This window comes from Ranitomeya imitator, chromosome 2, assembly GCF_032444005.1.
Source record: "Ranitomeya imitator isolate aRanImi1 chromosome 2, aRanImi1.pri, whole genome shotgun sequence".
Classification (NCBI taxonomy): domain Eukaryota; kingdom Metazoa; phylum Chordata; class Amphibia; order Anura; family Dendrobatidae; genus Ranitomeya; species Ranitomeya imitator.
The window spans coordinates 242,680,619-242,824,797 of record NC_091283.1 but is presented as its reverse complement, the minus strand read 5'-3'; the positions used below and the strand labels follow the sequence as shown (position 1 = coordinate 242,824,797).

Below are 144,179 nucleotides of genomic sequence, written 5' to 3'. Positions count from 1 at the left end.
TTGCGGCCTAAATCCCTGAAATCATCTTTAAAGGGACACTGTCACCTGAATTTGGAGGGAACAATCTTCAGCCATGGAGGCGGGGTTTTGGGGTGTTTGATTCACCCTTTCCTTACCCGCTGGCTGCATGCTGGCTGCAATATTGGATTGAAGTTCATTCTCTGTCCTCCGTAGTACATGCCTGTACAAAGCAATCTTGCCTTGTGCAGGCGTGTACTATGGAGGACAGAGAATGAACTTCAATCCAATATTGGAGCCAGCATGCAGCCAGCGGGTAAGGAAAGGGTGAATCAAAAACCCCAAAACCCCGCCTCCATGGCTGAAGATTGTTCCCTCCAAATTCAGGTGACAGTGTCCCTTTAAGAACCTTCCACCTACCTCTAACTTTGTCATTTGTGCCAATGTGCACCATGACCGCTGGGTCCTCACGAGCCCCTCCCAATAATCTGTCCACCCGATCAGCGATGTGTCGGACTCGATCGCCAGGTAGGCAGCACACCATTCGACGATCCCTGTCTTTGTGACAGATTGCCCTATCTGTTCCCCTAATAATTGAGTCTCCCACTACCAGCACCTGTCTGGCCTGCCCTGCTCTCCTATTTCCCTCCTTACTGGAGCAGTCACTCCTCCGGCTTTCAGAGGACATGCCTGGCTGCAGCAGTGCTACCCCTGTACTGTCACCCCCCTCATCTGCCAACTTAGCAAACTTATTGGGGTGTTCCAGATCAGGACTAGCCTCCCTAGCACTCTTCCCTCTACCCCGCTTCCTAACTGTCACCCAGCTTGCTACTTCACCATCCTGCAGCTCCATCCCACCATCCCCCCCCCCATCTGTCCCATTGAGCGTCTGCTCTGTGAGCAGAAGACTGCTCTCCATATTGTCTATGGATCTCAGTGTTGCCAGCTGCACATTTAGATTCAGAATCTGGGTTTCCAAATGCACAACGTTCTCACATCTCGCACAGCAGTATGCACCCTCGATCGGCTGCTCAAGGACTGCATACATGTGGCAAGATGTGCACTGGATGGCATTAACAATAGTGGAGCACATTTCCTAGTGGGGATTGCACCAGACAGAAAAGTTAAATAAAAAAAAATAAAAAATAAATATAAATTATTAATAAGAAACAGACATGTAATTCTTGACACCAATCTTTCGATTGCACTGCAGAGCCGTTGTCCTCCGCCGGATTGGACGGGACCAAGGGCCCGGGTGCCTGTATCACGCTGTTATTAATAGTAAACAGCTTGGCAAGCGTGACATATTTGGTTAGGTGGACTTCTTCCTCCCCACAGTTAAGAACACGTACTGGCACCCTCCCTTTGCGGACATCAACCACCCCTCTGGCTGTCAGGAGGGTAGGCCTATTATCTGAATACACAGGTTCTACTAGGGCCTGATAGTCCTTGCCCCGAGACCTATGACTGCCCGACACCATATTAACATTTCACTCCTGGGGCGTATTGCAATGGGGTTCGAATCACTCACTGTGACCCGGCCAATTTCACCACCAGTCAGCTCCACCTGCTGTCTCCGAATTAGGGCTCCGATTTCTTTCTGCAGGGCACATTGTTCACTGTAACCATCTGTCTCTGCTACCTGCTGAAACAAGACAATAACTTCGGCAAGACAATTTTTTATGAAATTAGTATCGATGGTCATCATGGGGTTACATTCACGTCGGTCAATATCAACAATGACAATTCCCTGGGCCTTCAATTCTACCCGCCCCACCTTAATGGTGACCTCTTTATACCCCACTTGCGGCAGTGGCTGACCATTACTAGCTATTATGGTAAAATCATCATCGGGGCCACGGGTGATGTCGGTGTCCTCCCAATAACGTCTATAAAGAATGTAGGGCATAGTTGTCACCTGGGAACCAGTATCCAGCAAAGCGTTCATGGGTATCCCGTCGATCACGATGGGGAGAACTGGTCGCCCTCCGATGTATTTGGCTCTCCAATTCTGCGGGCCTGACCATTCTACTCCTGGGGGTTGGCCCTCTGCCCCAGGGGTTGCTCATTTAAATTACAGTACCTTGCAAGATGGCCCACCTGGTGGCAGCGGCGGCAGATGGGTCGTCCATCCCGATAAAAGCAATCGTCATCTCTGCCTCTGGTCGACGGGACTCTCCTTGGTCGCTGCCAGGGGACATCTTCCAGTCTGGAAGCCAACTGGATCTTCTCCTTGGGGGCCTCCTGTAGAGATTGGACGGTCCGGGCTAGGGCAGCAACACTTCTGGTCAGCTCCTGTATCTGGAGGCGCAGTCCTGCAGGGAAGTCGTCTCGGCATCGGCCTCGGCGGAAACGGGTGCGTCCGGCGCCACCTCCTGGTGTTAAGTGAGGACTTGACGCCTGGGAAGTGTGGCACGGCTGGGCTGTCGCTCTGGTAGCGCCTGGATGGCTTTATCTTTAAATTGCGCAAAAGTCAGGTCTGGATTCTGCATGGCCAGGAAGTGTAGCTGGGCCCTTTGGTTACTGCACAGGAGCCCCTCGATGAACCGCTCCTTCAGGAGATTATCTTCATCTTGCATGCTGTTTGGGTCACTTTGCTTGATGGCCCGCAGCGCCTCCTGAAGATTAAGGGCATAGTCCTGTAAGCTATCTTGCGGCCTCTGCTTGCACCCATAGAACGTCAATTTAATTTCCGTAGCGGTGCGGGTGTCAAAGGTGGTTTTAAGCTTTGCAAATACCTGTTTCGCAGTTCTCTTATCTGCAACGGGCCAGGTGTTATGTCTGCTAATGAAAGGTGTAATGAAGGCAATCCAGAGACACAGTGTGCCTAGCAATCAGAGCGCACACAGTGATCTGACAAATACCCAAAAACAAAGAACGAGCTCTGAGACGTGGAAACTCTGTAGACTGCACACCTACCTATCCTAAACACAACTAAAAGCGGCTGTGGATTGCGCCTAGCAACTACCTATGCAACTCGGCACAGCCTAAGAAACTAGCTAGCCTGAAGATAGAAAAATAGGCCTGACTTGCCCCCAGAGAAATACCCCAAAGGAAAAGGCAGCCCCCCACATATAATGACTGTGAGTAAGATGAAAAGACAAAACGTAGGGATGAAATAGATTCAGCAAAGTGGGGCCCGATAATCTTAGACAGAGCGAGGATAGTAAAGCGAACTTTGCAGTCTACAAAAAACCCTAAAGCAAAAACCACGCAAAGGGGGCAAAAAAGACCCACCGTGCCGAACTAACGGCACGGCGGTACACCCTTTGCTTCTCAGAGCTACCAGCAAAACAAAAGACAAGCTGGACAGAAAAAAAGCAACAAAATAGCAAAAAAGCACTTAGCTATACAGAGCAGCAGGTCACAGGAACAAGCAGTAGAAGCTCAGATCCAACACTGGAACATTGACAAGGAGCAGGGATAGCAGCATCAGGCGGAGTTAAGTAACGAAGCAGTTAACGAGCTCACCAGAACACCTGAGGGAAGAAGCTCAGAAGCTGCAGTACCACTTGTGACCACAGGAGTGAATTCAGCCACAGAATTCACAACAGTACCCCCCCCTTGAGGAGGGGTCACCGAACCCTCACCAGAGCCCCCAGGCCGACCAGGATGAGCCGCATGAAAGGCACGAACAAGATCGGGAGCATGAACATCAGAGGCAAAAACCCAGGAATTATCTTCCTGAGCATAACCCTTCCATTTAACCAGATACTGGAGTTTCCGTCTAGAAACACGAGAATCCAAAATCTTCTCCACAATATACTCCAATTCCCCCTCCACCAAAACCGGGGCAGGAGGCTCAACAGATGGAACCATAGGTGCCACGTATCTCCGCAACAACGACCTATGGAATACATTATGTATGGAAAAGGAGTCTGGGAGGGTCAAACGAAAAGACACAGGATTGAGAACCTCAGAAATCCTATACGGACCAATAAAACGAGGTTTAAATTTAGGAGAGGAAACCTTCATAGGAATATGACGAGAAGATAACCAAACCAGATCCCCAACACGAAGTCGGGGACCCACACGGCGTCTGCGATTAGCGAAAAGTTGAGCCTTCTCCTGGGACAAGGTCAAATTGTCCACTACCTGAGTCCAGATCTGCTGCAACCTGTCCACCACAGAATCCACACCAGGACAGTCCGAAGACTCAACCTGTCCTGAAGAGAAACGAGGATGGAACCCAGAATTGCAAAAAAATGGAGAAACCAAGGTAGCCGAGCTGGCCCGATTATTAAGGGCGAACTCAGCCAACGGCAAAAAGGACACCCAATCATCCTGGTCAGCAGAAACAAAACATCTCAGATATGTTTCCAAGGTCTGATTGGTTCGTTCGGTCTGGCCATTAGTTTGAGGATGGAAAGCCGAGGAAAAGGATAGGTCAATGCCCATCCTACCACAAAAGGCTCGCCAAAACCTTGAAACAAACTGGGAACCTCTGTCAGAAACAATATTCTCAGGAATGCCATGCAACCGAACCACATGCTGAAAGAACAAAGGTACCAAATCAGAGGAGGAAGGCAATTTAGCCAAGGGCACCAGATGGACCATTTTAGAAAAGCGATCACAGACCACCCAAATGACTGACATCTTTTGAGAAACGGGAAGGTCAGAAATGAAATCCATCGAAATATGTGTCCAAGGCCTCCTTGGGACCGGCAAGGGCAAAAGCAACCCACTGGCACGAGAACAGCAGGGCTTAGCCCTAGCACAAATCCCACAGGACTGCACAAAAGTACGTACATCCCGTGACAGAGATGGCCACCAGAAGGATCTAGCCACTAACTCTCTGGTACCAAAGATTCCAGGATGACCAGCCAACACCGAACAATGAAGTTCAGAGATAAGTTTATTAGTCCACCTATCAGGGACGAACAGTTTCTCCGCTGGACAACGATCAGGTTTATTCGCCTGAAATTTTTGCAGCACCCACCGCAAATCAGGGGAGATGGCAGACACAATGACTCCTTCCTTGAGGATACCCGCTGGCTCAGATAAACCCGGAGAGTCGGGCACAAAACTCCTAGACAGAGCATCCGCCTTCACATTTTTAGAGCCCGGAAGGTACGAAATCACAAAGTCGAAGCGGGCAAAAAATAACGACCAACGGGCCTGTCTAGGATTCAAGCGCTTGGCAGACTCGAGATAAGTCAAGTTCTTATGATCAGTCAATACCACCACGAGATGCTTAGCTCCTTCAAGCCAATGGCGCCATTCCTCGAATGCCCACTTCATGGCCAGCAACTCTCGGTTGCCCACATCATAATTACGCTCAGCGGGCGAAAACTTCCTGGAAAAGAAAGCACATGGTTTCATCACTGAGCAATCAGAACCTCTCTGTGACAAAACCGCCCCTGCTCCAATCTCAGAAGCATCAACCTCGACCTGGAACGGAAGAGAAACATCTGGCTGACACAACACAGGGGCAGAACAAAAATGACGCTTCAATTCCTGAAAAGCTTCCACAGCAGCAGAAGACCAATTAACCAAATCAGCACCCTTCTTGGTCAAATCGGTCAATGGTTTGGCAATGCTAGAAAAATTACAGATGAAGCGACGATAAAAATTAGCAAAGCCCAGGAATTTTTGCAGACTTTTCAGAGATGTCGGCTGAATCCAATCCTGGATGGCTTGGACCTTAACTGGATCCATCTCGATAGTAGAAGGGGTAAAGATGAACCCCAAAAATGAAACTTTCTGCACACCGAAGAGACACTTAGATCCCTTCACAAACAAAGAATTAGCACGCAGGACCTGAAAAACCATTCTGACCTGCTTCACATGAGACTCCCAATCATCTGAGAAGATCAAAATGTCATCCAAGTAAACAATCAGGAATTTATCCAGATACTCACGGAAGATATCATGCATAAAAGACTGAAACACAGATGGAGCATTGGCAAGTCCGAAGGCATCACTAGATACTCAAAATGACCCTCGGGCGTATTGAATGCAGTTTTCCATTCATCTCCTTGCCTGATTCTCACCAGATTATACGCACCACGAAGATCTATCTTAGTGAACCAACTAGCCCCCTTAATCCGAGCAAACAAGTCAGATAACAATGGCAAGGGATACTGAAATTTAACAGTGATCTTATTAAGAAGGCGGTAATCAATACACGGTCTCAGCGAACCATCCTTCTTGGCTACAAAGAAGAACCCTGCTCCCAGTGGTGATGATGATGGGCGAATATGTCCCTTCTCCAGGGATTCCTTCACATAACTGCGCATAGCGGCGTGTTCGGGCACGGATAAATTAAATAATCGACCTTTAGGGAATTTACTACCAGGAATCAAATTGATAGCACAATCACAATCCCTATGCGGAGGTAGGGCATCGGACTTGGGCTCTTCAAATACATCCTGATAATCAGACAAGAACTCTGGGACCTCAGAAGGGGTGGATGACGAAATCGACAAAAATGGAACATCACCATGTACCCCCTGACAACCCCAGCTGGATACCGACATGGAATTCCAATCCAATACTGGATTATGGGTTTGTAGCCATGGCAACCCCAACACGACCACATCATGCAGATTATGTAGCACCAGAAAGCGAATAACTTCCTGATGTGCAGGAGCCATGCACATGGTCAGCTGGGCCCAGTACTGAGGTTTATTCTTGGCCAAAGGTGTAGCATCAATTCCTCTCAATGGAATAGGACACCGCAAAGGCTCCAAGAAAAACCCACAACGTTTAGCATAATCCAAATCCATCAGATTCAGGGCAGCGCCTGAATCCACAAACGCCATGACAGAAAACGACGACAAAGAGCATATCAAGGTAATGGACAGAAGGAATTTGGACTGTACAGTACCAATGACGGCAGACCTAGCGGACCGCTTAGTGCGCTTAGGACAATCAGAAATAGCATGAGTGGAATCACCACAGTAGAAACACAGCCCATTCAGACGTCTGTATTCCTGCCGTTCAACTCTGGTCATAGTCCTATCGCACTGCATAGGCTCAGGTTTAACCTCAGGCAATACCGCCAAATGGTGCACAGATTTACGCTCGCGCAAGCGTCGACCGATTTGAATGGCCAAAGACAAAGACTCATTCAAACCAGCAGGCATAGGAAAACCCACCATGACATCCTTAAGAGCCTCAGAGAGACCCTTTCTGAACAAAGCTGCCAGCGCAGATTCATTCCACTGAGTGAGTACTGACCATTTCCTAAATTTCTGACAATATACTTCTATATCATCCTGACCCTGGCACAAAGCCAGCAAATTTCTCTCAGCCTGATCCACTGAATTAGGCTCATCGTACAGCAATCCGAGCGCCAGGAAAAACGCATCGACACTACTCAATGCAGGGTCTCCTGGCGCAAGAGAAAATGCCCAGTCTTGAGGGTCGCCGCGCAAAAAATAAATAATAATCAAAACCTGTTGAATAGGATTACCAGAAGAATGAGGTTTCAAGGCCAGAAATAGCTTACAATTATTTTTGAAACTTAGAAACTTTGTTCTATCTCCAAAAAACAAATCAGGAATAGGAATTCTTGGTTCTAACATAGATTTCCGATCAATAGCATCTTGAATCTTCTGTACATTTAAAACGAGATTATCCATTGAAGAGCACAGACCCTGAATATCCATGTCCACACCTGTGTCCAGAATCACCCAAATGTCTAGGGGAAAAAAAAAAATGAACACAGAGCAGAGAAAAAAAAAAAAAAAATGATGTCAGAACTTTTTCTTTCCCTCTATTGAGAATCATTAGTTGGCTCCTTGTACTGTTATGTCTGCTAATGAAAGGTGTAATGAAGGCAATCCAGAGACACAGTGTGCCTAGCAATCAGAGCGCACACAGTGATCTGACAAATACCCAAAAACAAAGAACGAGCTCTGAGACGTGGAAACTCTGTAGACTGCACACCGACCTATCCTAAACACAACTAAAAGCGGCTGTGGATTGCGCCTAGCAACTACCTATGCAACTCGGCACAGCCTAAGAAACTAGCTAGCCTGAAGATAGAAAAATAGGCCTGACTTGCCCCCAGAGAAATACCCCAAAGGAAAAGGCAGCCCCCCACATATAATGACTGTGAGTAAGATGAAAAGACAAAATGTAGGGATGAAATAGATTCAGCAAAGTGGGGCCCGATAATCTTAGACAGAGCGAGGATAGTAAAGCGAACTTTGCAGTCTACAAAAAACCCTAAAGCAAAAACCACGCAAAGGGGGCAAAAAAGACCCACCGTGCCGAACTAACGGCACGGCGGTACACCCTTTGCTTCTCAGAGCTACCAGCAAAACAAAAGACAAGCTGGACAGAAAAAAAGCAACAAAATAGCAAAAAAGCACTTAGCTATACAGAGCAGCAGGTCACAGGAACAAGCAGTAGAAGCTCAGATCCAACATTGGAACATTGACAAGGAGCAGGGATAGCAGCATCAGGCGGAGTTAAGTAACGAAGCAGTTAACGAGCTCACCAGAACACCTGAGGGAAGAAGCTCAGAAGCTGCAGTACCACTTGTGACCACAGGAGTGAATTCAGCCACAGAATTCACAACAGCCAGGACTTCACTTCCCTCAAAGCTGCTCCAAAGAGTTGGCCGGTTTTCATATTAACTTTCTGGGGCTCTGTCAAGGGATAAAACTCGAGCAGGCTACAAATCCGCTCTTTAAAGTCAGTGAATGTATGGGATTCTCCAGAATATCGCGGGAGCCAGGCGGCTCCTGGTAGGTACGGCATAGAAAAGGGCATTATGGCTGTCGTAGCTGCGGCAGTGTCCGGTGGGCTGATGGGAGCGGTAAGCCCCGAGGCATCTAGCGGTGATACCGGGTTTGTGGCTGCGTCCGCCACAGAATCTGGAAGTGCCCCTGAGTCCGCAGCAGTGGCCGCCACCTCCGCTTCCCCGGGATCCGACATGGCCGTTCCTCCCCCTTGCTAACCTGCCGGGGTCGGGGTTCTTCTTCCGGGATCGGGGTCGGGGTTCTTCTTCCGGGATCGGCGCCGGGGTCGGGGTTCTTCTCCCAGGATCGGCGCCGGGGTCGGGGTTCTCCCTCCGGGATCGGCACCAGGGTTGGGGTTCTTCCGGGATCGGCACCTCACCCAGTCTCCCCACTCCGCGCTCTTTTCCAGCCGGCTCCACCCACGAAGTTATGGCTCCTCCCCTCGTGCTCCACACGGCGCGGCAATGGCGGATTTTTGGCGGCAAATAGCGATACACAGTCTTTGCAATAAGTCACAGTTCAATCACAGTTCCAAGATACACATGACCTGATTCTTCAGGCTTAAGTAGATCCTGTTCGTGACGCCAAGTTGGAGCGCCCCCAGACGCAGGGCCGCGGGGTACTTGATACCGGGCCTTCTCTGTCTCGGTCCTGGGGTTGTCATGGTGGCTATACCCGGTCCGTGACCCTGCTAAGGGGCGTCCAATGAGAGGTGATGGTGCGTGGTGCAAGACGCGAGGAATAGCGAGGACGCAGGGTTGCAGTCTCTTTACCTTTTTACTGAAGGTTTCGGGATCCGCAATCCAGAGCACTGCTAACAGGGCTGGCTGAGACCGGCCGGTCCCAAGGCACATCCAGAGTTCCCTTTGCAGGTGGAAATCAGTGCCTACCAACTAGCGCCTGTGTGTTGTAGTCCTTCTCTGCTGAGCACCACGGGATAGTTCTCACAACTTTCGTATCAGTTCTTTCTCTCTCCGTCCCCCAGATGATGTGGCTGGGATGCACCCGTATGACAGGTAGGCCTGGAGTTATTCTGGGACCCTAGAGTCGCCCCTCTCCCACGATTGCCTCCTATGTCCTCTTAGGTGATTTATGTCGGACAGCCGACCTATAATTAACTGTCCTGCCGCTGTCTGAAGTGATGCTTGAAGTCTGTTACTTCCTCGTGCTCCAGCCACCGGCTTGTGCCTCAGTAGGATGTTGCCGATCTCGGCGCACGACTCCTACTGGCTCTATCTCCTTTGTGCTACGATCTCGCTTCTCACCTCTCCACAATATACTTCGCTTCGTGTCCTTTCTTGGGATGCCGCCGCAAGGTAGTGCAGGCGCGGCTCCGTACGATCTGTCCTTTCTGCTAGGCCTCTGCCAGGAACCCACCTCTGACAGGTCCTCCCTGGAGCTCTCCCAGGCTACTTTCTGTCTAACTTCCTGTCCAACCCCCAGTTTTACCAGAGTGTGAGGAGTGGCCTAATACAAAGTGCCTTTTGATCCCCCTGGTGGCCGGAGTGTGAAGTGTAATGTGTGACTGTGATACCTGGTCAGGTGAACTCCTTTAGTGCAATCAGACGCAACATCACTCCCCTAGCGGCAGAGTAACGTTACTGCAACGACCAGGACTCTGGGGCGCTGCAGATGCGTATAAAAAGGGGGTATTTAGTAAATTAACATACAATTTAGCTATTCTTTCATTGGCTGACTGAGTACATAATATATTTAACTGAGTACATGGCATATTCTGACTAAAGTCTACCTGGCAACAAGCTGATTTAGCACGCTTAGAAGCAGCTGTCACCCTTATCCTGCCATTTCAGCAAGATTTAGCGGGATTCTAGACATTAGTTCAGGACATCTGACCTAAGTTCCTGTTTTATGGTGTTTGTAAAGTACCAAGTAACCATCTGGCCTAGCTCAGGTGGTCAAGCTGAGCAATAGATTATAAACTAGCTGAGTATATAGATATATATGCTTTTATGTGAGTATATATGATTAAAGGAGTATACATGCAAGTGAGATCTATATGATACATATTTCTATCACAGAAGCAAAGGCTGAATGGTGGATCAGGAGCTTTCCACTCCCTGATTCACTAATCTATTCAGCGGTATCACCGTCATGGGAATGTGGATATCACTGACATTGTGATGATGGGAAGGAGAGGGTGACCAATACCACACCCCACCAAGCCCTGTCAATTCATAGGCATCATAGCAACTGAGTGGGCTACCTTTATGGATGACACACTCCTGCCTATCCAACTATCGGATGGTAAATATCTCATAGATCCTGGGTTCATTAGTATCTGCACCAAGAATGAGGCTGAGTATTTATTAACCCCTTTACCCCCAAGGGTGGTTTGCACGTTATGGACCGGGCCAATTTTTACAATTCTGACCACTGTCCCTTTATGAGGTTATAACTCTGGAACGCTTCAACAGATCCCGGTGATTCTGACATTGTTTTCTTGTGACATATTGTACTTCATGATAGTGGTAACATTTCTTTGATATTACTTGCGATTATTTGTGAAAAAAACGGAAATATGGTGAAAATTTTGAAAATTTCGCAATTTTCCAACTTTGAATTTTTATGCAATTAAATCACAGAGATATGTCACACAAAATACTTAATAAGTAACATTTCCCACATGTCTACTTTACATCAGCAAAATTTTGGAACCAACATTTTTTTTTGTTAGGGAGTTATAAGGGTTAAAAGTTGACCAGCAATTTCTCATTTTTACAACACCATTTTATTTTAGGGACCACATCTCATGTGAAGTCATTTTGAGGGGTCTATATGATAGAAAATACCCAAGTGTGACACCATTCTAAAAACTGCACCCCTCATGGTGCTCAAAACCATATTCAAGAAGTTTATTAACCCTTCAGGTGTTTCACAAGAATTTTTGAAATGTTTAAATAAAAATTAACATTTAACTTTTTTTCACAAAAAATTTACTTCAGCTCCAATTTGTTTTATTTTGCCAAGAGTTACAGGAGAAAATGGACCCCAAACCTTGTTGTCCAATTTGTCCTTCTTATTATTTCTTATTTTTAGTGACTCTATAGCGACAGGGTCTGTTCCGCAGGACTGGCGCATAGCAAATGTGGTGCCAATATTCAAAAAGGGCTCTAAAAGTGAACCTGGAAATTATAGGCCAGTAAGTCTAACCTCTATTGTTGGTAAAATATTTGAAGGGTTTCTGAGGGATGTTATTCTGGATTATCTCAATGAGAATAACTGTGTAACTCCATATCAGCATGGGTTTATGAGAAATCGCTCCTGTCAAACCAATCTAATCAGTTTTTATGAAGAGGTAAGCTATAGGCTGGACCACGGTGAGTCATTGGACGTGGTATATCTCGATTTTTCCAAAGCGTTTGATACCGTGCCGCACAAGAGGTTGGTACACAAAATGAGAATGCTTGGTCTGGGGGAAAATGTGTGTAAATGGGTTAGTAACTGGCTTAGTGATAGAAAGCAGAGGGTGGTTATAAATGGTATAGTCTCTAACTGGGTCGCTGTGACCAGTGGGGTACTGCAGGGGTCAGTATTGGGACCTGTTCTCTTAAACATATTCATTAATGATCTGGTAGAAGGTTTACACAGTAAAATATCGATATTTGCAGATGATACAAAACTATGTAAAGCAGTTAATACAAGAGAAGATAGTATTCTGCTACAGATGGATCTGGATAAGTTGGAAACTTGGGCTGAAAGGTGGCAGATGAGGTTTAACAATGATAAATGTAAGGTTATACACATGGGAAAAAGGAATCAATATCACCATTACACACTGAATGGGAAACCACTGGGTAAATCTGACAGGGAGAAGGACTTGGGGATCCTAGTTAATGATAAACTTACCTGGAGCAGCCAGTGCCAGGCAGCAGCTGCCAAGGCAAACAGGATCATGGGGTGCATTAAAAGAGGTCTGGATACACATGATGAGAGCATTATACTGCCTCTGTACAAATCCCTAGTTAGACCGCACATGGAGTACTGTGTCCAGTTTTGGGCACCGGTGCTCAGGAAGGATATAATGGAACTAGAGAGAGTACAAAGGAGGGCAACAAAATTAATAAAGGGGATGGGAGAACTACAATACCCAGATAGATTAGCGAAATTAGGATTATTTAGTCTAGAAAAAAGACAACTGAGGGGCGATCTAATAACCATGTATAAGTATATAAGGGGACAATACAAATATCTCGCTGAGGATCTGTTTATACCAAGGAAGGTGACGGGCACAAGGGGGCATTCTTTGCGTCTGGAGGAGAGAAGGTTTTTCCACCAACATAGAAGAGGATTCTCTACTGTTAGGGCAGTGAGAATCTGGAATTGCTTGCCTGAGGAGGTGGTGATGGCGAACTCAGTCGAGGGGTTCAAGAGAGGCCTGGATGTCTTCCTGGAGCAGAACAATATTGTATCATACAATTATTAGGTTCTGTAGAAGGACGTAGATCTGGGTATTTATTATGATGGAATATAGGCTGAACTGGATGGACAAATGTCTTTTTTCGGCCTTACTAACTATGTTATGTTACTATGTTACTATGTCCTGAGTACGCCGATACCACATAAGTGGAGGTAAACCACTGTTTGGGCGCATGACAGAGCTTGGAAGCGAAGGAGCGCCATTTGACTTTTTAATGCAAAATTGACTGTAATTGAGATGGGAGGCCATGTTGCGTTTGGAGAGCCACTGATGTGCCTACACATTGAAACCCCCCACAAGTGACACCATTTTGGAAAGTAGACCCCCTAAGGAACTTATCTAGAGGTGTGGTGAGCACTTTGACCCACCAAGTGCTTCACAGAAGTTTATAATGCAGAACCGTAAAAATAAAAAATATTTTTTGTGAAAAAAAAATGATCTTTTCGCCCCCAATTTTTTATTTTCCCAATGGTAAGAGAAGAATTTGGAACAAAAAAGTTGTTGCACAATTTGTCCTGAGTACTCTGATACCCCATATGTGGGGGTAAACCACTGTTTAGGCGCATGGGAGACCTCGGAAGGGAAGGAGCGCCGTTTGACCTTTCAATGCAAAATTGACAGGAATTGAGATGGGACGCCATGTTGCGTTTGAAGAGCCACTGATGTGCCTAAACATTGAAACCCCCCACATGTGATACCATTTTGGAAAGTAGACCCCCTAAGGAACTTATATAGAGGTGTGGTGAGCATTTTGACCCACCAAGTGCTTCACAGAAGTTTATAATGCAGAACCGTAAAAATAAAAAATAATTTTTGTGAAAAAAAATGATTTTTCGCCCCCAATTTTTTATTTTCCCAATGGTAAGAGAAGAAATTGGAACCAAAAAGTTGTTGTACAATTTGTCCTGAGTACGCTGATACCCCATATGTGGGGGTAAACCACTGTTTGGGCACATGGGGGAGCTCGGAAGGGAAGGAGCGCCGTTTGACTTTTCAATGCAAAATTCACAGGAATTGAGATGAAAGGCCATGTTACGTTTGGAGAGCCACTGATGTGCCTAAATATTGAAACCCCCCACATGTGACACCATTTTGGAAAGTAGACCCCCTAAGGAACTTATCTAGATGTGTGGTGAGCACTTTGACCCACCAAGAGCTTCACAGAAGTTTATAATGCAGAGCCGTAAAAATAAAACAAATTTTTTTTCCCACAAATATTATTTTTTAGCCCCCAGTTTTGTATTTTCCCGAGGGGAATAGGAGAAACTGGACCCCAAAATTTGTTGTGCAATTTGTCCTGAGTGCGCTGATACCCCATATGTGGGGTGGAACCACCGTTTGGGCGCATGGGAAGGCTCGGAAGGGAAGGAGCGCCATTTGAAATACAGACTTAGATGGAATGGTCTGCAGGCGTCACATTGCGTTTGCAGAGCCCCTAATGTACCTAAACAGTAGAAACCCCCCACAAGTGACCCCATATTGGAAACTAGACCCCCCAAGGAACTTATCTAGATGTGTTGTGAGAACTTTGAGCGCCCAAGTGTTTCACTACAGTTTCTAACGCAGAGCCGTGAAAATAAAAATAAAAATTCCCCCCAAAATAATTTTTTAGCCCCCAGTTTTGTATTTTCTCGAGGGTAACAGGAGAAATTGGACCCCAAAATTTGTTGTCCAATTTGTCCTGTGTGCGCTGATGCCCCATATGTGGAGGGGAACCACCGTTTGGGCGCATGGGAGGGCTCGGAAGGGAAGGAGCGCCATTTGGAATGCAGACTTAGATGGAATGGTCTGCAGGCGTCACATTGCGTTTGCAGAGCCCCTAATGTACCTAAACAGTAGAAACCCCCCACAAGTGACCCCATATTGGAAACTAGACCCCCAAGGAACTTATCTAGATGTGTTGTGAGAACTTTGAGCCCCCAAGTGTTTCACTACAGTTTATAACGCAGAGCCGTGAAAATTAAAAAAATCTTTTTTTTCCCACAAAACTTATATTTTAGCCCCCAGTTTTGTATTTTCTCAAGGGTAACAGGAGAAATTGGACCCCAAAAGTTGTTGTCCTATTTGTCCTGAGTACGCTGATACCCCATATGTTGGGGTAAACTCCTGTTTGGGCACACGGGAGAGCTCGGAAGGGAAGGAGCACTGTTTTACTTTTTCAACGCAGAATTGGCTGGAATTGAGATCGGACGCCATGTTGCGTTTGGAGAGCCCCTGATGTGCCTAAACAGTGGAAACCCCCCAATTATAACTGAAACCCTAATCCAAACACACCCCTAACTCTAATTCCAACGGTAACCCTAACCACACCTCTAACCCAGACACACCCCTAACCCTAATCCCAACTGTAAATGTAATCCAAACCCTAACCCTAACTTTAGCCCCAACCCTAACTTTAGCCCCAACCCTAACTGTAGCCTTAACCCTAATTGTAGCCTTAACCCTAACTGTAGCCCTAACCCTAGCCCTAACCATAACCCTAGCCCTAACCCTAGCCCTAGTCCTAACCCTAGCCCTAACCATAACCCTAACCCTAGCCCTAACCCTAACCCTAGCCCTAACCCTAACCCTAGCCCTAATGGGAAAATGGAAATAAATACATTTTTTAATTTTTTTTTATTTTTCCCTAACTAAGGGGGTAATGAAGGGGGGTTTGATTTACTTTTATAGCAGGTTTTTTAGCGGATTTTTATGATTGGCAGCCGTCACACACTGAAAGATGCTTTCTATTGCAAAAAATATTTTTTGCGTTACCACATTTTGAGAGCTGTAATTTTTCCATATTTGAGTCCACAGAGTCATGTGAGGTCTTGTTTTTTGCGGGACGAGTTGACGTTTTTATTGGTAACACATTCGGGCACGTGACATTTTTTGATCGCTTTTTATTCCGATTTTTGTGAGTCAGAATTACCAAAAACCAGCTATTCATGAATTTCTTTTGGGGGAGGCGTTTATACCGTTCCGCGTTTGGTAAAATTGATAAAACAGTTTTATTCTTCGGGTCAGTACAATTACAGCGACATCTCATTTATATCATTTTTTTTATGTTTTGGCGCTTTTATACGATAAAAACTATTTTATAGAAAAAATAATTATTTTTGCATCGCTTTATTCTGAGGACTATAACTTTTTTATTTTTTTGCTGATGTTGCTGTGTGGCAGCTCATTTTTTGAGGGACAAGATGATGCTTTCAGCGGTACCATGGTTATTTATATCTGTCTTTTTGATCGCGTGTTATTCCACTTTTTGTTCGGCGGTATGATAAAGCGTTGTATTTTGCTTCGTTTTTTTTTTTTTTTCTTACTGTGTTTACTGAAGGGGTTAACTAGTGGGCCAGTTTTATAGGTTGGGTCGTTACGGACGCGGCAATACTAAATTTGTGTACTTTTATTGTTTTTTTTTATTATTTAGATAGAGAAATGTATTTATGGGAATAATTTTTTTTTTTTTCATTATTTAGGATTTTTTTTTTTTTTTTTTTTTACACACTTGTAAAAAAATTTTTTTTTACTTTTTTACTTTGTCCCAGGGGGGGACAATACAGATCGGTGATCTGCCAGTTTGCACAGCACTCTGACAGATCACCGTTCTGTCAAACAGCGCTGCAGCGTTACCAAGTGCCTGCTCTGAGCAGGCACTTGGTAAGCCACCTCCCTCCCTGCAGGACCCGGATCCGCGGCCATCTTGGATCCGGGACTTGATGCAGGGAGGGAGGTAAGAGATCCCCGGAGCAACGCGATCACATCGCGTTGCTGCGGGGGTCTCAGGGAAGCCCGCAGGGAGCCCCCTCCCTGCGCGGTGCTTCCCTGCACCGCCGGCACACCGCGATCATGTTTGATCGCGGTGTGCCTGGGGTTAATGTGCCGGGGGCGGTCTGTGACCGCTCCTGGCACATAGTGCCGGATGTCAGCTGCGATAAGCAGCTGACACCCGGCCGCGATCGGCCGCGCTCCCCCCGTGAGTGCGGCCGATCGGCTATGACGTACTATTCCGTCCTTGGGAAGTAAAGCCCACCCCACATGGACGGAATAGTACGTCTAATGGCAGAAAGGGGTTAATTGTGGGTGGTCGGAGGTAGTCAGTGAGGTGGATGGTACCATATTGTGAATGTAGGGGGCAGTACTGTGGGAACATTAAAAAGTGGGGGGGATGGCAGTACTGTGGGGACATTATACTGTGTGTGAGGGGGATGCCAGTCCTGTGGAAACATTATCCTGTGTCTGTGGGAAGCCACTATTGTGGGACCAAAATACTGTGTGTGGTGGGATGATGGTACTGTGGGAACTTTATACTGTGTGTGGGGGTATAGCGGTACTGTGAGAATTTTATACTGTGTGTGGGGGGATATAGCGGTACTATGAGAAGATTATACTGTGTGGGGGTATGGCAGTACTATGAGAACCTAATACTGTGTGGTGGCATGGCAGTAGGAACATTATACTGTGTGTGGGGTATGGCGGTACTATGAGAACATTATACTGTGTGTGGGGGTATGACGGTACTATGAGAACATTATACTGTGTGTGGTGGTATGGCGGTACTATGAGAAGATTATACTGTGTGTGGGGGTATGGCGGTACTGTAGGAACATTATACTGTGTGTGGGGGTATGTCTGTACTATGAAAACATTATACTGTGTGTGGGGGTATGGCGATACTATGAGAACATTATACTGTGTGTGGGGGTATGGCGGTACTGTAGGAACATTATACTGTGTGTGAGGGTATGGCGATACTGTAGGAACATTATACTGTGTGTGGGGGTATGGCGGTACTATGAGAACATTATACTGTGTGTGAGGGTATGGCGGTACTATGAAAACATTATACTGTGTGTGGGGGTATGGCAATACTATGAGAACATTATACTGTGTGTGGGGGTATGGCGGTACTGTAGGAACATTATACTGTGTGTGGTGGGATGGCGGTACTGTAGGAACATTATACTGTGTGTGGGGGTATGGAGGTACTGTAGGAATATTATACTGTGTGTGAAGGTATGGCGATACTGTAGGAACATTATACTGTGTGTGGTGGGATGGCGGTACTGTAGGAACATTATACTGTGTGTGAGGGTATGGCGGTACTGTAGGAACATTATACTGTGTGTGGTGGGATGGCGGTACTGTAGGAACATTATACTGTGTGTGAGGGTATGGCGATACTGTAGGAACATTATACTGTGTGTGGGGGTATGGCGGTACTGTAGGAACATTATACTGTGTGTGGGAGTATGGCAGTACTATGAGAACATTATACTGTGTGTGGGGGTATGGCGGTACTATAGGAACATTATACTGTGTGGGGGTATGGCGGTACTATGAGAACATTATACTGTGTGTGGGGGTATGGCGGTACTATGAGAACATTATACTGTGTGTGAGGGTATGGCGGTAGTATGAGAACATTATACTGTGTGTGGGGGTATGGTGGTACTATGAGAACATTATACTGTGTGGGGGTATGGCAGTAGTGTGAAAATCCCTTTTTTAGCAGAGATGCCAGTACTGTGGAAACATTATACTGTGTGAGCGGCATCATATATATTGCATAAGGGGTGTAAAAAGGAGAGTCATAAAAAAGACTCCTCAGGGCTGTGCTGCATTTGTACAGACTGCTATCTGCCGTCCAGACGGGACCATGTAACATCAATGGGAAGAGGGAGGGTTTCCGGAGGGAAGAGTCTAGAGGGTGCACCTGGTCAGGAGACCTTGATGACGCAGTTACTGATATTATAAAGGCCGGAGCCCCAAAGGCAGAACAGATTTGGCGCCAACAAAGGAAAGGGGTGCGGGGAAGAATCTGAGGTACCAGCTCATGGTAAAGTGCCCGAGGCAGCTGGGTATGGGGCAGAACCTGCTTACAGGGCATAATGGAGGCATTACACTGTGTGGGGCCAAGAAAGGGGCCCTGTACTAGGAGAACAATCCGCTCCCTCACTTCCTGTCCTCCATAGTTGGCTCGTATGTATCTATTACAGGAAACAGAACAACAACGTTATGATTCTTATAAAGAGTCTCCGAGCAGAAGGGGTTAATGTCCCTGCGCTCAGTAATGGGGAATCTCCACATACCTCCACCTGCAGAGCCGCACTCCACATATATGGCTGCTCTGTGCGCACAGGACCTGTGATGAGGTCACAGGAGGGAGGAGTCAGGGGTCACGTGATCCGCAGTGAAGACGCTACATGGAGACTTCTCCTCAGTCAGTGACATTTCCGCCATTATTCGCCCTCACTACTGGCACAATTACCTCGCGCCGCCTTTTCTACACAATGTTATGTGTGGAATGTAACGTGTGATTTCTCTGGAGACAAATAGACCCCACACATGAGGGAATTATTACCTGTTACCGGACGTCTAGTATATGGCGGCATATGATTGTGCTATCGCCTCCACACCAGGAGCTAAAATGCCGAAATCTCGCTTATTTACCCCCTTCCAGTGTCCGGCTAAGGGTCATATACGGCCATGCCCCTCTCCAGTCGTTGTTGGGGTTTGGTAATAGGATGGAGGGCGGCGTCCATGCTTGGACTTCAGAGAGAGTAATAAAATCACAGCTCACCTTCCCTGTCCTTTACCCCTTACACCTGACCTGTTTAGCCAATTACCTGGAGATAAATGGTTTTACAGAGTTAACGTGAGAGGGGCATATAACCTTATACGTATCGCCATGGTGACGGATGGAAGACCACATAGTATATAGCACAACCCACGTAACACAGCCACATAGTATATAGCAGCCATGTAGTATATAGCACAGCCTACGTAATATATATAGCACAGCCCGCATAATATATAGCACAGCCCACGCAATATATAGCACAGCCCACACAGTATATAACACAGCCCACGCAGTATATAACACTGCCCACGCAGTATATAACAGCCCACGTAGTATATAGCAGCCATGTATTATATAAAACAGCCCCCATAATATGTCACAGCCCACACAGTATATAACACAGCCACGTAGTATATAGCACAGCCCACGCAGTAGATAACACAGGCCATGCAGTATATATCACAGGCCACGCAGTATGTAACACAGCCCACGCAGCATATAACACAGCCCACGCAGTATACAGCAGTGTGGGCACCATATCCCTGTTAAAAAAATTGAAATAAAAAATAGTTATATACTCACCCTCCGGCGTCCAGTGAAGCTGTGCCGTTACGCGCAATGCTGCCGCCAGCCTCCATTTCCAGTGATGCATTGCGAAATTGCCCAGATGATTTAGTGGTCTTGCGAGACCGCTAAGCCATCTGGGTAATTTCGCAATGCATCTCTGGGAACAGAAGCTGACGGCTGCATCGCGAGAAGCTGGAAAGCTGTGGAGGCGATGGAAGGTGAGTATATAATGATTTTTTATTATTTTTAACATTATATCTTTTTACTATTGATGCTGCATAGCCAGCATCAATAGTAAAAAGTTGGTCCGGGATGGGGCGAGACACTGGTGCTGACTGGAGGAGAGTAGGGAGGGGCCAATTCGCGGCCAGACTAAACCTGTCACTGATTGGTCGCGGCCCAGCGATGCGGGATTTCTGTTATGGAAGTTGCAGACTGACAGACAGAAGTACCCCTTAGACAATTAGGTGGTATGGGGATACAAACTGTTGGCATATGCAACAGATTGGGACTTATTATAAGTGAAAGGAGGACTTTATACTAACCAGACAGCAGATGGCGATAGTGTGTAAAGTCATATACTTGCTGTAATGTGAGGAGGGAAGCTCTCAGTGGTTGGTTGCTTTCTTACTTTCGGTTTTGCTTTTCTTCATGAATATGTTGTCTTCAGTGCAGGGACTGTGTGACACTGAATTGTATCTCATGTTTATCCAGTATGAAGTAAATACTGTTTACTCAAGATATCTTGCTGATTGAAGCTTTCCTAAGTACAGCGGTGACTGCAAGAAGACGCACTCTGCAACAGGTTATGGGCCCAGGCACCCCAGATAACCCCAGACAGCCCAGGCACCCCAGATAACCCCAGGCACTCCAGACACTACAGGTCAGCACTACAAGCTCAGGCAGAAGGATCCTGGTTTATAGCCCAGATAACAGAGCACACAGATAAGCTCTGTAAACAGAAGAAACTAAATCCAGATACAGAGTGACAGAGGAATTCAGCATCCCAGGAGCTGGATATAATTGCAGAGAATTCACAGGACATACAGGAGAATATTTTCAGTACAACTCTCTAAACAAGTAAGACTATATAATAATAATAATAATAATTTTTATTTATATAGCGCCAACATATTCCGCAGCGCTTTACAAATTATAGAGGGGACTTGTACATACAATAGACATTACAGCATAACAGAAATACAGTTCAAAACAGATACCAAGAGGAGTGAGGGCCCTGCTCGCAAGCTTACAAACTATGAGGAAAAGGGGAGACACAAGAGGTGGATGGTAACAATTGCTATAGAACTGAAATTTACAGTAGCTAAACTGAGTAGTGAAAATTATCAGTTATGGAAATTCAAAGTAGAGATGTTGTTATCTAAGGATGATCTATGGGAAGTAATTGTTACAGCAAGACCAGATCAAGATAATCAGACATGGGATAAGAAGGATATACAAGCGAGAGCCACCATTAGCTTATTAGTGGATGATGCTCAATTAATACATATAAGAAATGAAGAAACAGCTAAGGGAATGTGGGAAGCATTAAGAAAACTGTATGAAAGACCTAGCTTGAATCACAAGTTGTTTTTATTAAGAAAGCTGTACAGTATGAGATTGAGTGCAAATGACGATATGCAGAAGCACATATTCTCAATGATGGAAGTGATATCACAGCTAAGATCTATTGGTGAAGATGTTAAAGAAAGTCATGTAGCAGCTATATTGTTGTGCAGTTTACCAGATTCATATACAGCCTTGATAAATGCCCTTGAGACGAGACCAGAAACTGACATTACATTAGATTTTGTGAAAACAAGACTAATAGATGAATATCAGAGAAGAAAAGAACAAAGAAATGATTCTTCTTCTGAAAAGGACAGTGAAAACGCTCTTAAAGCTACAGAATTCCAAAAACCCTATAATAAAGAGACAAGAGAATGCTTCAGATGTAAGAGAAAAGGTCATTTAAAGAAAGACTGTACCATATGGAAAGCAGAACAACAAAAATTACAACATAAAAAGCATACAGAGAAAGTAAAAAACACAATTTCCGATTCATGTGAGAATAATTGGAATGGCACATTTAAAGTAACAGACAAGAAATCATCACTTGGTTGGTTTATTGATTCAGGAGCAACGAGTCATATGACAAGTGACAAGAATTTCTTTACTGATCTTGATTTAGATAAGAAAGAAGCCATTTATCTCGCAGATGGAAGCAAAATAACCGCAGAAGGTATCGGACAAGGTATGCTAAATTGTTCAAACAAGTTCGGGCAAGATTCAAAGATACTTGTACAAGATGTGTTGTATGTTCCAAAATTGGAAGGCGGATTATTATCTGTGAAACGTTTAACAGCAAAAGGACTTACAGTGAAATTCAAAGACAATGAGTGTGCAATTATTGCAGGAAACAAGGTGATAACCAAAGTCAAGGCAGATGAACAATTATATCATTTTGACACACCAAAGGAACAGATGAAGGTATGTACACATGATCACAAAAACTGTATTCACATGTGGCATAGACGTCTAGGACATAGACACCCTGACAGTATAAGCGAACTACAGAGAAAAGAATTGACAAAAGATTTAAAGATATCAGATTGCTCAATTACCAAAAGATGTGATTGTTGTATAAAATCCAAAGCCACAAGGATATCTATTCCAAAAGAAAGTGAGATGAAAAGCGAAAGACCACTTGATTTGGTGCATACTGACGTATGTGGACCCATGAAAGTGACTACATCAGGAGGCAATAGATTCATGTTGACTTTTATAGACGATTACTCAAGATACACAGTCACATACTTAATTAAGAACAAAAGTGAAGTTTTTGATAAACTTGTAGACTATGTATCAAGATCAAGTAACAAATTTCAAAGGAAGCCAATTGTCATCAGAAGTGATAATGGAGGTGAATTTACAAGTCACAGAATAGAAGACTACTTAAGACAAAATGGGATAGAACTCCAGAAAACTGTTCCATACACACCTGAACAAAATGGAGTAGCAGAAAGGAAAAACAGAACTCTAACAGAGATGATAAGATGTATGCTGACTGATTCCAAACTACCAGAGAAATATTGGGGTGAGGCAGCAATGACAGCTACTTATCTACAGAAGAGACTTTTTTCTAGAAAACTGACGAAAACTCCATATGAACTGTGGCAAGGTATGAAACCAAGTGTCAATGATTTAAAAGTTTTTGGATGTAAAGTTTTCATATTCATTCCAACAGAAAAACGTTCCAAACTTCAAAACAGATTCATGGAAGGAATATTTGTTGGATATAGTGAAAATTGCAAAGGATACAGAATCCTAGATCCCAAAACAGACAGAGTTACGGTGAGTAACAGTGTGACATTCATTGAAGATTTGAATGAAGATATTATGATTTCAGTTGAAACAAAAAATGAGAAAACCAATAATGACACAACTGAAGAAATATCTCATGAGAAAGAAGTAGAAGTTAATGAAGAACAAAATACTGAAAGTGAAGAATCACAACTACAAACAGACACAGAACCAAGACGTTCAATGAGAGAGAACAAAGGAAAACCACCAAAACGTCTCTCATACAACACAAGCACAAGAAAAATCTATGAGCCTACTTCTTGGGAAGAAATATCTAAACTTCCAGTGGAAGAAGCTAATAAATGGATAGAAGCAACAGAAACAGTCAATTGTGACACTATCTTCAACAGAAGCAGAATATGTTGCCGCAGCACATGCGAGTCAAGAAGTACTGTGGTTAAGACAATTGTTGACAGAATTAGGACAACAAATATAATGATGGCGTGCACTCAGTCAGAATTTGCGAGGTGCTGGTGTAATGGATCAGAAGATCCTGAATACTAATAAATATGTATACACCGCACACTCTAATGACAACGTGTGATTAACGCTTAAATATTTATTAGTCACAAAATAAATTTGGATAGGGGAGCGAAACAGAAATATAATGCTGGAAGCGATATATATAAAGCAAACGTTTCGGCTCAACCAGAGCCTTATTCATTGAATCGCTGAAAGAACAAAAAAATCATAAATCACCAAATGGCAAAATAACAAACTAAAAAATAATACACAAAGTAATATAGTGATGGTGTACTTTTTTGAAAAAATCCCGTGATCCTAGGAGTAAAAGACAACATATAAACCAATAAACGAATAATATATACATTATATACAGTAATAGGCTCATAGGTAGACTAGTTCTGGCAAATGAAAACAGGAAACATATGGTTACCTTATCCACAAGAAGAAGTGGAGTGAAGCGGAAAGGGTAGATATCCCTCAGTGCCAAGATTACGGCTGCAAAGAATGGCATCATAGTTAGAAAAGAGGTCTAGCCCACTATGATATAGAGATCAGAGAGAATGGGGTACCTATAGCTGAAGTAAAAGTTATGAGTCCTCAAGGGTGCTGGCCTGAAATATATGTTGTAGCCTATGGGGGGAAGGGGAAAAGGCCAAATAAATCAATGTGTATAGGGACAGGTGAAAGGCCGTCTAAGCGCTACTGTGTCCTAGATAGTGTGGAGGCGCACATTACCTGCAGAGTAGTGGATATGAGCGGCGCTCCCGCGCCTTGCTATGGACAGCAGCGTGCCTGCAGCCCCCATGACGCTGTGTTATATGCGGCGAGGAGCGCCGAAACCGGAAGTCCCGGACCGGAAGTGACGTGGCGCTGACTGGCCGGGACACACTGCGCAGGTGTGGGAGCCTTTGTGTATCCTGTCGTCAGGGTAACCCAGAGGAGAGCGGTAGCGCTGTGAGAGCGCTGTGTAGTGGCCCCAGGACGCTGCAGTGTGTGAGATTTAACAGTATGAAATAGGAAGGAGGGCTATGTAGAGGGCTGAGTGAAAGCACAACATGGGAAGCTAAGTAAAATGATGTAAGGACAAATCATAAGGGGAAAGAGCTAAGGTACTGGAGTCTCTAATGCATATATATCTATTATCAATAATGTCCAGAGGATAAGGACATAGTGTGGAGAAGACTAGACCCGGGGTATATGGCTAAGAGGGAACAGGGAAATCCAGAGACAGAAACCAGAGGGTGGAGGGGGAAGAAAACAAAGGGAGGCGGGGGGGAAAGGGAGGAGGGGGGAAAGGAAAGGGGGGGGGGCTGGGGGTTGGTTGGGGAGGGAAAGAAGGGGAGGGGGGGGAAAGAGTGGGAGGGGGGGGAAGGGGGAAAAAGAAGAGCTATATATGAAACTCACCTACACAGATAGTAGTCTAGCGGGTCTGTAAAAGCAATGGGATAAGAGATTAATCATAGGAGCCAATCTATGTCTCTATTAAGCCCTTTAGGGGCTAGAGTGTCTAATTTATGGATCCAATATGTCTCTCTTAACTTGAGTAGTTTTACATGATTGCCACCCCTACGGGGGCGGGGGACATGTTCTATAACCTGGAAACGGAGTTGAGCCACAGAGTGTCCCGATTTAGAGAAATGTTCTGGTAAGGGGAGCCAATTTTTATTACAACGGATGGTCGATTTATGGCTCGCAATGCGATCCCTCACATGTTGGGTAGTCTCCCCCACATAGAGGAGACCACACGGACATTTCACCAGATACACTACAAAATTAGAATTACATGTGTGAAAACCTTTGATGGGGAAAGATTTGCCCGTCCTAGGATGGGTTATACTGTCAGATTTGATGACGTTAGAGCAAGCTGCACAATTGAGACAGGGGAATGTCCCCTGTTGGCGAGTCGTCAGTGTCCTCTGTATTGAAGTAGGCCTAGAGCTCCCCACATCAGCTCTAACTAATTTGTCACGGATATTAGAGGGTCGTTTGGTACAGATCAGGGTGGGTGCCTTAAATGAGTCTATTTCAGGATATGCTTTAGACAGCAGTGGCCAGTGTTTCCTAATGATAGAGTATACCCTGGGCATTGTCGGATGAAATGTATGTACAAAGGGAATCTGATCCCTGGGGTACATAGGAGGTTGAGGGGAAGGCGGACTTAGAGCCCTGGTCTTTTCAGAATCCAGTAATTTGAGTGGGTAGTGTCTCTGTTCGAATTTATGGGCCGTGGTATCCAGTCTTTCTTTGCGAATTTCAGGGTTGGAAACGATACGTGACACTCTATCGAATTGTGAGCGTGGCAGGCTATTTTTCGTAGTCCTAGGGTGGCAACTTGAGTAGTGCAGGAGGCTATTACTGTCGGTGGGCTTGCAGTAAAGGTCTGTGGAAAGATTACCTTCAATGTCCTTCACAACCAGTGTGTCCAAGAATGGGACTGATTCCATACTATGGTGTAGTGTAAACTGTAACTCCGGATGGATAGAATTCAATTGTGAAAAAAATTCAAGCATAGAATTAGATGTACCTGTCCAGATGAAAAAGATATCATCGATATATCGATGATATCCCAAGGCAAATCGTGAAAAGAGATCATTAGGAAAGACATGATTGATTTCAAAGAAATTCATATAGGCATTAGCGTAAGCCGGCGCTACGTTCGCGCCCATTGCAGTGCCGCATCTCTGGACATAGAATGTGTCCTCGAATAGAAAATAATTTTCCCGTAGTACTATGTCGAGTAGGTCTAGACAAAATTGTATAGAATCAGCAGACATATCTGATGATTCAAGAAGAAATTTAGTAGCTTCAACCCCTTTGTCGTGTGTAATCGAGGTATATAGACTGTTGACGTCTAAGGTCACTAAGATACTCTCTGTAGGTACAGTACTCAAATTTCGTATGATCCTTAAAAATTGTCCTGTGTCCAGGAGGTATGATTTGGTTTTTTTCACCAGAGGTGTCAGTATTTTTTCAAGGAAAACCGAGAGTGGAGACAAAACTGAGTCAGTTGAGGCGACTATCGGTCGTCCTGGTGGATTTTGGAGGGACTTGTGGATTTTGGGTAAGATATAAAAAACTGGTGTGATAGGGTGGGGATTAATGAGAAAGGAAGCAGTTTTTTGGTCAATCGTATGGCGATCAAGATAATCATTTAGGACGCTCTTGATTCTAGTGGTGATGTTGGTCACTGGGTCCCTTTGGATAATGCCATAGGTATTGGAGTCGGACAGTTGTCTAATGACTTCCTTCTTATAATCCATGTGGTTCATCACCACTATGGCGCCCCCTTTATCAGCTGGCTTAATTGTGATGTTTTTATTGTTTTGAAGAGATGAGAGAGCCTGTTTCTCCACCAAGGAAAGATTGGAGTGGACAGGATAGAAGCCCAGATGTTGTTCATGAGAGAATTGTTTGACCTCACGGTCCACCAGTGAAATAAAAGTTTCTGTTGCATGGTAAACGCGTGGAGGATTATACTTACTAGGGGTACGGAGGCCCAAAGACGTGATAGAGAGTTTAGGAGTCACAATATTAACAGGATCATGTGCCACCTCCCCCCTAGTATTATCTGATAGCCCAAAATGTGTTTTCAGTCTTATAGTCCGAAAAAAACGTTCGAGGTCTTTCTCCAGTTGGAAGGAGTCCCATGCCGGGGTGGGGCAGAATGATAAGCCCTTTTGTAGGACAGTCAATTCAGCCGGGGAGAGGAGATAGTCCGAGATGTTAATAACTAGATCCGGTGTCTCACCTGTGAGCGGGTGGCCATTCTTTCCCCTTGATCTCCTGGTGGGTCTGCGGTTGGTTGTCCTCCCTTGCGGCCCTTTGATAAAAAATGCTGTCTGCCGGAGGTCGTGGAGGAATCGCTCCCTGAGCTGAATGATCCATATCTCCGTTGATTTCGGGGTCGGCGCCATGTTCCTGTATTGACGGAAGTATCGTTCATTCCATTTGTAGACTTTGTTCAACGAATAGTCCTCCGTGTCACGTTGGAATTTTTGTCTCTTGCGTTCCTGTAGAGACTTCTGATGTTCCGTGAGTGATTTCTCTGTCTTGCTCTTGAGAGAGGTCCACTCCGTAGAAGATAGAGCGGTTGATAGTTGTGCTTCGATAGCCTGTATATTCTGTTTGGTCTCCACAATAGTTTTTTGTAGATACTCTATGGTGAGTAATATTATATCCAGAGAGCACTTATTCAGTATTCTTTTGTATTTCTCACAGTAATCAGGGTTGTCAGAAAAGAGGGTTGGGCGAAGGTTAGGCTAGGTTCACATTGCGTTAGTGCAATCCGTTTAGCGCTAGCGGATTGCGCTAACGCAATGTTTTCTATGAGGCTGCGGTCGGGGTCGCGGTAACGTCCCCGCTCTTGCAGATCCCCGATCTGCGAGAGCGGGGAACGGACCGCGGGCGCGACTCGGACGCTGCAAGCAGCGTCCACGGCGCGCCAGGAATCACCGGCGCGTCGCCAGCGCGTGCCGAACATGGCACGCGCTAGTGAAGCGCGTTCCCATTAGCGTGAATGGGCGCGTTAACGGCCGCGTTGCACGGCGTTAATTTCGCCGTGCAACACTGTCCTTTTAACGCGGTCCCATAACGCAATGGGAACCCAGCCTTACTCCTAAGCCCTCTGGGAATTTTACTCTGCCTGTGATATTCGGCCAGAGTTGTGCAATGCAGATCGTAGGAGATCAGCTTGCGTCTTTCTTTTTCATAATCCCTGGTTCGTAATTCCTGAGCGGGGGTTCTCAAAAATTCGTTACAACCAGTCACCTGGGATAAAATATTCGAGGTGGTTGCCAAATCGTAGGCAAACGTGTCAGTAGACATGTATACTGCAGGGGAGACTAGGGGAGTAACGGAAAAACCGGTGCAAAAGCGTCAAAATGGTACGTCACAAATATAATGATGGCGTGCACTCAGTCAGAATTTGCGAGGTGCTGGTGTAATGGATCAGAAGATCCTGAATACTAATAAATATGTATACACCGCACACTCTAATGACAACGTGTGATTAACGCTTAAATATTTATTAGTCACAAAATAAATTTGGATAGGGGAGCGAAACAGAAATATAATGCTGGAAGCGATATATATAAAGCAAACGTTTCGGCTCAACCAGAGCCTTATTCATTGAATCGCTGAAAGAACAAAAAAATCATAAATCACCAAATGACAAAATAACAAACTAAAAAATAATACACAAAGTAATATAGTGATGGTGTACTTTTTTGAAAAAATCCCGTGATCCTAGGAGTAAAAGACAACATATAAACCAATAAACGAATAATATATACATTATATACAGTAATAGGCTCATGGGTAGACTAGTTCTGGCAAATGAAAACAGGAAACATATGGTTACCTTATCCACAAGAAGAAGTGGAGTGAAGCGGAAAGGGTAGATATCCCTCAGTGCCAAGATTACGGCTGCAAAGAATGGCATCATAGTTAGAAAAGAGGTCTAGCCCACTATGTTATAGAGATATAGAGATCAGAGAGAATGGGGTACCTATAGCTGAAGTAAAAGTTATGAGTCCTCAAGGGTGCTGGCCTGAAATATATGTTGTAGCCTATGGGGGGAAGGGGAAAAGGCCAAATAAATCAATGTGTATAGGGACAAGTGAAAGGCCGTCTAAGCGCTACTGTGTCCTAGATAGTGTGGAGACTCACATTACCTGCAGAGTAGTGGATATGAGCGGCGCTCCCGCGCCTTGCTATGGACAGCAGCGTGCCACAGTAGCGCTTAGACGGCCTTTCACTTGTCCCTATACACATTGATTTATTTGGCCTTTTCCCCTTCCCCCCATAGGCTACAACATATATTTCAGGCCAGCACCCTTGAGGACTCATAACTTTTACCTCAGCTATAGGTACCCCATTCTCTCTGATCTCTATATCTCTATAACATAGTGGGCTAGACCTCTTTTCTAACTATGATGCCATTCTTTGCAGCCGTAATCTTGGCACTGAGGGATATCTACCCTTTCCGCTTCACTCCACTTCTTCTTGTGGATAAGGTAACCATATGTTTCCTGTTTTCATTTGCCAGAACTAGTCTACCTATGAGCCTATTACTGTATATAATGTATATATTATTCGTTTATTGGTTTATATGTTGTCTTTTACTCCTAGGATCACGGGATTTTTTCAAAAAAGTACACCATCACTATATTACTTTGTGTATTATTTTTTAGTTTGTTATTTTGTCATTTGGTGATTTATGATTTTTTTGTTCTTTCAGCGATTCAATGAATAAGGCTCTGGTTGAGCCGAAACGTTTGCTTTATATATATCGCTTCCAGCATTATATTTCTGTTTCGCTCCCCTATCCAAATTTATTTTGTGACTAATAAATATTTAAGCGTTAATCACACATTGTCATTAGAGTGTGCGGTGTATACATATTTATTAGTATTCAGGATCTTCTGATCCATTACACCAGCACCTCGCAAATTCTGACTGAGTGCACGCCATCATTATATTTGTGACGTACCATTTTGGCGCTTTTGCACCGGTTTTTCCGTTACTCCCCTAGTCTCCCCTGCAGTATACATGTCTACTGACACGTTTGCCTACGATTTGGCAACCACCTCGAATATTTTATCCCAGGTGACTGGTTCTAACGAATTTTTGAGAACCCCCGCTCAGGAATTACGAACCAGGGATTATGAAAAAGAAAGACGCAAGCTGATCTCCTACGATCTGCATTGCACAACTCTGGCCGAATATCACAGGCAGAGTAAAATTCCCAGAGGGCTTAGGAGTAACCTTCGCCCAACCCTCTTTTCTGACAACCCTGATTACTGTGAGAAATACAAAAGAATACTGAATAAGTGCTCTCTGGATATAATATTACTCACCATAGAGTATCTACAAAAAACTATTGTGGAGACCAAACAGAATATACAGGCTATCGAAGCACAACTATCAACCGCTCTATCTTCTACGGAGTGGACCTCTCTCAAGAGCAAGACAGAGAAATCACTCACGGAACATCAGAAGTCTCTACAGGAACGCAAGAGACAAAAATTCCAACGTGACACGGAGGACTATTCGTTGAACAAAGTCTACAAATGGAATGAACGATACTTCCGTCAATACAGGAACATGGCGCCGACCCCGAAATCAACGGAGATATGGATCATTCAGCTCAGAGAGCGATTCCTCCACGACCTCCGGCAGACAGCATTTTTTATCAAAGGGCCGCAAGGGAGGACAACCAACCGCAGACCCACCAGGAGATCAAGGGGAAAGAATGGCCACCCGCTCACAGGTGAGACACCGGATCTAGTTATTAACATCTCGGACTATCTCCTCTCCCCGGCTGAATTGACTGTCCTACAAAAGGGCTTATCATTCTGCCCCACCCCGGCATGGGACTCCTTCCAACTGGAGAAAGACCTCGAACGTTTTTTTCGGACTATAAGACTGAAAACACATTTTGGGCTATCAGATAATACTAGGGGGGAGGTGGCACATGATCCTGTTAATATTGTGACTCCTAAACTCTCTATCACGTCTTTGGGCCTCCGTACCCCTAGTAAGTATAATCCTCCATGCGTTTACCATGCAACAGAAACTTTTATTTCACTGGTGGACCGTGAGGTCAAACAATTCTCTCATGAACAACATCTGGGCTTCTATCCTGTCCACTCCAATCTTTCCTTGGTGGAGAAACAGGCTCTCTCATCTCTTCAAAACAATAAAAACATCACAATTAAGCCAGCTGATAAAGGGGGCGCCATAGTGGTGATGAACCACATGGATTATAAGAAGGAAGTCATTAGACAACTGTCCGACTCCAATACCTATGGCATTATCCAAAGGGACCCAGTGACCAACATCACCACTAGAATCAAGAGGGTCCTAAATGATTATCTTGATCGCCACACGATTGACCAAAAAACTGCTTCCTTTCTCATTAATCCCCACCCTATCACACCAGTTTTTTATATCTTACCCAAAATCCACAAGTCCCTCCAAAATCCACCAGGACGACCGATAGTCGCCTCAACTGACTCAGTTTTGTCTCCACTCTCGGTTTTCCTTGAAAAAATACTGACACCTCTGGTGAAAAAAACCAAATCATACCTCCTGGACACAGCACATTTTTTAAGGATCATACGAAATTTGAGTACTGTACCTACAGAGAGTATCTTAGTGACCTTAGACGTCAACAGTCTATATACCTCGATTACACACGACAAAGGGGTTGAAGCTACTAAATTTCTTCTTGAATCATCAGATATGTCTGCTGATTCTATACAATTTTGTCTAGACCTACTCGACATAGTACTACGGGAAAATTATTTTCTATTCGAGGACACATTCTATGTCCAGAGATGCGGCACTGCGATGGGCGCGAACGTAGCGCCGGCTTACGCTAATGCCTATATGAATTTCTTTGAAATCAATCATGTCTTTCCTAATGATCTCTTTTCACGATTTGCCTTGGGATATCATCGATATATCAATGATATCTTTTTCATCTGGACAGGTACATCTAATTCTATGCTTGAATTTTTTTCACAATTGAATTCTATCCATCCGGAGTTACAGTTTACACTACACCATAGTATGGAATCAGTCCCATTCTTGGACACACTGGTTGTGAAGGACATTGAAGGTAATCTTTCCACAGACCTTTACTGCAAGCCCACCGACAGTAATAGCCTCCTGCACTACTCAAGTTGCCACCCTAGGACTACGAAAAATAGCCTGCCACGCTCACAATTCGATAGAGTGTCACGTATCGTTTCCAACCCTGAAATTCGCAAAGAAAGACTGGATACCACGGCCCATAAATTCGAACAGAGACACTACCCACTCAAATTACTGGATTCTGAAAAGACCAGGGCTCTAAGTCCGCCTTCCCCTCAACCTCCTATGTACCCCAGGGATCGGATTCCCTTTGTACATACATTTCATCCGACAATGCCCAGGGTATACTCTATCATTAGGAAACACTGGCCACTGCTGTCTAAAGCATATCCTGAAATAGACTCATTTAAGGCACCCACCCTGATCTGTACCAAACGACCCTCTAATATCCGTGACAAATTAGTTAGAGCTGATGTGGGGAGCTCTAGGCCTACTTCAATACAGAGGACACTGACGACTCGCCGACAGGGGACATTCCCCTGTCTCAATTGTGCAGCTTGCTCTAACGTCATCAAATCTGACAGTATAACCCATCCTAGGACGGGCAAATCTTTCCCCATCAAAGGTTTTCACACATGTAATTCTAATTTTCTAGTGTATCTGGTGATATGTCCGTGTGGTCTCCTCTATGTGGGGGAGACTACCCAACATGTGAGGGATCGCATTGCGAGCCATAAATTGACCATCCGTTGTAATAAAAATTGGCTCCCCTTACCAGAACATTTCTCTAAATCGGGACACTCTGTGGCTCAACTCCGTTTCCAGGTTATAGAACATGTCCCCCGCCCCCGTAGGGGTGGCAATCATGTAAAACTACTCAAGTTAAGAGAGACATATTGGATCCATAAATTAGACACTCTAGCCCCTAAAGGGCTTAATAGAGACATAGATTGGCTCCTATGATTAATCTCTTATCCCATTGCTTTTACAGACCCGCTAGACTACTATCTGTGTAGGTGAGTTTCATATATAGCTCTTCTTTTTTCCCCTTCCCCCCCCTCCCACTCTTTCCCCCCCCTCCTGTTCTTTCCCTCCCCAACCAACCCCCAGCCCCCCCCCCTTTCCTTTCCCCCCGCCTCCCTTTGTTTTCTTCCCCCTCCACCCTCTGCTTTCTGTCTCTGGATTTCCCTGTTCCCTCTTAGCCATATACCCCGGGTCTAGTCTTCTCCACACTATGTCCTTATCCTCTGGACATTATTGATAATAGATATATATGCATTAGGGACTCCAGTACCTTAGCTCTTTCCCCTTATGATTTGTCCTTACATCATTTTACTTAGCTTCCCATGTTGTGCTTTCACTCAGCCCTCTACATAGCCCTCCTTCCTATTTCATACTGTTAAATCTCACACACTGCAGCGTCCTGGGGCCACTACACAGCGCTCTCACAGCGCTACCGCTCTCCTCTGGGTTACCCTGACGACAGGATACACAAAGGCTCCCACACCTGCGCAGTGTGTCCCGGCCAGTCAGCGCCACGTCACTTCCGGTCCGGGACGTCCGGTTTCGGCGCTCCTCGCCGCATATAACACAGCGTCATGGGGGCTGCAGGCACGCTGCTGTCCATAGCAAGGCGCGGGAGCGCCGCTCATATCCACTACTCTGCAGGTAATGTGCGCCTCCACACTATCTAGGACACAGTAGCGCTTAGACGGCCTTTCACTTGTCCCTATACACATTGATTTATTTGGCCTTTTCCCCTTCCCCCCATAGGCTACAACATATATTTCAGGCCAGCACCCTTGAGGACTCATAACTTTTACTTCAGCTATAGGTACCCCATTCTCTCTGATCTCTATATCTCTATAACATAGTGGGCTAGACCTCTTTTCTAACTATGATGCCATTCTTTGCAGCCGTAATCTTGGCACTGAGGGATATCTACCCTTTCCGCTTCACTCCACTTCTTCTTGTGGATAAGGTAACCATATGTTTCCTGTTTTCATTTGCCAGAACTAGTCTACCCATGAGCCTATTACTGTATATAATGTATATATTATTCGTTTATTGGTTTATATGTTGTCTTTTACTCCTAGGATCACGGGATTTTTTCAAAAAAGTACACCATCACTATATTACTTTGTGTATTATTTTTTAGTTTGTTATTTTGTCATTTGGTGATTTATGATTTTTTTGTTCTTTCAGCGATTCAATGAATAAGGCTCTGGTTGAGCCGAAACGTTTGCTTTATATATATCGCTTCCAGCATTATATTTCTGTTTCGCTCCCCTATCCAAATTTATTTTGTGACTAATAAATATTTAAGCGTTAATCACACGTTGTCATTAGAGTGTGCGGTGTATACATATTTATTAGAATTAGGACAACCACAGTTGGCACCAACAAAACTAAAAGAGGACAATCAAGGATGTCTTGTTTTTGCTCAGATGGAAAGAGTCAATCCAAGAACCAAGCATATTGATGTGAAATATCATTTCTTGAGAGATCATCAGGAACAAGGAGTCTTGAAGTTAGAGTACTGTCCTACTGAAGAAATGACAGCAGACATTTTCAGGAAGGCGTTGAATGCTGATAAACATCAGAGACTAATAAAAAAGTTGGGTTTGATTGAATAAGTCCTTACTGTTGAGAAAGGGTGTTGGCATATGCAACAGATTGGGACTTATTATAAGTGAAAGGAGGACTTTATACTAACCAGACAGCAGATGGCGATAGTGTGTAAAGTCATATACTTGCTGTAATGTGAGGAGGGAAGCTCTCAGTGGTTGGTTGCTTTCTTACTTTCGGTTTTGCTTTTCTTCATGAATATGTTGTCTTCAGTGCAGGGACTGTGTGACACTGAATTGTATCTCATGTTTATCCAGTATGAAGTAAATACTGTTTACTCAAGATATCTTGCTGATTGAAGCTTTCCTAAGTACAGCGGTGACTGCAAGAAGACGCACTCTGCAACACAAACTTCCTTACTGACACCCAGTGCGGCATCGGTGGTGGCACAGCCTTCCTCCTCTTCCTCCTCATCCTCTTTTTTGTAGCGGGGTGCGAGGACAGGGTATCATCTCAGGGCCCAATTCAATTAATAAAGGGACAAATTGTAAACCTGTCCTCACACACGCTCACTAGTGATGAATTGTATGTCTTGTCAAGAGGCCTCAATTTTGTACCTCAACCTGTTTTGTAGGAAACTCAAATGGAAAAAATTCTTTAGGCACGTTAGCAGTGAGGAGTGTTATCAACAGTGCCTCAGTGATGAGGATATGGAAGGCTATATGGCATTCAGGGATCTCCTTCGGGAGAATGATAGAGCCCCTGAGGATGGTAAAGGCCCGTTTACCGTCCTGAAAAACAGAAGTGTCAAGATGCCACCACAAGGAGATACTGGCAATATTGATATATTCTCACTGCTGGTTGAGAGAGATCTCAAAAAATTGAAAAGTTCAGAATGGGATAGGGAAGGAAATCTGTCGGAGGGTGAATGGGGAGCCCTGGAGACCTTAATGAAAAATGACCAGGTGATAATAAAATCTTCCGCTAAAGGTGGTAACCTGGTGATTATGGATCACTATCATACATCATAATACGACGTATGAAGTACTGACTGGTAGTCCACTAGCTACCTTCAAGGAAGAGCTCAAGGGACTATTGGAGGGGGCACTTTCCAATAGATTGATCTTTAAAGCTCAATTTGATTCTTTGCTGCCCAAATTTCCACTGGTGGCGACATTTTATGCTCTCCCTAAAGTCCACAAGGGTCTGGATCAACTTAAGGGACGACCCATTGTCTCAGGGGTACACTCTTTAACACAAAACAGTGGCATTCATATAGATCAAATTTTACGCCCCTTTGTTGTTTCCATTCCATCATATTTGAGAGACACGGCAGACCTGTTACTTAGACTTGAGGGTATTCACCTTGAAGAGGACTCCTGGCTGGCATCTATTGATATAGAGGCTCTATATAGTAGCATACCACACCGAGTGGGGATTGGGGGTGTTGAATATTTTTTACCACAAAGATCAGTAGCATATGATGAACATAATAGCTTCGTGTTGTCTCTTCTTGAATTCACACTTACCCATAATGCCTTCACCTTCGATGGCAAACACTCCCACCAGCTCCGGGGCACTGCGATGGGGAGTCCTTGTGCCCCATCGTATGCAAATCTGTTCCTGGGCTGGTGGGAGGAGACGATCGTGTTTGGGGGTGATACTAAATGGTGGCAAGATCATATATCTATAGATTTATAGATGATGTGTTTATAATATGGACAGGAACGAAAGATCAATTTGAAGAATTTCTAAGGGAGCTTAATCAAAATGCTATAGGCCTCGGCTTTACTTCAGAGATTTAAAGGGAGGAAATAGCTTTTTTGGATGTTAAAATAAGAAGGGAGACCTGGGGAAATGTTTCCACCAGTATCTATCGGAAACCGACTAGCACTAATAGCCTTCTACATTGGCAAAGTAGTCATCCAGTCCCCCTAAAAAGGGCAATTCCTAAGGGCCAATTTCTAAGGTTGAGGAGGAATTGCAAGAAATGATCTTTTTTACAATCAAGCAGGGGACATGTATAATAGATTCAGGGAAAAGGGATATCCCAGACATGTCCTGGATACAGCGTATGAGCACGCAGAAAAAGCGAGTAGGCAACAACTTTGACAGAAACGCATCGATAGCGACCCCACAGAAACTATTAGAATTATTGGCACATTTGATCTCCGACACCAGGAAGTTAGGCAAGTCCTTACAAGACACTGGGACATTTTAAAAATGGATCTGGATATTAAAGATCTGGTGGGGGAACATCCCAATACTACCTTTAGAAAAGGGAGATCGATAAAAGACATGCTGGTACATAGCCAATATAGAAGGCCAGTAACAAGGGGAACATGGCTAGATAGGAAACCATGTGGCTTATTTCAATGTGGTAACTGCAGTATGTGCAAATGGATGCAACCTGGGAAGTCATTTAGTAGCTCTGCAACAGGAAAGATTTTTTATCAAAGTAATTTTTCCAATTGTAAGACTACAGGGGTGGTATGCATGGCTACTTGCTCCTGTCCCAGAGATTATCTGGGCAAGACAAAAAGGGAATTCAGAAGGAGAGGGGGGGAGCATATGGGGGAGATTAGAAATAACAGGGACACCCCATTGGCGAAACATATGCAGACTTCCCATAATGGAAATTGTTGTGAATTCTGTTGTTAAGCTCCCTCCTGTGGTCATGAATGGTACTTCGGCTGGTTCTGTCCATGGGCTTCCTCTGGTGGTTGTGAGTGGGGCCGCTGCTTCTGGGGTTCCTTCCACAGGTGACGAGGTTGATTCGTTGGCTGGCTGCTCTATTTAACTCCACCTAGATCATTGCTCCATGCCACCTGTCAATGTTCCAGTATTGGTCTTGTTCGCTCCTGGATCGTTCTTGTGACCTGTCTTCCCAGCAGAAGCTAAGTTCCTGCTTGTTTTTCTCTGTTTGCTATTTTTTCTGTCCAGTTTGCTATTTTGATTCTTGTCTTGCTTGCTGGAAGCTCTGGGACGCAGAGGGAGCGCCTCCGCACCGTGAGTCGGTGCGGAGGGTCTTTTTGCACCCTCTGCGTGGTCTTTTTGTAGTTTTTTGTGCTGACCACAAAGTTACCTTTCCTATCCTCTGTCTGTTCAGTAAGTCGGGCCTCACTTTGCTAAATCTATTTCATCTCTGTGTTTGTAATTTTCATCTTTACCCACAGTCATTATATGTGGGGGGCTGCCTGTTCCTTTGGGGAATTTCTCTGAGGCAAGGTAGGCTTTATTTTTCTATCTTTAGGGCTAGCTAGTTCCTTAGGCTGTGACGAGGCGCCTAGGGAGCGTCAGGAGCGCTCCACGGCTATTTCTAGTGTGTGTGATAGGATTAGGGATTGCGGTCAGCAGAGTTCCCACGTCTCAGAGCTTGTCCTGTATTATTAGTAACTATCAGGTCATTCCGTGTGCTCTTAACCACCAGGTCCATTATTGTCCTCACCACCAGGTCATAACAGTACAGGTGGCCCAAAGTATTAATGCATCTCAATAGAGGGATAAGAGAAGTTCTGAGACCATTTTTTTTCTTTGCAGTGTGTTTTGTCTCTCTTTTCCCCTTTACCTCTGGGTGGTTCAGGATACAGGTGTAGATATGGACATTCAGGGTCTGTCCTCTTGTGTGAATAATCTCACTGCAAGGGTACAAACATTCAAGATTTTGTGGTTCAGAATCCGATGTTAGAGCCTAGGATTCCAATTCCTGATTTGTTTTTTGGGGATAGATCTAAGTTTCTGAATTTCAAAAATAATTGTAAATTGTTTCTTGCTTTGAAACCTCGCTCCTCAGGTGACCCTGTTCAACAAGTGAAAATCATTATTTCTTTGTTACGTGTCGACCCTCAAGACTGGGCATTTTCCCTTGCGCCAGGAGATCCGGCATTGCGTGATGTTGATGCGTTTTTTCTGGCGCTTGGATTGCTTTATGATGAACCAAAGTCAGTGGATTAGGCAGAGAAAATCTTGCTGGCTCTGTGTCAGGGTCAGGATGAGGTAGAGATATATTGTCAGAAGTTTAGGAAGTGGTCTGTACTCACTCAGTGGAATGAATGTGCGCTGGCAGCAATTTTCAGAAAGGGTCTCTCTGAAGCCCTTAAGGATGTCATGGTGGGATTTCCCATGCCTGCTGGTCTGAATGAGTCTATGTCTTTGGCCATTCAGATCGATCGACGCTTGCGTGAGCGTAAAGTTGTGCACCATTTGGCGGTATTATCTGAGCATAGACCTGAGCCTATGCAATGTGATAGGACTTTGACCAGAGCTGAACGGCAAGAACACAGACGTCGGAATGGGCTGTGTTTTTACTTGTGGTGATTCCACTCATGCTATCTCCGATTGTCCTAAGCACACTAAGCGTTTCGCTAGGTCTGCCACGATTGGTACGGTGCAGTCGAAATTTCTTTTGTCCGTTACTCTGATTTGCTCTTTGTCGTCCTATTCTGTTATGGCATTTGTGGATTCAGGCGCTGCCCTGAATTTGATGGACTTGGAGTTTGCTAGGCACTGTGGTTTTTTCTTTGAGCCCTTGCAGTATCCTATTCCATTGAGAGGAATTGATGCTACGCCTTTGGCCAAGAATAAGCCCCAGTACTGGACCCAATTGACCATGTGCATGGCTCCTGCACATCAGGAGGATATTCGCTTTTTGGTGTTGCATAATCTGCACGATGTGGTCGTTTTGGGGTTGCCATGGCTACAGGTCCATAATCCAGTATTGGATTGGAAATCTATGTCTGTGTCCAGCTGGGGTTGTCAGGGAGTACATGGTGATGTTCCATTTTTGTCTATTTCGTCATTCACCCCTTCTGAAGTCCCAGAGTTTTTGTCGGATTACCGGGATGTATTTGATGAGCCCAAGTCCAGTGCCCTACCTCCTCATAGGGATTGCGATTGTGCTATCAATTTGATTCCTGGTAGTAAGTTTCCTAAGGGCCGACTGTTCAATTTATCTGTGCCAGAACACGCCGCTATGCGGAGTTATATAAAGGAATCCTTGGAGAAGGGTCATATTTGCCCGTCGTCGACACCATTGGGAGCAGGGTTCTTTTTTGTGGCCAAGAAGGATGGTTCTTTGAGACCTTGTATTGATTACCGCCTTCTTAATAAGATCACAGTCAAATTTCAGTACCCTTTGCCGCTGCTGTCTGATTTATTTGCTCGGATTAAGGGGGCTAGTTGGTTCACCAAGATAGATCTTCGTGGTGCGTATAATCTTGTGCGTATTAAACAGGGCGATGAATGGAAAACAGCATTTAATACGCCCGAGGGCCATTTTGAGTACCTGGTTATGCCATTCGGGCTTTCCAATGCTCCATCAGTATTTCAGTCCTTTATGCATGACATCTTCCGAGAGTACCTGGATAAATTCCTGATTGTATATTTGAATGATATTTTGGTCTTCTCGGATGATTGGGAGTCTCACGTGAAGCAGGTCAGAATGGTGTTCTAATTCTTTGTTTGTGAAGGGGTCTAAGTGTCTCTTTGGAGTTCAGAAGGTTTCATTTTTGGGTTTCATTTTTCCCCCTTCTACTATCGAGATGCACCCTGTTAAAGTCCAGGCCATTTATGATTGGACTCAGCCGACATCTGTGAAGAGTCTGCAAAAGTTCCTGGGCTTTGCTAATTTTTATCGTCGCTTCATCAGTAATTTTTCTAGTGTTGCTAAACCGTTGACTGATTTGACCAAGAAAGGTGCTGATGTGGTCAATTGGTCTTCTGCGGCTGTGGAAGCTTTTCAGGAGTTGAAGCGTCATTTTTCTTCTGCCCCTGTGTTGTGCCAGCCAGATGTTTCGCTCCCGTTTCAGGTCGAGGTTGATGCTTCTGAGATTGGAGCAGGAGCTGTTTTGTCGCAAAGAAGTTCTGATGGCTCGGTGATGAAACCATGTGCCTTCTTTTCTAGAAAGTTTTTGCCTGCTGAGCGCAATTATGATGTTGGCAATCGAGAGTTGTTGGCCATGAAGTGGGCATTCGAGGAGTGGCGTCATTGGCTTGAAGGAGCCAAGCATCGCGTGGTGGTCTTGACGGATCACAAGAATTTGACTTATCTCGAGTCTGCCAAACAGTTAAATCCTAGACAGGCTCGTTGGTCGCTGTTTTTCTCCCGTTTTGATTTTGTGGTTTCGTACCTTCCGGGCTCTAAGAATGTGAAGGCTGATGCCCTGTCAAGGAGTTTTGTGCCCGACTCTCCGGGTGTTCCTGAGCCGGCGGGTATTCTTAAAGAGGGGGTAATTTTGTCTGCCATCTCCCCTGATTTGCGGCGGGTGCTGCAAAAATTTCAGGCTGATAGACCTGACCGTTGCCCAGCGGAGAAACTGTTTGTCCCTGATAAATGGACTAGTAGAGTTATCTCTGAGGTTCATTGTTCGGTGTTGGCTGGTCATCCTGGAATCTTTGGTACCAGAGATTTGGTGGCTAGATCCTTTTGGTGGCCGTCTTTGTCGCGGGATGTGCGTTCTTTTGTGGAGTCCTGTGGGACTTGTGCTCGGGCTAAGCCCTGCTGTTCTCGTGCCAGTGGGTTGCTTTTGCCCTTGCCGGTCCCGAAGAGGCCCTGGACGCATATTTCTATGGATTTTACTTCGGATCTCCCTGTCTCTCAAAAGATGTCGGTCATTTGGGTGGTTTGTGATCGCTTCTCTGAGATGGTCCATTTGGTACCCTTGTCTAAATTGCCTTCCTCCTCTGATTTGGTGCCGTTGTTTTTCCAGCATGTGGTTCGTTTACATGGCATTCCGGAGAACATCGTTTCGGACAGAGGTTCCCAGTTTGTTTCGAGGTTTTGGCGATCCTTTTGTGCTAGGATGGGCATTGATTTGTCTTTTTCCTCGGCTTTCCATCCTCAGACAAATGGCCAAACCGAACGTACTAATCAGACTTTGGAAACATATCTGAGATGCTTTGTTTCTGCTGATCAGGATGATTGGGTGTCCTTTTTGCCTTTGGCTGAGTTCGCCCTTAATAATCAGGCCAGCTTGGCTACTTTGGTTTCGCCGTTTTTCTGCAATTCTGGTTTTCATCCTCGATTCTCTTCAGGGCAGGTTGAGTCTTCGGACTGTCCTGGTGTAGATACTGTGGTGGATAGGTTGTAGCAGATTTGGACTCATGTGGTGGACAATTTGACGTTGTCCCAGGAGAAGGCTCAACGTTTCGCTAACCGCCGGCGCTGTGTGGGTCCCCGACTTCGTGTTGGGGATTTGGTTTGGTTGTCGTCTCGTTATGTTCCTATGAAGGTTTCCTCTCCTAAGTTTAAGCCTCGTTTCATTGGTCCGTATAAGATTTCTGAGGTTCTCAATCCTGTGTCATTTCGTTTGACCCTTCCAGCTTCTTTTGCCATCCATAATGTATTCTATAGGTCGTTTTTGCGGAGATACGTGGCGCCTGTGTTTCCATCCGTTGATCCTCCTGCCCCGGTGTTGGTTGAGGGGGAGTTGGAGTATGTGGTGGAGAAGATTTTGGATTCTCGTATTTCGAGACGGAAACTCCAGTACCTGGTCAAGTGGAAGGGTTATGGTCAGGAAGATAATTCCTGGGTCTTTGCCTCTGATGTTCATGCTGCCGATCTGGTTCGTGCCTTTCATTTGGCTTGTCCTGGTCGGCCTGGGGGCTCTGGTGAGGGTTCGGTGACCCCTCCTCAAGGGGGGGGGTATTGTTGTGAATTCTGTTGTTAAGCTCCCTCCTGTGGTCATGAATGGTACTTCGGCTGGTTCTGTCCATGGGCTTCCTCTGGTGGTTGTGAGTGGGGCTGCGGCTTCTGGGGTTCCTTCCACAGGTGACGAGGTTGATTCGTTGGCTGGCTGCTCTATTTAACCCCACCTAGATCATTGCTCCATGCCACCTGTCAATGTTCCAGTATTGGTCTTGTTCGCTCCTGGATCGTTTTTGTAACCTGTCTTCCCAGCAGAAGCTAAGTTCCTGCTTGTTTTTCTCTGTTTGCTATTTTTTCTGTCCAGCTTGCTATTTTGATTTTTGTCTTGCTTGCTGGAAGCTCTGGGACGCAGAGGGAGCGCCTCCGCACCGTGAGTCGGTGCGGAGGGTCTTTTTTGCACCCTCTGCGTGGTCTTTTTGTAGTTTTTTGTGCTGACCGCAAAGTTACCTTTCCTATCCTCTGTCTGTTCAGTAAGTCGGGCCTCACTTTGCTAAATCTATTTAATCTCTGTGTTTGTAATTTTCATCTTAACTCACAGTCATTATATGTGGGGGGCTGCCTGTTCCTTTGGGGATTTTCTCTGAGGCAAGGTAGGCTTTATTTTTCTATCTTTAGGGCTAGCTAGTTCCTTAGGCTGTGACGAGGCGCCTAGGGAGCGTCAGGAGCGCTCCACGGCTATTTCTAGTGTGTGTGATAGGATTAGGGATTGCGGTCAGCAGAGTTCCCACGTCTCAGAGCTTGTCCTGTATTATTAGTAACTATCAGGTCATCCCGTGTGCTCTTAACCACCAGGTCCATTATTGTCCTCACCACCAGGTCATAACAGGAAATGGACATTAAATTGATGGTTATTGAGGTGGTCAACGTGAACCCTCGAGGAGGAGACATTGATAAGGCCATTTTGAAAAGGGAATGTGAGCGGATATTCAGGATGGAGCCAAAAGGGTTAAATGAACAATTAATTGTCTCATGCATGCTTCCTGTAGCTAGTTTGTGAATGTATATCTGATGACCTTAGGTGAGAAATGCTGGTTCAGTTCTAAATTGTTGTTAAGTCTCCTTTATATAACAGGAGCTTCATAGATTACTATGAAAGATCACTCTTATCTCTCCTCCTAAAACTGACCATAGAATTTGGCCATGGGACGTGGCTGATTGCCCTAGAGGATAAACACACCCTTTATTTTTAATTTTTTCTCCTGTATATTAAATCTCATGTACGGTACATTGGTTGCATATATTTATTTACAAAAATGGAGAACTTTTGCAACTTTTTGCCTGGATGGGCGCGTTTTTCTGGACATTGCGGTGCGTTCTGCCTTGAGCCTGCGCGGTGCGTTCCGCTTTGACCCTGCGCAGTGCAGCCTGACTGTAGCTAAGGGGGAAAGATTGCGTTCCACAGTATTCAGCCAGATTTAGTGCCGGGCAGCTGGAGCATGTACAGTGAGTTGGTGTCAGTGTCGTGGCATCTCTATACGGAGGCGAGGTCTGCTGGAGGCCTGTGAAGCGAAGCTTCACTCGAAAGGGGAGTGTCTGCTTCACGACGTAGGATTGGTTGTTTGGCATATGCGCTGTTATGAACTGGTGGTTTAGGAGCAACATGGGACAAGCTCTGAAGGAGGTGGTACCTGTACTGACCGCAGTTCCTAAGCTCAACACCACACTAGAAGCAGCCGTGGGATGTTCCTGTCACTCCCTAGACACCTCGTCACAGCCTGAGAATTAACTACCCCTAAAGATAGAAACAGGAAAGCTATCTTGCCTCAGAGAAAATCCCCAAAGAATAGATAGCCCCCCACAAATAATGACTGTGAGTGGAGAGGGAAGAGACATACGTAGAATGAAACCAGGATGTAGCAGAGGAGGCCAGTCTAGCTAGATAGATAGAACAGGACGGAATACTGTGCGGTCAGTATTAAAAACTAGAAAAATCCACCACAGAGTTTACAAAAATCTCTGCACCTGACTAAAGGTGTGGAGAGTAAATCTGCTTCCCAGAGCTTCCAGCTTTACTGAATTAATCCATACTGACAAGCTGGACAAAAACATAGAATGTACCGAACAATGAAATCCACAACATGTGGACAGAGAAGAGCAAAGCAAGAACTTATCTTTGCTGAACTGGTCAGGATATCAGGGAAATCCAAGCAGAGATGTGAATCCAACCAGGAACCATTGACAAGTGGCACAAGCTGAAGGGAAGAGCCAGGCTAAATAGCTGAGCAGAAAGACAATTAGTGGAAGCAGCTGCTGACTGCTAAATCCAAGGAGCAGCCATACCACTTAAAACCACCGGAGGGAGCCCAAGAGCAGAACTCACAAAAGTGCCACTTACAACCACCGGAGGGAGCCCAAGAGCAGAACTCACAAAAGTGCCACTTACAACCACCGGAGGGAGCCCAAGAGCGGAATTCACAACAGTACCCCCCCCTTGAGGAGGGGGTCACCAAACCCTCACCAGAGCCCCCAGGCCGATCAGGACGAGCCAAGTGAAAAGCACGAACCAATTCGGCGGCATGGACATCGGAGGCAACAACCCAAGAATTATCCTCCTGGCCATAACCCTTCCACTTGACAAGATACTGAAGCCTCCGCCTCGAAAAACGAGAATCCAAAATTTTCTCAACCTCATATTCCAACTCTCCCTCAACCAACACCAGGGCAGGAGGATCAACCGAGGGAACAACGGGCACCACATATCTCCGTAACAAAGATCTATGGAAAACATTATGAATGGCAAAAGAGGCTGGAAGAGCCAAAGGAAAAGACACCGGATTGATAATTTCAGAAATCTTATAAGGACCAATAAACCGAGGCTTAAACTTAGGGGAAGAAACCTTTATAGGAACATGACGAGAAGACAACCAAACCAAATCCCCCACACGAAGCCGGGGACCAACACACCGACGGCGGTTAGCAAAACGTTGAGCCTTTTCCTGAGACAACGTCAAATTGTCCACCACATGAGTCCAAATCTGCTGCAGCCTGTCAACCACAGAATCCACACCAGGACAATCAGAAGGCTCAACCTGCCCTGAAGAAAAACGAGGATGAAAACCAAAATTGCAAAAGAAAGGTGAGACCAAAGTAGCCGAACTAGCCCTATTATTAAGGGCAAAGTCGGCCAACGGCAAGAAAGCCACCCAATCATCCTGATCAGCAGACACAAAGCATCTCAAATAGGTTTCCAAGGTCTGATTAGTTCGCTCAGTTTGGCCATTAGTCTGAGGATGAAACGCCGAAGAAAAAGACAAATCAATGCCCATCCTAGCACAAAAGGCCCGCCAAAACCTAGAAACAAAATGCGAACCTCTGTCAGACACAATATTCTCCGGAATGCCATGCAAACGAACCACATGCTGAAAAAACAATGGAACCAAATCAGAGGAGGAAGGCAACTTGGGCAAAGGTACCAGATGGACCATTTTAGAGAACCGGTCACAAACCACCCAGATAACAGACATCTTCTGGGAAACAGGAAGATCCGAAATAAAATCCATGGAAATATGCGTCCAGGGCCTCTCAGGGACCGGCAAAGGCAAAAGCAACTCACTAGCACGGGAACAGCAAGGCTTGGCCCGGGCGCAAGTCCCACAGGACTGCACAAAAGTACGCACATCCCGCGACAAGGAAGGCCACCAAAAGGACCTAGCAACCAAATCTCTGGTACCAAAAATCCCAGGATGACCGGCCAACACTGAACAATGAACCTCAGAAATTACCTTACTACTTGTCCATCTATCAGGAACAAACAGCTTCCCCACAGGACAGCGGTCAGGTTTATCAGCCTGAAATTCCTGAAGCACCCGCCGCAAATCAGGGGAGATGGCAGAAAGAATCACCCCTTCCTTAAGAATGCCAACCGGCTCAAGGACTCCAGGATTGTCAGGCAAAAAACTCCTAGAGAGGGCATCAGCCTTAACATTCTTAGATCCCGGAAGATACGAGACCACAAAATCAAAACGGGAGAAAAACAGGGACCATCGAGCCTGTCTAGGGTTCAGCCGCTTGGCCGACTCGAGGTAAATCAGATTCTTATGATCAGTCAAGACCACAACGCGGTGCTTGGCTCCCTCAAGCCAATGTCGCCACTCCTCAAATGCCCACTTCATAGCCAACAACTCACGATTGCCGACGTCATAATTGCGCTCCGCAGGCGAAAACTTTCTGGAAAAAAAAGCACACGGTTTCATCAAAGAACCATCAGAATTCCTCTGAGACAAAACGGCCCCTGCCCCAATCTCAGAAGTGTCAACCTCAACCTGAAAAGGAAGAGAAACATCCGGCTGACGCAACACAGGGGCAGAAGTAAATCGGCGTTTAAGCTCCTGAAAGGCCTCAACAGCCGCAGAGGACCAATTCGTCACATCAGCGCCTTTCTTCGTCAAATCAGTAAGGGGCTTAACCACACTGGAAAAGTTGGCAATGAAACGGTGATAGAAATTAGCAAAGCCCAAAAATTTCTGAAGGCTCTTCACAGATGTGGGTTGATTCCAGTCATGAATGGCTTGGACCTTAACAGGATCCATTTCCATAGACGAGGGGTAAAAAATAAAACCCAAAAAAGAGACCTTCTGAACTCCGAATAGGCACTTAGACCCCTTCACAAACAAAGCATTATCACAAAGGATCTGGAATACCATCCTGACCTGCTTCACATGAGACTCCCAATCATCGGAAAAAATCAAAATATCATCCAAATATACAACCATGAATTTATCAAGATAATTGCGGAAAATATCATGCATGAAGGATTGGAACACAGATGGAGCATTAGAGAGCCCGAATGGCATCACAAGGTATTCAAAATGGCCTACGGGCGTATTAAATGCAGTTTTCCATTTGTCACCCTTTTTAATACGAACAAGATTATATGCCCCTCGAAGGTCAATCTTAGTAAACCAGCTAGCCCCCTTAATCTGAGCAAACAAATCAGAAAGCAAAGGCAAGGGGTATTGGAATTTGACCGTGATCTTATTAAGAAGACGATAATCTATACAGGGTCTCAAGGAGCCATCCTTCTTAGCAACAAAAAAAAAAACCCGCTCCCAATGGTGACGAAGACGGCCGAATATGCCCCTTCTCCAAAGACTCCTTAACATAACTCCGCATGGCGGCATGCTCTGGCACAGACAGATTGAAATGTCGGCCCTTAGGGAACTTGCAGCCAGGAATCAAGTCAATAACACAATCACAGTCCCTGTGCGGTGGAAGGGAACTGGACTTGGGCTCATCAAATACATCCTGGAAATCCAACAAAAACTCAGGGACCTCAGAAGAGGGGGAAGAGGAACTTGACATCAAAGGAACGTCACTATGCACCCCTTGACAACCCCAACTAGTCACAGACATAGTTTTCCAATCCAGCACCGGACTATGTTCCTGTAACCACGGAAAACCCAGTACAACAACATCATGCAGGTTATGCAACACCAGAAAACGGCAATCTTCCTGATGTGCTGGAGCCATGTACATGGTCATCTGCATCCAGTACTGAGGTTTATCCTTGGCCAATGGTGTAGCATCAATGCCCCTCAAAGGAATAGGGCTCTGCAAAGGCTGCAACGAAAAGCCACAGCGCCTGGCGAATTCTAAGTCCATTAAGTTCAGGGCAGCGCCTGAATCCACAAATGCCATGACAGAAAAGGACGATAATGAGCAAATCAGGGTCACAGATTAGAGAAATTTAAGCTGTACAGTACTGATGGTAACAGACCTAGCGACCCTCTTAGTACGCTTAGGGCAATCAGAAATAACATGAGCAGAATCACCACAGTAAAAACACAGCCTATTCTGACGTCTGAATTCCTGCCGTTCTGTTCTAGTCAAAATCCTATCACATTGCATAGGCTCAGGACTCTGCTCAGAGGACACTGCCATATGGTGCACAGCTTTGCGCTCGCGCAGACGCCGATCAATCTGAATGGCTAGAGACATAGATTCGTTCAAACCAGTAGGCGTAGGGAAGCCCACCATGACATCTTTAAGGGCTTCAGAAAGACCTTTTCTGAAAATTGCAGCCAGGGCATCCTCATTCCATTTAGTGAGCACAGACCATTTTCTAAATTTCTGGCAGTATAGTTCTGCCGCTTCCTGACCTTGACACAGGGCCAACAGGGTTTTTTCTGCATGATCCACAGAATTAGGTTCGTCATACAATAATCCGAGCGCTTGAAAAAATGCGTCTACATTCAGCAATGCCGGATCCCCTGATTCAAGGAAAAATGCCCAGTCCTGAGGGTCACCACGCAGCAATGATATGATGATTTTAACTTGCTGAATGGGATCACCAGAAGAACGGGGTTTCAAAGCAAAAAAACAATTTGCAGTTATATTTAAAGTTCAAAAACTTGGATCTGTCCCCAAAAAACAAATCAGGAGTAGGAATTATAGGCTCCAAAGCCGGAGTCTGGACAACATAATCTTGGATACTCTGTACTCTTGCAGCAAGTTGATCCACATGAGAAAACAAACCCTGAACATCCATGCCAGCGCCAAAATCCTGAACCACCCAGAAGTCAAGAGGAAAAAAAAGACAAAACAGAGTGCAAAAAAAAATGGCTCAGAATTTCTTTTTCCTTCTTTTGAGATGCATTTAATTCATTTTTTGCCACTTGTACTGTTATGAACTGGTGGTTTAGGAGCAACATGGGACAAGCTCTGAAGGAGGTGGTACCTGTACTGACCGCAGTTCCTAAGCTCAACACCACACTAGAAGCAGCCGTGGGATGTTCCTGTCACTCCCTAGACACCTCGTCACAGCCTGAGAATTAACTACCCCTAAAGATAGAAACAGGAAAGCTATCTTATGTATGTATGTATATCTGCGCTGTAGATTCCAGAGAAGAAAAATAAATAAGAGGATTTTCTGCAAATATTATCCACCATAAAATGTATCCACAGTTTCCTGATTTAGGGTATATTAATACGTTATTAGTGCGTTATATATAGTGCATATCAGATGTTAATATTTACCGGGTGTTTTCCAATGAAGGTTTCCTGGATGTATCCACAGTTACCGGGTGTATCGCAGTCAGGATCTCCTGAATGAATGCACAGCGGTAAATCTTTCAACAGCTCTCCTTCCAGAGAATGTACGGGGAGGGGGTGAAAAAAACCTGTCCCGACCGGTGACAGTCACCCCTTCTCTCACCGATAGTACTCCTAGATCTTCGGCGTGGGCCTGCGCTCCCACACGCTAGTTGCCGGCGAGGTGCAGTGAAGCTGCAAGACCTCGCGTGACGTCACATACACGTGATGTTACACGTGAACGGCTGCCTAATTACACACAGCACTGAAAAGGATCTATCCAACGCGTTTCGGAGTCTGCGGACTCCTTCCTCAGGGATGGTCCGGTGCAAGTCAGGAGTGCTTTATATATCATATAGCGAGTGGAAGCGCCGGGTCCTATTTGTTGAAAGCAAACAATTCAATTTCGCTGTTTAACCCATTTGGAATCAGTGTGTTCATCTCAAATATCCATTTGCTCTCCTCCCTTGACATCTGGTGGATGAAGTTACCCTTCCGCCAATTCTTTTTAACAATTTTAATACCAATAACTACAATATCCTTTATAGAGCCCTCATGAAATTCTTCAAAATGTTGTGATAGAGGGTGGCCCGCAATTTTTTTATTAATATTCCGTAGATGTTCCCCTATACGTACACTCAGAGGGCGTATAGTACGCCCTATATATAGTTTGTCACATGGGCATTTAATGCCATAAATGACACCCCGGGTGGAACAGGTAATGAAGTCTTTAATTTCTGCTTTATTGTTTTTATAAATAATACTCGATTGTTTTTTTATATTTAATTTTCTACACGGTAAGCATTTTTTACATGGAAAAAAACCAGACAGGGTTTGTGGTATGAGGGCTGATTCTAACGATACAGATTTGCGGACAGATGGGGCTATAATATTGCCCAAATTGTTCGCCCTCCTATAGACAAATCTTGGGTGTTCTGTTAGTGTGTCTCCAATCACCCTATCTTCCTTGAGTAGACTCCAATGCTTGTTTACAATTTTTTTTATGAAATGGCTATTGGAATTGTATGGCATTATTATAGGTATCCCTTCATCTTCCATGTTGTTACTTTTTTTCTCTTTTGGTTTGAGTAATTTTTGTCTTGATTGTTTCCCTACCTGTTCCTTAACCCGTGTCAGGGTCTCTTTATCGTATCCTTTCTGGCAAAACCTCTCAATCAGGATATTTGTCTCTTTGTTAAAATCCTCTGGTTTGGAGCAATTTCTGTGGGCCCTTATAAATTGGCTTTTGGGAATGTTCAGAAGCCAGCTAGGTAAATGGCAACTATTCAATGAAATATAATTATTTGAGTCTGTTGGTTTGTGATATAAAGTGGTTTGAATCCCATTCCCCTCTATAAAAATTTTCAAATCTAAAAAATTAATTTCTTTATTACTTGTGTTCGCTGTAAATTTTAAAAAATAATTATTTTTATTAAGACCATTAATAAAATCTAATAATAAAACAGGACCCCCTGACCATATAAAAACTATATCATCAATAAAACGCTGCCATAGGACCAGGTTCGCCCGTAGGAGTCCATCCATATAGATGTAATCTTCCTCCCACTTACCGACATATAAATTAGCATAACTAGGGGAGAACCTGGTACCCATGGCAGTGCCCCACCGCTGGGAGTAGTAGTCCTTCCCAAAGCAAAAGTAGTTGTGGGTGTGTATAAAATTTATACATTCAATAATAAAAGCAATTTGGTCACCCGGTAAAATTCCATCTTTAGATAAAAAGTATTTAGCAGTTTCACAACCTTTCTGATGTTGGATAACTGTATATAAAGAAGTAATGTCAGACTTCCGGTTCCGGCGCCGCCATGTGCAGACGTGTGTGAAGGAGCTCCTGTTACCTCCGCAGCAATCTTGCAATTACACAGAGCCCTGACACAAACCAGACATCGGGAGAGTCTCAGGACGGATCGTAAAGCTGTCACAACATGGACCGCTTTGTTATCAGAGGCACGGGGAAAGAGCAGGAGGATGAAGAGAACGGAGGAGACCTACAGAGCTGGAAAGAGACAATGGCGGCGGAGTCACAGACAGGTCAGATGCTGGGAGAGATAGAACAGGGGAAGGAGTCCCCAGCGATAGAAGAGAGCTATAGCCAACAAAACACTGCAGAGCTGGGAGACACATTAGAAAAGCAGCTACAGGCCCATAGCCCACTAAACTTTAAGCAGTTGGCAAAAGAAATGGCACTTTATCTGGCTGAGGACTTTAAACAGGCTGTAGCTGACATGATACAAGCTACCACTAAGGATCTGCAGAATAAGGTGATTCACCAGGAAAAGCAATTACAAGAGGCAGAGCAAAGGATATCTGAGGCTGAAGACAAAGTTAATCAGCTAGAGAAACAAGTTAATGATTTAAAGAAACAGTCCTCATACACTATGGATAAACTAGAGGATTTGGAAAACAGGTCCCGCAGAAATAACCTGAAATTAATAGGTCTCCCAGAGTCAATAAATACGCAGCAGCTAAATGACATCTTTGAGGTGGAATTGCCAAAGGAATTGGGATTACCATATAAATGCAGAGTAGAGCGTGCTCACAGGATAGGCCCCCCCAGAGAGTCTCCAGAACCTGGTGGAGGCAGAAATAAGCAAAACAACAAGGAAACACAGAGACCACGTCAGTCAGTGGCAAAGTACCTGAATTTCAAAGATAAGGAGGAAATACTCAGGGCTTATAAAGGGAGACGAGGACCACTGACAATCCAGGGACATAAAATTCTGTTGTTTGGAGACTTTTCGGCTGAGGTGACACGAAAAAGGAGGGCATTCAGCGAAATATGTACTCTGCTGTTCAGACGCAATATCAGATTCCAACTAAGTTACCCAGCAACTTTGCGATTTAAAACAAGAGAGGGCATGATGTGTTCATATACAGACCCCAAGGAGGCCATGGGATGTATATCCCAGCAACGATCAGCATCTGGTCAACCCTCATCAGGCATTGGAAGTCCCCCGAGAGAGGTAGTGGGAGATGAAGCTGAAGAAGTGAGGGAGATGACCGGCCCTTATAGACTGCGATCGGAGATACTGACAGAGAGAGATAGTGGGAAAAATACAACGGCTAAAGAACAGAGAACCCCTGTGACAAGATCATTTAAAAAGAACCAGGCAAGACAAGTCGTCAAAGGAATAATCAACAATTGAGAGGCGGCTTTTATGATCAGCAAAAGTGTTCAGCTAAAGCTGGAATCTCTCACACGGCAATATGAATATGAAGATGGTGGTGGAGAGTGTCTCCGAAAACCTCCCCCTATTATTATATTTTTTATTTTTTATTTTTTCTCTTCTCTCTCTCTCTCACTTTTTACAGGTACAACAAGACCGAATAGAGAATCTGGGGTGATGATCTCATCACGTGGCAGCTGGTAGAAAATCTGCGACTTCCGGTTTTACTGGTACTGAGTGATTTTCGCAAAAGAGAGACTTATGTGAAATTTGGACATTGATGAACAGTTTTGATTCACACATCGGGTGGATACATAATGTTCAAATTGAATATATTGCTATGTTTCATACTAAAACCCCTTTTAGGGGAGATTTACCTCGTAAATGTTAATCTTGAATGAGGAGATTTTTGAGATTTGGCTGACACACATCGGAAAGGGACAGACTATTTATGGCGTTTCCCAGAGACCATGACAAAAGATCATGATTTTGTGAAACGGATGAGGGAATGGTGGACGGAATTTGCATCTCATAACGGAGAACATAAATCAAATTCTAGATTATATTGGGAAACTGCAAAGGCGGTACTAAGGGGAAACATTATAGCTCACACACAGAGGTTAAAGAAGCGCATAAAAGACCAGTTCTTAATGGCAAGCAGTGAAGTTAGGACCACGTATATAACGTATAAAAACTCACTGTTAGATGAGGATAAAAATAATTGGATACGAGCCAAAAAAAATTTTGAAGAGTGGGCGGAAAAAAGGGAACAATTATATAAAAGTAACTTGGAAATAGAGTTGAATAGATATGGGGATAAAGCAGGGAAAATATTGGCTAATCTAGCTAGGGGAAGATATGCTTATACATCTATAATGGCAATTAGAGACTCAAGAGGGCAACGCCTGATGGACCCCAAAGATATAAATAAGGAATTGGGCAAATTTTACACTAAGTTGTACAAAGAGGAGGGACGACAGGACGTAGCAGGGGATGTATGGCTTGACAAAATTAAAATTCCCGGATTGACAGATGAGGAACTACAAGAATTGAATGGATGCATCACGGAAGAAGAAATTAGTATGGCAATAAGGGGGATGGGAGCCAATAAGGCACCTGGACCCGATGGATTTAATGGTTCTTTCTATAAAGCAATGAGTGAGCAAATAACTCCCACACTTAAAGATTTATATAATCGTATTTTACAAGGAGAAACTATGTCAGAAGTCATGAATACGGCTTACATAAAACTTCTCCCAAAGGGAGGGAAAGACTTAGAGGACCCCTCGGGTTATAGACCGATATCACTGATAAATCAAGATGTCAAACTCCTCTCAAAAATTATGGCAGATAGGTTGGCTAAAATACTTCCAAGATTAATATCGAAACATCAAACAGGCTTTGTAAAGGGAAGGTCAGCCGTTGCTAATATAAGAAAAGCCATGTTGTTGTTAGACATGGTTAGGAACAAACAATTGGAAAAGGGGGAGGATCCAGCAATGGTCACATTAGATGCAGAAAAAGCATTCGATAATGTGAGGTGGCCATGGCTGGGTCAAGTACTAGACAAAATAAACCTAGTAGGCCCATTTAGGCAATTTCTGGAGGTATTGTACCATAACCCCAAGGCAAAGGTATATACAACGGGGTTTCTTTCCGATGCCTTTGAGCTGAAGAAGGGAACAAGGCAGGGATGCCCTTTATCTCCTTTGTTGTTTAATCTAGCAATCGAACCCTTGTCAAGGTACCTAACTGATCATAGCTCTTACAAGGGGATAAAGGTGGGAAAGGAGGTGGTCAAAACTGCTTTGTTTGCAGATGACATAATTTTGTTCATGAGAAATCCAGAAGAAGATCTCCCTAGGTTACTATTAGAGATTGAAAAATTTGGGGAATTCTCGGGCTTTCGATTAAACAAGACTAAATGTGAAATTCTGTTCATGAGAAATAATGTGAAACGTGGTCAGGGAAATAATATAATGGGCATCCCGAAAGCGACAGCATCTATAAAATATTTGGGAATACATTTGGGAAGTTCGCCGAAACAAATATATGACCTAAATTATAAGCCTATTATTGACAAAATAGAGAAAGAATTGGAAAGATGGGGAAATCTACCCCTCTCACTACTAGGCCGCTGTCATCTAATTAAGATGACAAGCTTTGCGAGATTATTATATCCAATGCAGACTATTCCAATGCTAATCCGACACGTAGATGTTCTCAAATTGAATAGGGCTTTCTCTAAATTTATTTGGAGGGGGAGAAAAGCGAGACTTGTTATGAGAACACTAATGCGTCCAAAAGAGGGAGGAGGAGTAGGGTTGCCGAATATTAGAGGGTATAATCTCTCGTGCTTAATGAGGAATGTAGTTGATTGGATTAAAAAGACAGGACGCTATACTGATTATACACTAGAAACGGAATTTTGTGGCTCATGGGATTTGACAGCATTGCTTCACACGCCACTGTCATACTTACCACCAAATATTAAACACTCGGTTATTTGTAAAGACACTATTGCTACATGGAAAGCAGTAAGGAAAAAACTGAAAATGTCATGGAGAGTGTCAAAGCACCTGAATCCTTGGTCATTTCCAGCCTTTAAATTTGGAAGGGAAAATAAATTATTCATAGAATGGTCTAGAAAAGGAGTACAGACACTAGAAGATTTACTACATTTACAGGAAGGTCGGTGGCTGACGGGATCTGAGGTATTAGACAAATATGAGCTACCGGGATTCCATTTGATGCTATATAGTCAACTGAAGCATTATGTACTAGATTTCTTACAAGATGTAAGGAAGGAGGTTGACTCAGATGTGTGGGGAGACTTAGTCACTAAAGACATTAAGGAAATATCGATCTCCTCGATATGTGGGTCGTTGAGAGATGTATTACGACCATCAGGGTCAGACAAAGTGTTTTGCAAATGGGAAAAATTCATGCAAGATGAAGAACTTGAGCATAAAATACTACATGGATGGAAATTGGTAAGGGAACATATCATAAATGAGCAATGGAGGGATAGCCAATTTAGAATAATGCATAAAATAATATGTGGCTTTAATATACCGCCAACTCCACAGAACCCTGATAGGCAGATGAGTTGCCCCGAATGTAGCGCATCAAGAACAGATATGGAGCATGGCATGTGGTCGTGTCCCAAGACACAAGAGCTTTGGACCATGGTTCAAGATATGTATCTACAGATGTGTGGGATTTGGGTAGACTCTAGCCCGATGTGCTGGTTGTTTCATTATACGACAGGCAAAACAAGAGGGGGACAGTTACATGATCTGTTCCATACTATTGCTTTGGTGACAAAACGTTTAATTTTGCAATATTGGTTGGCTAGTTTACTCCCAGGGATAAAAGAGATTAAAGCAGGACTAATGGCTGTCCTATATTTAGAAAAAAGAGAAGCAGAAAGGGATAAAGATAAGATGACGAAAAGATTTTTCAAAAAATGGAGAGTGTTCATAGAATCCCTATTGTCGACAGGGGAAATTCAAGAGATAATGAGGCCCTTTGTTAATTCAGATTGGTATTTGTTAGAAGATTTAAGTGGTAGTTTGGATAAATTAAAATTTGTCACATGATAAAGGCATCAGTTGATGTATGTTCTAGATTTGATTGTCGGACTCCAATCATTGAAGCGGGTTAGATGTGGACATTAGGGGACATGTTAATATTATTTGTGTTATAAAGATTAACGAGTGTTTTATTTCTGTGTAATAATTTAAAGTAACACTTGCAATATGTATTGTACTTATTTGTTTAAAAAAAAAAAAAAAACAACCAATAAAAATGATGTTTAAAAAAAAAAAAAGAAGTAATGTCGAGAGTGCCGATAATATAATGGTCCTGCCATTGAACAGTTTGCAATATACGTAAGATGTGTGCACTATCTTTTAGATAGGATGGAAGTAGGGGGCATAATTTCTGTAAATGGCAGTCGACATATCTCGACAAATTAGTTGTAAGGCCTCCTATAGCTGAAATTATTGGCCTGCCCGGTGGGTGTAATAAATCTTTATGTACCTTAGGTAGGTAATAAAAATAAGGGATTCTAGGGTGTGTGATATTGACAAAATCATATTCGGATTTGTTTAAGAAACCTTTATGTAATCCCATTTTTATTAAATTTTGCATTTCACAGATATATCTCTCAGTTGGGTCCGCCTTGAGTATTTTATATGTGCATTTATCTCCCAATAGGCGTAACGATTCTCTGTTATAATCCTCAGTATTCAAAATTACTATTCCGCCCCCTTTGTCTGCTGGCCTTATTGTAACTTTTTTGTTGTTATTTTGGAGTTGTTTAATTGCCATCCGTTCACAATGAGACAGGTTATACTGATATTTACAACATTTCTTATTTGATATTTTTCTGATGTCATTTATAACATTCTTCTGAAAAGCATTAAAGGCTTCAGAATATTCTTGAATCGGATGAAAATTCGATTTGTTTTTCAGGGAGGTATGCTGGTATGGATCGAATATCACTGTAGCGCCATCAGTTTCCTTGCTAACAAGTTTCTTCTTCATATAATGTTTTTTGATGGCCAACTTCCTCATAAATCATTTTATTCCTACAAAAGCCTTGAATTTGTTAAATTTCGTACTAGGGGCGTATTTTAAACCCTTGTTTAGTAGATTGACTTCATGTGTATTCAGCGTATAGTCACTGAGATTAAAAATCTTTTGTTCTAGCGTATTTGATTCGTTTTTTTGTTGTTGTTGTTGCTGGCGTTTACTCTTTTTTTTGGTAGATTTCCCGGCCCTGCACCCCCTCTTTCGTAATTTTTTCGGACCACCTGAAAAAAAGGAAGATGACTTTGTTTAGTTTTCTGTTGTTTTAATTTCCTTTGTTCAAGGGCTCGGGTGGGTGCTTTACTAGTGGTTGGCCTTTGAGGACTTAATTCTCTTTGGCCGTTTTCAAAGGAGTTCGCTCCATTTTCAAGTAAGAGAAACCTGTTCTGAGTGGTTACAGAGGGTATTGGAGTAGAAATCTCAGGTCCATTATTTTGAGTGTTATCTTCAATGTCCAAATCAATATTTACGTTACTCTCAATAATCTCCTTTGAAAAATTCTCTGCATCTGAAGTGACATGGATGGAAAATCTCTCACTCAAAGATAATAGAGAACCTTCACCCCCCTGAGTTTCATCTATTGTGACTAGTTGGCAATTCTTTCTCATAGAGTATTCTTCTTCATGGTTAGATGTGTTTCCCCTTATTCGTTGATAATTATCTATTTTATTTGTCTCATTCAATTGAGGAATATCTCTGTTTTCTAATCTTAAGTCCCTATAAAATTTCCTTTGTTTTTTTTCTATAATCTCTTTTTCTTTCGTTTTAATCCTCTTTCTTATACTGCTAGTAAGATGTATAATCTCCTGAGAAGTCTCAAAGGGCTTAATATCTTCAAATAAGTCCGAGATTTCATTACGAATCCTAATTAGTTCGTCTTTTCTTTTTTTAATAATAAACATTACCACACTCCTAGAAAAGTCATTAAACATGGCGTCCCATTCCGCCATAGTATCTAAATCGCCGATGTCTCCTGACAAGGGTTTATAAACCACCAAACCTTTAGGTATACGATTCAATGACAAATATCTCTCTAGCGTTGCTATTTCCCACAAGTCTCTCATTTCCTTGATTAGATGTTGTTCTAGAGTCCTTAATGACTCAATGGCTTTACTTAAATCCTCCTTATTAGGATCCATACAGAGGCGTAGCTAGAGCTTTTGCCGCCCGGGGCTGATCCCGAGTTTGGCGCCCCCCCCCCATCCCCCCCCCCCCCCAGCTCAATACACACAAAGGTTACCAAAAATGGTTTTCCTGTTTTGTAGAACTTAAACTGGGCCTAATGGTGTCACCCCCACATGCCACACCTGTGACTTAATACCACCACACCATGACCAGGCCACATAGTGACCGAATAATACTACATACAAGGGACAAATACCACCGCACCATTTCCAGACCACATATTACCACCACATAGTGACTGAATACTACAATACTGATCAGTAATAAAAAAAAAACCACAATACTATCACCATAAGTGCCAGTATTCACAGGAGATCTGTACTTAGTATGCAGTGTCTGTGTAGAGGTAATACAGAGATCACTGGTGACATTATACACAGGACCTCTATATAGTATACAGTGTATAGTGTCAGTGTATAGGTAACACTGACTCACCAGTGACGTCTCTAGGTGAAGTCCTTCATCTTTCATCCAGCACAGACCGCCATCATTCCTTCCAGCCAGGACTCGTTTCTGCAGGAAATAACACAGTTATCTCGAGCTCCGCTTGCAGAACACATTACTTAATTTTTCACAACTTCTACATTACACCACATGAAGAAAAAAAGGTGATATAGTGTCACTCTCCACAGTAACAGGACCGACCCCCATTTAAAACAGTATACTCAAAAAATAAAATAAATACATCACTGCAGTAACAATATCCCTTAATTAGCCCCTATGGTAATAATAATATCCCCCATCCTGGCCCCGTTTATCTCATTCCTGGCTCCAGCCATATGTTCTCGCATCCTGCCCTCATGAGTATCCATTCTACCCCATATCATCTCCCCATCCTGCCCCACCAGCCTCCATCGTATCCGTCCTGCCCCATGATCCAATCCTGCCCCGTGTCTCCAATCATGCCCCGTATCTACATTCTGCCCATGCCTCAAGTCCTGCCCCCAGTGTGTCCAGCATATTACCCCCATGTTGTCCAGCAATCTGCCCCAGTGTGTCCAGCATATTACCCCCATGTTGTCCAGCAATCTGCCCCAGTGTGTCCAGCATATTACCCCCATGTTGTCCAGCAATCTGCCCCAGTGTGTCCAGCATATTACCCCCAGTGTGTCCAGCAATCTGCCCCAGTATGTCCAGCATATTACCCCCAGTGTGTCCAGCAATCTGCCCTCAGTGTGTCCAGCAATCTGCCCCAGTGTGTCCAGCATATTACCCCCAGTGTCCAGCATTGCCCCAGTGTGTCCAGTATATTACCCCCAGTGTGTCCAGCAATCTGCCCCAGTGTCCAGCATTGCCCCAGTGTGTCCAGAAGTCTGCCCCAGGGTCTCCAGCATTGCCTCAATGTGTCCAGAAATCTGCCCCAGGGTCTCCAGTATTGCCCCAGTGTGTCCAGCAATCTGCCCCAGGGTCTCCAGTATTGCCCCAGTGTGTCCAGCAATCTGCCCCATGGTCTCCTGTATTGCCCCAGTGTGTCCAGCATTCTGCCCCATGGTCTCCAGTATTGCCCCGGTGTGTCCAGCAATCTGCCCCATGGTCTCCAGTATTGCCCCAGTATGTCCAGAAGTCTGCCCCAGGGTCTCCAGCATTGCCTCAATGTGTCCTGAAATCTGCCCCATGGTCTCCAGTATTCAGTGTGTCCAGCATTCTGCCCCATAGTCTCCTGTACTGCCCCAGTGTGTCCAGCATTCTGCCCCATGGTCTCCAGTATTGCCCCAGTGTGTCCAGCAATCTGCCCCATGGTCTCCTGTATTGCCCCAGTGTGTCCAGCATTCTGCCCCATGGTCTCCAGTATTGCCCCGGTGTGTCCAGCATTCTGCCCCATGGTCTCCAGTATTGCCCCAGTATGTCCAGCATTCTGCCCCATGGTCTCCAGTATTGCCCCAGTGTGTCCAGCATTCTGCCCCATGGTCTCCAGTATTGCCCCAGTGTGTCCAGCATTCTGCCCCATGGTCTCCAGTATTGCCCCAGTGTGTCCAGCATTCTGCCCCATGGTCTCCAGTATTGCCCCAGTGTGTCCAGCAATCTGCCCCATAGTCTCCTGTATTGCCCCAGTGTGTCCAGCAATCTGCCCCATGGTCTCCTGTATTGCCCCAGTGTGTCCAGCAATCTGCCCCATGGTCTCCTGTATTGCCCCAGTGTGTCCAGCAATCTGCCCCATAGTCTCCTGTATTGCCCCAGTGTGTCCAGCAATCTGCCCCATGGTCTCCTGTATTGCCCCAGTGTGTCCAGCATTCTGCCCCATGGTCTCCAGTACTGCCCCAGTGTGTCCAGCAATCTGCCCCATGGTCTCCAGTATTGCCCCAGTGTGTCCAGCATTGCCCCAGCCCCAGACAGTCAGACATAAAGAAAAAAAAAAAAAAGTAAAATCCTCACCTCTCCCGTTCCCAGCGCAGGTCCGGTGCAGTCAGCGTCTCTCCGGCTCTGCGACGCTCAGGACAGAGAGGCAGAGCGGCGCGCACAGTAGTGACGTCATCGCGCCCTCTGCTCTGAGACGTCGCAGAGTCAGAGGACGCTGAAGCCGCAGGAACAAGGAGAGGTGAGTATTAGAGCGGGGGGCGGGGGCGGGGGTGGGGGGAGCTGGCCCTGGTCGTGGCGGCGGACGGCGCCGCCCGAAGATTTAAAGGGGCGTCTTTTTTTTTTTTTTTTTTAATCTTCTTCTCCTGCAGCGCCGGCCGCCCCCAGCATTGTGCCGCCCGGGGCGGACCGCCCCCCCCACACCCCCCTTCCTACGCCACTGGATCCATATATGTTGTCTGGAGGTCTGTTTGAAAAAACTTTTGTATCTTATAGATCCTTTCCTTTCTGTCACACCAAAGTTCACTCATTGTGACAAAATATTTGATAGTGCTGCAGCCACTTAGTGACAGTAGTTATAGATATTTTATAAAAATATATAAAATATAAATTCCAAAATATGTAAAAGCAACTACGTGTCTTGAATCCGTCTTGAATCGGATGAAAATTCGATTTGTTTTTCAGGGAGGTATGCTGGTATGGATCGAATATCACTGTAGCGCCATCAGTTTCCTTGCTAACAAGTTTCTTCTTCATATAATGTTTTTTGATGGCCAACTTCCTCATAAATCATTTTATTCCTACAAAAGCCTCGAATTTGTTAAATTTCGTACTAGGGGCGTATTTTAAACCCTTGTTTAGTAGATTGACTTCATGTGTATTCAGCGTATAGTCACTGAGATTAAAAATCTTTTGTTCTAGCGTATTTGATTCGTTTTTTTGTTGTTGTTGTTGCTGGCGTTTACTCTTTTTTTTGGTAGATTTCCCGGCCCTGCACCCCCTCTTTCGTAATTTTTTCGGACTACCTGAAAAAAAGGAAGATGACTTTGTTTAGTTTTCTGTTGTTTTAATTTCCTTTGTTCAAGGGCTCGGGTGGGTGCTATACTAGTGGTTGGCCTTTGAGGACTTAATTCTCTTTGGCCGTTTTCAAAGGAGTTCGCTCCATTTTCAAGTAAGAGAAACCTGTTCTGAGTGGTTACAGAGGGTATTGGAGTAGAAATCTCAGGTCCATTATTTTGAGTGTTATATACCCTAAATCAGGAAACTGTGGATACATTTTATGGTGGATAATATTTGCAGAAAATCCTCTTATTTATTTTTCTTCTCTGGAATCTACAGCGCAGATATACATACATACATATGATCATTGGTGTTTTTCACTTTATATCGGACATTTTTGGTAGTTATGTCCGTTTATCTGCAGCAGTAGAATTACTAGTGTAAACTAACTGTGTGCAGCGCCCGTAGTTGCTTTTACATATTTAGGAAAGCTATCTTGCCTCAGAGAAAATCCCCAAAGAACAGATAGCCCCCCACAAATAATGACTGTGAGTGGAGAGGGAAAAGACATACGTAGAATGAAACCAGGATGTAGCAGAGGAGGCCAGTCTAGCTAGATAGATAGAACAGGACGGAATACTGTGCGGTCAGTATTAAAAACTAGAAAAATCCACCACAGAGTTTACAAAAATCTCCACACCTGACTAAAGGTGTGGAGGGTAAATCTGCTTCCCAGAGCTTCCAGCTTAACTGAATTAATCCATACTGACAAGCTGGACAAAAACATAGAATGTACCGAACAATGAAATCCACAACATGTGGACAGAGAAGAGCAAAGCAAGGACTTATCTTTGCTGAACTGGTCAGGATATCAGGGAAATCCAAGCAGAGATGTGAATCCAACCAGGAACCATTGACAAGTGGCACAAGCTGAAGGGAAGAGCCAGGCTAAATAGCCGAGCAGAAAGACAATTAGTGGAAGCAGCTGCTGACTGCTAAATCCAAGGAGCAGCCATTCCACCTAAAACCACCGGAGGGAGCCCAAGAGCAGAACTCACAAAAGTGCCACTTACAACCACCGGAGGGAGCCCAAGAGCGGAATTCACAACAATGCGCATTGTGGGGGCACGAATATCGCGAGATCCCCACCCGGAAGTGGAACCTGAGTCCAGGATATGTGAGAGGTGAGAGTACCTCTGCGCTCCACTTGCTCTCTGGTGATTGGCTGGATAGAATATGTGTTCCAGCTAGGGCATGAGCTCAAAATATCGAGGGGCGGTCTTGTGATGACGGGTGAATCACCATTGGTGGGCATTCTGTCTATGGTGGTAGTTTTAAATGGAGGGTGTTCTATCATGGCTTAGTCAATACACCATATCGGGACACACGATATCCACTAATCGGGCCTCCAGATGAGCCTAATGAGGTGTTAATGCCTACAGGGCAGGTGGCAGGTGAAAATAAGATGAGTATCAATATTTGTCCATCTGATCTGGTCAGTGACCATTTTTTTGCTTCATAGATCGATACAATCTATTTGGGAGCTCTATATGTCATTCAATGATGTTGAGACGTTATAATTTGACTGGCTAAATGAATCAATATGGACAAGGGGCGTATGGAATAATGTCTCCAGGATTGATCCTGATGTGCCAGTAAATTTATCATGATATGATAACATCTCAGTGATCTACGGCTGTTATAGAGTATCAATAACAGGTTCAGATGGTCGGTGTATTTAAACCATTTCAATAGCAAACTTGATGCATGTATGATTATTCCACCAACATCGAGTCTTGTATCTGCTAAAGGTTTTTTGTAAATTAACTTCTTCACCAGTTGGCCACTAGTCTGCCGTATGTGTCCAGTATATATGTTTTTAATATGTTGGGGTCTAGGGTCTTCTATAGCATAGGATTGATCTATGTCTATTGTTAGTGGTCCCTCTAGACACTGGGCAGAGGATCCTCTAGTGGCGTAGGGTTTACCAGGGTCCCTAGGGTTAGTGTTGTGAATTCTGTGGCTGAATTCACTCCTGTGGTCACAAGTGGTACTGCAGCTTCTGAGCTTCCTCCCTCAGGTGTTCTGGTGAGCTCGTTAACTGCTTCGTTACTTAACTCCGCCTGATGCTGCTATCCTTGCTCCTTGTCAATGTTCCAGTGTTGGATCTGAGCTTCTCCTGATTGTTCCTGTTACCTGCTGCTCTGTATAGCTAAGTGCTTTTTTGCTATTTTGTTGCTTTTTTTCTGTCCAGCTTGTCTTTTGTTTTGCTGGAAGCTCTGAGACGCAAAGGGTGTACCGCCGTGCCGTTAGTTCGGCACGGTGGGTCTTTTTTGCCCCCTTTGCGTGGTTTTTGCTTTAGGGTTTTTTGTAGACTGCAAAGTTCGCTTTACTGTCCTCGCTCTGTCTAGAATATCGGGCCCCACTTTGCTGAATCTATTTCATCCCTACGTTTTGTCTTTTCATCTTACTCACAGTCATTATATGTGGGGGGCTGCCTTTTCCTTTGGGGTATTTCTCTGGGGCAAGTCAGGCCTATTTTTCTATCTTCAGGCTAGCTAGTTTCTTAGGCTGTGCCGAGTTGCATAGGTAGTTGTTAGGCGCAATCCACAGCCGCTTTTAGTTGTGTTTAGGATAGGATCAGGTGTGCAGTCTACAGAGTTTCCACGTCTCAGAGCTCGTTCTTTTGTTTTTGGGTATTTGTCAGATCACTGTGTGCGCTCTGATCACTAGGCACACTGTGTCTCTGGATTGCCTTCATAACACCTTTCATTAGCAAACATAACAGTACAAGGAGCCAACTAATGATTCTCAATAGAGGGAAAGAAAAAGTTCTGACATCATTTTTTTTTTTCTGCTCTGTGTTCATTTTTTTTTTCCCCTAGACATTTGGGTGATTCTGGACACAGGTGTGGACATGGATATTCAGGGTCTGTGCTCTTCAATGGATAATCTCGTTATAAATGTACAAAAGATTCAAGATACTATTGATCGGAAATCTATATTAGAACCAAGAATTCCTATTCCTGATTTGTTTTTTGGAGATAGAACTAAGTTTCTAAGTTTCAAAAATAATTGTAAGCTATTTCTGGCCTTGAAACCTCATTCTTCTGGTAATCCTATTCAACAGGTTTTGATTATTATTTCTTTTTTGCGCGGCGACCCTCAAGACTGGGCATTTTCTCTTGCGCCAGGAGACCCTGCATTGAGTAGTGTCGATGCGTTTTTCCTGGCGCTCGGATTAATGTACGATGAGCCTAATTCAGTGGATCAGGCTGAGAAAAATTTGCTGGCTTTGTGCCAGGGTCAGGATGATATAGAAGTATATTGTCAGAAATTTAGGAAATGGTCAGTACTCACTCAGTGGAATGAATCTGCGCTGGCAGCTTTGTTCAGAAAGGGTCTCTCTGAGGCTCTTAATATGTCATGGTGGGTTTTCCTATGCCTGCTGGTTTGAATGAGTCTTTGTCTTTGGCCATTCAAATCGGTCGACGCTTGCGCGAGCGTAAATCTGTGCACCATTTGGCGGTATTGCCTGAGGTTAAACCTGAGCCTATGCAGTGCGATAGGACTATGACCAGAGTTGAACGGCAGGAATACAGACGTCTGAATGGGCTGTGTTTCTACTGTGGTGATTCCACTCATGCTATTTCTGATTGTCCTAAGTGCACTAAGCGGTCCGCTAGGTCTGCCGTCATTGGTACTGTACAGTCCAAATTCCTTCTGTCCATTACCTTGATATGCTCTTTGTCGTCGTTTTCTGTCATGGCGTTTGTGGATTCAGGCGCTGCCCTGAATCTGATGGATTTGGATTATGCTAAACGTTGTGGGTTTTTCTTGGAGCCTTTGCGGTGTCCTATTCCATTGAGAGGAATTGATGCTACACCTTTGGCCAAGAATAACCCTCAGTACTGGGCCCAGCTGACCATGTGCATGGCTCCTGCACATCAGGAAGTTATTCGCTTTCTGGTGTTGCATAATCTGCATGATGTGGTCGTGTTGGGGTTGCCATGGCTACAAACCCATAATCCAGTATTGGATTGGAATTCCATGTCGGTATCCAGCTGGGGTTGTCAGGGGGTACATGGTGATGTTCCATTTTTGTCGATTTCGTCATCCACCCCTTCTGAGGTTCCAGAGTTCTTGTCTGATTATCAGGATGTATTTGAAGAGCCCAAGTCCGATGCCCTACCTCCGCATAGGGATTGTGATTGTGCTATCAATTTGATTCCTGGTAGTAAATTCCCTAAAGGTCGATTATTTAATTTATCCGTGCCCGAACACGCCGCTATGCGCAGTTATGTGAAGGAATCCCTTGAGAAGGGACATATTCGCCCATCGTCATCACCACTGGGAGCAGGGTTCTTCTTTGTAGCCAAGAAGGATGGTTCGCTGAGACCGTGTATTGATTACCGCCTTCTTAATAAGATCACTGTTAAATTTCAGTATCCCTTGCCATTGTTATCTGACTTGTTTGCTCGGATTAAGGGGGCTTGTTGGTTCACTAAGATAGATCTTCGTGGTGCGTATAATCTGGTGAGAATCAGGCAAGGAGATGAATGGAAAACTGCATTCAATACGCCCGAGGGTCATTTTGAGTATCTAGTGATGCCGTTCGGACTTGCCAATGCTCCATCTGTGTTTCAGTCTTTTATGCATGACATCTTCCGTGAGTATCTGGATAAATTCCTGATTGTTTACTTGGATGACATTTTGATCTTCTCAGATGATTGGGAGTCTCATGTGAAACAGGTCAGAATGGTTTTTCAGGTCCTGCGTGCTAATTCTTTGTTTGTGAAGGGATCAAAGTGTCTCTTCGGTGTGCAGAAAGTTTCATTTTTGGGGTTCATCTTTACCCCTTCTACTATCGAGATGGATCCAGTTAAGGTCCAAGCCATCCAGGATTGGATTCAGCCGACATCTCTGAAAAGTCTGCAAAAGTTCCTGGGCTTTGCTAATTTTTATCGTCGCTTCATCTGTAATTTTTCTAGCATCGCCAAACCATTGACCGATTTGACCAAGAAGGGTGCTGATTTGGTTAATTGGTCTTCTGCTGCTGTGGAAGCTTTTCAGGAGTTGAAGCGTCGTTTTTGTTCTGCCCCTGTGTTGTGTCAGCCAGATGTTTCTCTTCCGTTCCAGGTCGAGGTTGATGCTTCTGAGATTGGAGCAGGGGCGGTTTTGTCACAGAGAGGTTCTGATTGCTCAGTGATGAAACCATGTGCTTTCTTTTCCAGGAAGTTTTCGCCCGCTGAGCGTAATTATGATGTGGGCAACCGAGAGTTGCTGGCCATGAAGTGGGCATTCGAGGAGTGGCGCCATTGGCTTGAAGGAGCTAAGCATCGCGTGGTGGTATTGACTGATCATAAGAACTTGACTTATCTCGAGTCTGCCAAGCGCTTGAATCCTAGACAGGCCCGTTGGTCGTTATTTTTTGCCCGCTTCGACTTTGTGATTTCGTACCTTCCGGGCTCTAAAAATGTGAAGGCGGATGCTCTGTCTAGGAGTTTTGTGCCCGACTCTCCGGGTTTATCTGAGCCAGCGGGTATCCTCAAGGAAGGAGTCATTGTGTCTGCCATCTCCCCTGATTTGCGGCGGGTGCTGCAAAAATTTCAGGCGAATAAACCTGATCGTTGTCCAGCGGAGAAACTGTTCGTCCCTGATAGGTGGACTAATAAACTTATCTCTGAACTTCATTGTTCGGTGTTGCCTGGTCATCCTGGAATCTTTGGTACCAGAGAGTTAGTGGCTAGATCCTTCTGGTGGCCATCTCTGTCACGGGATGTACGTACTTTTGTGCAGTCCTGTGGGATTTGTGCTAGGGCTAAGCCCTGCTGTTCTCGTGCCAGTGGGTTGCTTTTGCCCTTGCCGGTCCCAAAGAGGCCTTGGACACATATTTCGATGGATTTCATTTCTGACCTTCCCGTTTCTCAAAAGATGTCAGTCATTTGGGTGGTCTGTGATCGCTTTTCTAAAATGGTCCATCTGGTGCCCTTGGCTAAATTGCCTTCCTCCTCTGATTTGGTACCTTTGTTCTTTCAGCATGTGGTTCGGTTGCATGGCATTCCTGAGAATATTGTTTCTGACAGAGGTTCCCAGTTTGTTTCAAGGTTTTGGCGGGCCTTTTGTGGTAGGATGGGCATTGACCTATCCTTTTCCTCGGCTTTCCATCCTCAGACTAATGGCCAGACCGAACGAACCAATCAGACCTTGGAAACATATCTGAGATGTTTTGTTTCTGCTGACCAGGATGATTGGGTGTCCTTTTTGCCGTTGGCTGAGTTCGCCCTTAATAATCGGGCCAGCTCGGCTACCTTGGTTTCTCCTTTTTTTTGCAATTCTGGGTTCCATCCTCGTTTCTCTTCAGGACAGGTTGAGTCTTCGGACTGTCCTGGTGTGGATTCTGTGGTGGACAGGTTGCAGCAGATCTGGACTCAGGTAGTCGACAATTTGACCTTGTCCCAGGAGAAGGCTCAACTTTTCGCTAATCGCAGATGCCGTGTGGGTCCCCGACTTCGTGTTGGGGATCTGGTTTGGTTATCTTCTCGTCATATTCCTATGAAGGTTTCCTCTCCTAAATTTAAACCTCGTTTTATTGGTCCGTATAGGATTTCTGAGGTTCTCAATCCTGTGTCTTTTCGTTTGATCCTCCCAGACTCCTTTTCCATACATAATGTATTCCATAGGTCGTTGTTGCGGAGATACGTGGCACCTATGGTTCCATCTGTTGAGCCTCCTGCCCCGGTTTTGGTGGAGGGGGAATTGGAGTATATTGTGGAGAAGATTTTGGATTCTCGTGTTTCTAGACGGAAACTCCAGTATCTGGTTAAATGGAAGGGTTATGCTCAGGAAGATAATTCCTGGGTTTTTGCCTCTGATGTTCATGCTCCCGATCTTGTTCGTGCCTTTCATGCGGCTCATCCTGGTCGGCCTGGGGGCTCTGGTGAGGGTTCGGTGACCCCTCCTCAAGGGGGGGTACTGTTGTGAATTCTGTGGCTGAATTCACTCCTGTGGTCACAAGTGGTACTGCAGCTTCTGAGCTTCCTCCCTCAGGTGTTCTGGTGAGCTCGTTAACTGCTTCGTTACTTAACTCCGCCTGATGCTGCTATCCTTGCTCCTTGTCAATGTTCCAGTGTTGGATCTGAGCTTCTCCTGATTGTTCCTGTTACCTGCTGCTCTGTATAGCTAAGTGCTTTTTTGCTATTTTGTTGCTTTTTTTCTGTCCAGCTTGTCTTTTGTTTTGCTGGAAGCTCTGAGACGCAAACGGTGTACCGCCGTGCCGTTAGTTCGGCACGGTGGGTCTTTTTTGCCCCCTTTGCGTGGTTTTTGCTTTAGGGTTTTTTGTAGACTGCAAAGTTCGCTTTACTGTCCTCGCTCTGTCTAGAATATCGGGCCCCACTTTGCTGAATCTATTTCATCCCTACGTTTTGTCTTTTCATCTTACTCACAGTCATTATATGTGGGGGGCTGCCTTTTCCTTTGGGGTATTTCTCTGGGGCAAGTCAGGCCTATTTTTCTATCTTCAGGCTAGCTAGTTTCTTAGGCTGTGCCGAGTTGCATAGGTAGTTGTTAGGCGCAATCCACAGCCGCTTTTAGTTGTGTTTAGGATAGGATCAGGTGTGCAGTCTACAGAGTTTCCACGTCTCAGAGCTCGCTCTTTTGTTTTTGGGTATTTGTCAGATCACTGTGTGCGCTCTGATCGCTAGGCACACTGTGTCTCTGGATTGCCTTCATAACACCTTTCATTAGCAAACATAACAGGTTAGCCATCGTGGAGCGGGGGCGCCATAACGCTCCCCCTTAGGGTACCAACCGCCGCGGTTAGGTAGGTTGAGCTTAGGCAATATACCAAGGACATCTATATCCCCCCAATATTTTAAAAGGACTTTTTGAGCACTTTTTTTGATTTGTGTCTGTTTTTTGTCATTTTGGTGTGAACCAATTGTGGGTTCTTTTAACTAATAAAGTGGTATTGGAATAGGGTATTTATATGAATATGTGTCTGAAACCTTAATTATATCTTATTTAGAGTTAACAGAAGAAATTGGACCCAAAAGTTGTTGTGCAATTTTTCCTGAGTACGCGGATACCCCATTTGCGGGGGTAAACCACTGTTTGGGCGCATGGCAAAGCTCGAAAGGGAAAGAGCGCCATTTCACTATTCAATACAAAATTGACTGGAATTGAGATAGGACGCCATGTCGTGTTTGCAGAGCCCCTGATGTGCCTAAACAATGGAAACCCCCCATAAGTGACACCATTTTGGAAAGTATACCCCCTAAGGAACTTATGTAGATGTGTTGTGAGAACTTTGAACCCCCAAGTGTTTCACTACAGTTTATAACGCAGATCCGTGAAAATAAAAATTCTTTTTTTTCCACAAAAATTATTTTTTTGCCCCCAGTTTTGTATTTTCACAAGGGTAACAGGAGAAATTGGACACCAAAAGTTGTGGTCCAATTTGTCCTGAGTACGCTGATACCCCATATGTGGGGGAACCACTGTTTGGGTGCATGGGGAAGGGAAGGAGCGCCGTTTGGAATGCAGACTTAGATGGATTGGTCTGCAGGCGTCATGTTGCGTTTGCAGAGCCCCTAATGTACCTAAACAGTAGAAATCCCCCACAAGTGACCCCATATTGGAAACTAGTCTCCCCAAGCAACTTATCTAGATGTGTAGTGAGAACTTTGAACCCCCAAGTGTTTCACTACAGTTTATAACGCAGAGCAGTGAAAATAAAAAACAAAAATGATTTTTTAGCCCCCAAGTTTTTATTTTCCCAAGGGTAATGAGAAATTGGACTCCAAAATATGTTGTTCAATTTGACCTGAGTACGCTGATACCCCATATATTGGGATACACCCCTGATTGGGCGTATTGGAGAGCACGGAAGTGAAGGAGCACTGTTGTGAATTCTGTGGCAGAGTTCACTCCTGTGGTCACAAGTGGTACTTCGGCTGATTCTCTCTGGGAGCTTCCGTTTGTGGAGGAAAGTGGTACTGCAGCTTCTGAGTTTCCTCCCTCAGGTGATTTGGTGAGGTCGTTAGGTGCTTCTCTACTTAACTCCACCTAATGCTTTGATCCATGCTTCCTGTCAATGTTCCAGTGTTGGACTTGTTTTTCCCTGGATCATTCCTGTGGCCTGCTGCTCTGCATAGCTAAGTTCTCCTTTGCTATTTGTTTGCTATTTTTTCTGTCCAGCTTGTCTATTTGTTTTGCTGGAAGCTCTGGGACACAAAGGGTGTACCTCCGTGCCGTTAGTTCGGTACGGAGGGTCTTTTTGCCCCCCTTTGCGTGGTTTTCTTTAGGGTTTTGTGTGGACCGCAAAGTTATCTTTCCTATCTTCGCTCTGTTAAGAAAGTCGGGCCTCACTTTGCTGGATCTATTTCATCTCTACGTTTGTCTTTTCATCTTAACTCACAGTCATTATGTGTGGGGGGCTGCCTTTTCCTTTGGGGTATTTCTCTGAGGCAAGGTAGGCTTATTTTTCTATCTTCAGGCTAGTTAGTTTCTCAGGCTGTGTCGAGTTGCATAGGTAGCGTTAGGCGCAATCCACGGCTGCCTCTAGTGTGGTTTGTTAGGATCAGGGATTGCGGTCTACAGAGTTCCCACGTCTCAGAGCTCGTTCTATTATTTTGGGTTATTGTCAGATCACTGTATGTGCTCTGATCGCTATGTCCATTGTGATACTGAATTGCCTATCATAACAGTACAGGAAGCCAAAAGTACTAATGATTCTCAATAGAGGGAAAAAAGAAGTTCTGAGACCATTTTTTTTCCTTTGCACTGTGATTTGTCTTTTTTTTCCCCTAGACATTTGGGTGGTTCAGGACACAGGTGTTACAATGGACATTAAAGGTCTGTCTTCATGTGTAGATCAGCTCACGGCAAGAGTTCAAGATATTCAAAATTTTGTGGTTCAGAATTCTTTGTTAGAACCGAGAATTCCTATTCCAGATTTGTTTTTTGGAGATAGAACTAAATTTCTGAGTTTCAAGAATAATTGTAAACTGTTTCTGGCTTTGAAACCTCGCTCCTCTGGTGACCCAGCGCAACAGGTTAGGATCGTCATTTCTTTTTTGCGTGGCGACCCTCAGGACTGGGCATTTTCTCTTGCGTCAGGAGATCCTGCATTAAGTAATATCGATGCGTTTTTCCTGGCGCTTGGATTGCTGTACGATGAGCCTAATTCAGTAGATCAGGCAGAAAAAAATTTGCTGGCTCTTTGTCAGGCTCAGGATGAGATAGAGCTATATTGCCAGAAATTTAGAAAATGGTCCGTGCTCACTCAATGGAATGAATCTGCGCTTGCAGCCATTTTCAGAAAGGGTCTCTCTGAAGCCATTAAGGATGTCATGGTGGGATTTCCTATGCCCGCTGGTTTGAATGAGTCTATGTCTTTGGCCATTCAGATCGGTCGACGCTTGCGTGAGCGTAAATCTGTGCACCATTTGGCGGTATTACCTGAGATTAAACCTGAGCCTATGCAGTGCGATAAGACTATGACCAGAGTTGAACGGCAAGAACACAGACGTCTGAATGGGCTGTGTTTCTACTGTGGTGATTCCACTCATGCTATCTCTGATTGTCCTAAGCGCACTAAGCGGTTCGCTAGGTCTGCCGACATTGGTACTGTACAGTCAAAATTTCTTCTGTCTGTTACCTTGATATGCTCCTTGTCGTCGTATTCTGTCATGGCGTTTGTGGATTCAGGCGCTGCCCTGAATTTGATGGACTTGGATTATGCTAAGCGTTGTGGGTTTTTCTTGGAGCCCTTGCAGTGTCCTATTCCATTGAGAGGAATTGATGCTACGCCTTTGGCCAAGAATAAGCCTCAATACTGGACCCAGCTGACCATGTGCATGGCTCCTGCACATCAGGAGGTTATTCGCTTTCTGGTGTTGCATAATCTACATGATGTGGTCGTGTTGGGGTTGCCATGGCTACAAGCCCATAATCCAGTATTGGATTGGAATTCCATGTTGGTTTCCAGCTGGGGTTGTCAGGGGGTACATGGTGATGTTCCATTTCTGTCAATTTCGTCATCCACCCCTTCTGAGGTTCCAGGGTTCTTGTCTGATTACCGGGATGTATTTGATGAACCCAAGTCCGATGCCCTACCTCCGCATAGGGATTGTGATTGTGCTATCAATTTGATTCCTGGTAGTAAATTCCCAAAAGGTTGACTGTTTAATTTATCCGTGCCTGAGCACACCGCTATGCGCAGTTATGTGAAGGAATCCCTGGAGAAGGGACATATTCGCCCATCATCGTCGCCATTAGGAGCAGGGTTCTTTTTTGTAGCCAAGAAGGATGGTTCGCTGAGACCGTGTATAGATTACCGCCTTCTTAATAAGATCACTGTTAAATTTCAGTACCCCTTCCCATTGTTATCTGATTTGTTTGCTCGGATTAAGGGGGCTAGTTGGTTCACTAAGATAGATCTTCGTGGTGCGTATAATCTGGTGAGAATCAGGCAAGGCGATAAATGGAAAACTGCATTTAATACGCCCGAGGGTCATTTTGAGTATCTAGTGATGCCGTTCGGACTTGCCAATGCTCCATCAGTGTTTCAGTCCTTTATGCATGACATCTTCCGTGAGTACCTGGATAAATTCCTGATTGTGTACTTGGATGACATTTTGATCTTCTCGGATGATTGGGAGTCTCATGTGAAGCAGGTCAGAACGGTTTTTCAGGTCCTGCGTGCTAATTCTTTGTTTGTGAAGGGATCAAAGTGTCTCTTTGGTGTGCAGAAGGTTTCATTTTTGGGGTTCATCTTTTCCCCTTCTACTATCGAGATGGATCCGGTTAAGGTCCAAGCCATGCATGATTGGACTCAGCCGACATCTCTGAAAAGTCTGCAAAAGTTCCTGGGCTTTGCTAATTTTTATCATCGCTTCATCTGCAATTTTTCTAGTGTTGCCAAACCATTGACCGATTTGACCAAGAAGGGTGCTGATTTGGTCAATTGGTCTTCTGCTGCTGTGGAAGCTTTTCAAGAGTTGAAGCGTCGTTTTTCTTCTGCCCCTGTGTTGTGTCAACCAGATGTTTCTCTTCCGTTCCAGGTCGAGGTTGATGCTTCTGAGATTGGAGCAGGGGCTGTTTTGTCACAGAGAGGTTCTGGTTGCTCAGTGATGAAACCATGCGCTTTCTTTTCCAGGAAGTTTTCGCCTGCTGAGCGAAATTATGATGTTGGCAACCGAGAGTTGCTGGCCATGAAGTGGGCATTCGAGGAGTGGCGTCATTGGCTTGAAGGAGCTAAACATCGCGTGGTGGTATTGACTGATCATAAGAACTTGACTTATCTCGAGTCTGCCAAGCGCTTGAATCCTAGACAAGCTCGTTGGTCGTTGTTTTTTGCCCGTTTTGACTTTGTGATTTCGTACCTTCCGGGCTCTAAAAATGTGAAAGCCGATGCTCTGTCTAGGAGTTTTGTGCCCGACTCTCCGGGTTTATCTGAGCCGGCGGCTATCCTCAAGGAAGGAGTCATTGTGTCTGCCATCTCCCCTGATTTGCGGCGGGTGCTGCAAAAATTTCAGGCGAATAAACCTGATCGTTGTCCAGCGGAGAAACTGTTCGTCCCTGATAGGTGGACTAATAAACTTATCTCTGAACTTCATTGTTCGGTGTTGCCTGGTCATCCTGGAATCTTTGGTACCAGAGAGTTAGTGGCTAGATCCTTCTGGTGGCCATCTCTGTCACGGGATGTACGTACTTTTGTGCAGTCCTGTGGGATTTGTGCTAGGGCTAAGCCCTGCTGTTCTCGTGCCAGTGGGTTGCTTTTGCCCTTGCCGGTCCCAAAGAGGCCTTGGACACATATTTCGATGGATTTCATTTCTGACCTTCCCGTTTCTCAAAAGATGTCAGTCATTTGGGTGGTCTGTGATCGCTTTTCTAAAATGGTCCATCTGGTGCCCTTGGCTAAATTGCCTTCCTCCTCTGATTTGGTACCTTTGTTCTTTCAGCATGTGGTTCGGTTGCATGGCATTCCTGAGAATATTGTTTCTGACAGAGGTTCCCAGTTTGTTTCAAGGTTTTGGCGGGCCTTTTGTGGTAGGATGGGCATTGACCTATCCTTTTCCTCGGCTTTCCATCCTCAGACTAATGGCCAGACCGAACGAACCAATCAGACCTTGGAAACATATCTGAGATGTTTTGTTTCTGCTGACCAGGATGATTGGGTGTCCTTTTTGCCGTTGGCTGAGTTCGCCCTTAATAATCGGGCCAGCTCGGCTACCTTGGTTTCTCCTTTTTTTTGCAATTCTGGGTTCCATCCTCGTTTCTCTTCAGGACAGGTTGAGTCTTCGGACTGTCCTGGTGTGGATTCTGTGGTGGACAGGTTGCAGCAGATCTGGACTCAGGTAGTCGACAATTAGACCTTGTCCCAGGAGAAGGCTCAACTTTTCGCTAATCGCAGATGCCGTGTGGGTCCCCGACTTCGTGTTGGGGATCTGGTTTGGTTATCTTCTCGTCATATTCCTATGAAGGTTTCCTCTCCTAAATTTAAACCTCGTTTTATTGGTCCGTATAGGATTTCTGAGGTTCTCAATCCTGTGTCTTTTCGTTTGATCCTCCCAGACTCCTTTTCCATACATAATGTATTCCATAGGTCGTTGTTGCGGAGATACGTGGCACCTATGGTTCCATCTGTTGAGCCTCCTGCCCCGGTTTTGGTGGAGGGGGAATTGGAGTATATTGTGGAGAAGATTTTGGATTCTCGTGTTTCTAGACGGAAACTCCAGTATCTGGTTAAATGGAAGGGTTATGCTCAGGAAGATAATTCCTGGGTTTTTGCCTCTGATGTTCATGCTCCCGATCTTGTTCGTGCCTTTCATGCGGCTCATCCTGGTCGGCCTGGGGGCTCTGGTGAGGGTTCGGTGACCCCTCCTCAAGGGGGGGTACTGTTGTGAATTCTGTGGCTGAATTCACTCCTGTGGTCACAAGTGGTACTGCAGCTTCTGAGCTTCCTCCCTCAGGTGTTCTGGTGAGCTCGTTAACTGCTTCGTTGCTTAACTCCGCCTGATGCTGCTATCCTTGCTCCTTGTCAATGTTCCAGTGTTGGATCTGAGCTTCTCCTGATTGTTCCTGTTACCTGCTGCTCTGTATAGCTAAGTGCTTTTTTGCTATTTTGTTGCTTTTTTTCTGTCCAGCTTGTCTTTTGTTTTGCTGGAAGCTCTGAGACGCAAACGGTGTACCGCCGTGCCGTTAGTTCGGCACGGTGGGTCTTTTTTGCCCCCTTTGCGTGGTTTTTGCTTTAGGGTTTTTTGTAGACTGCAAAGTTCGCTTTACTGTCCTCGCTCTGTCTAGAATATCGGGCCCCACTTTGCTGAATCTATTTCATCCCTACGTTTTGTCTTTTCATCTTACTCACAGTCATTATATGTGGGGGGCTGCCTTTTCCTTTGGGGTATTTCTCTGGGGCAAGTCAGGCCTATTTTTCTATCTTCAGGCTAGCTAGTTTCTTAGGCTGTGCCGAGTTGCATAGGTAGTTGTTAGGCGCAATCCACAGCCGCTTTTAGTTGTGTTTAGGATAGGATCAGGTGTGCAGTCTACAGAGTTTCCACGTCTCAGAGCTCGTTCTTTTGTTTTTGGGTATTTGTCAGATCACTGTGTGCGCTCTGATCGCTAGGCACACTGTGTCTCTGGATTGCCTTCATAACACCTTTCATTAGCAAACATAACAGGTTAGCCATCGTGGAGCGGGGGCGCCATAACGCTCCCCCTTAGGGTACCAACCGCCGCGGTTAGGTAGGTTGAGCTTAGGCAATATACCAAGGACATCTATATCCCCCCAATATTTTAAAAGGACTTTTTGAGCACTTTTTTTGATTTGTGTCTGTTTTTTGTCATTTTGGTGTGAACCAATTGTGGGTTCTTTTAACTAATAAAGTGGTATTGGAATAGGGTATTTATATGAATATGTGTCTGAAACCTTAATTATATCTTATTTAGAGTTAACAGAAGAAATTGGACCCAAAAGTTGTTGTGCAATTTTTCCTGAGTACGCGGATACCCCATTTGCGGGGGTAAACCACTGTTTGGGCGCATGGCAAAGCTCGAAAGGGAAAGAGCGCCATTTCACTATTCAATACAAAATTGACTGGAATTGAGATAGGACGCCATGTCGTGTTTGCAGAGCCCCTGATGTGCCTAAACAATGGAAACCCCCCATAAGTGACACCATTTTGGAAAGTATACCCCCTAAGGAACTTATGTAGATGTGTTGTGAGAACTTTGAACCCCCAAGTGTTTCACTACAGTTTATAACGCAGATCCGTGAAAATAAAAATTCTTTTTTTTCCACAAAAATTATTTTTTTGCCCCCAGTTTTGTATTTTCACAAGGGTAACAGGAGAAATTGGACACCAAAAGTTGTGGTCCAATTTGTCCTGAGTACGCTGATACCCCATATGTGGGGGAACCACTGTTTGGGTGCATGGGGAAGGGAAGGAGCGCCGTTTGGAATGCAGACTTAGATGGATTGGTCTGCAGGCGTCATGTTGCGTTTGCAGAGCCCCTAATGTACCTAAACAGTAGAAATCCCCCACAAGTGACCCCATATTGGAAACTAGTCTCCCCAAGCAACTTATCTAGATGTGTAGTGAGAACTTTGAACCCCCAAGTGTTTCACTACAGTTTATAACGCAGAGCAGTGAAAATAAAAAACAAAAATGATTTTTTAGCCCCCAAGTTTTTATTTTCCCAAGGGTAATGAGAAATTGGACTCCAAAATATGTTGTTCAATTTGACCTGAGTACGCTGATACCCCATATATTGGGATACACCCCTGATTGGGCGTATTGGAGAGCACGGAAGTGAAGGAGCACTGTTGTGAATTCTGTGGCAGAGTTCACTCCTGTGGTCACAAGTGGTACTTCGGCTGATTCTCTCTGGGAGCTTCCGTTTGTGGAGGAAAGTGGTACTGCAGCTTCTGAGTTTCCTCCCTCAGGTGATTTGGTGAGGTCGTTAGGTGCTTCTCTACTTAACTCCACCTAATGCTTTGATCCATGCTTCCTGTCAATGTTCCAGTGTTGGACTTGTTTTTCCCTGGATCATTCCTGTGGCCTGCTGCTCTGCATAGCTAAGTTCTCCTTTGCTATTTGTTTGCTATTTTTTCTGTCCAGCTTGTCTATTTGTTTTGCTGGAAGCTCTGGGACACAAAGGGTGTACCTCCGTGCCGTTAGTTCGGTACGGAGGGTCTTTTTGCCCCCCTTTGCGTGGTTTTCTTTAGGGTTTTGTGTGGACCGCAAAGTTATCTTTCCTATCTTCGCTCTGTTAAGAAAGTCGGGCCTCACTTTGCTGGATCTATTTCATCTCTACGTTTGTCTTTTCATCTTAACTCACAGTCATTATGTGTGGGGGGCTGCCTTTTCCTTTGGGGTATTTCTCTGAGGCAAGGTAGGCTTATTTTTCTATCTTCAGGCTAGTTAGTTTCTCAGGCTGTGTCGAGTTGCATAGGTAGCGTTAGGCGCAATCCACGGCTGCCTCTAGTGTGGTTTGTTAGGATCAGGGATTGCGGTCTACAGAGTTCCCACGTCTCAGAGCTCGTTCTATTATTTTGGGTTATTGTCAGATCACTGTATGTGCTCTGATCGCTATGTCCATTGTGATACTGAATTGCCTATCATAACAGTACAGGAAGCCAAAAGTACTAATGATTCTCAATAGAGGGAAAAAAGAAGTTCTGAGACCATTTTTTTTCCTTTGCACTGTGATTTGTCTTTTTTTTCCCCTAGACATTTGGGTGGTTCAGGACACAGGTGTTACAATGGACATTAAAGGTCTGTCTTCATGTGTAGATCAGCTCACGGCAAGAGTTCAAGATATTCAAAATTTTGTGGTTCAGAATTCTTTGTTAGAACCGAGAATTCCTATTCCAGATTTGTTTTTTGGAGATAGAACTAAATTTCTGAGTTTCAAGAATAATTGTAAACTGTTTCTGGCTTTGAAACCTCGCTCCTCTGGTGACCCAGCGCAACAGGTTAGGATCGTCATTTCTTTTTTGCGTGGCGACCCTCAGGACTGGGCATTTTCTCTTGCGTCAGGAGATCCTGCATTAAGTAATATCGATGCGTTTTTCCTGGCGCTTGGATTGCTGTACGATGAGCCTAATTCAGTAGATCAGGCAGAAAAAAATTTGCTGGCTCTTTGTCAGGCTCAGGATGAGATAGAGCTATATTGCCAGAAATTTAGAAAATGGTCCGTGCTCACTCAATGGAATGAATCTGCGCTTGCAGCCATTTTCAGAAAGGGTCTCTCTGAAGCCATTAAGGATGTCATGGTGGGATTTCCTATGCCCGCTGGTTTGAATGAGTCTATGTCTTTGGCCATTCAGATCGGTCGACGCTTGCGTGAGCGTAAATCTGTGCACCATTTGGCGGTATTACCTGAGATTAAACCTGAGCCTATGCAGTGCGATAAGACTATGACCAGAGTTGAACGGCAAGAACACAGACGTCTGAATGGGCTGTGTTTCTACTGTGGTGATTCCACTCATGCTATCTCTGATTGTCCTAAGCGCACTAAGCGGTTCGCTAGGTCTGCCGACATTGGTACTGTACAGTCAAAATTTCTTCTGTCTGTTACCTTGATATGCTCCTTGTCGTCGTATTCTGTCATGGCGTTTGTGGATTCAGGCGCTGCCCTGAATTTGATGGACTTGGATTATGCTAAGCGTTGTGGGTTTTTCTTGGAGCCCTTGCAGTGTCCTATTCCATTGAGAGGAATTGATGCTACGCCTTTGGCCAAGAATAAGCCTCAATACTGGACCCAGCTGACCATGTGCATGGCTCCTGCACATCAGGAGGTTATTCGCTTTCTGGTGTTGCATAATCTACATGATGTGGTCGTGTTGGGGTTGCCATGGCTACAAGCCCATAATCCAGTATTGGATTGGAATTCCATGTTGGTTTCCAGCTGGGGTTGTCAGGGGGTACATGGTGATGTTCCATTTCTGTCAATTTCGTCATCCACCCCTTCTGAGGTTCCAGGGTTCTTGTCTGATTACCGGGATGTATTTGATGAACCCAAGTCCGATGCCCTACCTCCGCATAGGGATTGTGATTGTGCTATCAATTTGATTCCTGGTAGTAAATTCCCAAAAGGTTGACTGTTTAATTTATCCGTGCCTGAGCACACCGCTATGCGCAGTTATGTGAAGGAATCCCTGGAGAAGGGACATATTCGCCCATCATCGTCGCCATTAGGAGCAGGGTTCTTTTTTGTAGCCAAGAAGGATGGTTCGCTGAGACCGTGTATAGATTACCGCCTTCTTAATAAGATCACTGTTAAATTTCAGTACCCCTTCCCATTGTTATCTGATTTGTTTGCTCGGATTAAGGGGGCTAGTTGGTTCACTAAGATAGATCTTCGTGGTGCGTATAATCTGGTGAGAATCAGGCAAGGCGATAAATGGAAAACTGCATTTAATACGCCCGAGGGTCATTTTGAGTATCTAGTGATGCCGTTCGGACTTGCCAATGCTCCATCAGTGTTTCAGTCCTTTATGCATGACATCTTCCGTGAGTACCTGGATAAATTCCTGATTGTGTACTTGGATGACATTTTGATCTTCTCGGATGATTGGGAGTCTCATGTGAAGCAGGTCAGAACGGTTTTTCAGGTCCTGCGTGCTAATTCTTTGTTTGTGAAGGGATCAAAGTGTCTCTTTGGTGTGCAGAAGGTTTCATTTTTGGGGTTCATCTTTTCCCCTTCTACTATCGAGATGGATCCGGTTAAGGTCCAAGCCATGCATGATTGGACTCAGCCGACATCTCTGAAAAGTCTGCAAAAGTTCCTGGGCTTTGCTAATTTTTATCATCGCTTCATCTGCAATTTTTCTAGTGTTGCCAAACCATTGACCGATTTGACCAAGAAGGGTGCTGATTTGGTCAATTGGTCTTCTGCTGCTGTGGAAGCTTTTCAAGAGTTGAAGCGTCGTTTTTCTTCTGCCCCTGTGTTGTGTCAACCAGATGTTTCTCTTCCGTTCCAGGTCGAGGTTGATGCTTCTGAGATTGGAGCAGGGGCTGTTTTGTCACAGAGAGGTTCTGGTTGCTCAGTGATGAAACCATGCGCTTTCTTTTCCAGGAAGTTTTCGCCTGCTGAGCGAAATTATGATGTTGGCAACCGAGAGTTGCTGGCCATGAAGTGGGCATTCGAGGAGTGGCGTCATTGGCTTGAAGGAGCTAAACATCGCGTGGTGGTATTGACTGATCATAAGAACTTGACTTATCTCGAGTCTGCCAAGCGCTTGAATCCTAGACAAGCTCGTTGGTCGTTGTTTTTTGCCCGTTTTGACTTTGTGATTTCGTACCTTCCGGGCTCTAAAAATGTGAAAGCCGATGCTCTGTCTAGGAGTTTTGTGCCCGACTCTCCGGGTTTATCTGAGCCGGCGGCTATCCTCAAGGAAGGAGTAATTGTGTCTGCCATCTCCCCTGATTTGCGGCGGGTGCTGCAAAAATTTCAGGCTAATAAACCTGATCGTTGCCCAGCGGAGAAACTGTTTGTCCCTGATAGGTGGACGAATAGAGTTATCTCTGAACTTCATTGTTCGGTGTTGGCTGGTCATCCTGGAATCTTTGGTACCAGAGAGTTAGTGGCTAGATCCTTTTGGTGGCCGTCTCTGTCGCGGGATGTGCGTACTTTTGTGCAGTCCTGTGGGATTTGTGCTCGGGCTAAGCCCTGCTGTTCTCGTGCCAGTGGGTTGCTTTTGCCCTTGCCGGTCCCGGAGAGGCCTTGGACACATATCTCTATGGATTTTGTTTCTGACCTTCCCGTTTCTCAAAAGATGTCAGTCATTTGGGTGGTCTGTGATCGCTTTTCTAAGATGGTCCATCTGGTACCCTTGTCTAAATTGCCTTCCTCCTCTGATTTGGTGCCTTTGTTCTTCCAGCATGTGGTTCGCTTGCATGGCATTCCAGAGAATATTGTTTCTGACAGAGGTTCCCAGTTTGTTTCGAGGTTTTGGCGAGCCTTTTGTGGTAGGATGGGCATTGACTTGTCTTTTTCCTCGGCTTTCCATCCTCAGACTAATGGCCAGACCGAACGAACCAATCAGACCTTGGAAACATATCTGAGATGCTTTGTTTCTGCTGATCAGGATGACTGGGTGTCCTTTTTGCCTTTGGCTGAGTTCGCCCTTAATAATCGGGCCAGCTCGGCTACCTTGGTTTCGCCGTTTTTCTGCAATTCTGGGTTCCATCCTCGTTTCTCTTCAGGACAGGTTGAGTCTTCGGACTGTCCTGGTGTGGATACTGTGGTGGACAGGTTGCAGCAGATTTGGACTCAGGTAGTGGACAATTTGACCTTGTCCCAGGAGAAGGCTCAACGTTTCGCTAATCGCAGACGCCGTGTGGGTCCCCGACTTCGTGTTGGGGATCTGGTTTGGTTATCTTCTCGTCATATTCCTATGAAGGTTTCCTCTCCTAAGTTTAAACCTCGTTTTATTGGTCCGTATAGGATTTCTGAGGTTCTTAATCCTGTGTCTTTTCGTCTGACCCTTCCAGATTCTTTTTCCATACATAACGTATTCCATAGGTCATTGTTGCGGAGATACGTGGCACCTATGGTTCCATCTGTTGAACCTCCTGCCCCGGTTTTGGTGGAGGGGGAATTGGAGTATATTGTGGAGAAGATTTTGGATTCTCGTGTTTCAAGACGGAAACTCCAGTATCTGGTTAAATGGAATGGTTATGCTCAGGAAGATAATTCCTGGGTTTTTGCCTCTGATGTCCATGCTCCCGATCTTGTTCGTGCCTTTCATGTGGCTCATCCTGGTCGGCCTGGGGGCTCTGGTGAGGGTTCGGTGACCCCTCCTCAAGGGGGGGGGTACTGTTGTGAATTCTGTGGCAGAGTTCACTCCTGTGGTCACAAGTGGTACTTCGGCTGATTCTCTCTGGGAGCTTCCGTTTGTGGAGGAAAGTGGTACTGCAGCTTCTGAGTTTCCTCCCTCAGGTGATTTGGTGAGGTCGTTAGGTGCTTCTCTACTTAACTCCACCTAATGCTTTGATCCATGCTTCCTGTCAATGTTCCAGTGTTGGACTTGTTTTTCCCTGGATCATTCCTGTGGCCTGCTGCTCTGCATAGCTAAGTTCTCCTTTGCTATTTGTTTGCTATTTTTTCTGTCCAGCTTGTCTATTTGTTTTGCTGGAAGCTCTGGGATGCAAAGGGTGTACCTCCGTGCCGTTAGTTCGGTACGGAGGGTCTTTTTGCCCCCCTTGCGTGGTTTTCTTTAGGGTTTTGTGTGGACCGCAAAGTTATCTTTCCTATGTTCGCTCTGTTAAGAAAGTCAGGCCTCACTTTGCTGAATCTATTTAATCTCTACGTTTGTCTTTTCATCTTAACTCACAGTCATTATATGTGGGGGGCTGCCTTTTCCTTTGGGGTATTTCTCTGAGGCAAGGTAGGCTTATTTTTCTATCTTCAGGCTAGTTAGTTTCTCAGGCTGTGTCGAGTTGCATAGGTAGCGTTAGGCGCAATCCACGGCTGCCTCTAGTGTGGTTTGTTAGGATCAGGGATTGCGGTCTACAGAGTTCCCACGTCTCAGAGCTCGTTCTATTATTTTGGGTTATTGTCAGATCACTGTATGTGCTCTGATCGCTATGTCCATTGTGATACTGAATTGCCTATCATAACAGAGCACCGTTTTACTTTTTCAACGCAGAATTGACTGGAATTGAGATCGGACGCCATGTCGCGTTTAGAGAGCCACTGATGTGCCTAAACAGTGGAAACCGCCCAATTCTAACTGAAACCCTAATCCAAACAAACCCCTAACCCTAATCCCAACCCTAACAATAACCCTAACCAAACCCCTAACCCGAACACACCCCTAACCCTAATCCCAACCCTTACCCCAACCGTAAATGTAATCCAAACCCTAACTTTAGCCCCAACCACAACCCTAACTTTAGCCCCAACCCTAACCCTAGCCCTAACCCTAGCCCTAACCCTAATGGGAAAATGGAAATAAATACTTTTTTTATTATATTATTTTTCCCTAGCTAAGGAAGTGATGAAGGGGGGTTTGATTTACTATTTATAACAGGTTTTTTTTAGCGGATTTTTATGATTGGCAGCCGTCACAGACTAAAAGACGCTTTTTTTGCAAAAAATAGTTTTTGCGTTACCACATTTTGAGAGCTATAATTTTTCCATATTTTGGTCCACAGAGTCATGCGAGGTCTTGTGTTTTGTGGGAGTTGACGTTTGTATTGGTACCATTTTCGGGAACGTGACATTTTTTGATCGCTTTTTATTCCGATTTTTGTAAGGCAGAATTACCAAAAATCAGCTATGCATGAAATTCTTTTGGGGGGGTGTTTATACTGTTCCGCGTTTGGTAAAATGGATAAAGCAGTTTTATTCATCGGGTCAGTACGATTACAGCGATACCTCATTTATATAATTTTTTTGATGTTTTGGCGCTTTTATGCGATAAAAACTATTTTATATTAAAAATAATTATTTTGCATCGCTTTATTCTGAGGACTATAACTTTTTAATTTTTTCACTGATGATGATGTATGGCGGCTCATTTTTTGCGGGACAAGATGACGTTTTCAGCGGTACCATGGTTATTTATATCCGTCTTATTGATCGCGTGCTATTCCAGTTTGTGTTCGGCAGTATGATAATAAAGCGTTGTTTTTTGCCTCTTTTTTTTTTTTTACGGTGTTCACTGAAGGGGTTAACTAGTGGGACAGTTTTATAGGTCAGGACTAGGGTTGAGCGACTTTTCTTTTTATAGGATCGGGTCGGGTTTCACGAAACCCGACTTTTTCAAAAGTCGGGTCGAGTGAAATCGGCCGATCCTATAGAAGAGTCGGGGTCGGCCGAAACACAAAACCCAATGCAGTGCATTGGGTTTCTAATGGTTCCCAGGGTCTGAAGGAGAGGAAACTCTCCTTCAGGCCCTGGGATCCATATTTAAGTGTAAAATAAAGAATCAAAATAAAAAACATTGATATACTTACCCTCGGACGCGCCCTGGTTCTTACCGGCAGCCTTCCTTCCTAAGAATGAGCGCCTGAAGGACCTTCGATGACGTCGTGGCTTGTGATTGGACGCGTGAGCGGTCACATGGGCGTCACACGACCAATCACAAGCCGCGACGTCATCTAAGGTCATTCAGGCGCTGATTCTTAGGAAGGAAGGCTGCGGGTTAGAACCAGGGCGCGTCCGAGGGTGAGTATATACCTATTAGGAATATACTCACCCTCGGACGCGCCCTCGGATGTCAATCACAAGCCGCAACGTCATCGGAGGCCCTTCAGGCGCTCATTCTTAGGAAGGAAGGCTGCCGGTGAGAACCAGGGCGCGTCCGAGGGTAAGTATATCAATATTTTTTCATTTTTATTCTTTATTTTACACTTAAATATGAATTCCGATACCGATTCCCAATATCTTAAACATATCGGGAATCGGTATCGGAATTCCGATTCCAGATCAGAAGATCGCCGACCTCATGGCCGACCCCACACAGGGGTCGGGTCGGGTTTCATGAAACCCGACTTTGCCAAAAGTCGGCGACTTCTGAATCTGGCCGACTCGTTTCGCTCAACCCTAGTCAGGATGTTACAGATGTGGCGATACTAACAGGCAGTGCGATATGACAGGCAGTGCTGCAGGCTTGCAAGCCACCTCCCTGCAGGACCCGGAAGGAGCCCCGTGACCATTTTGGATCCGGGGCCAGCAGGGAGAAGACACTCGTAACAACGCAAGTCCTGCCCCCTCTCTGTGCGATACTTCCCTATACCGCCGGAATGCTGTGATCATACTTGATCGCAGTGTTCCGGGGGTTAATGTACCGGGAACGGTCTGTGACCACTCCTGGCACATAGTGCTGGATATCAGCTGTAATAATCAGCTGACACCCGCAGTGATCGGCTGCGCTCCCCCTGTGAGTGCGGCTGATCGCCCATGAACTACTATCCCTTCCCTGGGAATTAAGTCCCAGGTCACCTCGACGGGATAGTACGTCATATAGCAGAAAGGGGTTAATACTCCAATCATAAAATGTAACTGTTTAGCGTTGTAACACACGCAGCAAAAAAGGTGAATGGAGGCCTCAAATGCCTCAATTTGTAGCCCACAGATAGATGAGGCGTGTGACAGAGATAGCCCACTTTGAAATATCAGGCCTGTATTTTTTGGGGGGGCCAGGAAAATTGTGTGAATAAGTAGGCAATGGCACAACAAAAAAATCTTTGGAGCCCTGAAATGGCACAATTTTGAACACAATGATATGTGATCCGTGTGGCATACAAAACTCAGTTTACAATATCTGCCCATTTGCTAAAAATGTTTTGGGCAGCAAAATGGTGTCAAGTAATTGGATAAGACACTGCAAAAAAAATATTACAGTACCACAAAAAATGGCAGAATTTTCTGCGCACACAGATGTGATCGCTGGGACGGGCAAACCCGTGTAAAATACATGGATTTTTACGCTGAACTATGAAAAGGATCTGGCTGTAGTCTGCAGTGTCAACAAGCAAATGGAGAAAAAAGGGGCTCTGGAATTTAATAATCAGGATTAAGATGCAAAAAATATTATTCCTGGCCACTGACACCTGGGGCTATGTATATATGTAATAGGCAGCAGCAGACAGTAATGGAATGGACCCTCTTGATGCATGCAGTGATATCTATATACCCACATACAGTGCCTCCAGGCCTTGTACTGATATGTATAGAGCCACATACACTCCCCTGCCTACCTAGCACTGCGATCTATATACTCCGGAATTAGTCCTTAGAAGGACTGTTGGTTTAGCTGGATTTGTGGATTCTATGATGGTAGACTGTTGTGAATTCGGTTCTTGGTTGTAAGTAGTATTTTTGTGAGTTCTGCTTTTGGGCTCCTCATGTGGTCTTTAGTGGTATTGCTGCTTCTTGGATTTAGCTTCTCAGCTGTTTCCTTTGATTGTCTTTTGGGCTCGGCTATATTAGTCTGGCCTTAGCCCTCATTCAATGCCAGTTGTCAATTGTCTCTGCCTGGAGTCATTGCTCTTTGGATTTTCCTGACCCGACATGAGACTAGCTCTGAGCAGGTGGTCTCTATACTGACCGCAGACCCTAAGCTCAACACACAACTAGAAGCAGCCGTGGATTGCTCCTAACGCTCCCTATGCAACTCGTCACAGCCTAAGAGCTAACTACCCCTAAAGATAGAAGCAGGAAAACTATCTTGCCTCAGAGAAAAACCCCAAAGGAAAGACAGCCCCCCACATGTAATGACTGTGAGAGGAGAAGGAAATAACATACGTAGTATGAAACAAGATTGAGCACAGGAGGCCACTTCTAGCTAGAAAGAAAAGTAAAGAAAAGAGCTCTGTGCGGTCAGTAGAAAAAAACTAGAAAAAGTCCACCGCAGAGAAATGCAAAAATCTCCGCACCTAACTAAAGGTGTGGAGGGCAAACTCTGCTGCCCAGAGCTTCCAGTTTAGCTAAATAGATCCATACTGATAAACTGGACAAATGAGCAAAAACAAAACAGTACAAAACAACAAGTCCACAATAAGTGAACTGCAAAGGACATGGAAGGACTTAGCTTAGCAGAACTTGGTCAGAGTGTCAGGAAAATCCAAAGAGCAATGACTCCAGGCAGAGACAATTGACAACTGGCATTGAGTGAGGGCTAAGGCCAGACTAATATAGCCGAGCCCAAAAGACAATCAAAGGAAACAGCTGAGAAGCTAAATCCAAGAAGCAGCAATACCACTAAAGACCACAGGAGGAGCCCAAGAGCAGAACTCACAAACAACTACTTGCAACCAAGAACGGAATTCACAACAGTAAACAGCTGAGAAGCTAAATCCAAGAAGCAGCAATACCACTAAAGACCACAGGAGGAGCCCAAGAGCAGAACTCACAAAAATACTACTTACAACCAAGAACGGAATTCACAACAGTAGACCCTCACTAACTGAAACCCCCCACATCTGACCCGATCTTGGCAGAAGCTCTCCCCACACTGTCTGATTCCGGAGCTGAATGCGACGAGCAGGACGGGGCCAGGTCTCTTATAGACCTGATGATGCTGTGCGGCCAGCCAATCACTGTAATGCCACAACCAACATGGCTACGGCATTACAGTGCGTGGCAGACAATCCCTGCATGTTTATTGGCTCTAAAGAGCGCCAAACATGCAGAGCGGGGACCCGAACTCCCGCCGAGCAAACCCGGAAATGCTTGGTGCTCCTGGTATGGAGTCTATAGCACAATCATATGCCGCCATATACTAGACGTCCGGTAACCGGTGATAATTCCCTCATGTGTGGGGTCTGTTTGTCTTCAGAGAAATCACACGTTACATTCCACACATAACATTGTGTAGAAAAGGCGGCGCGAGGTAATTGTGCCAGTAGTGAGGGCGAATAATGGCGGAAATGTCACTGACTGAGGAGAAGTTTCCATGTAGCGTCTTCACTGCGGATCACGTGACCCCTGACTCCTCCCTCCTGTGACCTCATCACAGGTCCTGTGCGCACAGAGCAGCCATATATGTGGAGTGCGGCTCTGCAGGTGGAGGTATGTGGAGATTCCCCATTATTGAGCGCAGGGACATTAACCCCTTCTGCACGGAGACTCTTTTGGGGTTGTTGTTGCCACTTTATAAGAATCATAACGTTGTTGTTCTGTTTCCTGTAATAGATACATACGAGCCAACTATGGAGGACAGGAAGTGAGGGAGCGGATTGTTCTCCTAGTACAGGGCCCCTTTCTTGGCCCCACACAGTGTAATGCCCCCATTATGCCCTGTAAGCAGGGTTCTGCCCCACACCCAGCTGCCTCAGGCTCTTTACCATGAGTTGGTACCTCAGATTCTTCCCCGCACCCCTTTCCTTTGCTTGGCGCCAAATCTGTTCTGCCTTTGGGCAGTAACTGCGTCATCAAGGTCTCCTGACCAGGTGCACCCTCTAGACTCTTCCCTCCGGAAACCCTCCCTCTTCCCATTGATGTCACATGGTCCCGTCTGGACGGCAGATAGCAGTCTTTTTGTACAAATGCAGCACAGCACAAATCTTCTCATAGTACCGCCATACCCTCACACACAGTATAATGTTCTCATACTACCGCCATACCACCACACACACAGTATAATGTTCCTACAGTACCACCATCCCACCACATGCAGTATTTTTTCCCACAATAGTGGCTTCCCACAGACACAGGATAATGTTTCCACATGACTGGCATCCCCCTCACACACAGTGTAATGTTCCCACAGTACTGCCCCCTACATGCACAATATGGTACCATCCACCTCACTGACTACCTCTGACCATTAATAAAATACTCACTTAGCCTCATTCTTGGTGCAAATACTAATGAACCCAGGATCTATGAGATATTTCCCATAAGATAGTTGGATAGGCAGGAGTGTATCATCCACTCGGTTGCTATGATGCCTATGAATTGACAGGGCTCGGTGGGGTGTGGTATTGGTCACCCTCTCCTTCCCATCATCACAATGTCAGCGATATCCACACTCCCATGACGGTGATACCGCTGAATAGATTAGTGAATCGGGGAGTGGAAAGCTCCTGATCCACCATTCAGCCTTCACTTCTGAGTCTGAGACTCCGTGCACTGCAGTCACAATGACGTCACTACATCACACCTGTAGTATGGAGCCTCAGTACTCACACCGTACAGAGCAGAGCAGCGCTCCTCAAGAACCGGGTTGTGTGTGGTTTTTTATCAAATATCAGGAATTGTGGGGGCATCATATTAAGAGAAGAGCTGTTGGGACTCTCATACTGAATGTGTGGCTGGTAGGGGCCATTATACTGGGGTTGTGGTGGACTGTAAATGCCTCCATACTGAGTGGGGTTTTATTTTGTGTAGCAGGTTGTGGTGGCCATAATTAGAGATGAGCGAATATGTTCGGAAAATGATCTCCAAACATAAATTCGGTACGAATATGGTGCATTCCGATTCATGATCGGTAACACGAGCATTTTTCTGATAATCGGAAAAAGTCGGTAACATTCAGTAAAAGATATAATAGAAGCCGGCAATACATGTGCTGCATTTAGTAAAATCACAGCCACCAATGTGGGAGACTGGGGTTCAAATCCTGGCTCTGCCCTGTTGGTCATAATATACCAGTAGTGGTGTATAACACTATGGTGCCTACCTCAATAAACATGAGAGTGTCACGCGCAAAGAGAGTCATGCCGGCCCAGACGTCGCCTGGATTAACAAGGTCCGCGTTAGAAGTCGAGGAACCAGGACAATCTGATGATACATGGGTTACTGAACCAAACCATACATGGACAGGGGAAGAGGGAATGGGAGCCAGTGAAGAGATTTGCAGAGGGGAGAAGCAGAGGAGTAGCGAGGAGAGAGGTGAATTAGTCGGGCAGCAGAGTTAAGGATGGACTGGAGAGGTGCAAGGGTGTTAGCAGGGAGGCCACAGAAAAGGATGTTGCAGTAGGCAAAGCGGGAGATCATCACACATCCTGCATCTCACAGTCCAGTGCCCATATACCCATCACACATCCTCCATCCCATAGTCCACTGCCCATATAGCCATCATACATCCTCCATCCCATAGTCCAGTGCCGATATACCCATCACGCATAGTCCATCCCATAGTCCAGTGCCCATATACCCATCATACATATCCTCCATCCCATTGCCCATATACCCATCACATATCCTCCTGTTGTGAATTCTGCTTTTGGGCTCCCTCCGGTGGTTGTAGGTGGTAATGCAGTTGTCCCTGGGCTGCAGTCCTGGACAGGTGTATCTGCTGATTGCAATTCTGACTGGGGTATTTAGGTTTGCAGGACTCATTAGTCCTTACCAGTTGTCAATGGTTCTTGGGAGGTGTTGGACCTCTGTCTGTTTCTCCTGCTTAGCTGCCAATTCAGCAAAGATAAGTGTATGTTTCTTTTTCTATGGCACACATGCTGTGTGCTTGTTTTTTGATTCTATTCCTGCTCTGAGTGTAGGATTCTCTGGAGTTGCAGATATGCGTTCCACGTCTTTAGTTAGATGGAGGAATTTTTGTATAATCTGCTGTGGATATTTTTGGAAGGGTTTTAATACTGACCGTACAGTACTCTGTCCTATCCTTTCCTATTTTAGCTAGAGTGGCCTCTTGTGCTAAATCCTATTTTCTGCCTGTGTGTGTCTTTCTTCTCCTACTCACAGCCAATTTTTGTGGGGGGCTGCCTATCCTTTGGGGTTCTGCTCTGAGGCAAGGTAGAATTCCTATTTCCATCTATAGGGGTATTTAGTCCTCCGGCTGTGACGAGGTGTCTAGGGTTTGTTAGGCACAATCCACGGCTACTTCTAGTTGCGTTGTTAAGATCAGGATTTGCGGTCAGTACAGTTACCACCTACTCCAGTGAAAGTTTTCATGCTGCTCCAAGGTCACCGGATCATAACACACTGGTAAGTATTGGGAGGAATCAGGGACCCTATTTCTCTGTCCTCTGTTGTGCGATCACATCAGAGGACAGAGACATTGAATGGCACATCGCACTTTTTTTTTTTTGCGGTCGCCGGTAAACGGTTAATACTGGCGATTGCAAAACAGGGGTCGGTAAAAACCAACCCGGATCATGTTCTTTGGTGTCTCGGTTACCCCCAGCAACCGAGACCCCAGAGAAAATCAGACTCTGGGGGGCTCTATACACTTTTTCCACAGTGCCGTAAAAGTACCCTTAACTACCGCCATTAAAAGGCGTATCGGCGGTCGTTATGGGATTAAACAGCTCTGGTGAAATGAAAGATGGTTAGTGATTGGTTGCTATGTGGAATGGGCGTGGCTTGACACACACACACACATACATACATACATACGTACATACACTCAGCTTTATATATATATATATAGATTTTTTTTCTTTCCGTTGGAGGTCCCAATTCCAGCTGTTGCTGTCGGACCTGTGATTTCTATCTCCTCCACTGTGTACAGGATAATAGAGTATAATAAAGTAGTTATGGACGAGACTTAACTAACATTGTGCAGTGACTCTGCTTTCCATATAGTGATGGATATTTCTTGTTGATGAAACTATGATGTTTTTCACTTTAACCCTTTGTTAAACCCCTCTGATCAGTGCGATCATCCATCATACAAGCCTCTGATGGTTCCGGTGATGCTCTGTACTACTGTAGTGCCGTGTATCATCACTGCTGTCAGTGTAATACTAACGGCCCCATACACATGAGATAAGAGTTGGCTGAACGGTCATTTGGCAGACGGCCATCTCTCCCGACTACTCCATACACACAAATATTCCAGCTTTTCTGGGGTCTGTATGAGAGAGTCACCTCCAGACTCCTCTAGCGGAGGATTATCTACAGGAAGAACAAACGGATTATCCTCTGAAATTCAGGATGTCCGATCCTTCTCTGCCCTGACATCATCTGTCGGGAGGCCCCAAATACATTATATAGTCGCCCAAACCCCTGAAATCAGTGATTTCATGGAACTTTAGTCTAATGTGTAAGGGGGAGGTAAAGGGTAACTTATTGGACGCTGCCTCTGACCTAATAGACCTTCATACATTGCAGCCCAGACACCATTATTAGGCTTGTAAGTACCGTAATAACTAGACCGCCCCTTACTATCGAGTACTTGGGGGCGAGGGGCATTCAGCCAAACTCTGTCACCTTCTTAGATGCCATGTTTGCTTTCACAGCAGCAAGTGGATAAACTGCCAGGGTTTTTGTTGAAGCCTCATCTGTGCTGTCCCTGCGGTGCACATCTATGTTCTGGGGCACAAAAAGATTAATTTCTTTTTAATAAATGTTTACCGTTAAAAATTATAAAATGTGTCTTCTGATTTTTCCATGTTTTTTTCTTTTTACAAGAATTGTTGGAGCCAATTTTCTTTAGAAACATTTCAATATCTGTTTTTTTCTGGTGTTTTTCTTGTAATATAGGAAAGTCTAAGGCCAGAAATAAACCCCATAAATCACTAAACATGGAGACTTTGGGATCAGATCATTTCTGTCCGCGTTGATTGTGGAAACAAAAAATCTTTTCTAAAAGCCTCAAACTTCTGTGTGTGAATTAGAGCTGAGATCTAACGTGACAGAAGATTACAGTGCGGGGAAGACGGGAAACCTTCATATAGACGGCCGGTGGTGATGGAGTCAGTGACCGACTCTGGCCAAATCTGTTTCTAGAGCCGTAGTAGAAGATGAAGATGTCGTCCTCATCATGAAGTAGTTATTTCTCATGTCGCGTGTAATGAATATCTCCTGCAGTATTGCTAATGCCGATTCCAGGGTCGGTAAATGAGACGAGAATTAGCGTTATGGAAGATGAGTCTATGGGAAACGTATTCAGCTGCCAACTCCGAGGAGGAAACTGCTTGTTGTCTGTGGCCTAAATATATAGGATTTATTAGTAGATGTAAAGAAGGAAACTAAATACTGTGAAATAATAAATCTCATATGTTTCCCTTATTATCTCCAGTAATTGTATTATTACACAGGATTCTTATGATGTTACATCGGCTCATCTTCTCATTCAGGTCTCTACAATATCGGATCCTCTCAGTGAAGATCTTCTACAAAAGAACATTTTCCTGATTTACCCATCAAAGATGGATATGGACAGAGACAAGATGGCGGAGAGGATATTATACCTCACCCTAGAGATCCTCTTCCGGCTTACTGGAGACGTGAGAGATTCTGATGACGTCACATTACATCATTCTTATCTATGAGAATAACAGATGGACAGAACTGGAGAGGTGAGGACTCTGGCAATGTCTGTAGTGAGATTTATTAATGTGTCTCTCCATTACCAGGATTACACAGTGGTGAAGAAGACCTCTAGTAATCGCTGTCAGGACCCTGTGTCTGAGGGATGGGGAAGACCCCTGAGCCCAATCACCGGGCCTGCACCTCACCCCCTGATCCATGAGGACATCAATGACCAGAAGATCCTAGAACTCACCTACAAGATGATTGAGCTGCTGACTGGAGAGGTGACACTACTGGGAATGCTGGGACATTATACAGTAACGCTATGAAGGGATCGGGGGATGACGGTATCATTGTGTCAAGTTCCTATAAGGTGTCAGGATGTCGCTGTCTATTTCTCCATGGAGGAGTGGGAGTATTTAGAAGGACACAGAGATCTGTACAAGAACGTCATAATGGAGGTTCCCCAGCCCCTCACATCTCCAGGTAATAGGACTAAATACACACGGCCTATAATTATCTGTATGTAAAGAATGAATTCACTCCCTGTATGTGTTTCCTCCAGATCTATCCAGTAAGAGGACAACACCAGAGAGATGTCCCCGTCCTCTTCTTCCACAGGACTGTAACCAAGAAGATCCCAATGCTCCTCAGGATCATCAGGTAGATGGAGAGAAGGTGTCAGGAGATCTCCCCTATGATGTGTAGACGCCAGTGAAGGTCTTGTGCTCAGTCTTGTTTTATACACCAGTATTATATGTTTTATACTTGTGTAATGAGAACGGTGGAGATGGCAGGATTAGAGCTGATCATAGATGGGACTTCTCCATCTGTCGGTGACTTTTACAATATTTGTTTCAGGGTGAAGATCTGACCCATGTTAATACTACAGAGACATATGTGAGGGGGGATGAGTGGTGTAAAGAGGAGGTTCCCACATATGACTACCCAGGTGAGTAGTGACCACTAAATGCAGAGAGGTCACAGATTCTTCTCATCACCGGCTGTGGCTGCTTTATCGGTGGTGTAGTCCAGGCGTATAACCATGATCACCATTTTGCCTCTAGACCACAACATTCTCCTCCACCCAAAACTGTTCTAATGACTTTGGTCATTGAAAGCCCTTTTCTATAGAACTTACAACCTGGTAGATCCACCTACCCCCTGGGTTTAGGAGACGCTGTTACCTGCCCAGATCTGTGAACTATAAAGCCAAATTATTATTATTATTTATTTATAGAGCACCATTAATTCCATGGTGCTGTACATGAGAATGGGTTACATCAAAATTCAAATATCGCTTACAGTAAACAAACTAACAATCACAGACTGATACAGAGATAAGAGGACCCTGCCCTTGCGGGCTTACATTCTACAGGATTACGGGGAAGGAGATAATAGGTCGGGGGTTGCAGTATCTCCGATGGTGTTGAGGGGGTCATTACAGGTTGTAAGCTTTCCTGAAGAGATGGGTTTTCAGGTTCTGTTTGATGGGTACAAATGTGCTGGATAACCGGACGTGTTGGGGCACTGAATTCCAGATGATGGAGAATATTCGGGAGAAGTCTTGGAGGTGATTGGGTGAGGAGCGAATAAGCGTGGATGAGTGAAGGAGGTCTTGGGAGGACCGGAGATTACGTGAGGGAAGTTATTGAGAGATTAGTTTGGAGGAGAAAGGTTATGGATGGCTTTGTAGGTCAGTGTTAGTAGTTGAAACTGGATACACTGGGAAATTGGGAGCCAGTGAGGGGATTTGCAAAGAGGGGAAGCAGGAGTGTAGCGAGGAGAGAGATTAATTAGTCGGCAGCAGAGTTAAAGATGGACTGGGGAGGTGTGAGAGTGTTAGAAGGTAGGCCACAGAGGAGGACATTGCAGTAGTCGAGGCAGGAGATGATTAGGGCATGCACAAGCATTTTGGTAGAGTGAGGGATGAGGAAAGTACGAAATCTGGAAATATTTTTGAGCTGCAGGCGACAGAAGGTGGCGAGAGCTTGGATGTACGGTTTGAACGACAAGGCAGAGTCATAGGTTACTCCGACACAGCGGATTTCCAGGACAGGGGAAAGTGTGATTTCATTTATTTTGATAGATATATCTGGTAGGAAAGATATGCGAGATAGAGGAAAGATAATTAGTTCAGATTTAGTTTAGCCAAATGACAGCGTACGTAGAATGTGCTGACAAGATAGAAAATCACTTGAAGAAAAATATTATGATGGGCCTGAAAGAGAAAGTGGAGGGTAATGATGCTGTTGGCTTCCTAGAACCCTGAGATCTTATCGGAGGAATCTCCCTTCTCTCCCTTCTGTGCTGCTGAATGTGATCATTTGGTCCCTACAAGACCAGGTCCCGTCTTTCTGGCCAAACTTCACTTTTATGATCGACAACATTAAATGTGCAGTGAGGCCAAGTGTGAATTTCTGGACAATAACAGAGTTTCCCTTTATCCCGACTTTTCAATTTGTATTAAAACCGACTAACTTCCAGGAGGATTGTGATAATCTACATAAACCCATCACACCGGTGCCATGATATATCTCTGAGCTGTGCGTGGCTGATGGCTGTAATATACACTGCTCAAAAAAATTCAGGGAACACTATAATACCACATCCTAAATATCACTGAATGAAATATTCCAGTTGTAAATCTTTATTCATTACATAGTGGAATGTGTGGATAACAATAAAACATAAAAATGATCAATGTAAATCACAACTAATATGCCAAGGAGGTCTGGATTTGGAACGATACTCAAAATCAAAGTGGAAAATGTAGTTACAGGCTGATCGGAGGGCAGCACGGTGGTGAAGTGGTTAGCACAGCAGCCTTGCAGCGCTGGAGTCCTGGGTTCAAATTCCAACAAGGACAACATCTGCAAAGAGTTTGTATGTTCTCTCCGTGTTGGCGTGGGTTTCCTCCGGGTACTCTGGTTTCCTCCCACATTCCAAAGACATACTGATAGGGAATTTATATCAAAATATAGGAGAAATACCTGCCTAGTTAAGTGGCAATGCTCCAAATTAATATAAACATCCAAAAAAGCAAAAGAGAAGCAGTGCAGCCATAAAATAATCAAATTTTATTGTAACAAAATTAATACAAAATATAAAAATTCATAAAAAGTGGTGCAGAGAAAATATGCAAAAGAAATTATAACCACCATTAAGGTAAATAATGTCATAAGTATGAAAATACCGTACAGAAAAAGTAGGTTGAATAAATCTAATCAAGTTTAGTAGTTTATGCACAGTATAAGGCAAGACAGAATATTAAATGTATTAAGTAGAATCACAATTAAACTACTATAATGGAGTAGTGTTGAATATAAGTGTAGCGTATACTGTGCATAAAAAATGGCAAACAGGCTTGCTAAATTGTTACATCAAATATTATCCTCATAAACCATATAGAGCGTAGTAGAAAAATATAGAAATCCTCCAAATTAGACCATGATTGGATAAATGAAGCGCTGCAAATAGTACCTTATATTCTAGGAATATACTCCTTAGCAATATAAAACCAGTCTCATTATGGTGATTCATTCTGCAGCAATAGCCATACTTGCAAGAAAGTGCATAAGGTGCCAGATAAGTATCTATAAGGAGACCAGATGAGAAAGAGGTGTGCACAGCTAAACGGAAACAATGGGGATCAAAAAGAGGACAAAGAACCTGTCTCAATGAAAGCTCATATAAGTTGAAGGTGCAAGGTATCGTAAAAAAGAAAGTAGATGTACCCCCGGACGAAGCTATACGCGAAACGCGCGTCGGGTTGCTGTCCCCACCATTAGGTAACTTATTCGGCTGCTAATTTCTTTTTTACGATACCTTGCACCTTCAACTTATATGAGCTTTCATTGAGACAGGTTCTTTGTCCTCTTTTTGATCCCCATTGTTTCCGTTTAGCTGTGCACACCTCTTTCTCATCTGGTCTCCTTATAGATACTTATCTGGCACCTTATGCACTTTCTTGCAAGTATGGCTATTGCTGCAGAATGAATCACCATAATGAGACTGGTTTTATATTGCTAAGGAGTATATTCCTAGTATATAAGGTACTATTTGCAGCGCTTCATTTATCCAATCATGGTCTAATTTGGAGGATTTCTATATTTTTCTACTACGCTCTATATGGTTTATGAGGATAATATTTGATGTAACAATTTAGCAAGCCTGTTTGCCATTTTTTATGCACAGTATACGCTACACTTATATTCAACACTACTCCATTATAGTAGTTTAATTGTGATTCTACTTAATACATTTAATATTCTGTCTTTCCTTATACTGTGCATAAACTACTAAACTTGATTAGATTTATTCAACCTACTTTTTCTGTACGGTATTTTCATACTTATGACATTATTTACCTTAATGGTGGTTATAATTTCTTTTGCATATTTTCTCTGCACCACTTTTTATGAATTTTTATATTTTGTATTAATTTTGTTACAATAAAATTTGATTATTTTATGGCTGCACTGCTTCTCTTTTGCTTTTTTGGATGTTGATAGGGAATTTAGATTGTGAGCCCCATTGGGGACAGTGATGATGTGTGCAAAAATGTAAAGCGCTGCGGAATATGTTAGCGCTATATAAAAATAAAGATTATTATTATTATTATTATCCAACTTCAGTGGAAATGCCTCAATACAAGGAAATGATGCTCAGTAGTGTGTGTGGCCTCCACGTGCCTGTATGACCTCCCTACAACGCCTGGGCATGCTCCTGATGAGGTGGCAGATGGCCTCCTGAGAGATGTCCTCCCAGATCTGGACAAAAGCATCCGCCAACTCTTGGACAGTCTGTGGTGCAACGTGACGTTGGTATATGGTGCGATAAAGTAAAGTTATCAAATTCACCGCACTCTCTATAGATAAGTTTATGCAAAGAATTGTGTCAGTTTATTAGTGTGAACTGGGAGCGTAACAGAATATTACAGCATACGCGATTAACAACGTTTCGGCTCAACCAGAGCCTTTGTCACGTATTCGCTGTGAAAAAAAGAAATACGCAAAAACACAAAATAAAGTAAGTAACATAAATAAAATAACATAATACATTGTCAAAATAATGGTGGGTCGTCCTAGACGTCAAATAAGAGGAGAAAGACATGTCCACCAACAAATATACAAGGACGTCTGTGGAGGTGATGAATCAGGGATCGAGTGTCTGGGTAGAGCATAAAAGATCCTGCGTATCCTGCGGATAGGGATGGTATAGTGAGTACCAAGATTAGAGGGTATAGACATTGCCCGAGAGAGGAAGTGATTAAGATAAATTGCAGGTACCATATGCGAGAATTACATTATATAATCATTAACATGATATTCCAGATCTACTGTTCAGAGACAGTGGCACAGGTAATTACCTTGTTCCAATAAGAAAATAGTGTGCAGAGAGGGGAAAGTCCCAGCGGTGAAACATAAGCTCTGCAGAAGATAGTGAACAAGGGTAAGCTGGTATAGATTAGGGAGATAGTGCCCATAAAAGCTGACAAGATGCCTTAAGCAATGCACTAAGTATGCTTATTGAGGCTCCCTTCGGATGGTGTGGACCTGTTTAGAATAAACAGGATGTATGTAACACTCCTGAGAATGCCCAGTATGCACCGAGAAGGAGGGGGGGGGGGGGGGTAAGGAGAGAGAGAGAGCGCCGGTTATATCAGCTGTTTTACCTGTGGTGTCTGGATATAGAGCGGCGCTCCCGCGCTTTGCTCTGTTGCAGTGTGTGCCAGGTCTGCAGCTGGGCGGCGTGTGTGTGTTATAAATCCCCACCGGACCGGAAGTGGATAGCGCGGACCAGAAGTGACATATCGCTACTGTGTGGGGCTTCAGTGCGCACGCGCAGCCTATGTTGTTCCAACCCTGTTACTATGCGCCACCTGTAACCCTGAACAGGACACTGTGTGGTGGAGTTAGAGGCCAGAATGGGGATATAGTGTGGCCTGTGGACCATGTAATGAATACAATAGGTGTGAATGAGTGATATCACTGCAGGATAATTAAGATAAGTGGATTATGGTACAGGTTAAAATAAGAACAAAAGAGGAAAAAACAAAAGAGGAAAAAACAACAATAGACAAATGGGGCAAGGACAAAACAAGTTAGGGGCTAAGGGCAACTCACCCAGTCTAGTATTAGTAGGTCCTATGCAATCAAGTTTTAACGAGTTTGAAAAGGAAGATATAGTTATAAAAATGGATTAACAAGGCTCATACTAACAAGTCAATCTCCCTATTAAGCCCTTTGGGGGTCAGGGTGTCCAGTTTGTATATCCAGTGGGTCTCACGTGCTCTAAGAAGTTTGATATGATCGCTGTTGTGAGTTCCGTTCTGGAGCTCCCTCCTGTGGTTGCTAATGGTATTTTTGTGAGTTCTGCCCTTGGGCTCCCTCTGGTGGTTTCGAGTGGAACTGCTGCTCTGTTAGGTAGCTGTAGCAGCTGCCTTCACTAATCGCCTTGCCTGGGTTTGTTATTTAAACCTGCTCTGGGCTTTAGTTCATGCCTGCTGTCAATGTTCTTGGTTGGATTTGATTCTATCCTTGGATTTCTCATATGGCCAGTCCTTGTCTGCAAAAGATAAGTTTTTGCTAGTGTTTGTTTGTCCATTTGTTTGGACTCTATTGCTCTGCATATTTGTCTCTTTTGTCCAGCTTGTCTCTATGTGTTATTCAAGCTAGCTGGAAGCTCTGGGAAAGCAGATTTGCCCCTCCACACCGTGAGTCAGTGTGGAGTTCATTTTTGTAAACTCTGCGTGGATTTTGTAGTTTTTAATACTGACCGCACAGTATCCTTTGCTCTCTGTCTATCAAGTTTAGTATTGGCCTCCCTTTGCTGAAGTCTGATTTCATTTCTTTGTACGTCATTTCCCTCTCCTTTCACAGTCAATATTTGTGGGGGGCTGTCTATCCTTTTGGGGGTTTCTCTGAGGCAGGATAGCTTTCTATTTCCTTCTTTAGGGGTAGTTATATCTTAGGCTGTGCCGAGGTGTCTAGGGAGTGTCAGGAACATCCCACGGCTATTTCTAGTGTTGTTGTTAGGATTAGGGACTGCGGTCAGTAGAGATACCACCTTCTCAGAGCTCGTTCCATGCTGCGTTTTAGCCACCAGGTCATATCAGTGTGGCCTCTTAACCACCAGGTCATAACAGTACAGCAGGCCAAAAATGAATTAAATGCATCTCAAAAGAAGAAAAGAAAAAAAGTTCTGAACCATTTTTTTTTCTGTGCTCTGTTCTGTCTTTTTTTTCTCTTGATATCTGGGTGGTGCTGGATAAACGCTCTGGCATGGAGGTTCAGGGTTTGTTTTCTCGTGTGGATCAACTTGCTGCAAGAGTCCAGAGTATCCAAGATTATATTGTCCAGACTCCGGCTCTAGAGCCTAGAATTCCTACTCCTGATTTGTTTTTGGGGGACAGATCCAAGTTTTTGAACTTTAAAAATAGCTGCAAATTGTTTTTTGCTTTGAAACCCCGTTATTCTGGTGATCCCATTCAGCAAGTGAAAATCATCATATCCTTGCTGCATGGTGATCCTCAAGACTGGGCATTTGCTCTTGAAACAGGGGATCCGGCATTATTGAATGTAGATGCATTTTTTCAGGTGCTCAGATTGTTGTATGACGAACCTAACTCTGTAGAGCATGCTGAGAAAACACTGTTGGCCCTGTGTCAGGGTCAGGAAGCGGCAGAGTTATACTGCCAGAAATTTAGAAAATGGTCTGTGCTCACTAAATGGAATGAAGAGGCTCTGGCTGCTATTTTCAGAAAAGGTCTTTCTGAAACCCTTAAAGATGTTATGGTGGGCTTTCCTACGCCTACCGGTTTGAACGAATCTATGTCTCTAGCCATTCAGATTGATCGGCGCTTGTGTGAGCACAAGGCGGTGCACCATATGGCAGTGTCCTCTGAGCGAAGTCCTGAGCCTATGCAATGTGATAGGATTTTGACTAGAGCGGAAAGGCAGAAATTCAGACGTCAGAATGGCCTGTGTTTTTACTGTGGTGATTCAGCTCATGCTATTTCTGATTGCCCTAAGCGTACTAGGAGGGTCCCTGGGTCTGTTACCATTAGTACTGTACAGCCTAAATTTCTCTTGTCTGTTACCCTGATTTGCTCATTGTCGTCCTTTTCTGTTATGGCATTTGTGGATTCTGGCGCTGCCCTGAACTTAATGGACTTAGAGTTTGCCAGGCGCTGTGGTTTTTCCTTGGAACCTTTGCAGAGTCCTATTCCCTTAAGGGGGATTGATGCTACGCCATTGGCCAAGAATAAACCTCAGTACTGGACACAGTTAACCATGTGCATGGCTCCAGCACATCAGGAAAATATTCGTTTTTTGGTGTTGCATAATTTGCATGATGTTGTTGTGCTGGGTTTTCCATGGTTACAGGTACATAATCCAGTGCTGGATTGGAGATCTATGTCTGTGACTGGTTGGGGTTGTCAGGGGATACATAGTGATATTCCTTTAATGTCCATTTCCTCGTCCCCTTCTTCTGAAGTTCCTGAGTTTTTGTCGGATTTCCAGGATGTATTTGATGAGCCCAAGTCCAGTTCCCTGCCGCCTCATAGGGACTGCGATTGTGCCATTAATTTGATTCCTGGCTGTAAGTTCCCTGAGGGCCGACTTTTCAATCTGTCTGTGCCAGAGCATGCCGCTATACAGAGTTATGTAAAGGAGTCCTTGGAGAAGGGGCATATTCGCCCGTCTTCGTCACCGTTGGGAGCGGGATTTTTTTTTTGTTGCCAAGAAGAATGGCTCCTTGAGACCCTGTATAGATTATCGCCTTCTCAATAAGATCACTGTCAAATTCCAGTATCCTTTACCTTTACTTTCTGATTTGTTTGCTCGGATTAAGGGTGCCAGTTGGTTTACTAAAATCGACCTTCGAGGGGCGTATAATCTTGTGTGCATTAAACAAGGTGATGAATGGAAAATAGCATTTAATACGCCTGAAGGCCATTTTGAATATCTTGTGATGCCATTCGGGCTCTCTAATGCTCCATCGGTATTTCAGTCCTTTATGCATGATATCTTCCGGAATTATCTGGATAAATTCATGATTGTGTATTTGGATGATATTTTGGTTTTCTCCGATGATTGGGAGTCTCATGTGAAGCAGGTTAGGATGGTATTTCAGGTCCTTCGTGCTAATGCGTTGTTTGTGAAGGGGTCTAAGTGCCTCTTTGGAGTTCAGAAGGTTTCTTTTTTGGGTTTCATTTTTTCTCCCTCGGCTATTGAAATGGACCCTGTTAAAGTCCAGGCCATTCATGATTGGATTCAACCTACATCTGTAAAGAGCCTTCAGAAATTTTTGGGCTTTGCCAATTTTTATCGCCGCTTTATTGCTAATTTTTCTAGTGTGGTGAAGCCTCTGACCGATTTGACGAGGAAGGGCGCTGATGTGGTGAATTGGTCCTCTGCAGCTGTTAAGGCCTTTCAGGAGCTTAAACGTCGTTTTACTTCTGCCCCTTTGTTGCGTCAGCCAGATGTTTCTCTTCCTTTTCAGGTTGAGGTTGATGCTTCTGAGATTGGGGCAGGGGCCGTTTTGTCTCAGAGAAATTCTGATGGCTCTTTGCTGAAACCATGTGCTTTCTTCTCCAGAAAGTTTTCGCCTTCTGAGCGTAATTATGATGTCGGCAATCGGGAGTTGTTGACTATGAAGTGGGCATTTGAGGAGTGGCGACATTGGCTTGAGGGAGCCAAGCATCGCGTGGTGGTCTTGACTGATCACAAGAATCTGATTTACCTCGAGTCTGCTAAGCGGTTGAATCCTAGACAGGCTCGGAGGTCTTTGTTTTTCTCACGTTTTGATTTTGTGGTCTCGTATATTCTGGGATCTAAGAATGTGAAGGCTGATGCCCTTTCTAGGAGTTTTTTTGCCTGATTCTCCGGGAGTTCTTGAGCCGGCTGGGATCCTCAAGGAGGGGGTGATTCTTTCTGCCATCTCCCCTGATTTGCAGCGGGTACTTCAGGAGTTTCAGGCTGATAAACCTGACCGCTGTCCTGTGGGGAAATTGTTTGTTCCTGATAGATGGACTAGAAGGGGAATTTCTGAGGTTCATTGTTAGGTGTTGGCTGGTCACCCTGGGATTTTCGGTACCAGAGATATGGTGGCTAGGTCCTTTTGGTGGCCTTCCTTGTCGCGGGATGTGCGTTCTTTTGTGCAGTCCTGTGGGATCTGTGCTCGGGCTAAGCCTTGCTGTTCCCGTGCCAGCGGGTTGCTTTTGCCTTTGCCTATTCCTGAGAGGCCCTGGACGCATATTTCCATGGATTTTATTTCTGATCTTCCTGTTTCTCAGAAGATGTCTGTCATCTGGGGGGTTTGTGACCGGTTTTCTAAGATGGTCCATTTGGTGCCGTTGCCTAAGTTGCCTTCCTCTTCTGATTTGGTTCCATTATTTTTTCAGCATGTGGTTCGTTTACATGGTATTCCGGAGAATATTGTGTCTGACAGAGGTTCCCAGTTCGTTTCTAGGTTTTGGCGGTCCTTTTGTGCTAGAATGGGCATTGATTTGTCTTTTTCTTCTGCATTCCATCCTCAGACAAATGGCCAAACGGAGCGAACCAATCAGACCTTGGAAACCTATTTGAGATGCTTCGTGTCTGCTGATCAGGATGATTGGGTGACCTTTTTGCCGTTGGCCGAGTTTGCCCTTAATAATTGGGCTAGTTCGGCTACCTTGGTTTCGCCTTTTTTTTGTAACTTTGGTTTTCATCCTCGTTTTTCTTCAGGGCAGCTTGAGCCTTCTGACTGTCCTGGTGTGGATTCCGTGGTGGACAGGTTGCAGCAAATTTGGACTCATGTGGTGGACAATTTGACGTTGTCTCAGGAGAAGGCTCGGCGTTTTGCTAACCGTCGTCGGTGTGTTGGTCCCCGGCTTCGTGTTGGGGATTTGGTCTGGTTGTCTTCTCGTCATGTTCCTATGAAGGTTTCTTCCCCTAAGTTCAAGCCTCGCTTTATCGGGCCTTATAAGATTTCTGAAATTATCAATCCAGTGTCTTTTCGTTTGGCCCTTCCAGCTTCCTTTTCCATTCATAATGTGTTTCATAGATCCTTGTTGCGGAGAAATGTGGTGCCTATGGTTCCCTCCGTTGATCCTCCTGCTCCGGTGTTGGTTGAGGGGGAATTGGAATATGTGGTAGAGAAGATTTTGGATTCTCGTTTTTCGAGGCGGAAGCTTCAGTATCTGGTCAAGTGGAAGGGTTATGGCCAGGAGGATAATTCTTGGGTTGTTGCCTCCGATGTTCATGCTCCCGATTTGGTTCGTGCTTTCCATTTGGCTCGTCCTGATCGGCCTGGGAGCTCTGGTGAGGGTTCGGTGACCCCTCCTCAAGGGGGGGGTACTGTTGTGAGTTCCGTTCTGGAGCTCCCTCCTGTGGTTGCTAATGGTATTTTTGTGAGTTCTGCCCTTGGGCTCCCTCTGGTGGTTTCAAGTGGAACTGCTGCTCTGTTAGGTAGCTGTAGCAGCTGCCTTCACTAATCGCCTTGCCTGGGTTTGTTATTTAAACCTGCTCTGGGCTTTAGTTCATGCCTGCTGTCAATGTTCTTGGTTGGATTTGATTCTATCCTTGGATTTCTCATATGCAGATTTGCCCCTCCACACCATGAGTCGGTGTGGAGTTCATTTTTGTAAACTCTGCGTGGATTTTGTAGTTTTTAATACTGACCGCACAGTATCCTTTGCTCTCTGTCTATCAAGTTTAGTATTGGCCTCCCTTTGCTGAAGTCTGATTTAATTTCTTTGTACGTCATTTCCTTCTCCTTTCACAGTTAATATTTGTGGGGGGCTGTCTTTCCTTTTGGGGGTTTCTCTGAGGCAAGATAGCTTTCTATTTCCTTCTTTAGGGGTAGTTATATCTTAGGCTGTGACGAGGTGTCTAGGGAGTGTCAGGAACATCCCACAGCTATTTCTAGTTGTGTTGTTAGGATTAGGGACTGCGGTCAGTAGAGATACCACCTTCTCAGAGCTCGTTCCATGCTGCGTTTTAGCCACCAGGTCATATCAGTGTGGCCTCTTAACCACCAGGTCATAACAGTACAGCAGGCCAAAAATGAATTAAATGCATCTCTGTTGTGTCTGCTAATGAAAGGTGTAATGAAGGCAATCCAGAGACACAGTGTGCCTAGCAATCAGAGCGCACACAGTGATCTGACAAATACCCAAAAACAAAGAACGAGCTCTGAGACGTGGAAACTCTGTAGACTGCACACCTACCTATCCTAAACACAACTAAAAGCGGCTGTGGATTGCGCCTAGCAACTACCTATGCAACTCGGCACAGCCTAAGAAACTAGCTAGCCTGAAGATAGAAAAATAGGCCTGACTTGCCCCAGAGAAATACCCCAAAGGAAAAGGCAGCCCCCCACATATAATGACTGTGAGTAAGATGAAAAGACAAAACGTAGGGATGAAATAGATTCAGCAAAGTGGGGCCCGATAATCTTAGACAGAGCGAGGATAGTAAAGCGAACTTTGCAGTCTACAAAAAACCCTAAAGCAAAAACCACGCAAAGGGGGCAAAAAAAAAACCCACCGTGCCGAACTAACGGCACGGCGGTACACCCTTTGCTTCTCAGAGCTACCAGCAAAACAAAAGACAAGCTGGACAGAAAAAAAGCAACAAAATAGCAAAAAAGCACTTAGCTATACAGAGCAGCAGGTCACAGGAACAAGCAGAAGAAGCTCAGATCCAACACTGGAACATTGACAAGGAGCAGGGATAGCAGCATCAGGCGGAGTTAAGTAACGAAGCAGTTAACGAGCTCACCAGAACACCTGAGGGAAGAAGCTCAGAAGCTGCAGTACCACTTGTGACCACAGGAGTGAATTCAGCCACAGAATTCACAACAGTACCCCCCCTTGAGGAGGGGTCACCGAACCCTCACCAGAGCCCCCAGGCCGACCAGGATGAGCCGCATGAAAGGCACGAACAAGATCGGGAGCATGAACATCAGAGGCAAAAACCCAGGAATTATCTTCCTGAGCATAACCCTTCCATTTAACCAGATACTGGAGTTTCCGTCTAGAAACACGAGAATCCAAAATCTTCTCCACAATATACTCCAATTCCCCCTCCACCAAAACCGGGGCAGGAGGCTCAACAGATGGAACCATAGGTGCCACGTATCTCCGCAACAACGACCTATGGAATACATTATGTATGGAAAAGGAGTCTGGGAGGGTCAAACGAAAAGACACAGGATTGAGAACCTCAGAAATCCTATACGGACCAATAAAACGAGGTTTAAATTTAGGAGAGGAAACCTTCATAGGAATATGACGAGAAGATAACCAAACCAGATCCCCAACACGAAGTCGGGGACCCACACGGCGTCTGCGATTAGCGAAAAGTTGAGCCTTCTCCTGGGACAAGGTCAAATTGTCCACTACCTGAGTCCAGATCTGCTGCAACCTGTCCACCACAGAATCCACACCAGGACAGTCCGAAGACTCAACCTGTCCTGAAGAGAAACGAGGATGGAACCCAGAATTGCAAAAAAATGGAGAAACCAAGGTAGCCGAGCTGGCCCGATTATTAAGGGCGAACTCAGCCAACGGCAAAAAGGACACCCAATCATCCTGGTCAGCAGAAACAAAACATCTCAGATATGTTTCCAAGGTCTGATTGGTTCGTTCGGTCTGGCCATTAGTTTGAGGATGGAAAGCCGAGGAAAAGGATAGGTCAATGCCCATCCTACCACAAAAGGCTCGCCAAAACCTTGAAACAAACTGGGAACCTCTGTCAGAAACAATATTCTCAGGAATGCCATGCAACCGAACCACATGCTGAAAGAACAAAGGTACCAAATCAGAGGAGGAAGGCAATTTAGCCAAGGGCACCAGATGGACCATTTTAGAAAAGCGATCACAGACCACCCAAATGACTGACATCTTTTGAGAAACGGGAAGGTCAGAAATGAAATCCATCGAAATATGTGTCCAAGGCCTCTTTGGGACCGGCAAGGGCAAAAGCAACCCACTGGCACGAGAACAGCAGGGCTTAGCCCTAGCACAAATCCCACAGGACTGCACAAAAGTACGTACATCCCGTGACAGAGATGGCCACCAGAAGGATCTAGCCACTAACTCTCTGGTACCAAAGATTCCAGGATGACCAGCCAACACCGAACAATGAAGTTCAGAGATAAGTTTATTAGTCCACCTATCAGGGAAGAACAGTTTCTCCGCTGGACAACGATCAGGTTTATTCGCCTGAAATTTTTGCAGCACCCGCCGCAAATCAGGGGAGATGGCAGACACAATGACTCCTTCCTTGAGGATACCCGCTGGCTCAGATAAACCCGGAGAGTCGGGCACAAAACTCCTAGACAGAGCATCCGCCTTCACATTTTTAGAGCCCGGAAGGTACGAAATCACAAAGTCGAAGCGGGCAAAAAATAACGACCAACGGGCCTGTCTAGGATTCAAGCGCTTGGCAGACTCGAGATAAGTCAAGTTCTTATGATCAGTCAATACCACCACGCGATGCTTAGCTCCTTCAAGCCAATGGCGCCATTCCTCGAATGCCCACTTCATGGCCAGCAACTCTCGGTTGCCCACATCATAATTACGCTCAGCGGGCGAAAACTTCCTGGAAAAGAAAGCACATGGTTTCATCACTGAGCAATCAGAACCTCTCTGTGACAAAACCGCCCCTGCTCCAATCTCAGAAGCATCAACCTCGACCTGGAACGGAAGAGAAACATCTGGCTGACACAACACAGGGGCAGAACAAAAACGACGCTTCAATTCCTGAAAAGCTTCCACAGCAGCAGAAGACCAATTAACCAAATCAGCACCCTTCTTGGTCAAATCGGTCAATGGTTTGGCAATGCTAGAAAAATTACAGATGAAGCGACGATAAAAATTAGCAAAGCCCAGGAACTTTTGCAGACTTTTCAGAGATGTCGGCTGAATCCAATCCTGGATGGCTTGGACCTTAACAGGATCCATCTCGATAGTAGAAGGGGTAAAGATGAACCCCAAAAATGAAACTTTCTGCACACCGAAGAGACACTTAGATCCCTTCACAAACAAAGAATTAGCACGCAGGACCTGAAAAACCATTCTGACCTGCTTCACATGAGACTCCCAATCATCTGAGAAGATCAAAATGTCATCCAAGTAAACAATCAGGAATTTATCCAGATACTCACGGAAGATGTCATGCATAAAAGACTGAAACACAGATGGAGCATTGGCAAGTCCGAACGGCATCACTAGATACTCAAAATGACCCTCGGGCGTATTGAATGCAGTTTTCCATTCATCTCCTTGCCTGATTCTCACCAGATTATACGCACCACGAAGATCTATCTTAGTGAACCAACTAGCCCCCTTAATCCGAGCAAACAAGTCAGATAACAATGGCAAGGGATACTGAAATTTAACAGTGATCTTATTAAGAAGGCGGTAATCAATACACGGTCTCAGCGAACCATCCTTCTTGGCTACAAAGAAGAACCCTGCTCCCAGTGGTGATGATGATGGGCGAATATGTCCCTTCTCCAGGGATTCCTTCACATAACTGCGCATAGCGGCGTGTTCGGGCACGGACAAATTAAATAATCGACCTTTAGGGAATTTACTACCAGGAATCAAATTGATAGCACAATCACAATCCCTATGCGGAGGTAGGGCATCGGACTTGGGCTCTTCAAATACATCCTGATAATCAGACAAGAACTCTGGGACCTCAGAAGGGGTGGATGACGAAATCGACAAAAATGGAACATCACCATGTACCCCCTGACAACCCCAGCTGGATACCGACATGGAATTCCAATCCAATACTGGATTCCGGGTTTGTAGCCATGGCAACCCCAACACGACCACATCATGCAGATTATGTAGCACCAGAAAGCGAATAACTTCCTGATGTGCAGGAGCCATGCACATGGTCAGCTGGGCCCAGTACTGAGGTTTATTCTTGGCCAAAGGTGTAGCATCAATTCCTCTCAATGGAATAGGACACCGCAAAGGCTCCAAGAAAAACCCACAACGTTTAGCATAATCCAAATCCATCAGATTCAGGGCAGCGCCTGAATCCACAAACGCCATGACAGAAAACGACGACAAAGAGCATATCAAGGTAATGGACAGAAGGAATTTGGACTGTACAGTACCAATGACGGCAGACCTAGCGGACCGCTTAGTGCGCTTAGGACAATCAGAAATAGCATGAGTGGAATCACCACAGTAGAAACACAGCCCATTCAGACGTCTGTATTCCTGCCGTTCAACTCTGGTCATAGTCCTATCGCACTGCATAGGCTCAGGTTTAACCTCAGGCAATACCGCCAAATGGTGCACAGATTTACGCTCGCGCAAGCGTCGACCGATTTGAATGGCCAAAGACAAAGACTCATTCAAACCAGCAGGCATAGGAAAACCCACCATGACATCCTTAAGAGCCTCAGAGAGACCCTTTCTGAACAAAGCTGCCAGCGCAGATTCATTCCACTGAGTGAGTACTGACCATTTCCTAAATTTCTGACAATATACTTCTATATCATCCTGACCCTGGCACAAAGCCAGCAAATTTCTCTCAGCCTGATCCACTGAATTAGGCTCATCGTACAGCAATCCGAGCGCCAGGAAAAACGCATCGACACTACTCAATGCAGGGTCTCCTGGCGCAAGAGAAAATGCCCAGTCTTGAGGGTCGCCGCGCAAAAAAGAAATAATAATCAAAACCTGTTGAATAGGATTACCAGAAGAATGAGGTTTCAAGGCCAGAAATAGCTTACAATTATTTTTGAAACTTAGAAACTTTGTTCTATCTCCAAAAAACAAATCAGGAATAGGAATTCTTGGTTCTAGCATATATTTCTGATCAATAGTATCTTGAATCTTTTGTACATTTATAACGAGATTATCCATTGAAGAGCACAGACCCTGAATATCCATGTCCACACCTGTGTCCAGAATCACCCAAATGTCTAGGGGAAAAAAAAAAATGAACACAGAGCAGAGAGAAAAAAAAAAAAAAAAATGATGTCAGAACTTTTTCTTTCCCTCTATTGAGAATCATAAGCAGGCTCCTTGTACTGTTGTGTCTGCTAATGAAAGGTGTAATGAAGGCAATCCAGAGACACAGTGTGCCTAGCAATCAGAGCGCACACAGTGATCTGACAAATACCCAAAAACAAAGAACGAGCTCTGAGACGTGGAAACTCTGTAGACTGCACACCTACCTATCCTAAACACAACTAAAAGCGGCTGTGGATTGCGCCTAGCAACTACCTATGCAACTCGGCTCAGCCTAAGAAACTAGCTAGCCTGAAGATAGAAAAATAGGCCTGACTTACCCCAGAGAAATATCCCAAAGGAAAAGGCAGCCCCCCACATATAATGACTGTGAGTAAGATGAAAAGACAAAACGTAGGGATGAAATAGATTCAGCAAAGTGGGGCCCGATAATCTTAGACAGAGCGAGGATAGTAAAGCGAACTTTGCAGTCTACAAAAAACCCTAAAGCAAAAACCACGCAAAGGGGGCAAAAAAAAAACCCACCGTGCCGAACTAACGGCACGGCGGTACACCCTTTGCTTCTCAGAGCTACCAGCAAAACAAAAGACAAGCTGGACAGAAAAAAAGCAACAAAATAGCAAAAAAGCACTTAGCTATACAGAGCAGCAGGTCACAGGAACAAGCAGAAGAAGCTCAGATCCAACACTGGAACATTGACAAGGAGCAGGGATAGCAGCATCAGGCGGAGTTAAGTAACGAAGCAGTTAACGAGCTCACCAGAACACCTGAGGGAAGAAGCTCAGAAGCTGCAGTACCACTTGTGACCACAGGAGTGAATTCAGCCACAGAATTCACAACACATCTCAAAAGAAGAAAAGAAAAAAAGTTCTGAACCATTTTTTTTCCTGTGCTCTGTTCTGTCTTTTTTTTTCCTCTTGATATCTGGGTGGTGCTGGATAAACGCTCTGGCATGGAGGTTCAGGGTTTGCATCTAATGGTGGACTTGTGGCTGGCAATCCTATCCCTTATGTGCTGCGTGGTTTCCCCCTATGTACAGGAGACCACATGGGCATTTAATCAAATATATGACAAAATTAGAGTCACATGTATGGAATCCGCGTACTGGATAGGACTTTCCGGTTCTTGGGTGGGTTATGGTATCGGATTTGATGACGTTCGAGCAAGCTGCACAATTTAACCCCTTCCCGACCTTTGACGCATACGCTGCGTCATGAAAGTCGGTGCCATTCCGACCCATGACGCAGCATATGCGTCATGGAAAGATCGCGTCCCTGCAGGCCGGGTGAAAGGGTTAACTCCCATTTCACCCGATCTGCAGGGACAGGGGGAGTGGTAGTTTAGCCCAGGGGGGGTGGCTTCACCCCCTCGTGGCTACGATCGCTCTGATTGGCTGTTGAAAGTGAAACTGCCAATCAGAGCGATTTGTAATATTTCACCTAAAAAACTGGTGAAATATTACAATCCAGCCATGGCCGATGCTGCAATATCATCGGCCATGGCTGGAAACACTTATGTGCACCCACCCCACCCCACCGATCGCCCCCCCAGCCCCCCGATCTGTGGTCCGCTCCCCTCCGTCCTGTGCTCCGCTCCCCCGTCCTCCTGTCCGCTTCCCCGTGCACCAATCACACCCCCTGTGCTGCAATCAAACCCCCCCGCACTCCGATCCCCCCCCCGCACACAGCGACCCCCCCCCGTGCTCCGATCCACCCCCCCCGCACAGCGATCCCTCACCCCGTGCTCCAATCCTTCCCCGTGCTCCAATCCTCCCTCCCGTGTTCCGATCCACCCCCCCCCATGATCCGATCCACCCCCCCGTGCTCCGACGCCCCCCCCGTGCCCTGATCTCCCCCCCCTTATACTTACCTGGCCGCCCGAGGTCCGTCCGTCTTCTTTCCTGGGCGCCGCCATCTTCCAAAATGGCGGGCGCATGTGCAGTGCGCCCGCCGAATCTGCCGGCCGGCAGATTCGTTCCAGAGTGAATTTTGATCACTGAGATATATCCTATCTCAGTGATCAAAATAAAAAAAATAGTAAATGACCCCCCCCTTTGTCACCCCCATAGATAGGGACAATAAAAAAAATAAAGAATTTTTTTTTTTTTCACTAAGGTTGGGGTAAGAACTAGGGTTAGGGTTAGGGGTAGGGTTAGGGGTAGGGTTAGGGGTAGGGTTAGGGGTAGGGTTAGGGTTAGGGGTAGGGTTAGGGTTAGGGGTAGGGTTAGGGGTAGGGGTAGGGTTAGGGCTAGGGTTAGGGGTAGGGTTAGGGTTAGGGCTAGGGGTAGGGTTAGGGTTAGGGCTAGGGGTAGGGTTAGGGGTAAGGGTAGGGTTAGGGCTAGGGTTAGGGTTTCGGTATGTGCACACGTATTCTGGTCCTATGCGGATTTTTCCGCAGCGGATTTGAAAAATCCACAGTGCTAAACCGCTGCCGATTTATCGTGGATTTACCGCGGTTTTTCTGCGCATTTCACTGCGGTTTTACAACTGCGATTTTCTATTGGAGCAGTTCTAAAACCGCTGCGGAATCCGCAGAAAGAAGTGACATGCTGCGGAATGTAAACCGCTGCGTTTCCGTGCAGTTTTTCCGCAGCATGTGTACAGCGATTTTTGGTTCCCATAGGTTCACATTGAACTGTAAACTCATGGGAAACTGCTGCGGATCCGCAGCGTTTTCCGCAGCGTGTTCACATACCTTTAGAATTAGGCTATGTGCACACGGTGCGGATTGGCCGCTGCGGATCCGCAGCAGTGTTCCATCGGGTTTACAGTACCATGTAAACATATGGAAAACCAAATCCGCTGTGCCCATGGTGCAGAAAATACCGCGCGGGAACGCTGCGTTGTATTTTCCGCAGCATGCCAATTCTTTGTGCGGATTCCGCAGCGTTTTACACCTGTTCCTCAATAGGAATCCACAGGTGAAATCCGCACAAAAAACACTGGAAATCCACGGTAAATCCACAGGTAAAACGCAGTGCCTTTTACCCGCGGATTTTTCAAAAATGATGCTGAAAAATCTCATACGAATCCGCAACGTTGGCACATAGCCTTAGAGTTGGGTTGGAATTAGGGTTGTGGTTAGGGTTAGGGGTGTGTTGGGGTTAGGGTTGTGGTTAGGGGTGTGTTGGGGTTAGGGTTGTGATTAGGGTTACGGCTACAGTTGGGATAAGGGTTAGGGGTGTGTTGGAGGTAGAATTGAGGGGTTTCCACTGTTTAGGCACTTCAGGGGGTCTCCAAACGCAACATGGCGCCACCATTGATTCCAGCCAATCTTGTATTCAAAAATTCAAATGGTGCTCCCTCACTTCCGAACCCCGACGTGTGCCCAAACAGTGGTTTACCCCCACATATGGGGTACCAGCATACTCAGGACAAACTGCGCAACAATTACTGGGGTCCAATTTCTCCTGTTACCCTTGAGAAAATAAAAAATTGCTTGCTAAAACATCATTTTTGAGGAAAGAAAAATGATTTTTTATTTTCACGGCTCTGCGTTGTAAACGTCTGTGAAGCACTTGGGGGTTCAAAGTGCTCACCACATATCTAGATAAGTTCCTTGGGGGGTCTAGTTTCCAAAATGGGGTCACTTGTGGGGGGTTTCTACTGTTTAGGCACACCAGGGGCTCTGCAAACGCAACGTGACGCCCGCAGACCATTCCATCAAAGTCTGCATTTCAAAAGTCACTACTTCCCTTCTGAGCCCCCACGTGTGCCCAAACAGTGGTTTACCCCCACACATGGGGCATCAGCGTACTCAGGAGAAACTGGACAACAACTTTTGTGGTCCAATTTCTCCTGTAACCCTTGGGAAAATAAAAAATTCTGGGCTAAAAATTTATTTTTGAGGAAAGAAAACGTATTTATTATTTTCACGGCTCTGCGTTATAAACTTCTGTAAAGCACTTGGGGGTTGAAAGTGCTCACCACACATCTAGATAAGTTCCTTTGGGGGTCTAGTTTCCAAAATGGGGTCACTTGTGGGGGGTTTCTACTGTTTAGGCACACCAGGGGCTCTGCAAACGCAATGTGACGCCCGCAGACCATTCCATCAAAGTCTGCATTTCAAAAGTCACTACTTCCCTTCTGAGCCCCCACGTGTGCCCAAACAGTGGTTTACCCCCACACATGGGGTATCAGCGTACTCAGGAGAAACTGGACAACAACTTTTGTGGTCCAATTTCTCCTGTAACCCTTGGGAAAATAAAAAATTCTGGGCTAAAAAATTATTTTTGAGGAAAGAAAACGTATTTATTATTTTCACTGCTCTGTGTTATGAACTTCTGTGAAGCACTTGGGGGTTCAAAGTGCTCACCTCACATCTAGATAAGTTCCTTTCGGGGTCTAGTTTCCAAAATGGGGTCACTTGTGGGGGGTTTCTACTGTTTAGCCACATCAGGGGCTCTGCAAACGCAACGTGACGCCCGCAGAGCATTCCATCAAAGTCTGCATTTCAAAACGTCACTACTTCACTTCCGAGCCCCAGCATGTGCCTAAACAGTGGTTTACCCCCACATATGGGGTATCAGCGTACTCAGGAGAAACTGGACAACAACTTTTGGGGTCAAATTTCTCCTGTTACCCTTGGGAAAATAAAAAATTGCGGGCTAAAATTCATTTTTGAGAAAATAATTTTTTTTTTTTATTTTCATGGCTCTGCGTTATAAACTTCTGTGAAGCACTTGAGGGTTCAAAGTGCTCACTACACATCTAGATTAGTTCCTTTGGGGGTCTAGTTTCCAAAATGGGGTAATTTGTGGGGGATCTCCAATGTTTAGGCACACAGGGGCTCTCCAAACGCGACATGGTGTCCGCTAATGATTGGAGATAATTTTCCATTTAAAAAGCCAAATGGCGTGCCTTCCCTTCTGAGCCCTGCCGTGCGCCCAAACAGTGGTTTACCCCCACATATGGGGTATCTGCATACTCAGGACAAACTGGACAACAACATTTGTGGTCCAATTTCTCCTATTACCATTGGCAAAATAGGAAATTCCAGGCTAAAAAATCATTTTTGAGAAAAGAAAAATTATTTTTTATTTTCATGGCTCTGCATTATAAACTTCTGTGAAGCACCTGGGGGTTTAAAGTGCTCAGTATGCATCTAGATAAGTTCCTTGGGGGGTCTAGTTTCCAAAATGGGGTCACTTGTGGGGGAACTCCATTGCATAGGCACACAGGGGCTCTCCAAATGCGACATGGTGTCCGCTAACAATTGGAGCTAATTTTCCATTCAAAAAGTTAAAAGGCGCGCCTTCCCTTCCGAGCCCTGCCGTGTGCCCAAACAGTGGTTTACCCCCACATATGAGGTATCGGCGTACTCAGGAGAAATTGCTCAACAAATTTTAGGATCCATTTTATCCTATTGCCCATGTGAAAATGAAAAAATTGAGGCGAAAATAAATTTTTTGTGAAAAAAAAGTACTTTTTCATTTTTACGGATCAATTTGTGAAGCACCTGAGGGTTTAAAGTGCTCACTAGGCATCTAGATAAGTTCCTTGGGGGGTCCAGTTTCCAAAATGGGGTCACTTGTGGGGGAGCTCCAATGTTTAAGCACACAGGGTCTCTCCAAACGCGACATGGTGTCCGCTATCGATGGAGATAATTTTTCATTCAAAAAGTCAAATGGCGCTCCTTCCCTTCCGAGCCTTACCATGTGCCCAAACAGTGGTTTACCCCCACATGTGAAGTATCGGTGTACTCAGGAGAAATTGCCAAACAAATTTTAGGATCCATTTTATCCTGTTGTCCATGTGAAAATGAAAAAATTGAGGCTAAAAGAATTTTTTTGTGAAAAAAAAGTACTTTTTCATTTTTACGGATCAATTTGTGAAGCACCTGGGGGTTTAAAGGGCTCACTATGCATCTAGATAAGTTCCTTGGGGCATCTAGTTTCCAAAATGGGGTCACTTGTGGGGGAGCTCCAATTTTTAGGCACACGGGGGCTCTCCAAATGTGACATGGTGTCCGCTAAAGAGTGCAGCCAATTTTTCATTCAAAAAGTCAAATGGCGCTCCTTCCCTTCCAAGCCCTGCCGTGCGCCCAAACAGTGGTTTACCCCCACATATGAGGTATCAGCGTACTCAGGACAAATTGGACAACAACGTACGTGGTTCAGTTTCTCCTTTTACCATTGGGAAAATAAAAAAATTGTTGCTGAAAAATCATTTTTGTGACTAAAAAGTTAAATGTTAATTTTTTCGTTCCACGTTGCTTCTGCTGCTGTGAAGCACCTGAAGGGTTAATAAACTTCTTGAATGTGGTTTTGTGCACCTTGAGGGGTGCAGTTTTTAGAATGGTGTCACTTTTGGGTATTTTCAGCCATATAGACCCCTCAAACTGACTTCAAATGTGAGGTGGTCCCTAAAAAAAATGGTTTTGTAAATTTCGTTGTAAAAATGAGAAATCGCTGGTCAAATTTTAACCCTTATAACTTCCTAGCAAAAAAAAATTTTGTTTCCAAAATTGTGCTGATGTAAAGTAGACGTGTGGGAAATGTTATTTATTAACTATTTTGTGTCACATAACTCTCTGGTTTAACAGAATAAAAATTCAAAATGTGAAAATTGCGAAATTTTCAAAATTTTCGCCAAATTTCCGTTTTTATCACAAATAAACACAGAATTTATTGACCTAAATTTACCACTAACATGAAGCCCAATATGTCACGAAAAAACAATCTCAGAACCGCTAGGATCCATTGAAGCGTTCCTGAGTTATTACCTCATGAAGGGACACTGGTCAGAATTGCAAAAAACGGCAAGGTCTTTAAGGTCAAAATAGGCTGGGTCATGAAGGGGTTAAGCAGGGGAAAGTGCCATTCCGTCGGGTGCCCAGTAAACTCTGTGTAGTAGTGGGCCGCTTGCTGCCAATATCTGCTCTTACGAGTTTGTCCCTAATGTTAGGGGGTCTTTTGTTGCACATCAGGGCTGGTTCCTTGAAAGGAGGAATGGTAGGGTATGCTTTGGCTAACAGGGGCCAATGTCTCCTGATAATGGAATGAATTTTGGGTACCAGTGGGTGAAATACATGTACAAACGGAATCCTTTCTCGTGTGTTCCTCGGGGGACGAGGGGATGGAGGTAAAAGGATACGTGCTTTCTCCTCAGTGAGAAGTTTTGAAGGATAACATCATGCTTGGAATTTAGAGGTCATGGTATCCAACCTGTCGTTTAGTGCAGGGGTCCCCAACTCCAGTCCTCAAGGCCCACCAACAGGTCATGTTTTCAGGATTTCCTTTGCATTGCACAGGTGATGCAATTATTACCTGGGCAAGACTAAGGAAATCCTGAAAACATGACATGTTGGTGGGTCTTGAGGACTGGAGTTGGGGACCCCTGGTTTAGTGTCGTGGGGTCAGAGACAATATGGGCTACCCTATTGAGCTGGGAACGTGGCAGGCTATTTTTTAATGAGCGTGGATGGCAGCTAGCATAGTGCAAGAGACTATTACAGTCAGTAGGTTTGCAATAGACATCAGTAGAAAGGCCTCCATTGCTATCCTTAAGGACCTTGGTGTCCAAAAAAGGTACTGAATCGGTGTTGTAGTGAATAGTAAATTGGAGCTCAGGGAGGATGGAATTAAGGTGAGAGTGAAATGATAATAGTGTGTCTGAGGTACCTGTCCAGATGAGAAAAATGTCATCAATGTAACGGTGATAACATAAAACGTGCTGTTGGAAAAGTTCGTTAGTGAACACATGGGTTATTTCGAAATGGTTCATAAACGCATTGGCATAAGCTGGCGCAACGTTTGAACCCATTGCGGTCCCGCACTTCTGGATGTAGAAGGTATCCTCAAACAAAAAATAGTTCTCGTACAGCAGTAGGGTGAGTAGGTCCAAGCAGAATTGGATGGCGTCTTCTGGTATTGAAGACTGACATAGTAGTTTTTTGGTAGCCTCAATGCCTTTCGTGTGTTGGATTGACGTATAGAGGCTATTTACGTCAAGTGTGACAAGAGTACTATTGGGTGGTACCGTGTCGAGCCGTTTGATAATGTTGGGGAAGTGACCGGTGTCAAGGAGAAAGGATCGAGTGGATTTAATCAATGGTGTAAGGATCCTCTCCAGAAAGACAGACAGAGGAGACAGGACAGAATCTGTGGAAGCCACTATGGGACGGCCAGGGGGATTTAGTAGTGATTTATGAATCTTGGGTAATACGTAAAAAACCGGTGTGACCGGATGGGGATTAGTAAGGAAAGTTGCTGTTTTCCGGTCAATGGTATGTTGAGTCAAGTATGTGTCAATTACATTTTTAATTTTGCAACTAATGGCTGTAACCGGATCCCTTGGTATAATGTTGGTGGACATGTCTCTCTCCTCTTATTTGGTATAATGTCATAGGTATTGGTATCAGCTAGTTGACGGTTAATCTCTCCTATGTACTGTGTACGGTTCATCACTACGATTGCTCCCCCCTTGTCCGCTGGCTTTACTACAATAGATTTGTTAGTGTGAAGAGAGGACAGAGCTTGCTTCTCAGTGGAAGAGAGATTAGAATGAGGAGGAAATAGACCAAGACGTTGTTGGTGTATGAGAGACTCCACCTCTTGGTCCACTAGAGAAATAAAGGTTTCAGTAGCGTGATAGGTCCTAGGAGGACAAAAATTGCTTCGATTACGGAGCCCAAGGGTGGTGATAGATAACGCCGGTGGCGTGTCCTCCCTTGTGGGTACTGGAGTACGATTATTGCCTGTATTTAGACCAAAATGAGTCTTTAATCTGATTGTCCGATAGAAGCTTTCCAAGTCCTTCTTCAGCTGCAAAGCGTCCCAATTCGGTGTAGGGCAAAAGGAGAGTCCCTTTTGAAGCACTGAGAATTCTGCGGGGGAAAGAAGGTGGTCCGATATATTGATCACTAGGTTTGTGGTCTCACCTGTGATCTTGTTGTCATTCTTTCGCTTTGCTCGCCTTGTGGGTCTCCATCGTGATGCCCTCCTTTGCGTCCCTTGGATAAAAAACGCCGACGGCTGGAATTGGTCGAGGAGTCGCTTTCGGAACTGTAGGATCCATTTCTGCGTGGATACCGTGATCGGCGCCAGGTGGAGGTAGAAGAGTCGGTCCATTTGTAGACCCTGTTACTGGCGTAGTCCTCGTTGTCCCGCTGGAACTTGAGTCTCTTACGCTCCTGTAGGACCTTCTGGTGTTCAGCTAAAGCCTTCTCTGTCTTGGTCTTAAGAGAAGACCACTCCGTGGAAGAAAGTGTAGTTGAGAGCTGTGCCTCTATATTCTGAATATTCTGTTTGGTCTCCACTGTTGCTTTCTGGAGGAATTCTATTGTCAGTATAATGATATCGAGAGAGCACTTGTTAAGAATCCTCTTATATTTTTCACAGTATTCCGAATTATCGGAAAAGAGGGTGGGATGTAAATTGCATCTGAGTCCCCTAGGTATCTTGTTTTGCCTGTGGTATTCGGCTAGGGTTGTGCAATGAAGGTCGTAGGAAATAAGTCTACGTTTTTCCTTCTCAAGATCCCTGGTCCTCAGTTCGTGTACTGGGGTCCTGAGAAATTCACTAGAACCTGTCACATGGGACAGTATATCTGAACTTGTGGCCATATCATATGCAAATGTGTCAGTAGACATGGGAGCGTTGCAACGATGTATTAGGAATGGCCGGTGCAACTACCAATCAATATAGTATAGAAAAGGGTTATTTGGCGTGCACTCAGCCTGTAATAAGGTGAGGTGCTGGTGTAATGGACCTAAGGCCCCGATATAATAAAGTTATCAAATTCACCGCACTCTCTATAGATAAGTTTATGCAAAGAATTGTGTCAGTTTATTAGTGTGAACTGGGAGCGTAACAGAATATTACAGCATATGCGATTAACAACGTTTCGGCTCAACCAGAGCCTTTGTCACGTATTCGCTGTGAAAAAAAGATAATATAAACATAAATAAAATAACATAATACATTGTCAAAATAATGGTGGGTCATCCTAGACGTCAAATAAGAGGAGAGAGACATGTCCACCAACAAAAATACAAGGACATCTGTGGAGGTGATGAATCAGGGATCGAGTGTCTGGGTAGAGCATAAAAGATCCTGCGTATCCTGCGGATAGGGATGGTATAGTGAGTACCAAGATTAGAGGGTATAGACATTGCCCGAGAGAGGAAGTGATCAAGATAGGTATATGGTGCGAGACATGATGTCACAGATGTGTTCAGTCGGATTCAGGTCTGGAGAACAGGCGGGCCAGTCCATAACTTCAATGCCTTCATCTTGCAGGAACTGCTGACACACTCCAGCCACATGAGGTCTGGCATTGTCCTGCATTACGAGGAACCCAGTGCCAACCGCACCAGCATATGGTCTAACAAGGGGTCTGAGGAGCTCATCTCGGTTAGGGTTGAGTGTTATGAGCAGGAGATTCAGAACCACAATAGACCTTGAAGTTCAGAGCACACAAAGTGACCTGACAATTACCAAAAACATAGGACGAGCTCTGAGACGTGGGAACTCTGCTGACCGCAATCCCTAATCCTATCCAACCACACTAAAGGTAGCCGTGGAGCGCTCCTGACCAGTCCTATGCGCCTCGAGCATAGCCTGAGAAACTAGCTAGCCCTAAGAAAGAAAAATAAGCCTACCTTGCCTCAGAGAAATACCCCAAAGGAAAAGGCAGCCCCCCACATATAATGACTGTGAGTTGAGATGAAAATACAAACGCAGAGATGAAATAGATTTAGCAAAGTGAGGCCCAACTTACTGAACAGACCGAAGATAGGAAAGATTGCTTTGCGGTCAACACAAAACCCTACAAACAACCACGCAGAGGGGGCAAAAAGACCCTCCGCACCGACTAACAGTACGGAGGTGCTCGCTCTGCGTCCCAGAGCTTCCAGCAAGCAAGAAAAACCAATATAGCAAGCTGGACAGAAAAAATAGTAAACAAAAATAACACAAGCAAAACTTAGCTTATGCAGGATAGACAGGCCACAGGAACGATCCAGGAGAAAGCAAGACCAATACTAGAACATTGACTGGAGGCCAGGATCAAAGCACTAGGTGGAGTTAAATAGAGCAGCACCTAACGACTTAACCTCATCACCTGAGGAAGGAAACTCAGAAGCCGCAGTACCACTCTCATCCACCAAAGGAAGCGCATAGACAGAACCAGCCGAAGTACCACTCACGACCACAGGAGGGAGCTTGGCCACAGAATTCACAACAGTACCCCCCCCCCTTGAGGAGGGGTCACCGAACCCTCACCAGAGCCCCCAGGCCGACCAGGATGAGCCACATGAAAGGCACGAACCAGATCGGCAGCATGGACATCAGAGGCAAAGACCCAGGAATTATCTTCCTGACCATAACCTTTCCACTTAACCAGATACTGGAGTTTCCGTCTTGAAACACGAGAATCCAAAATCTTCTCCACTATATACTCCAACTCCCCTTCAACCAAAACCGGAGCAGGAGGATCAATAGATGGAACCACAGGTGCCACGTATCTCCGCAACAATGACCTATGGAACACGTTATGGATGGAAAAAGAAGCTGGAAGAGTCAAACGAAAAGACACAGGATTAAGAACCTCAGAAATCCTATATGGACCAATGAAACGAGGCTTAAACTTAGGAGAGGAAACCTTCATAGGAATATAACGAGATGACAACCAAACCAAATCCCCAACACGAAGTCGGGGACCCACACAGCGCCTGCGGTTAGCGAAACGTTGAGCCTTCTCCTGGGACAATGTCAAATTGTCCACTACATGAATCCAAATCTGCTGCAACCTATCCACCACAGTATCCACACCAGGACAGTCCGAAGACTCAACCTGCCCTGAAGAGAAACGAGGGTGGAACCCAGAATTGCAGAAAAACGGCGAAACCAAAGTAGCCGAGCTGGCCCGATTATTAAGGGCGAACTCAGCCAAAGGCAAAAAGGACACCCAATCATCCTGATCAGCAGAAACAAAACATCTCAGATATGTTTCCAAGGTCTGATTGGTTCGTTCAGTCTGGCCATTTGTCTGAGGATGGAAAGCCGAGGAAAAAGACAAATCAATGCCCATCCTAGCACAAAAGGCTCGCCAAAACCTCGAAACAAACTGGGAACCTCTGTCAGAAACGATGTTCTCTGGAATGCCATGTAAACGAACCACATGCTGGAAAAACAATGGCACCAAATTAGAGGAGGAAGGCAATTTAGACAAGGGCACCAAATGGACCATCTTAGAGAAGCGATCACAAACCACCCAAATGACCGACATTCTTTGAGAGACGGGGAGATCCGATATAAAATCCATAGAGATATGTGTCCAAGGCCTCTTCGGGACCGGCAAGGGCAAAAGCAACCCACTGGCACGAGAACAGCAGGGCTAAAGCCCCCGTCACACACAGCGAGATCGCTAGCGAGATCGCTGCTGAGTCACAAGTTTTGTGACGCAACAGCGATCTCAGTAGCGATCTCGCTATGTGTGACACGTAGCAGCGACCAGGCTCCTGCTGTGAGATCGCTGGTAGTGTCGGAATGGCCTGGGCCATTTTTTGATCGTTGAGGTCCCGCTGGGTAGCACACATCGCTGTGTTTGACACCTTACCAACGACCTCGCTGACAGGACGTCCCATTGAATCATCATGAAATAGCATCGTTGTACAGGTCGCTACAGGTCGCTACAGTTCGCCGCATCACTGCTGCGTCGTTGGGGAGATCGCACTGTGTGACATCTCACCAGCGACCACATAGCGACGCTTGAGTGATCCCTGACAGGTCGTATCGCTGTCGGAATCGCTCAAGCATCGCTATGTGTGACGGGGCCTTTAGCCCGAGCACAAATCCCACAGGACTGCACAAAAGAACGCACATCCCGCGACAGAGACGGCCACCAAAAGGATCTAGCCACCAAATCTCTGGTACCAAAGATTCCAGGATGACCAGCCAACACCGAACAATGAACCTCAGAGATAACTTTATTCGTCCACCTATCAGGGACAAACAGTTTCTCCGCTGGGCAATGGTCAGGTATATTAGCCTGAAATTTTTGCAGCACTCGCCGCAAATCAGGGGAGATGGCAGACAAAATTACCCCCTCTTTGAGAATACCCGCCGGCTCAGGCAAACCCGGAGAATCGGGCACAAAACTCCTAGACAGGGCATCCGCCTTCACATTTTTAGAGCCCGGAAGGTACGAAACCACAAAATCAAAACGGGAGAAAAACAGCGACCAACAAGCCTGTCTAGGATTCAACCGTTTGGCAGACTCGAGATAAGTCAAGTTCTTGTGATCAGTCAAGACCACCACGCGATGCTTAGCTCCTTCAAGCCAATGATGCCACTCCTCGAATGCCCACTTCATGGCTAGCAACTCTCGATTGCCAACATCATAATTTCGCTCAGCAGGCGAAAATTTCCTGGAAAAGAAGGCGCATGGTTTCATCACCGAGCAATCAGATCTTCTCTGCGACAAAACAGCCCCTGCTCCAATTTCAGAAGCATCAACCTCGACCTGGAACGGAAGCGAAACATCTGGTTGGCACAACACAGGGGCAGAAGAAAAACGACGCTTCAACTCCTGAAAAGCTTCCACAGCAGCAGAAGACCAATTGACCACATCAGCACCCTTCTTGGTTAAATCAGTCAACGGTTTAGCAATACTAGAAAAATTATTGATGAAGCGACGATAAAAATTAGCAAAGCCCAGGAACTTCTGCAAACTCTTCAGAGATGTTGGCTGAGTCCAATCATAAATGGCCTGAACTTTAACAGGGTCCATCTCGACAGTAGAAGGAGAAAAAATGAACCCCAAAAATGAAACCTTCTGAACACCAAAGAGACACTTTGACCCCTTCACAAACAAAGAATTAGCACGCAGGACCTGGAACACCATTCTGACCTGCTTCACATGAGACTCCCAATCATCCGAGAAGACCAAAATATCATCCAAGTATATAATCAGGAATTTATCCAGGTACTCTCGGAAGATGTCATGCATAAAGGACTGAAACACTGATGGAGCATTAGAAAGCCCGAATGGCATAACCAGGTACTCAAAATGGCCTTCGGGCGTATTAAATGCTGTTTTCCATTCATCGCCCCGTTTAATACGCACAAGATTATATGCACCACGAAGATCTATCTTGGTGAACCAACTAGCCCCCTTAATCCGAGCAAACAAATCAGACAGCAGCGGCAAGGGATACTGAAATTTGACTGTAATTTTATTTAGAAGGCGGTAATCAATACAAGGTCTCAGCGAACCATCCTTCTTGGCCACAAAAAAGAACCCCGCTCCCAATGGCGACGATGACGGGCGAATATGACCCTTCTCCAAAGACTCCTTCACGTAACTCCGCATAGCGGCGTGCTCAGGTACAGATAAATTAAACAGTCGACCCTTAGGAAACTTACTACCAGGAATCAAATCGATAGCACAATCACAATCCCTATGCGGAGGTAGGGCATTGGACTTGGGCTCATCGAATACATTCCGGTAATCAGACAAGAACTCTGGGACCTCAAAAGGGGTGGATGATGAGATAGACAGAAATGGAACATCACCATGTACCCCCTGACAACCCCAGCTGGACACAGACATTGATTTCCAATCTAATACTGGGTTATGGACTTGTAGCCATGGCAACCCCAACACGACCACATCATGCAGACCATGCAACACCAGAAAGCGAATATCCTCCTGGTGCGCAGGAGCCATGCACATGGTCAGCTGGGTCCAATACTGAGGCTTATTCTTGGCCAAAGGCGTAGCATCAATTCCTCTCAATGGAATAGGACACTGCAAGGGCTCCAAGAAAAACCCACAGCGCCTAGCAAACTCCAAGTCCATCAAATTCAGGGCAGCGCCTGAATCCACAAATGCCATGACAGAATAGGAAGACAAAGAGCAGATCAAAGTAACGGACAAAAGAAATTTCGACTGTACCGTACCAATGGTGGCAGACCTAGCGAACCGCTTAGTGCGCTTAGGACAATCGGAGATAGCATGAGTGGAATCCCCACAGTAGAAACACAGCCCATTCTGACGTCTGTGTTCTTGCTTTTCAGCTCTGGTCAAAGTCCTATCGCACTGCATAGGCTCAGGTTTATGCTCAGATAATACCGCCAAATGGTGCACAGATTTACGCTCACGCAAGCGTCGACCGATCTGAATGGCCAAAGACATAGACTCATTCAGACCAGCAGGCATAGGAAATCCCACCATGACATCCTTAAGGGCTTCAGAGAGACCCTTTCTGAAAATAGCTGCCAGCGCACATTCATTCCATTGAGTGAGCACGGACCACTTTCTAAACTTCTGACAATAAATCTCTATCTCATCCTGACCCTGACACAGAGCTAGCAAATTTTTCTCTGCCTGATCCACTGAATTAGGTTCATCGTACAGCAATCCGAGCGCCAGAAAAAACGCATCAATATTACATAATGCAGGATCTCCTGGCGCAAGGGAAAATGCCCAATCTTGAGGGTCGCCACGTAATAAAGAAATAATGATCTTAACTTGTTGAACTGGGTCACCAGAGGAGTGGGGTTTCAAAGCCAGAAATAGTTTACAATTATTTTTAAAATTCAAAAACTTAGCTCTATCTCCAGAAAATAACTCAGGAATAGGAATTTTAGGTTCTAACATAGGATTCTGAACCACTAAATCTTGAATATTCTGTACATTTATAGCGAGATTATCCATCAAAGAGGACAGACCCTGAATGTCCATGTCCACACCTGTGTTCTGAACCACCCTGATGTAAAGGGGAAAAGAAAGACAGAACACAGTGCAAAGATAAAAAAAATGGTCTCAGAACTTCTCTTTTCCCTCTATTGAGAAGCATTAGTACTTTGGGCCTCCAGTACTGCTATGAGCAGGAGATTCAGAACCACAATAGACCTTGAAGTTCAGAGCACACAAAGTGACCTGACAATTACCAAAAACATAGGACGAGCTCTGAGACGTGGGAACTCTGCTGACCGCAATCCCTAATCCTATCCAACCACACTAAAGGTAGTCGTGGAGCGCTCCTGACCAGTCCTATGCGCCTCGAGCACAGTCTGAGAAACTAGCTAGCCCTAAGAAAGAAAAATAAGCCTACCTTGCCTCAGAGAAATACCCCAAAGGAAAAGGCAGCTCCCCACATATAATGACTGTGAGTTGAGATGAAAATACAAACGCAGAGATGAAATAGATTTAGCAAAGTGAGGCCCAACTTACTGAACAGACCGAAGATAGGAAAGATTGCTTTGCGGTCAACACAAAACCCTACAAACAACCACGCAGAGGGGGCAAAAAGACCCTCCGCACCGCCTAACGGTACGGAGGTGCTCCCTCTGTGTCCCAGAGCTTCCAGCAAGCAAGAAAAACCAATATAGCAAGCTGGACAGAAAAAATAGCAAACAAAAATAACACAAGCAAAACTTAGCTTATGCAGGATAGACAGGCCACAGGAACGATCCAGGAGAAAGCAAGACCAATACTAGAACATTGACTGGAGGCCAGGATCAAAGCACTAGGTGGAGTTAAATAGAGCAGCACCTAACGACTTAACCTCATCACCTGAGGAAGGAAACTCAGAAGCCGCAGTACCACTCTCATCCACCAAAGGAAGCTCATAGACAGAACCAGCCGAAGTACCACTCACGACCACAGGAGGGAGCTTGGCCACAGAATTCACAACAGTTGAGCGACTTTTCTTTTTATAGGATCGGGTCGGGTTTCACGAATCCTGACTTTCTCAAAAGTCGGGTCGAGTGAAATCGGCTGATCCTATAGAAAAGTCGGGGTCGGGGTCGGCCGAAACACGAAACCCAATGCAGTACATTGGGTTTCTAATGGTTCCCAGGGTCTGAAGGAGAGGAACCTCTCCTTCAGGCCCTGGGATCCATATTTAAGTGTTAAATAAAGAATCAAAATAAAAAAAAAGGTGATATACTCACCCTCGGACGCGTCCTGGTTCTCACCGGCAGCCTTCCTTCCTAAGAATGAGTGCATGAAGGACCTTCGATGACGTCGCGGCTTGTGATTGGTCGCGTGAGCGGTAACATGGGCGTCATGCGACCAATCACAAGCCGCGACGTCATCTAAGGTCCTTCAGGCGCTGATTCTTAGGAAGGAAGGCTGCGGGTTAGAACCAGGGCGCGTCCGAGGGTGAGTATATACCTACTAGGAATATACTCACCCTCGGATGCGCCCTCGGACGCTTCCTTCCTAAGAATTAGCGCCTGAAGGACCTTAGATGACGTCGTGGCTTGTGATTGGTCGTGTGACCGCCCATGTGACCGCTCACGTGACCAATCACAAGCCGCGACGTCATCAAAGGCCATTCCGGCGCTCATTCTTAGGAAGCAAGGCTGCCGGTGAGAACCAGGGCGCGTCCGAGGGTGAGTATATCAATATTTTTTTTTTTTTATTCTTTATTTTACACTTAAATATGAATTCCGATACCGATTCCCGATATCTTAAACATATCGGAACTCGGTATCGGAATTCCGATTCCAGATCAGAAGATCGCCGACCTCATGGCCGACCCCACCTAGGGGTCGGGTCGGGTTTCATGAAACCCGACTTTGCCAAAAGTCGGCGACTTTTGAAAATGGCTGACCCGTTTCGCTCAACCCTAATCTCGGTACCTAATGGCAGTCAGGCTACCTCTGGCGAGATCATGGAGGGCTGTGCGGCCCTCCAAAGAAATGCCACCTCACACCATTACTGACCCACTGCCAAACCGGTCATGCTGAAGGATGTTGCAGACAGCAGATCGCTCTCCACGGGGTCTCCAGACTTTGTCACATCTGTCACATGTGCTCAGTGTGAACCTGCTTTCATCTGTGAAGAGCACAGGGCGCCAGTGGTGAATTTGCCAATCCTGTTGTTCTGTGGCAAATGCCAAGCATCCTGCACGGTATTGGGCTGTGAGCACAACCCCTATCTGTGGATGTCGGGGACTCAGACCATCCCCATGGAGTCGTTTACTAACCTTTTGTTCAGACACATGCACATTTGTGGCTTGCTGGAGGTCATTTTGCAGGGCTCTGGCAGTGCTCCTCCTGTTCCTCCTTGCAAAAAAGGCTGAGGTAGCAGTCCTGCTGCTGAGTTGTTGCCCTCCTACTGCCCCCTCCACGTCTCCTGATGTACTGCCTGTCTCCTGGTGGAGCCTCCAGCCTCTGGACACTACGCTGACAGACACAGCAAACCTTCTTGCCACAGCTCGCATTCATGTGCCATCCTGGATGAGCTGCACTACCTGAGCCACTTGTGTGGGTTGTAGAGTCCGTCTCATTCTACCACGAGTGTGAAAGCACAACCAGCATTCAAAAGTGACCAAAATATCAGCCAGAAAGCATTGGTACTGAGATGTGGTCTGTGGTCCCCACCTGCAGAACCACTCCTTTATTGAGGGTGTCTTGATAATTGCCAATAAATTCCATCTGTTGTCTATTCCATTTGCACAACAGCATGTGACATTGATTGTCAATCAGTGTTGCTTCCTAAGTGGACAGTTTGATTTCACAGAAGTTTGATTTACTTGGAGTTATATTCTGTTGTTTAAGTGTTCCCTTTATTTTTTTAAGCAGGAGATGTGTTGGCATGGCCCTGGATTCATGGATTCACTCCACATCATAAATTACATTGTTTTTAATCCTAAGAAATTCAGATTACTGCACGATCTCTCCTGAACTGGGGAGCAATATTATTTTCTCTAATCTTCTGGTCAGGATTCATAGTAGCTCCAATGGTCCACCATAAATGAATACAACTCTGGTTAACTGTTGTTTAATCTTTGTTTGTAGTTTTCAGTTAATGAGGTTCTCGTGCTCTGGGGCAGGACTGTGGGCAGGGCTTTGTGGTGCTCTGGGGTGGGGCTGTGGGCAGGGCTTTGTGCTGCTCTGGGGCGGGGCTGTGGGTGGGTCTTTATGTGCTGCTCTGATTACATATTCATCTGTATTGGCCTATGACAGGTCGCTGATCCCTCACTGACCTGCCCCCATTTTTACATAATGCATATAATAGTGTTGATATTATGCATATAATAGTGTTGATATTATTGTTGATAATGCCTATAATATTTTGGCTATTGGGAGGCTTAGAAAAAAAAAATTACATCCAGCAAAATGACACCAGTGGTGCCTGTCCAGTAGCATCTATCTCTTACTTATAGATGCTACTGCGTAGGTGCCGCCATCGACCTTATGTTACGGCTGGCGGATTGCACCGAGTAAATGTGACGTTGATATTGGTGCGCACCAAAAAAGCCCCAAAAAAAGGACCTGCGTTTTCTCCAAAGAGCTGCGGTTTCAGTCCTGAAAAAAAAAGGATGGAAATCAGGAACGTGTGAACATACCCTAACAGTTTCAAACACAAACAGTAACAACGTTAAGGGTATGTTCACACGTTCCTGATTTCCATCCTTTTTTTTTCAGGAGCTCTTGGCAGAAAACGCAGGTCCTTTTTTTGGTGCTTTTTTGGTGCGTTTTTTGATGCGTTTTTTGATGCGTTTTTTGATCCTTTTTTTATGCAGTTTTCTATGCAGAGACTGTGCGTTTCCTAGGAAGCTTTTTAGGGCTAAAATGGCTGAAAATACCCTAACCCTACCCCTAACCCTACCCCTAACCCTAGCCCTAACCCTACCCCTAACCCTAACCCTAACCCTAACCCTACCACTACCCCTAACCCTAACCCTATTCTAACCTTAGTGAAAAAAAAAAATTCTTAATTTTTTTATTGTCCCTACCTATGGGGGTGACAAAGGGGGGGGGGGTGTCATTTACTATTTTTTTATTTTGATCACTGAGATAGGTTATATCTCAGTGATCAAAATGCACTTTGGAGCGAATCTGCCGGCCGGCAGATTCGGCGGGCGCACTGCGCATGCGCCCGCCATTTTGCAAGATGGCGGCGCCCAGGGAGAAGACGGCCGGACGGACACCGGGAGGCCGGGTAAGTATAAGGGGGGGAGATTAGGGCACGGGGGGGCATCGGAGCACGGGGGGGGCATCGGAGAACGGGGGGGACATCGAAGCACGGGGGAGGGGCATCGGAGCATGGGGGGGTGGGATCGAGGCAGCCACACTCCACCCACGCACTTCCGCCCGCTTCCCCGCACTTCCTGCTGCAGCGGTTCTGCACCACGAACCGCAATAAAACCCGCAGATATATTTTTGATCTGCGGGTTTTACTGCGGGTTTGACCTCACAATGGAGGTCTATGGGTGCAGAACCGCTGCGGCTCCGAAAAAAGAAGTGACATGGTACTTCTTTTTTCCCGCAGCTATTTAGCGCGGCTTTTTTTTTTAAATTCAGGATCATGTGCACAGTGGTTCCTGTTTTCCATAGGGTACATTGTACTGTACCCTGCATGGAAAACAGCTGCGGAACCGCAGCGGCAAAAACGCTGCGGTTCCGCAGTAAAAAACGCACTGTGTGAACATGGCCTTACAATACAATAATTAAAGCGAAATAATTATTTAGTTTGGAAAAACGAAGACTAAGGGGTGATCTTATTTTAATGTATAAATATATGAGGGGACAGTACAAAGAACTTTCTGATGATCTTTTTATTCATAGACCTGAAACAGGGACAAGGGGGCATCCTCTGCGTTTGGAGGAAAAAAGGTTTAAGCATAATAACAGACACGGATTCTTTACTGTAAGAGCAGTGAGACTATGGAACTCTCTGCCGTATGATGCTGTAATGAGTGATTCATTACTTAAATTTAAGAGGGGACTGGATACCTTTCTGGAAAAGTATAATGTTACAGGGTATATACACTAGATTCCTTGATAGGGCGTTGATCCAGGGAACTAGTCTGATTGCCGTATGTGGAGTCGGGAAGGAATTTTTTTCCCCAATGTGGAGCTTACTCTTTGCCACATGGTTTTTTTTTGCCTTCCTCTGGATCAACATGTTAGGGCATGTTAGGTTAGGCTATGGGTTGAACTAGATGGACTTATAGTCTTCCTTCAACCTTAATAACTATGTAACTATGTAACTATAAGACGCCCCTGCTGGTGAGAGCTTACAATCTACAATGAGGTGGGGGAGATACAAAGCACAGGTGTGTATTTACAATGATGTATTTACAATGATGGTCCAGCCATCTTCAGGGGGTGGGGGATAGATGGAGATAGTGAATGGGCTACACACACACAAACAGTAAAACAGCCCAAACACCATGATCACAGACACACCAGAGATTAGCACCACACCAGGGAAATATAATTAAAATCTGCTTTTATTGTACAAGTAGCAACAATGAATTCATTAAAATATGTATCATATAAAATTAAATACTAGTACGCACCACAGGACATATAGGAATGGTACAATAGCAGCAATACCCGAAATTATATTATTAGATCCCTACCAACATAACAAAATGTGTAAATCAAAATAATGCCTATAAATGTGCTATATATATATATGCGAGGATATATATTTATCCCAATTCGTGCAACATATTAAGAAAAAGTATAAAAAATAGATAGATTGCCTATATACAAAAAGTGCTATACATGTAAATCACAAAGAAATCCAACTGGAAAGTGCAATGTGCCAAGAACAAGGGTTACATATGCACCTAAAAGTGCTTACATGCTCGAATGGTCCTACGCTCAAAAAAAGTGCTAAGTGCTGTACTTATAACCAGCAACCAAATGCTTTGTGCCAAAAATAAATTGTTTACATGCTCAAATGGGCATGAGCCCAAAAAAAGTGCTAAGTGCTGTGCATATAACCAGCAGGCATAAGCCCGGCAAAAAAATATATATACTTAGCGCTACCACAGGTCCAAGCTACCCAAAGGTATTTGATATTATTTTAGGTCCCCTCCGTGCACTTTGTATATTCAGCATTTGTGTATCCTAGGACTGTTGCAGCATGTAAGCACTTTGTATGCATAGGTAATTTATCTTTGGCACTAAGTATATATATTTTTTTGCCGGGCTTATGCCTGCTGGTTATATGCACAGCACTTAGCACTTTTTTTGGGCTCATGCCCATTTGAACATGTAAACAATTTATTTTTGGCACAAAGCATTTGGTTGCTGGTTATAAGTACAGCACTTAGCATTTTTTTTTAGCGTAGGACCATTCGAGCATGTAAGCACTTTTAGGTGCATATGTAACCCTTGTTTTTGGCACATTGCACTTTCCAGTTGGATTTCTTTGTGATTTACATGTATAGCACTTTTTGTATATAGGCAATCTATCTATTTTTTATACTTTTTCTTAACCCCTTCATGACCCAGCCTATTTTGACCTTAAAGACCTTGCCGTTTTTTGCAATTCTGACCAGTGTCCCTTTATGAGGTAATAACTCAGGAACGCTTCAACGGATCCTAGCGGTTCTGAGAATGTTTTTTCGTGACATATTGGGCTTCATGATAGTGGTAAATTTAGGTCAATAAATTCTGCGTTTATTTGTGATAAAAACGGAAATTTGGCAAAAATTTTGAAAATTTCGCAATTTTCACATTTTTAATTTTTATTCTGTTAAACCAGAGAGTTATGTGACACAAAATAGTTAATAAATAACATTTCCCACATGTATACTTTACATCAACACAATTTTGGAAACAAAATTTTTTTTTGCTAGGAAGTTATAAGGGTTAAAATTTGACCAGCGATTTCTCATTTTTACAACGAAATTTACAAAACCATTTCTTTTAGGGACCACCTCACATTTGAAGTCAGTTTGAGGGGTCTATATGGCTGAAAATACCCAAAAGTGACACCATTCTAAAAACTGCACCCCTCAAGGTACTCAAAACCACATTCAAGAAGTTTATTAACCCTTCAGGTGCTTCACAGCAGCAGAAGCAACATGGAAGGAAAAAAAGAACATTTAACTTTTTAGTCACACAAATTATCTTTTAGCAACAATTTTTTTATTTTCCCAATGGTAAAAGAAGAAACTGAACCACAAAAGTTGTTGTCCAATTTGTCCTGAGTACGCTGATACCTCATATGTGGGGGTAAACCACTGTTTGGGCGCACGGCAGGGCTTGGAAGGGAAGGAGCGCCATTTGACTTTTTGAATGAAAAATTATCTCCATCGTTAGCGGACACCATGTCGCGTTTGGAGAGCGCCTGTGTGCCTAAACATTGGCGCTCCCCCACAAGTGACCCCATTTTGGAAACTAGACCGCCCAAGGAACTTATCTAGATGCCTAGTGAGCACTTTAAACCCTCAGGTGCTTCACAAATTGATCTGTAAATATGAAAAAGTATTTTTTTTTCACAAAAAAATTATTTTCGCCTCAATTTTTTCATTTTCACATGGGCAATAGGATAAAATGGATCATAAAATTTGTTGGGCAATTTCTCCTGAGTACACCAATACCTCACATGTGGGGGTAAACCACTGTTTGGGCACATGGTAAGGCTCGGAAGGGAAGGAGCGCCATTTGACTTTTTGAATGAAAAATTATCTCCATCGTTAGCGGACACCATGTCGCGTTTGGAGAGCGCCTGTGTGCCTAAACATTGGCGCTCCCCCACAAGTGACCCCATTTTGGAAACTAGACCGCCCAAGGAACTTATCTAGATGCCTAGTGAGCACTTTAAACCCTCAGGTGCTTCACAAATTGATCTGTAAATATGAAAAAGTACTTTTTTTTCACAAAAAAATTATTTTCGCCTCAATTTTTTCATTTTCACATGGGCAATAGGATAAAATGGATCATAAAATTTGTTGGGCAATTTCTCCCGAGTACGCCGATACCTCATATGTGGGGGTTAACCACTGTTTGGGCACACGGCAGGGCTCGGAAGGGAAGGCGCGCCATTTGACTGTTTGAATGGAAAATTAGCTCCAATTGTTAGCGGACACCATGTCGCGTTTGGAGAGCCCCTGTGTGCCTAAACATTGGAGCTCCCCCACAAGTGACCCCATTTTGGAAACTAGACCCCCCAAGGAACTTATCTAGATGTATATAGAGCACTTTAAACCCCCAGATGCTTCACAGAAGTTTATAACGCAGAGCCATGAAAATAAAAAATAATTTTTCTTTCCTCAAAAATGATTTTTTAGCCTGGAATTTCCTATTTTGCCAAGGGTAATAGGAGAAATTGGACCCCAAATGTTGTTGTCCTGTTTGTCCTGAGTACGCTGATACCCCATATGTGGGGGATAAACCACTGTTTGGGCGCACGGCAGGGCTCGGAAGGGAAGGCACGCCATTTGGCTTTTTAAATGGAAAATTAGCTCCAATCATTAGCGGACACCATGTCACGTTTGGAGAGCCCCTGTGTGCCTAAACATTGGAGATCCCCCCAAAATGACCCCATTTTGGAAACTAGACCCCCAAAGGAACTAATCTAGATGTGTGGTGAGGACTTTGAACCCCCAAGTGCTTCACAGAAGTTTATAACGCAGAGCCATGAAAATAAAAAAAATATATATTTTCTCAAAAATGATCTTTTAGCCTGCAATTTTTTATTTTCCCAAGGGTAACAGGAGAAATTTGACCCCAAAAGTTGTTGTCCAGTTTCTCCTGAGTACGCTGATACCCCATATGTGGGGGTAAACCACTGTTTGGGCACATGCCGGGGCTCGGAAGTGAAGTAGTGACGTTTTGAAATGCAGACTTTGATGGAATGCTCTGTGGGCGTCACATTGCGTTTGCAGAGCCCCTGATGTGGCTAAACAGTAGAAACCCCCCACAAGTGACCCCATTTTGGAAACTAGACCCCGAAAGGAACCAATCTAGATAGTGGTGAGCACTTTCAACCCCCAAGTGCTTCACAGAAGTTTATAACGCAGAGCCGTGAAAATAAAAAAATCATTTTTCTTTCCTCAAAAATGATGTTTTAGCAAGCAATTTTTTATTTTCTCAAGGGTAAAAGGAGAAATTGGACCCCAGTAATTGTTGTGCAGTTTGTCCTGACTATGCTGGTACCCCATATGTGGGGGTAAACCACTGTTTGGGCACACGTCGGGGCTCGGAAGGGAGGGAGCACCATTTGACTTTTTGAATAAAAGATTGGCTGGAATCAATGGTGGCGCCATGTTGCGTTTGGAGACCCCCTGATGTGCCTAAACAGTGGAAACCCCTCAATTCTAATGCCAACACACCCCTAACCCTTATCCCAACTGTAGCCGTAACCCTAACCACAACCCTAACCCCAACACACCCCTAACCCTAACCACAACCCTAATTCTTTTTTTTTTTTTTTTTGTAAATTCTTTATTTAGAATAGAGGTCGGAAACGTTACATGCATGAAGAGTCAAGATATTCAAACAAATCGTAACAATAGCAGCAAGCGAATCCATCCTCCAACTTTGGGGGTTGGGAATAGGGGGAAGGGGAAAGAATGGGGGAAAGGAGGAAAGATTAGGAGAAGTGAGGGATGGGGAGGGGAGAAAAACCATAAACAAAACAAAACAAAACCAGTACATGTGGTTGTAGTACTTAAAAACAAACATTACGGTAGCATATATTCTCAGTATAAAATAGCATATATAGCAATATTAAGGAGCAAGTGAACGAAATGTTCTCCATGGAAGCCAGTTCCTAACAAAACGATCATGGGCATGCGTCTCCCAGCTCGATAATTCCTCCATCCTGTGAATATGGTCAATTTTGTTGAACCACTCAACCTGTGTTGGAGGGATTGTACTTTTCCAGTGGATGGTTATTAAATGTTTTGCCGCACTAAGCATTAAGGGTAAAAGACCATGCTTAGTGGGTTTAAAATTATTTGTGGGGCACGAGAGAACGGCTTCAACGACCAGTAGGTCTGTTTTAATCAGCTTTAGTTTCTTAAGCGTTAGGTTAACTTCCTCCCAGAAGTCCCTAATCCCCACACATCCCCAAAATATATGAGCATGGTTTCCCTGGGCAGCCCGGCATCACCAGCACAAGTCAGAGTCCGCCAAACCCAAATGATGGAGTTTGACCTGTGTCAAATGCCATCTAGTTAGTATCTTATAAGCACTTTCCTGCAATAAAATGCATCGAGAGAACCCCCTGGCAAACCTCAACATTTTGGAGATCTGGTCCTCTGAGAAGCCGAAATTAAGTTCGGATTCCCAGGAATAAATAAAAGATGGTTTAAAGGGCTGAGAGGGGGCTACTAGTTGATAATACGAGCGAGATATAATTTTATATCTAGCTGAACTCGTTTTGAGCATGAGGTCTAGCCACGACCAATTCGATTTTTGAGGGAACCTTTTTCTGAATTCTGTGAGGATACGTTTAGTGTGGAGTTCCTGCAGGAAATTTTTTGGAGGCTGCGTGGCATTGCCAGGCCAAATGTTGTTGTTAAGGATTCTACCTTCATAGAAGCTAGTGAGGGAGTCCTTAGGGAGTTTTGACCATAAGTTGTATGAATCCTTAAAATCAGGATTAACTAGATAGGGGATAACTGCGATGGGTGTTAAGGATGAAGGGAATGAGTCTGATGGAAGTTCCTTCAAAACTGTCCATCTAACGTGTAGGGTAGCTAGAGTTATTTCGTCTAGACCCAATGAAGTCGTTGGTTTCAAGTGTGACCACAGAAGAGGTATCCCTCCATTTTCCAGCAATGCTGCGTCAAGTATGTCCGACGTGCCCCTCTCTAGGTTGATAACTATTCTCAGCCATCTACTAAGGTGTATAGCTTTATAAAATATATAGGGGTCTGGTAATCCCAGACCTCCACAGGAAGTGGGACATGTTAACAATTTGAAAGGTAGCCTGGATGGTTTATTTTTCCATACAAATTTAATTATTGAGGACCTTATGGTTTTAAAGAATGTAAGGGGAAGACGGATAGGCACCATACTCATGAAATACAGTAGGATAGGCATAATGTAAGCTTTAAACACGTTAATACGTCCCATCCAGGACAAAGTGGGAAGATTGTATGATTTCATCAATGTTTCTAGTTTTTTTATTAGGGGGGAGAAGTTAGATCTGATAAGGTCTGTGGGGTCCCTAGTAATCCAAATTCCTAAATACTTAATAGAGGATGTGGACCAGGAGAAGGGGACTAGTTTTTGTAGAGTAAAAAGTTGAGTGGCTGATAAAGTTATATTAAGAGCTTCCGATTTTGTATTGTTAATTTTGAAATTTGAGAGTTTGCCAAAATGGTTGAGTATATTGAGGATAATTGGGAATGCATTGAGAGGATTAGAGACCAGGAAGAGCAGATCATCCGCAAATGCTAATGTTTTTATCTCTATTTTACCTATCCGTAGTCCCTGAATCTGAGCCTCCTGTCTAATTCTTTGTATGAGAGTTTCAATTACGAATATGAACAAGGAAGGGGATAGGGGACATCCCTGCCTGGTACCATTGTTAATATTAAACCCGTCGGATAGAACTCCATTCACCCGGACTCTGGCAGTGGGAAAGGAATACAAGGAGAAGACCGCTGTAATAAACTGGGGTGGAAAACCAAACCTGTGCAATACCCTCTCCATATATCTCCAGCTTACTCTATCAAATGCCTTCTCGGCGTCTGTAGACAAGAGAGCAAATGGCAGATTTCGCCGTCTAGCGTACATTATAGATTGATGAGCCTTGGTCGAATTATCTCTGCCCTCCCTCCCACGTACAAAACCTGCCTGGTCCGAGTGAATTATTCTAGGGAGTATGTTACTTAGTCTAGTCGCCAAAAGTTTAGCCCATAGTTTCATATCAGTATTTCACAACCCTAATTCTAACCCAACCCTAACCCTAAGGCTATGTGCCCACGTTGCGGATTCGTGTGAGATTTTTCCGCACTATTTTTGAAAAATCTGCGGGTAAAAGGCACTACGTTTTACCTGCGGATTTACCACGGATTTCCAGTGTTTTTTGGGCGGATTTCACCTGCGGATTCCTATTGAGGATCAGGTGTAAAACGCTGCGGAATCCGCACAAAGAATTGACATGCTGCGGAAAATACAACACAGCGTTTCCGCGCGGTATTTTCCGCACCATGGGCACAGCGGATTTGGTTTTCCATATGTTTACATGGTACTGTAAACCTGATGGAACACTGCTGCGGATCCGCAGCGGCCAATCCGCTGCGGATCCGCAGCCAAATCCGCACCGTGTGCACATAGCCTAATTCTAAAGGTATGTGCACACGCTGCGGAAAACGCTGCGGATCCGCGGCAGTTTCCCATGAGTTTACATTTCAAAGTAAACCTATGGGAAACAAAAATCACTGTACACATGCTGCGGAAAAACAGCATGGAAACGCAGGGGTTTACATTCCGCAGCATGTCACTTCTTTCTGCGGATTCCACAGCGGTTTTACAACTGCTCCAATAGAAAATTGCAGTTGTAAAACCGCAGTGAAATGCACAGAAAAACCGCGGTAAATTCGCCATAAATCCGCAGCGGTTTAGCACTGTGGATTTATCAAATCCGCTGCGGAAAAATCCGCAGAGAACCAGAATACGTGTGCACATACCGTACCCTACCCCTACCCCTAACCCTACCCCTAACCCCACCCCTAACCCTACCCCTACCCCTAACCCTAACCCTAGTTCTAACTCCAACCTTAGTGGGGAAAAAAAATTCTTTATTTTATTATTGTCCCTACCTATGGGGGACAAAGGTGGGGGTCATTTACTGTTTTTTTTTTTTATTTTGATCACTGCGATAGGTTTTATCACAGTGATCAAAATTCACATTGGAACGAATCTGCCGGCCGGCAGATTCGGCGGGCGCATTGCGCATGCGCCCGCCATTTTGGAACATGACGGCGCCCAGGAAAGAAGACGGACGGACCCCGGGAGGCTCGGTAAGTATAAGGTGGGGGGAGATCAGGGCACGGAGGGGGGGCCTCGGAGCACGGGGGGGGGGGCGTGGATCGGTGCATGGGGGGGTGGATCGGTGTGCGGGCGGGTGGATCGGTGTGCGGGCGGGTGGATCGTAGTGCGGGGGGTGGATCGCAGTGCGGGCGGGTGGATCGGTGTGCGGGGGGGTGGATCGGTGTGCAGGGGGGTGGATTGGAGCACGGGGGTGGGATTGGAGCATGGGGGGAGCGGACAGGAGGACGGGGGAGCGGAGCACAGGATGGAGGGGAGCGGACCACAGATCGGAGGGCTGGGGGGGGCGATCGGTGGGGTGGGGGCACAAAAGTGTTTCCAGCCATGGCCGATGATATTGCAGCATCGGCCATGGCTGGATTGTAATAATTCACCAGTTTTTTAGGTGAAATATTACAAATCGCTCTGATTGGCAGTTTCACTTTCAACAGCCAATCAGAACGATCGTAGCCACGGGGGGGGGGGTGAAGCCACCCACCCTGGGCTAAGCTACCACTCCCCCTGTCCCTGAAGGACGGGTGAAATTGGAGTTAACCCTTTCAACCGGCCTGCAGGAGCCCAATCCGGCCATGACGCATATGCTGTGTCACAGGTCGAATTGGCACGGGTTTTCATGACGCATACGGTGCGTCAAAGGTCGGGAAGGGGTTAAACTATATGAAGAACTATGAGTGTGGTGCATTATACTACGGGAAGTGAATTGTACTACATGGATGACTATGGTGGTGCATTATACTATATGGAGCACTATGAGGAGTGTACTATGCTAATAGGAGGACTGTGGCAGTACATTATACTATATGGAGGACTGAGGAGTGTTATATACTATATGGAGGACTGAGGAGTGTATTATACTATATTGAGAACTGAGGAGTGTATTATACTATATGGAGGACTACGGTGCACATTATAATATATGGAGAACTGAGGAGTGTATAATACTATATGGAGGACTGAGGAGTGTATCATACTATATGGAGGACTGAGGAGTGTATTATACTACATGGAGGACTGAGGAGTGTATTATACTATATAGAGGACTGAGGAGTGTATTATACTATACGGAGGACTGAGGACTGTATAATACTATATGGAGGACTGAGGAGTATTATACTATATGGAGGACTGAGGAGTGTATAATACTATATGGAGGACTATGAGGAGTGTATTATACTATATGGAGGACTGAGGAGTGTATTATACTATATAGAGGACTGAGGAGTGTATTATACTATAAGGAGGACTGAGGAGTGTACTATACTATATGGAGGACTGAGGAGTGTATTATACTATATGGAGGACTGAGGAGTGTATAATACTATATGGAGGACTGAGGAGTATTATACTATATGGAGGACTGAGGAGTGTATTATACTATATGGAGGACTAAGGAGTATTATACTATATGGAGGACTGAGGAGTGTATTGTACTATATGGAGGACTGAGGAGTATTATACTATATGGAGGACTGAGGAGTGTATTATACTATATGGAGGACTGAGGTGCACATTATAATATATGGAGGACTATAGAGTGTATTATACTAAACAAACAAAATGCTGCCTATTCGTCGAGTGATTGGATTATTTATGTGGGAACAGAAATCCTTGTTCTCAGCAGCACATCGCCGGTGTAAACTGTAGATGTGCTGATGATAACATGATACTGTATGGGGACAGATTGATCTAATTATGATTGTTCTGTTCCCTTCATTCTTTCTCAGTTGGTGTAAAGAGGCCGGGACACAAGCGAACGACCTCAACATTTTTCCACCATTCATGTGGCCTCTAATGATTTGGCTAAGGATAGAACGCTTACTCCAGTGGCGGCACATTTTCTGGCCCACCATTCAGGCCGTATTTTGAACACACAGGTGGTAGGTTTGGACAGGATTTATTGCTCTAATAGGGGTGGTCCCATTAAACCTCAGCTTCTCAGGACTGAAGCCCGATGGATTTTCCAGTTGGGTTCGGTGGCCCCGGCGGGGCTTAATGAGGAGCTGTTATTCATCGGTTTTCTGGGTTAATTCACTTACCTCCCTATTTCTCCCTTGTTTTTAGGTGATGTCTATATGGTCCGGGCATCTTCATTTGGACTTTATATCTATCCCATGCGGATGCCCAACCTTACGGGTGGAAATTACTTTGGACAACTGAATTCACCATTTTGTCCTGTTCAACTATATAATCGATGGCTATTCGACATTCCAAGATGGCAGCCGTTTCTACTCATTTTACTTTGGGTTGATCTATGGTCCTTCATTCATCTGGCCATAACTGTCTGGTATTTCGGGCCATTTCCCCTTTGTGTTTACTTTTTGGGCAAGCTTTATCAGGTTGAGCTTGACCCCTATATGAGGTTCACAATTCCCTCCAGAGCTGACTCATGGGGCCCCCCTTTTTGGGTTCAGGCACATAACTTCTCTCTTGCTGTGGACGACACGTTTTTCAACTCCAAAACTGTCATTTTCCATGGGCTATTTTGATTTTACACTATTATGGTGAGGCCGTATAATGGGTGCTGTGCAATGTTATATATGGGGTATATCCTCAGGTTTTTATTGCTTCATGTTTTTGATCATATGGATTATAATAAAGTTATTTATACATCTATTTCCTTTTTCCATTATAGTGTATGTATGATCATTATGGCTCCATGGAATGATGTTTATGTGTTGTGTTATGCCCCTGGGGGTTGAATGTGATATGGGATTGCATGAGTGTGCCAGTGTGGGAACTTTTCTATCCCATCTTGTGGCCTTTCACAGCTTTTTCTTTGGCATGAGAGTATATCTATTCTGTTATGTACATATCGCTGGTTTATTATAACCAGGTATTACTTATATGGTTATTTCTACCTTTTTTAGGGTTCTTTACCACATCATGTCTTTTTATGCTCCTTGTACATGGAGCCCCGAACATCGGTGCTTTGATAAGCACTTTCCTATCTACATACGGGGCTTTCTTTCTTCACTGTGGCACAGATGCATTTCATACTTGATATTATGCTGCCCCCTGGTATCGACATTCATCGATATGTCTCCTGTATTGAATACGCCTGTGCAGTTTAGCAAAGTGCTCTCTTTGCAGCCTGTGGAACTTATCAGCCTCAGCATTGTGGCTGTGGCGCCCTATTAGGCTTTGCACTTCCGGTTTCGCCGTGTTTTGCTCACCGGTTTCCTATCAGGTGAGCTGTACGTTACTATTTATACAGGGTTTCTTGTACAGACTGCATCTTCCCCTGATGAAGCTCTTTTTATAGAGCGACACGCGTTGGGTTGTGTCTGTTGGTCCGGTTCACCTGCACACGGGGATGGCGTTTCCTCCTCTCTTCCTCATGTGGGTAACTCCATGCTTCCTCCGCCTCATTATGGGCGCTTGCTCTATTTAGATTACTAATCATGCTGGTATTTTTACCCATGAGTGTCGAGTCTGTGTGCTATTTAGTGCATACAGATGCTATAGGGTTTTAGGCCTCACTTATTTCTGTGCCTTAATTCCCATGAGTCAGAGGGTTGGCTGTTCATTATAAATAAGATTGTGCAGGTATGTATTTGTATATCATTTGTAATATTTACATACGGATCAATTGTTTCATGCAGCATTGGTTTTAATTATGTTTTATGTGCTTTTTTTGAAGTTGTGGTTTGTCAATAAAAATTCCTGTTTTCATATTTGAGTATCATTATTCTATTTGTTCGTGGTGTGCATTCATATAAGTGGCTCCTTTCTTTTGTTCAGTATTGTCGATCACACTCGTTTAGTGGCCTGAGATCAGTGCATGTAAATACAGCAGAAATGCTTCGCAGGGAGATGAGGCAAGGATGATGACAGTTGTAGTTAGCACCCGGCGCCTGGGAATAGCGCTAACTCTACTGCTTTTCCCAGCCACCAGAGCATTTAATTCTGGTATGTGTAATGATTTTTAGGGTTGATGTCAGCTGTGTAATATCAGCTGCTATCAATCCCTGGTGTAAGTAATGGAGAGGTGTCTATCAGACACCCCCACTACTAGCCCAGACCTGGCGAGACCCAGTGACTCTGAAGAGCGGTGACGGCAGTAACAATACCGCTCTTCACAGTCGCCGAGCTCAGCGCAAGACCCGGAATATCTGAAGTGGTGACGTTACTGATGTCTCCGCTCTTCAGAGTCACCGGGTCTCGTGCTGCGCAGCGGAGCCAAAAGTGGCTGTAGGCAAAGGTTATGGAGCTAATTTGCACACCCTCAATACCAGTGAAGAGGAAAAAATGGTAAAATGCAAAATTATGGTTTAAAATACAACTTTATTATAATCACGTATAAAACTGGAATATTCAAGCAAAAAATATAAAGAGAGGGCAGGAGCTTGGAATCTCCAAAAAATCCATTACATTAATATGCACACAGAATACTAAATGTAACGAAAAAATAATAAAGTAGAAGTAACTCTCAAAGAAATATGATGTATGGGTGTGTGTGCAATCAATTCATGTATAAATATGTTATAAAGTGCATAGTGCAACTGTGATAATCATACTGAACTGAACAAAAATGTGATTAGAGTTATTTTTTGCTTGAATAATCCATTTTTATACATGATCATAATAAAGTTGTATTTTAAACCATAATTTAGCATTTTACCGTTTTTTCCTCTTTA

General features: G+C 44.8%; 1 protein-coding gene across 2 annotated transcripts; it reads left to right on the top strand.

The window, feature by feature from the left end:
* The first annotated feature begins 93,661 nt into the window (after positions 1-93,661).
* On the top strand, positions 93,662-143,183 carry LOC138662863 (uncharacterized). Of its 2 annotated transcripts, XM_069748844.1 has the most exons (6): positions 93,662-94,116; positions 94,196-94,318; positions 94,398-94,495; positions 94,694-94,784; positions 141,267-141,419; positions 141,604-143,183. In XM_069748844.1, exons 2-5 carry the CDS (start codon positions 94,234-94,236, stop codon positions 141,332-141,334), a joined length of 342 nt encoding a protein of 113 aa, XP_069604945.1. In that variant the 5' UTR covers positions 93,662-94,116; positions 94,196-94,233; the 3' UTR covers positions 141,335-141,419; positions 141,604-143,183. The 2 variants fall into 2 exon arrangements, with proteins under 2 accessions (XP_069604945.1, XP_069604944.1); XM_069748843.1 differs by lacking the exon at positions 141,267-141,419.
* Positions 143,184-144,179: the final 996 nt, after the last annotated feature.

Bases quoted from the DNA above. Each gene is read 5' to 3' on its own strand.
- LOC138662863 (XM_069748843.1), top strand. From the start codon at position 94,234: ATGGAGGAGTGGGAGTATTTAGAAGGACACAGAGATCTGTACAAGAAC. The intron at 94,319-94,397 runs GTAATAGGACTA...TGTTTCCTCCAG, and splicing joins CCAGCCCCTCACATCTCCAG to ATCTATCCAGTAAGAGGACA. The intron at 94,785-141,603 runs GTGAGTAGTGAC...CCTTGTTTTTAG, and splicing joins TCCCACATATGACTACCCAG to GTGATGTCTATATGGTCCGG.